We start from the raw sequence: 102,057 nt of genomic DNA on the forward strand, positions 1-102,057 counted from the left end.
ACTACTGAAAGACTTTTCAAGCTTCAAAAAACAGAATCTGTCCTAAAGAATATATGAAATTCAAACAGTCAAAACCACAAACAATTGCTTAAAATAAAGTAAATTTTAAATAACAACCAAAAAGAACTTCCCAGTAAACACAAGTCTTGGCAATAAAATGAACACTTTCTGTAGAATTTTAAACCACTAAATTTGCTTCTTTTCTACAGTTTAAGATACTACAAATACATTTGGCATATTACTTTCAGAAACCTGGCTAAGAAAAGGACGGTAAGAAACACACTTGTCTAACTTGGTTAGATCCACTTCAAATGGCAGGGGCTTTCTATACCATACAGAAATCATTAGGTAAATTCTCACTGAAAAATCTTCCTGCTAAATGTTAGATACAGATACATCATCAATGTCAACTTTAGTGTCAGGATCGCCCTTTTCGTCGATACGTTTCCGCAACCCAGACCCGTTACTTGTGTCATTTTTCTTCACTTTAGCAGCAAATGTGCCTATAACATTGGCAATGTCTACCTCCTCACGTGCCTTTTTCGCCATTTCAAGTTCGGCTTTAATAACAATTTCATTTGAAATGTATGCGGCACGTCTGATCTGTTTCTTCACCTTGGCGGGAATATCTGGGATCAGGTAGGCAATAAGACTGGTGATCACAACCACAAAGTTCTGAAAAATAATAAATATAGCATTCATACATAATCAGTAAAATACAACTGAAAAAAAAATATCACATATATACATATATATATCAATATTATTTTACAATTACAACACAAGACAATGTTTGCGGAATTAAATCACTGATTATGATAAAATCAGCAAGGTAGATGTTGTTCACAACAATTAAAAATCTCATTATCATATCTTTTTCACATGATATAGGTCATATGACAACTTTCCAGCTTTACTGGTGGAGGAAGACCTCAGGTGCCCTTCCATGCATTATTTCAGGCCAAACAGGCACCCCGAGTGCCAGTCTTATCTAATACTAATCTTATTGGATTTTAAAATGATTAGTCTTTGCCACTAGTATAGAGCCTTGGTCAGATACCAGGCCAGCCTGCACAGACCAGGCTAAATACTTTTGGCTGACCAACTTCTTACTTCATTTTGATATCCCCATATCAATAATGGACTACACCAAAGTCAGGAGCTGGACAAGTCCATTTAACACATTTAGTAGGTTCAGGATTAATTGTATAAATCTTCCTGAAGTGATTTCTTAAAATAAAATTCTCCATCTGCTGACCAACCTATTGATTTTCACTTACAATTTAAAGTTCATTTGTAATATGTATATGATAATAATATATAATAAGTTTACCTCAAAAACAACAACAAAAGCAAATCTTGCAGCAAGAACGTGCCAGTGACTCTGGGAATACTCGTACTCATCCGGTCCAGGTGGATTCCTGAAATCTCTGTACCTATTTAAAGACAAACAACACAGTATGAAATATTTTCTTTTTGTCCACAAAGACCTCGACGATTCGAAATTCCAAATAAAACTAGAATTTGATAACAAATATATATAGTTCAATGATATAGATATATGGTTTTACTTGTGGAAGAAGACTTAAGGTGCCTTGCATTACTTTAGGCACAAGGGGACACCTAAGTTGAACCATCAATCTTCTGTAAAATAGGTTAAAAGTTTTCTCATATGAAGAAACCAAAGTCCCCAACCGTGTTTAAATCAGATAAATGGGGGGCAAGTGACCTAAAGTGTAAGAAAACCTATTTAAGTTTGTATGTAAATAGATCAACAATACATTTTAGGCAATACAATCAGTCAAAAATCATTTTGATATAACATACCTGCAAAAATCGACATCACTGACTTCTGTATTAAAGTATTCTTTATCAGACTGAAAGTCTGAGGTTTTGAAGGTAGATAGTGTCCAATTTGTGTATCCCCTCATATCATTAGTTTCACTATAATAGTACACATAAACAAGCCGTGGAATAAAGTCTGATGTCAAGGCTATGATGAATGCCTGAAAAAAGTTATGTATAAAATCATAAATTAATATTTTGGATAAACCTTACAAATAAGTGAATGAATACAAATTTAAATAATTTTGAAGATCTCTCGTAGCATCATTGATGGTTTGTTTATTTGTCTGGGTTTAACGCTGATTTCAACACATCTTTGAACATATCTCTGCCTAACAGGCTTTTCTGGATAACTAACAAGTAATTACCAATTTCTCTGCAAGCGACAAGATTACTTATCCCACATGACTTCTGAATTATCAATGATAGACAAATGACCATTACACTCAAATGTCACAAAGAAACTTCGCCTTGCCCGAGGATCAAACCACTGACCCCTGGATTACAAATCAGATGTTCTATTGACCCAATTGAGCAAACTTCACATGGTGGTCTCTGAACACAGGTTAAAACATATTATATTAAAATCATTACATGTAAAACTGTGAAACTAATTTAAGTTGATATCTATTGTCAACTAGGACAAGATTGCACAGACAAAAATGTATATTGAAAGAACGACCATGGCAAAAAATGTAATTATCTGAAATAATTATGAAATAAGTACTTTAAAATACTCACATTGGAAACTATTGCCAATCTAGAAATTGCGTACAATATTTCATACCAAATACCTGTAATATAAAGAAATTAGCATTAACAAAAATATACTAAATAACTGTAATATAAAGAAATTAGCATTATCAAAAATATACTAAATAACTGTAATATAAAGAAATTAGCATTAGCAAAAATATACTAAATAACTGTAACATAAAGAAATTAGCATTAGCAAAAATATACTAAATAACTGTAATATAAAAAAATTAGCATTAGCAAAAATATACTAAATAACTGTAATATAAAGAAATTAGCATTAGCAAAAATATACTAAACTAGAAATGTGTCCATAGGACACGGATGCCCCCACACGCCACTGTTCTGTCAATCTTATGACTCTAGGTCAAATATTTTTTGGACTACATGTGCCACAAGTTGAAAACTAAAAATCAACAAAGGGCCATAATTCTGTTAAATCTAGGCGCAGCAAAAATTCCTTCCTTTACTACCATCTACACATTAAGGTTGTTAATCCCTAGAAGTTTAAGCAAAATCTGCCATTTGGTTTAAGAGGAGTTGCATTCACAAAATTTCTACATTGTATATAGTGAAAAAATCAACAAAGGGCCATAATTCTGTAAAACTTGGTCGCAGCAAAAATTCCTTCCTTTAGTACTATCTACACCTTAAGGTTGTTCATCCCTGTAAGTTTAAGCAAAATCTGCCATCCGGTTTAAGAGGAGTTGCGTTCACAAAATTTCTACATAGTATATAGTGAAAAAATCAACAAAGGGCCATAATTCTGTAAAACTTGGTCGCAGCAAAAATTCTTCCCTTTACTACCATCTACACCTTAAGATTGTTCATACCTGTAAGTTTAAGCAAAATCTGCCATCCGGTTTAAGAGGAGTTGCATTCACAAAATTTCTACATAGTATATAGTGAAAAAATCAACAAAGGGCCATAATTCTGTAAAATTTGGTCGCAGCGAAAATTCCTTCCTTTACTACCATCTACACCTTAAGGTTGTTCATCCCTGTAAGTTTAAGCAAAATCTGCCATCCGGTTTAAGAGGAGTTGCGTTCACAAAATTTCTACATAGTATATAGTGAAAAAATCAACAAAGGGCCATAATTCTGTTAAATTTGGTCGCAGCAAAAATTCCTTCCTTTACTACCATCTGCACATTAAGGTTGTTCATCCCTGTAAGTTTAAGCAAAATCTGCCATCTGGTTTTAGAGGAGTTGCGTTAACAAAATTTCTACATAGTATCTAGTGAAAAAATCAACAAAGGGCCATAATTCTGTTAAATTTGGTCGCAGCGAAAATTCCTTCCTTTACTACCATCTACACATTAAGGTTGTTCATCCCTATAAGTTTAAGCAAAATCTGCCATCCGGTTTAAGAGGAGTTGCGTTCACAAGATTTCGGGACGTACGGACGGACTGACGGACGGACTGACGGACAAGTGCAACGCTATATGCTCCCACATTGTTGGGGGATAATAACTGTAATATAAAGAAATTAGCATTAGCAAAAATGATTATGAATTCAAACACACTTTGATTTTATTTTGGCAAACTTTCAATTGATTCTATTACTTTAAAGTTTGAACTTAAGGTATGAAAAATAAATCATACAATAAATGTGTCAAAGTTACCACTAAAAATTTTTTTCTGCTATTTCTACTGCATCTAAGCATTGCACTTTTCCCTGTCATACATTATTTCAGGCACAAACATGCACCCGAGTAGAACCACCGACGTTCAATAAGCTAGCTGGATAGCTTCCTCATATAAAACAATCCAAAGTCCCTGTAGGGATTCAAACCCTAAGAGGTGAGGGGCAAGTGGAGCAGTGTGCGAGTATAATTACAAAGATATTTACCAATATCACCAGCACGTTCTCCTAGAGGTCGTCGGAGATCGGTGGTAAACTTCAGAGCATCAAAGCGGATCTCTATCATGTTGTTAAGTAGACAGCAGAGTGGTCCAAGCGGGAATGCCGCCACAAATATTGTCAGAAATCCAAACTGTAGCACTGTAATCAATACCAAAATTACAGTCAACTATGACATATTTAATACATATTGTAGGTATGATGAAGATAGGATAAGCAAATCACTGATTTAAAACACATGTTTCATGTAGCAACTAAATTTTTGGAAATTTTAGTGTGATAACCAAAAGAAAATTGGAAACACGATTATGTAGAATCCTCTTTTTCATTAAATGGCATTTAACATCACCATTTTTAATATGCTTAAAAAGTAACATTGGTGAATTTTTAAAATGAAATTGGGAATTTTTCAACAGTTTTTCCAATGGAGAAAAGGCCATTATTAATAATGGGTTTTTGACACGGTAACCAAAAGAATTGCATTTATTTGTGTTTGGAGGATAAAAGATGAGTTCGATTCACACAGGGAGAAAAACTTTGTTCTTATGCATTTTGCAACTTAGTGTTACAAATTTGGATTGCTTGTAATACAAAAATTAACCGGTAAACTACAAAGAGAAATATTTTACCCATTTCTAGGTACTCATGATACAGTGAAGTGTGTTCTGACAGCTGATAATCTTTCATCCAGGCAGACAGCTTCGCTTTTTGTTCGGCAGTTTCCTTCAGGATCCGTTTCCTATAGCACCTCTTTAAAAACTTGATACCTTTCCTGTTAAGAGATTAATTCTTTAACACTGCAAGCAGTGACTGTATCTACCCATGCAAAATCTTCCTTATTTATAGAAAAAACTTTAATTTTCTGTTTATTACATACATTTTTCTCTTTTTAGACTTTACAATTTGAAAGATTTCCAATTAAATTTTATGTATTGGCTCAATCTAGAATAAAGTCTTGCAAGATGCCAGTGAAAATACAGAAAATATGTTACATTGCAGTGAAAACATTTTTTTTACAGTGAAAATACAGAAAATGAAAATCTGTATTTTATTTCATCAATATTTCTCAATATTTCATTTATAAGTATATAATAAAAATATTTTTGTTATGAACATGATACCATTGGTTAACACTTATGCATGCAAACACAAGTCATATAAGACAAAAACTTACGGAAGGAATATCTCGAGAAGGTTATTCTGTATAATTTGTTTTCCTGCCATAATGATCGCCAGCTGTATACATAGCTCTATCAAACATCCTGCGGAACCACACTGCAACACAAGGTGTTTTTAAACATTAACGGCAATAATAAAAAGCTATATGTATATCAGGATCTGAAAATCAACTCCGGACCACAACGTGATTCGGATGTTTAGATATTCGAACTCCGGATGACATCCCTAATATTTCTTTCAATTACAGTCACATCAAACTGCACATATAATGAATTGTGATATTTGACCTGTCTTTTTTACCGTTAGCCCAATTTTTGCCTTTTGAAATTGAATCTTTTTATTGCACAATTATCTCTTAACCTGCTGCATTTTTGTAATGGAATTGCCCTGCTTCATATTTTGAACAGTCAATTCAAAGTGTAAGGGATTTCAATATCAAAACACAAAAGTTTAGCTTCCAAAAGTAACTAGCTTCTAGAAATAGAATTTTCTATCATCAATCTTTGGAACATTAAGATGACAATTTAAAGCTTTTCAGTCAATAGCATTGGGCCTGGTAAAATAACAAAGTAATTTACCTCCTCTTGTCTTCCACCAAATGCTTCATTGTAAGCTCCAGGTCTACCAACCAACCTATAAATAGATATATATTGTTAGAAAAATAACGCATTATCTTATTTTTTGTAAGTAACTGGTACAAAATACAATAAAAAACAATCGTTTTCTGAATGTATGCCATTCCTTCTAGGGCCTTGACCCTAATGACCTTCACCTTTGACCCAATCACCTTTATGTTGGTTTAGTTAACTGAGCTGAACAAGGTATATGCAACAATTTGGAGGCTGAATGTAAAAAAGCTTCTGTGTTACGGTCAAGGTTAAAGTTTAAAGAAAAACAGACAGACCATAAATAATATGCCCTCCCCTCTATTGATCTGTGACATATTACCTAGAAGTCTAATGTCTTGAAACAGAGAGTACTACAGTCACAATTTACATAAAACATTAAAATTGGAACATAGATTGTACACATATCCAAATCAAAATAACTTCAGATATTTTTTCAGAAAACTCTTTTACTCATCTTTTAAGTGCATGTTTTAAGCAAGTATGCATTTTCATTGTATTGACCCTTCGCATGCTGGTGGCTACAGAATCTACCCATGTGACCAGTGCAGTTCAAGATCTCGTCTGCACTGTTCATTATTCAGTCAGTTATTTTTTTCAATATTTCCCCTAAAACTAATGAATTTTTTTAATTAGATTGAAAGATGGACAAGTCCATTTATGATATTTAACAGAGTGAAGGTTAAAAACTTTTGTCATTTAGTTTAAATGAAGCTAACAATGTTAAGATATCATACTGACCTTCCTTTAAAGAAGGCAATGTAGATGATTGAAGAGTAATAGTTGACAAACTGTAGGGCAAACAACTTAATGTTGATACTGTCATCATATTCTCCTTGTGTCCTTAAACACTCGAAATCTGTCAACCATACAGCCACTCGTGAGTATACCTTACAAAAAATAAATTGTATTTTAATTTATATCAATCAAGTACAGCTTTATTTGTTACCAAGTACATGTCATGCACACAATTACCCTTTTAAAAAGAATAACATATCATTACTTAATATTAATCAGCATTGCTATACTAAAGAAAGTGTAGTTTTCTTCACAAATGAAACTTATCCTATTATTTTTATAAACTATGAGAAAAAAACCCTATGAAATAATTACAATTTCGTTTCCATTAGAATTTAATGTCTGAGATCAATTGTCACTGAAAAATTTCAGTTTGCCCAAGGATTAAACCCGCCATCCCAGGATTATAAATCTGTGGAGCTGTGCCGCCAGACTTTGACAGCTTGTCCAAAAGAAGCACCTTCAATAACATATAAAATATATACATACTATGTTGAGTATAATGATAATAAACAAGTTGATACAGGCTGCCGTGATTGTAGTGATTATTCCAGCATTTGTTGTTATAACATGTTTTTGTTTCACCGAGGGTCGAGTTATCCCTGGGACTATCTTTTCCAACAATTGTAATGAAGCTAACACAGAGATTCTGTATGCTATCACACCAACCACACCACCAATGGCTATACACATCTGTAACGAATAAAATAAATCAAAACATACTTATAGTCATCAAAACATACTTATTGTCTACCAAACCTAGCAACTGAATGGCTTCAAATAAACGAGACTGAAAAATGATATTTCGATAAGAAAAATATTTACCCAATCAGTTATCAAAATTAATTTTTCTAATGAATTTAGGAGAATACATTAAGTGGCATTGATACACTTTGAAACCAGCATGTTCAACCAGCATGAACCAGCATGAACTACATGTTAAATATAGTTTTGAAAACAATATTATATAAATTGTAATTTGTTTAAATTTTCAACACTTTATATTGTTTACATACCGTGAACAGCATAAAACCGTATGAGAGCATGTATATAGGAATCTACGTCGCCAGAAAGGTAAATGTGGTTCTTTCATGCCTGTGATAGGATTCTCCTTCATTCTTGGGTAGTTGGCAAGGCTTGGCAAGATACTCTGGGCGTGGTGGTTCCTACAATACATACATATACTAAATATCATTAACCAGTCATTTTCTTTTGTTGATCTGTTTCTCTTTTTCCTCTCTCACAAACCCACTAATTATAACCATACAAATTCTATATAATCTATGTGTCCAGCTTTGAATTTACTCATTTTTAATTCAAGATATACTAATATCAAATTGCACAAATGTAAAGACTTTTAGATACAAAATGCATCTCCATGCTAAGTACAACTGCCTATCCCATTCAAGCTTGCTAGATAGATTCCTCACAAAAATTCAATATATCCATTAAATATATTGATATAATCTGACCCATACTAAATATATTAAATGAACTTGTACATTTTTTAACTGGCCAAAGTCATTCATCAATTATAGGATACAATGTATGTAGTGACTGAATAGCCAACAGTGCAGACCATGATCGGTCGGCACAGATGTATGGCTTGGTCTGTACTGATTGCATTGGTAGAATCAGTTAGCTATGAATTAACTTTAAACAAGAGGGCCATGATGGCCCTGAGATCGCTCACCTGTATATAGGCCCCAGGAGCGGGGCCAGTTTAAACCCCAGGGCTTTTATTTGAACAAACTTGGAAGACACTCATTAGAAGATGTTTCACAATGTTAAGTTTTTACTACACACATGTAATGAAAAACAATGATTTTACCCTGCCCCCCCCCCCCCCCGGCAGGGCCAATTTTCACCCAAGGGCTTTTATTTGAACAAACTTGGTAGACATCCATAAGAAGATATTTCATGCTAAACATCTAAACTCTAGCTCATTGGGTTTTTTAAAAGAAGATTTTTAAGTTTTTGCTATACACATATAAGGAAAATCAATGACACCCCTGGGGCGGGCCAGTTTTGACCCCAGGGCTTTTATTTGAAAAAAGTTTGTAGACACTTACTTGAAGATGTTTCATGCTTAATATCTAAACTCTAGCTATTTGGGTTTTTTCAAAGAAGATTTTATAAGTTTTTACTATATGCATATATGGAAAATGAATGACCCCCCCGGGGCGGGGCCAATTTTGACCCCGGGCTATTATTTGAACAAACTTTGTAGACACTCACTAGAAGATGTTTCATGCTTAATATCTAAACTCTAGCTATTTGGGCTTTTTTCAAAGAAGATTATTTAAGTTTTTGCTATACACATATAAGGAAAATCAATGACCCCCTGGGGCGGGGCCAATTTTGACCCCAGGGCTTTTATTTGAACAAACTTGGTAGACATCCATTAGAAAATGTTTCATGCTGAATATCTTAGCTCTAGCTCTTTGAGTTCTTTAAAAGAAGATTTTTAAGTTTTTACTATATGCATATAGGGAAAATCAATGACCCCCTGGGGCTGGGCCAATTTTGACCCCAGGGCTTTTATTTGAACAAACTTGGTAGACACTCATTAGAAGATGTTTCATGCTGAATATCTTAGCTCTAGCTCTTTGAGTTCTTTAAAAGAAGATTTTTAAGTTTTTACTATATGCATATAGGGAAAATCAATGACCCCCTGGGGCTGGGCCAATTTTGACCCCAGGGCTTTTATTTGAACAAACTTGGTAGACACCCATTAGAAGATGTTTCATGCTAAATATCTTAGCTCTAGCTCTTTGGGTTCTTTAAAAGAAGATTTTTTAAGTTTTTACTATATGCATATAGGGAAAATCAATGACCCCCTGGGGCGGGGCCAATTTTGACCCCAGGGCTTTTATTTGAACAAACTTGGTAGACACTCATTAGAAGATGTTTCATGCTGAATATCTTAGCTCTAGCTCTTTGGGTTCTTTAAAAGAAGATTTTTTAAGTTTTTACTATATGCATAAAGGGAAAATCAATGACCCCCTGGGGCGGGGCCAATTTTGACCCCAGGGATTTTATTTGAACAAACTTGGTAGACACTCACTAGAAGATGTTTCATGCCAAATATCTAAGCTCTAGCTCTTAGGGTTTTTTAAAAGAAGATATTTAAAGTTTTTTCTTTCGGTTGCCATGGCAACCAGAGTTCTGCATGGAATTAAATTCTTTGAACAATTTTTAAAGGTGACCACCATAGGAACATTCCTGTGAAGTTTGGATGAAATTGGCTTAGTGGTTTATGAGGAGATGTCATTTAAAGTAAGGTGAGCTAAAAAAAACTAAAAAAAAAACAACAAATGAATATGAGATTGTCACAACATTATAACATATGTAATATAATCTATGACCCTTCCTTTCTGTTTACAAAAAAAATTCAGATTTATCAAACCTCACCTCTTCTTTGACAAAGTCCACCAAGTCCCAATTATACTGAATCACTGCCTGTTTTCTTTTCCAAAACTCCAGGAATAAAGTACCTATAAATTAATTACATTCAACGTGTTAAACATATATAACAAGTTATTATTTGAAAACACCATTGTAACACTTAACACAAAGAAGTTTAAACAAAAGCTTTCATAAGCGCTGAACTGTTCCAGTGTTGCTTTTTCATTGAAAAGAAATTGATATAGTAAACAACTTTATTAATTTGGAAGGGGAATTTCTTTAATACTTTAAGAGAAATGGACATAAGACCAACAAAAAAAAATTAATCATCAACACAGAAAATTCAAATTAAAACATGGGCATAACTTTGCCAAAATTAATTAGAGCCAGAGGGGTACCTGCCCTTATGAATATTTTGCCCCATTTTTGTAATGAACAAGTAAATTCCAAGTTCAAAGTAAATAAGAGTGTTTTAGAAATAAAGACCTTTTCAAGAAGGTTAACAAAAATTAAATGCTGACATGACAATAGCTCCACCTTTCAAATTTAATCTAGAAAATAGTGTCTTAAAAGTTGTCCTTACAACAATATAAGGTCATATAAAATTTCTAACAGTTATAGGAAGACTTTACCTAAGGTACAGCTTTAAAGACATAAAACATGATGACTTTTTTGGTCAAAACCATCGGTAATTACCAATTTCTCTGCAAGTGACCTAATACTAATCACACACGATTTCTGAATCACTGGTGAGAGACAAATTAAAGATTGGGACACAATATCCAAGATCAATTTGTCCTGAGAAGTTTTGCCTTGCCCTAAGATCTAACCCGGGACCACTGGATTACAAATCAGATGCTCTCCCTATTAGGCTACGTGACTGTACTTTACAAAGCCCCTCAAATCATGCACCCTTTGCAAGTTAAAAATTCACCAGATAGTCCAACTTACCCCACAGGGACATGAACACGGCAAAGAACACAGTCCCATTATTGTCAAACATTCTACTGTACTCTGAATCGTGGCAGCTACTGTTGAGTTTCCAGTATGGACACTGGTAGTCACAGAGCGGACACATCGTAATGTTTAATGACTCGTCACATATCTCTTTGCTGAAAATATACATTATAAAAACTTCTATAATTTTATTTTATTGAAACAAACATGATAAAATACACAGGTAGGCTTAGTTTTGTTTTTGTAGTAATTTAATCCCCTTCTGAAAGTCCACTGAAAATAAAGTTTCATAATTCAAATCTTGGTTTCATATTGATACCACAGTTTGCAGTCAGTGAATTCTGCACTAGCCCACAAGCCATTGGCTACTGGACTTTGGTTAAGGCCCATAAAATCTTGCAAGTAACTAGGCTAACTGCCCTATGATAAACAGTCAATCATCTAAGTTTCTGAAAATGAAATCACTGATTTTTTAAATGGAACAACTATTTCATTCTTAATTCAGGGAAAAGAATTATAACTATTTAATCAAGAACTTTGCATTTTAAAAGATTAGCATTTCCCGGCTTGTAAAAACTCAATCAAGCTAGAAGATATTGCACACTTCTAATCCAAAAGGCTTGTGGTTTTCAGGCTGTGCCCACAAAAATTCATCAATCTACAAACCGAAATTTTCCAACAAGGAAACCTGTCTAATGATATGTTCTGCTCTTTAACTTACTTATACTTATTTGGCTTACCTAGGGTAACTTTCATCCATGTATACGACACCATATATAAATATGATAAAGCCAAGTATAGAAGGAAAAACCAGCCATCTTGTATAAAACCCGAGCCATGCAAAATACAATCCAATCTGTGAGCCATAGTAATTCCTGTAAATATAAGCACATATCAAAGCAAAATGATAAAGTCAAGTCAAACCAAAACAAATTTATTTAATAATGACTAGCGCTGTTAATTTTTGCAGGTTTTACCTGAAAAAGGGTCATTGGAAAATATATCTTCAAACCTTTTTTTTTTACATATACATGTACACAGCTGGAAGGACAAGTATTCTAAAATTCATTGAGAACTCTTATGATGCTAGATGTCTTTAATATACTTGTGCATCTATCAATCATTTTAAGGGTTAATTTGATTGAATAGCAAACAGTGCAAACCACGATCCGACAGCACAGATGTGCCTGCTGATCTTGGTCTGTACAAGATGTATGGGTCAAATCTGCTGCCATAAGCAGGTTAAAAGTTACTATCTATATAAGATATTATTAAAATGTTTCACAGAATAAGGTAATGAATTAAACAGTTACCGAATATACTCCAAAGGCTGCACTTTGAAGAATTTTCTCCAGTAGGCCCAGTTCTCATACAAGATTTTTCGAGGATTTGAAGCCGATCCTGCTTTCCAGTGACCCTGTAAAACATACCATATTTATCATACAATCACCTTATTCATAATTCCTTACACTGTTTATTTGTGTAATTGATTTTGAGTCAAATTAAATGAAATACATAGCAAAATATACAAAATATATAAAGAATTATAAGATCAAAAGGGAAATAAATGTAATTGGATTTCAGTATGAAATCCTCTATTCCATTCTATTAACATATCTATAATCTTTTTACTTGATTACTTCATAATACACCAGACAACAATTGAACGCTTTAATGGTCTGGTTTGGTTGTATGGTTTTTACGCAATTTTTAACACATTTCTGGTTATATCTTGGCTTAAACGGCTCTCCTGGATAACTAACCAGTAATTATCATTTTTTCTGCAAATGACCAACTTCTAACTGTATCAGGAGTGATAGAAATATGACCATTAGACTCAATGTCAAAGATAAAGACGGAAAAATGTCACCAGAACCAGTGACTCCGATACTTCTCTATTTAGGTTAGCGGGCTGACATGATTTAATGGTAGAACATACCTCATGTAATGGGTAGGCAGCACTATAGTAACCATCAGCTAACATCTTCTTTATACCTATAAATAGAACACAGCATTGCATTATATCTATAAATAGAACATGGAAATTGCATCATACCTATAAATAGAACAATAAAATCATATTATTTCTATAAATAGTACATCAAATTGCTTCATACCTATATATAGAATACATTATTGACAGAGCTTTGCTTAATAGCAATCACTTAATTGCTTCATTCCTATACATAGAAGATAACTTTGCTTTATGGCTACAAACAGAACACAAATTCTTTTTGTTTTTTTTGGATAAAAAAGCACTGAAGGAGAGAAATAGAAAAATTTAAGAAGGTATTACATAAATGGACTTTACATGGGTTTCATACACTTTTTAGATCTGTGGTTGGGAAATGTGCATTAAATTATTTTTTCCATTTGGTGCTGGGGTGTTTGAAAATCAGGATTTTGTCTTTGGTGGAACATGTGATACTAGTCACCTTTCATTAACAACAGTGCCACAGCATTCAACAAACTGCCCAGTCCTTAAATCCCCCTTTTCCAAAGGGTTTTCTTAGGTTCAGAAGTCCACATCAAATGAGAGGAAAACAAAAAGGTGTCAGAAAGCAGTAAGTAGTGTGCAGCTCACTCGACTTTTAACGGTCTGCATTCATCAGGAATATTCTCTCAATGTGCATTAATAAGTTCATACATTATTCCCATCATACTGGTCTCAGTAATAAAGAATACTAAAAATAATCCATCTACATCTATAAACTACTTTTATTGTTTCTAACAGTAATTTAGAGAACCTCTATTCTGTATCACTGAAGACTGTGTTACTGCTTAATTCAATATCATGATGATATTAAATGATAATTTAGAATTTTGATAACAGATAGAGAGAAAAAAAAACTAACAAAAATAACTTTTCTTTATTATACTTTGCAAGAGAGTAAATAATTAACTACATGAATGACTTACTTAGAAAGTTTACAGGAACGGAGAGACTGTCCATAAGGGGTGGAAACAGAGGGGCCAAGAAAAGAGAATTTTGTAGTTGGAAAGAAAAAAAAAAAAAAAAGAAGACCGACAGACGGCTTGAATACTTGAACAGATCATTATGGAAACTACATGGAAACTTCTACAATACAGCAAAATAAAATGGAACAGAAATATCTACTACCCAAAAAGTTAGAAGATAGCGAGTGCTGGTGAATCATTAGTTCAAACGTATTATACCTTTTACCCTATACATTCTATACATTTCACATAAATGTTCTTGTAGCTGTTGTTCTGGTGAATCTGAATAATTAACAGAGAAATCTTAACTTAAACAAACTTCAGTTCAGTGCTTCTACTATCATATTATGTGAAATAAATTACTTGCAACACAGTTTTCACTTCATCCTATTCATTTACTGCAAAATCATTATTATTCATGGGGCAGTGCTTATAGTGGTTTTCTAAATATGTCAATAAACAAATTTAAGATCCAATAAAATATTAGTATGTTGTAAAATCATTTTTTGCACTACATTATTTGTACTTTATTATTTTCGCAAAAACAATCCACAAAATAAATGTACTTATTGACAAAACCATGAAATTTCATGCCCACAAATCTCAGTAATTTACAGTATCTAAATATATTTATTTTCGCTTGATTAGGAAGAAATCTTGAGGCAGGTCCCTCTGGCTCTTTTCTACTGGTAAAGACTTACCAACTATTGCAGATCTCATTCAGTAAACTGGAATTTATATCTTTACAAAGAACAGTTTGAATAGTAAAACTTTAAATTGCAGGATTACAGTAGCACTGTCTTAATAAAATGATCTTCAACAAAAAAGTAGCAACAAAGTGACAAAATTTCCCAACTTTATATACAAACATGCAAAAAAAAAGCGTAAAAACAACAACAACATTTCTATTAAGCACATTATGACCATTTCTGATTACATCAAAATAAACAATACTGAAAATAATATTACATCACGGCTAACACCCCCCCCCCCCCCCGCCCCCGCAAGACAGCTTCGGAAATGGGGATGTTACCAGTAACAGAATACCTTGCAAAAGAACTGAAATAGAGTTATGGTTGTGGGCTGTGGTTCTTGTATGTTGCATTTCCTTTCAATGTGGTTGGCCATTGATGAAATTTTATTGATTTACTCTGTAATAAGTCCAGAAAGACAAGGAAAAGGAACAAAGGGCAATAACTCTATAAATACTGAAAAAGATGGAGTGATGGTTATTGTACACTGCACTTCCTCTCGTTGTGCTTCACCATTGTATGAAGTTATATTGAATTCCAACTACCAGTTTTCAAGTTATGCACTGGACAAAAAAGTAACAAAGGACAATAACTGTAATTAGTCCAAATAGAGTTATGGTTCTTGTGCACTGCATTTCATCTCACTGCCCTTGATCATTGTATAAAGTTTCATTGAATTCCAACCATTAATTTTTAAGTTATGCACTGGACAATAAAAAGTAACAAAGGGCAAAAACTTTTAAGTTATAGTTTCTGTGCACTGCACTTCCTCTCAATATACTTACATACCATTGTATGAAATAGTATTGAATTCCAACTAGCAGTTTTCAAGTTATGCTCTGGACAAGAAACAAGAGCTGTCAGTAGGACAGCAACGCTCGACTATTCTTAGTGCTTGATAGTAAAAAAATGCTTGATACAGTTACCTCCTCCTGTTTACAGGTTGGGGTCATGATGGTGAACAAGTGTGCAAAGTTTCAAAGCCATATGTCAATGGACTTTGAAAATATTTGAACTATTACAAAAACTTTAACATAAATTCTAAGTCAAAAAAGGGGCATAATTCTGTCAAAATGCTTGATAGAGTTACCTCCTCCTGTCTACAGATTGGGGTCATGATGGTGAACAAGTGTGCAAAGTTTCAAAGCCATATGTCTATGGACTTTGAAAATATTTGAACTATTACAAAAACTTTAACGTAAATTCTAAGTCGAAAAAGGGGCATAATTCTGTCAAAATGCTTGATAGAGTTACCTTCTCCTGTCTACAGGTTGGGGTCATGATGGTGAACAAGTGTGCAAAGTTTCAAAGCCATATGTCAATGGACTTTGAAAATATTTGAACTATTACAAAAACTTTAACATAAGTGGTTACGCCGACGCGGACGCCGACGCTCGGGTGACTGCAATAGCTCTACTTATTCTTATCGAATAGTCGAGCTAAAAAGCAATGGAACAGTAACAAAGGGCAATAACTCTATAATTACTCTGGACAGAGTTATAGTTCTTGTGCACTGCACTTCCTCCTATTGTATGAAGTTGTTTTGAATTCCAACCAGTATGTTTTAAGTTATGCTCCGGACAAGGATAAGTATCAAAGGGCAATTACTCTGTAATTTGTCAAAATGAAGTTATGGTTCTTGTGCACTGCACTTCCTCTTAATGTCCTTGACAACTGTATGAAGTTGTATTGAATTCCAACCAGTAGTTTTCAAGTTATGCTCCGGACAAGGAAAAGTAACAAAGGGCAATCACTCTGTAAATAGTCAAGATGGAGTTATGGTTTGTGTGCACTGCACTTTCTCTCAATGTGCTTAACCATTGTTTGAAGTTGAACAAAATTGGTGTAATGTAATACATTACATATCATAAATTCACTGCTGACCAGTAAAGCTCATGTTTTCTTTAATAAAAAAATATTCATAAATCTCTAAACCAGTTTTACTCTTCTGGAATAGTTTAAAAAAACAACACATTTACTATTAACAACATGCAAGCTTCTAGTTTTACAATATTGACATACTTCTAAGCTTCAGGCATTTTAAGAACAATAAGTGAAACCTGCATTGACAGAACATAAAATCTGATTGGCTCCGAAAAAAAGCAAAATCTATTGAACACTATTTTCATCCATGGTATTTAAGGTGACAACGGAGTCAATTATCACTGAAAATACCTAAAATGAGATTTTTTGCTTAGTAGATTTATCAACCTTTTCTGAACACATTCGTGATTTAATTTTGGAAGTAGTTAGTCCAAAAAATGTGTTTTTAAACGTTTTAAAACGGTACCTGTACCATTTTTATCTGCTATTCGCGTAACCTGTCAATTATTGATAACGCTCCGCCCCCTGTTGAGGCATCAATGAGGGAAATCGGTAGTTCCATATATGCGTGAATTACCGGTCCATACTGGTCCATACTACCCGTAATTCATGTATCGTACAAATACCGTACATCTTTTATGAATATCGTCTACCTTTTATTTAGCCTTTTTTTTATAAAATAAGAAATTGTCGGCCAATGTACGTAACATAATGTATGAAACATAAATATATAGCGGCAAATCGCAAGACCACATGGTTGATGCTAAAGTATCCATAATGTGTGAAAATAATTTGTCTGTCCCGTTAATCTGATAGATATTACATTGAGTTTATGGACTTTTGTACGGATTCAAGGGCTTGCTTTACATTCAACCTCGTTTTCTAACAATGTCAAGTAAAACAACAACAAAACAGACAACATTTTTTAAGTGAACGCCTATATGACTTGTGGTAATTTAAGGTGTCCCTGACAAATTTCTAAACCATTTTAGGTTGTCTAAGGATGATTATTTCTCTATGAATCAATAAAAAAGATAATAACATAAGAGTATATTATCAGTGAATGCTTTGAATAAATTGTTCGCCAGTAAATCGAACACAGTACTAATAAACCTGGAACAAATTATGGAATTTATTGTATATCCCAGTAGAAACTGGATCTCTATGCCGTGCATAGATGATTTTCATGATCATAGAAGTCAAGAAGGTCAGATCATAATGATCGAGTGATACCTTTTATTTCTATTAAAATATGTTAAGCATTTATATCAATTTGGAGGAAAAAATATATAATATCCCGTTCTACCGTAAACTTTAAAAGACCGTCAGAAGCTCAGTTTTTTGTTATTTTAATTTATATTTTAACGGAATTTCATGCACGAATACACAGACAGAGTGACACTGGTGTAATATAATAATAATGCCGATGATAATAATAATAATAATAATAATAAACTTCAAAAGTGAAACAATTAAATACCCGCTACGTTCCATTTCCCCCCACCGAGTGCCTCAAATTTTACCGAAAGTCACGTGACATGTGCGACCTGTATCAGACGGAAGGTAAATCACGTTAAGATTTGAAGATATTTCTGTTATAAATTGATATTAATCAGCAACTTTTTAATTGGTCAGATGTCACTGGGTCATAAAATGTTGTTAGAGTATGTTACCGCAACTTGTGACCCTCTCTGGTGTGATATTTGTGTATTATGCAATTATTTAGCGTGAAACGTAGGGGTCCGAGAGAGAACAGCCGATTTATGACACTTCGTTTGATGCGGGTCGGACTAACTTTGAATCGGCATAACTTTTTTAATAATCAAGCAATTAACATGCGGTTTAAAGCACATGAAAGGGAATTCATTTACGGAGGGAACTGTGTCAGGGATTTTTGTTTGCTCAATCAGCGACTTAATTATCTTTAATTACGTAATATGTATGGTGAAAAAAGTCGCATAAAATGTTTGACGTTACGTATTATTTTTTTGAGAAAAGATAGAAAAAATTTGAGACACGGTTCCCCAGATATTATAAGTATGTTTATTTTCCAAAAATTTGATGACAAAAAAATAAAAAAATAACTTTGATATGACGATTTAAAATTTTAGAGTTTTTATTAAAATTCAATCATTTACAAAGGCATTATTTTCAAATATGTTATTTTTTATGTGATCAACGACATTTAATGCACAAAGATTAAATAAATAACAATTATTACTAAAATAAGTTGGTTTAAATGACATTTATGTGAGTACCACGGAAAGTGTCTGTTGTCACCTTAAACATTTTTTTCAGGGACAAACATTGAAATTATGCTTTTTATCCCCATGGAAAAAAGTCTTTAAAATTATTGTAAAAAATTGTCAAGTTTTGAATGAATAAGTTAGTTTCAAGTTACTTTGTTGAAAAAATCTCATATTGGAACTGAAAACAAAGCTGACAATCTCTGAGCAAATAAAACAAAAACACTTTTCAAATACCGCCTTATAAAATTTCAAAAAAAAAAAAAAATAAATCTTGCAAATAATTTGTGCATTAAAATTATTTCAGCACAACTTAGAATCTCTAGCAACTTTGTAATGGTTACCTTCAGTTTCTGTAGAACGAGGAACCGTTAACACAGGTTTTACTTTATTTACGTTATTTTCCTCTGGTAAAGCATAACAACAAAAATAAAGATATTATTAAAATGCTATCATTTCTCATTTTCTATGTTGTTTGTTAGTATCACTTTTCTACCAGGTTCTTGGGTGGGGCAGGACACTGAACTGTTTGGAATAAACATATCTCCGTGGGTGGGTGGAGTTAGTTAGTACACATACCTACATCGTGAACGTGGAAATTTTCAGCTGAAATAACCACTTTATAATTTGACTACAAAGTAAAAGTGAATGCTAGATTAGGGTTAATTAGCAGAAATGATTAATTAATGAATTTAGTACTCTGCAAACAAAATTCCATTGAATATTTCCTTACTTGGGCAAAAATAAGGAAAGTATATAAATACAATCAAAAACATTCAAAGATTATATAGAACATTACAATTTCATTAAAATATGTTTAACAAACTCCATAATGTTATATGTTAGAATAATGGCAGTTTATATACATGTAAAATGACATAATAAAATAAAACACAATTACTGATTCACTATATGCAGCTTTTGTACAATAAAAAAAACAATAATTCTAATGTTTTCCTTGGCAATAGCTACAACAGAACAATGCTTTATAACACAGAACAAATTCCATTGTTTATTTTTTATAACTTACTACTATCTACCATTCTTTGGAGCACTTTTAGAATCTGTCCACAGCAAAATCCATGTTAATACATAACCCTAACCTATATCCCTAACCTTAACCCTAGAAATAATCCGAGTGATTTTGTAGAGAAACATAGATATTCAAAAAATAATATTTAGTCAAATTATAATGTTAAAAATACCTGCAGCCAGATTCTTAAGTTTAGCCCAATCGTCTTATGAAAGAAGTAAGGGTATTTGATTTTCATAATGTAAAAACTGACGGTTTAAATCCCAGCAGGGAGGTATCCAAGTATTCACAACAGTTACCGTAATAATGTTGGGTATTTTACCCCCAGATACAAGCTGGTACCTCAGATAATGCAAAAAAAGTTTAGGGGATGTTTCTTTCTTAAGCAGTATATAAGCCAGAAAACAACCATATACTCACAACAGTGAAGGCGTGACTTTAAAAACCATATTTTACAACAACATATTTTATTCTATTCTACAAATGATGTATTTTAGCTAACATTTATGTGCTTGGTAAGAAATAGTGACAAATTTAAATTTTTTGTATAAGTTTATTTATCAATTCTTACCGAAAGTATATGCTTCTTGCTTGTCTTCACCGAAGGGTTTTCTTCTCAGAATGAAATCAACGATTCGTGAACGTTCTGGACTTGTGAAGAATAACTCCTTTTGTTCTGGTATGTCAAACCTATTAATTAAGAGAAAAAAAACCATGTTCATAATCTATTTATAGGATAGCCTGTATTAAAGTTTATAGAATTTAAGTTATAATGATGATTGGAACAACTTAAGTTATGAACCATTTTCAATTTCAAATGGTTGAAAGTTACCAAACAACAAACAGGACTTTTAGACTTGCATTACCTTGTTTAATTTATCTGGTGGTATTGGGCAAAAATGAAGTCAATCAACTAAATGGACATATTTAATCCTTGACATTTTATATTTAGCCATTTTTTTTCAGTTACTTATGAACAAAAAGTAAACTCTACTTATAATATTGGTTATAATGATAATTATACATCTTATAGCACTGCTGTTGCCAGGATTCTGATTCTTTTTTTCTTTTTTTTCAAATTGGTTGCCTCTTTGTTATAACAATATCCTGATATAAAAATTTTAATTTGACTGTCCACTGAATTCCTTATAAGCGGTGTTAACTGTATTTGACTTCTGACAATCGTATCAATGAAATGATTATCTGAGTAAACATCTTAATGTTAAAATTTTTAAATAATTTGAAGATTTTTTTTCTTCATTATTAATAACGGAATTTAAGTTGATCCTGCAAGGATAATGTTATAGTTTTCTATCAGACTTACAAATATTCCCGATCTCTTGTAAAAGTGAGTGTTGCATCTTTCTTAATCTTCGGGAAAATAGTATCATCAAGCTGGAAAGGTTTTGTGGCAATTTTGGTCAGAGATAGGATCGAGTTCCACAGGGTCGTGCTTACAGCTTTCACAGGATTCTGAAAATAAGTGGTTCCAAAATTAAAACCAATAACTATCATTATCATTGTATTTTATTCAAATTCTTGCATGCAACAAATTTTCAACTATACATTTAATAAAAATATCTAAATTTGATGCTATATCGACTTTTTAACTGAAATGATAAAAAATGGGATGTTTTCTTTTTTTGAAACCAAGGGTCAAAACTACATTATCATGCCCCTTATTAGAAGTTTCTTCTGACCATACCATTAAATTATTAGCATTTAATAAATTCATTTATGTTTATGTTACTTCTGAATCTCTGAAAATCATAAATCTAATTAGACCAAAGAAGGAGCCATTCAGTACACGCTAAATCAATAACTTACTCTAGGAATATTATATGAGCCGCGTCACAACAAAACCAACATAGTACGTTTGCGACCAGCATGGATCCAGACCAGCCTGCGCATCCGCGCAGTCGGATCAGGATCCATGCTGTTCGCTTTCAGTATCTCTACTTGTAATAGGGTTTGTAATAAGCGAACAGCATGGATCCTGATCAGACTGCGCGGATGCGCAGGCTTGTCTGGATCCATGCTGGTCGCAAACGCACTATGTTGGTTTTGTCATGACACGGCTCATTTATAAGAATATTCATGAATATCAACGAGGAATTATTCTATGTGACTGTTTTACATACATGTAGTGTAATACAGTAAAACTTTGCTTCTTTAATAATTAAAACACCTTAAATGTATAACCTATTCCGTACTATCGTTTACTGTAAAGATGAATTAAATTCATTACATTTAACGTCATTGATTCTACATTATGTACCTAATTACTTATAATTGTCTATTGAATAAATAAATTTATCATACTATCTACTAATCTGTACTTGTTCCATATTAACATTTCTCTCTACAGATAAATAAAATGTAATTATTATGAGAATTTTGGGTAAAAAAACCCAAAGATTTTTGTATTTTTGTTACATCATCTATTCTATACTCTATGCAATGCATCATTTTATAAGCTGTGTACTTTTATGATTGATACAGTAAGTGTGTTGTGAGAATCATAAATATCCTACAAAAAAAAAATGTTTCTAAAAAATGTTTTACCGATCTGTTACGAGCCAATGAATTATCCTGTTTTAAATACAATACGGAAATATTTGCTAACATCTTTTTTCATTAGTTGCATGAAAACTCTAAAACCAATTATAGTAAAGAGTGTGTGGGATATAAACCAACATAGCAAGAAAACAAAAATAAACAACTATCAGACAATAATGGTATAATAGAGGCTAGAGTAAAGAATAAAGCAAACTACAATGCTATAAGTGTAAGGCAACAATGAACAAAGTTGAAGGTTATTTTAGAAATTTTGTACAATGCTTTAAGCTAACTTGCTTGTTTGTCAAACTTAAGAATCATGGATTGGTACAATGATGGATAGCTATGATGGGGCTGTGGTGGACATGTTTATTTGAGCCGCGTCATGACAAAACCAACATAATGGGTTTGCGACCAGCATGAATCCAGACCAGCCTGCGCGTCCGCGCAGTCTGAACAGGATCCATGCTGTTCGCTTTCAGTTTCTCTACTTGTTATAGAGTTTGTAATCGAACAGAGACTGCGCTGATGTGCAGGCTGGTCTGGATCCATGATGGTCGCAAACCCATTATGTTGGTTTTGTCATGACGCAGCTCATTTATGGACTAGACATTTATTGCCAGTAGGTTTGTGTTTGGAATCTTTTTACTGAGAGGAACTTTAATCATGCAGATAAAGTTACCACAAAAGAAGTGTATAATTAAGTAAGTAACAAATATGTATGTATATATTCATGCAAGGTTTCCAGTTTTTTTTATTCTATCTTTAATATTCTTTGCCATAAATGTTTGTTTCTTTGGGCTCAGTAATACTGTTCACCTTAGTGCAGTAATGGGTTAACTCCTATTTAACTTTCAATAGGAGTAAATACGTTACTGCATTACGGTGTTTTCGATTGTAATATAGTCTCTGCTAGGGACTACAAACTAAATTATCTGAAATGCCTTGAAATTTTAACTCTGGAAGTGCATTATAGATCTAATGCTTTAGCTAATGAATTAACCAGAACAACAAAGCTCTGATCCATGAACAGACAACATTTAAAAACCAAACAACTGCAAGCCTAGCATTGAGCTGGTGGGTAACAACAATGATTACATGTGATTATAAAATTACAGGACTGGTGTTCATAAATCAATAAAAATACAAATAAGTAAACAAAAATCACTAAGAATGTATGCTTGAAATAAACAAAATAAACTTAAATAAAAGCACAAGTGAAGGGTGCAAACTGGTAACAAAAAAATGCAAAATTTACATGTATCTATGAAAAAAAAAAAACAAAAAAAAAACAGCGATCTAAATTAGGAACAGACCATTATGGTCATAAAACAAGAATGTTATAAAAGACTCAACTTGTACATGTTTTTTGTTTAGCTTGTGTTTTATTTGCACCAAAACAGTATAGGCGACTTTCTAGCTTAAATGGAGGAAGACCTCAGGTGCCCTTCTGTGCATTATTTCAGGCACAAATGGGCACCTGAGTAGAACCCTCAGTGTTCCGTAAGCTAACTGAATAGCTTAACCCCATCAAAGAATTCAAAGTTCTTGTCATACAAATAAAGGCTTCTTTAATCTCAAATAATCATACTGATAGTGGTTAACATGTCTGACTAGTAATTTAATGATCGCTAGCTGCAAGAAATTTTACACTCATTTCTCAGTACTGGTTGGTTCCAGTAATAGATTCGAAAGTGTGTCTTATAAGCTTATAGCTTCCTACACAATGAAACTAAAATAAGTTCTGTATTTAGAATATTTTCTTTGTTGTTTGAACAATGTTACCACCAAAGATGTCAAAAAAAAAATTTTATTTTTTTTTTTGTACCTGACGAAGTTTGGATGGAGGATGAACTTCACAAACACAAAAAGTAAACATATAACAAGATTCGTAACACATGAAACATCTCATGCATTGTTTGTTACCAAAATTTTATCACAAGCTGGGGGCTCTGCTCTGTAGAAAACATTTGGCTCCTGCGACAGCGATTTAATGAAGAAATATATAACACTTTAGTAAGTTTAATACAGTCCCTGATTCAAATCTAAACAGAATTCCCTTTTAAATGAATACTTTCAATTATTCTAAATTGCTGTGTTCAAGGTACTGGGGCAAACAAAGGTTTATTCCATAGTCATATATCTATATTCCATCTTCATCCATAAATTTTTATATACCATTTGTTAAACTTGATTTTTGTTACAGGTTGCCTCAGCAAATTTAGTTTCACATATTCTTTTTATCTTTAAAGGCACCCTCTAAAGAAAATAGTAGGATTGTATGCCTAAACAAAATCCTAAACTGAAACATATTTTCTTTCTTATTAAAGCATAACTACAGACTAAAAGCATGGGAAAAGAAGAAGCAGTGACGTTTGTACAAAGTAGCGGGGGTAATGTGCTGTAAAGCAAGAGCAATAACTCAGGCATATATCTAAATAGTGACTAATACACTGGATTCATACAGCATGTAACACTTAATTTTTCACAAAAAACTATAATAATCATTTCAAAGATTACAGAAAAAATAGGAATATGTTCAACATGATACATTATGCATATCTTGTCTCTCTTTAATTTTGCAGGATTCCTATCAATATCTAAGAGAAAGATGGAATGTCCAGTAATGGGCTTATTTAATTTTTTCCAAATACACACTAACAAAACCAGAAAAGAAAACTACCCATATGGCTAGACACTGCATCTCTGTTTTAACAAAAGTAAATTACTTAAAATATTTCAGGATGACTTTTTAGAAAAAAAATCTAAGCCTATTTCTGTGTGCATGAAACCACAAGTCTGTTAGTAAGCATATCACATCAATAGAAGCTGATTTATATTTATAAAGCTAGCATTTAATATTTGTAGCAAGAGTGTTGCATATATTTAAGCAGTACATGAGACTATATCATAGCATCTACACGATCAAATTATGTCATAATAATAATAATAACAAGCAATTATCATAGTATTGCAAGCAATCCATAAGTCCCCTACCGGATAGAACCCCATCAGCATTCTGAAGGGCCATTGGCCATTCACTAATGTGTAAATTTTCTCTATTTTAAGTAAATTTGTGGGAAATGTTCTTTAAAAGTGATCACAGGAAAAAGTTTTTATAAACAGACAGACAGACGAACTGAAGGACACTCTAAAGTTAATATTTGAAACATCCCTGTTACCAAAATATAACATTTTAAATAGCAAAATTCTTAAAGAGGAGATAACTCTGGAATTAAAGATGCAATTTCATAAAAAGTTTCAGCTCTTTTTGACTAAATCACAAATATTGTTATATTTGCCATGTTTTAATCATATTTTGTTGCCAAGGCAACCAATATTTTTCAAAATAGGAAGAACAGATAAGACATGCATAATCTCAAGACTGCCATCTACCCATATGTCAAGTTTCATAAAAATATTTCCAGTACTTTTTGCGTTATCACTGGATTCAGTTTATGTGTAAAATTTGCCATATTTTCAGTCTATGTGTTGCCATAGCAACCAGAATTTTCAACACAGGAAGAAAAGAAAAAGACGTGTATAATCTCCAGACTGCCATCTACACATATTACAAGTTTCATAAAAATATTTCTATTACTTTTTGCGTTAACACTGGATCCAGTTTATGTGTAAATATTGCCATATTTTCAGTCTATTTGTTGCCATAGCAACCAGAATTTTCAATATAGGAACAAAAGAGAAAGACGTGCATAATCTCCATACTGCCATCTATCCATATATCAAGTTTCATAAAAATATTTCCAGTACTTTTTGCGTTATCACTGGATCCAGTTTATGTGTAAAATTTGCCATATTTTCAGCCTATTTGTTGCCATAGCAACCAGAATTTTCAACATAGGAAGAAAAGAAAAAGACGTGCATAATCTCCATACTGCCATCTATCCATATATCAAGTTTCATAAAAATATTTTCAGTACTTTTCAAGTTATCGCGGGATCCAGTTTTGTGGACGGACGGACTGACGGACTGACAGACAGACGGACGGACAGACGGACGGACAGACGGACGGAGGGTAAACCTAAAGTCCCCTCCGGTAAACCGGTAGGGACCGGTAGGGGACTGATAATGATAATGATAATGATAATAATGATAATAATAATAATAACTAGAACTATCACTAAATGTGATTAATACCCCCACAAGACTGCTTCGGAAATGAGGATGTTACTAGTAACAGAATACCTTGTAAAAGAATTGAAATATAGAGTTATGGTTGTGGGCAATTAAAGAAAGTTGTGGTTCTTGTATGTTGCATTTCCTTTCAATGTGGTTGGTCATTGATGAAGTTTTATTGAATTACTCTGTAATAAGTCCAGAAAGACAAGAAAAAGGAACAAAGGGCAATTACTCTATAAATACTGAAGATGGAGTTATAGTTCTTGTGCACTGCACTTCCTCTTATAGTGCTTGACCATTGTATGAAGTTGTTTTGAATTCCAACCAGTACCTTTTAAGTTATGCTCCGGACAAGAAAAAGTATCAAAGGGCAGTAACTCAGTATTTTGTCAAAATGGAGTTATGGCTCTTGTGCACTGCACTTCCTTTTAATGTCCTTGACAACTGTATGAAGTTGTATTGAATTCCAAACAGAAGTTTTCAAGTTATGCTCTGGACAAGGAAAAGTAACAAAGGGCAATAACTCTGTAATTAGTCATGATGGAGTTATGGTTCTTGTGCACTGCACTTCCTCTCAATGTGCTTGACCATTGTATGAAGTTATATTGAATTCCAACCATTAGTCTTCAAGTTATGCTCCGGGACAAAAAAAGCGATGGAAAAGTAACAAAGGGCAATAACTCTGTAATTAGTCAAGATGGAGTTATGGTTCTTGTGCACTGCACTTCCCCTTATTGTGCTTGACCATTGTATGAAGTTTTGAATTCCAACCAGTAGTTTTCATGTCATGCTCTGGACAAGGAAAAGTAACAAAGGGCAGTAACTCTGTAATTAGTCAAGATGGAGTTATGGGTCTTGAGCACTGCACTTTCTCTCAATGTGCTTGACCATTGTATGAAGTTATAACGAATTCCAACAATTAGTCTTCAAGTTATGGTCCGGACAAAAGAAAGCAATGGAAAAGTAACAAAGGGCAATAACTCTGTAATTACTTTAGATAGAGTTATGGTTCTTGTGCACTGCACTTCCTCTTATTGTGTTTGACAATTGTATGAAGTTGTTTTTAATTCCAACCAGTAGTTTTCAAGTTATGCCCCGGACAAGGAAAAGTAACAAAGGGCAATAACTCTGTAATTAGTCAAGATAGAGTTATGGTTCTTGTGCACTGCACTTCCTCTCAATGTGCTTGACCATTGTATGAAGTTATATTGAATTCCAACCATTAGTCTTCAAGTTATGCTCTGGACAAGGAAAATGCAACGGACGTCTGGACCGATCAACCAACCGACCATCGGGTGACTCCTATATACCCCCAAAGACTTCGTTTTTGGGGGTATAATAATGATAATATTTCCAAAACAAGCTAATTTCTTGAATAGCACCTAATCAAAGAAAAAATCTTCACATTATTCTCAAGCCTACAACAACTAAAGATCACCCATTTTTGTTTATCAAAAAGTTTATACTTGGATTAATTCCCTTCCCCCATTTAAACAGCAACACAGGTGTGTTTCATTTCTCCTTCCAATCCAGTTTGTTATTAAATATATATTATTTACCTCAGACCTGTATAATGCTTTTTAACATGTCTGACCATGCATCATTTAATTTGCAGATATGTAGGCAAGATAATATCTACTATAATATATATCATAAACATACTTTTTCATGACAATTATTACATAATCTTTCATTATAGACTAAGGCCTAAAAATTATTTGTTTCTGCCCCCCCCCCCCCCTCCTCTTCAAATTTTAAAAAAAATAATAGAACTTGGTAATTGGTTGTTTTCAATCATACATGAATAAAAAGAAGATGTCCATAATTGTTTGAAATGAGAAAGTGTAAAGCACTTATATTGAACCATGGCTATTTAGTCTTATCTAAAAGACTTACAGTCATTTCAAACCCTGGATTTGCAGTTTACACTGAACCTTACAAGTACTTTGTTTAAATATTTATGAAGAGCCCCTTTCAATCAAACTGAAGGCATAATTTAGTAATAAATAGTAATTGCAGAAACAAACATAATGATTTTCTTTTGGCATTAAATAAAATGGGCATTCAAAATAAGGACTTGATTAAAATATAGTAATTTTGGAAAGTATACGTTAAGTGGGAATATATGATCTACATGTTTAAACATACTATATTCACTTAATATTGTCCTGTTTTTTTATCATCAAAATTAGTGCACATGTACTTTTAGCAATCAAAACTTGCAATTTTAGTACAATACAAGAGAAAGTAGCATAACTAGGTCATGACATATAAAGTAGGTCAAGGTCACTTCATGTTTCCATAGCAACCTATACTCACCATATCCACTGTCTCCTGCAAACGAGTTATTAGATATAGATAGTGATACATTAAACAAAGCGAAAGCATGAAATTAATTCAGTACAACATGCCCATACCAGTATCCAGATAGTCTTTATTTGAAACCAGATGAAAGGAGAGCCCCATTCTTTAACTTAACTAGCCATGCATCTCCAAAACTATTATGAAAAATTATGACAAAAGTAAAGACATTATATGAAATGAAATCAGAACAGTAGATTTGCTGTTATTTTGTTATAAACAGTATCCAGAAGAATTGAAATTTGAACACAATACAACTCTTGCAGCCCTTGACATGAACCTCCAAAAGTCATGATTTTATGCTGCTCTCCATCCCTCCCACCCATCTGCAACTGCACAAAATTGCATTTATCTATTATTACATTTGATATAAGTCACTATAACAAATTCAGACTATCAACATACTAGAGGTCGCAAAATAATACAATGCTTATAGTGTGTGGTGTTCTAAAGTAAAACATATTTATACAATATTTACATATAAAATTAAAAAAAAGAAAAAAAAAACGAATGACCGAAAAAATCCAAATCAAAGGGTAAAAATATTCGACATAATAATGATGTACCGGATAATTTAACAAAAAATTAAATTCATAAAGTTCACAAGATGACAAGGATCTCAAATATTCAAATATTTAAAAATATTATATCAGGGACTTTCTTTTAGTAAAAGTTGATCCTTTAACTGGAAACAGTGATCAGATTTTGCCACAAGTTCAGAGCCAAGCAAACACATCACATCTGTCCAGTCTGACATAAGGTTCTATACGGTTGGAAACCGTATTTTTTGATATTGAAATCTCATAAACTTTGAGTGGACTTTTTCTTTAATATACTAGTATCCTTTCACAAAAACTCAACATAAGTTTTAGCTCTTTTTTTTAATTTATAATGTACATCAGAAAAAAACTGCCTTTTACAAGTCTTTACTAGTAACTAATAAAATTTTGTCCAAAATTCAGATTTAGTTTAGATTAACGAAATATAAATTCACCTTAGCTAAGGTGATCTTCTGCTAAAATAAGCTAAAATACTGGTAATCTATGCTTGTGAACTAATTCTCAGCTAACCAGCTAAGCTTAGCTCTTCATTGTACAGCATAGTAAAAAATAAAAACTATGTAAACTATCAAGAACCTTTTCGGCTACTATACAGCTTTTATTATGTCATGTTCTTATAAAACAGAACATGTTTTCAATTCCCTATATATTATTTTTATCAAAGCAATAAATTCTTTAATATTGTCTAATTTATATGACTAATTTATATAATACATTTGTGCATCTTACTAGAGTGCTAATTTCACTGTGTTTGATTACTAATGGCATGCAAAATCAAACATTTAATAATTAAATAACATTTGTGAACATTTATTCCGCAAAATTTAAACTTTTGCGATAAAAAAATTAAAAACGAAAATTTACAAATAAAATACAAAAAAATGGTACTTATTTCTATTACAAAAGCATAGCAATTACGTACATAAGTTGCCTTAGCTTATATTTGGCCAATACATAACGTTAAATGTTGATTATTTCTGTGTTTTTTTAATTAATGCTCGCATTAAAAAGGCAGAAAAATGTTTAAAATCCAATAGTCACCATACGTCCCTAGAGAAATTAGTAAGACATGAAAAACATGGTCAAGAAGAGTAAAAGATTGATATTTTTCCTTCAAAAGCTGTTATTAAACATGCAAAGAAATTACGATATATATATGTACATAAAAAAATTTGTACAAGTCTTAGTGCATCATGTTTGAAATTTATAGCTTAACCTCCTTATGTTAACTTAAGGAAAAAAGAAAATTCTACAGTAACTCCCCAATTAAATACATTATATTTCATATAAAAAGTATATATAAACCTTTTCTTCATCCAAAAACTTTACTTAAGTAACTAACCATATACCAAACCTTGCATTCAAAGGAAGAGCAATTTTGTTGATCCTTAAAAAAATTTCTATAAAAAAAATCCCATAACAGTAAATTTTCACAGACAACATTCATAAAATAAATAAAATTTATATAAATTTTTTCCTTCTTTGTTTACCACTCACCTCCCATTTTGAATACTTCTTTCTTATAGTCTCTGTGGCCAAACTCTGTAAAACAAAGGAAAATATCAGTGTGTTAGTTAATAGATTTTCATTCCAACAAATACAATGTAATATATAAGTAAAGTGTAACTTTTTCTACAGGTTAAAATGAAATGTTTTTCTTGTACCTAAGATTCTATAAATGGATTCCTCTCAATATAGCAATAAAAGTGTTTCTTCAAATATAAATATTTCTTAAAATATCACTTGAACTATCTGCTTATGTAAGTAGTGTTCTAGATTTACAAATCTCCAATTACTAAATGCCGAACAATACACAATGTGGATTCAATGCCAAAATGCTGAATTTTCTTTCCTAGAACTTGGGGAATAAGGTGAAACTGTTCTGCAATTAACCCTACATTTCTGGACAACAGTATTGGCAGAATATGCATCCCCCCATCTCTCTCAACCATTTTGTATGACCATGCAAATTTTGTTATTTTTAACTGAGAAAGTTGACAATTAATGGAGCTAAATTCTTATTTTTTGATATGATAACTGTCCATAACATCTGGGCTGAAATATTATTCCTATGTTAATAGAACCCAAAACAAACTATGAAAACACAAGACAAAGAGGGCCATGATGGCCCTGAGGTCGCTCACCTGTATATAGGCCCCCCCCCAACCCCACCCCCCCCCCCCAACGTTGCAGGGCCAATTTAACCCAAGGGCTTTTATTTGCACAAACTTGGTAGACACCCATAAGAAGATGTTTCATGCTAAACATCTAAGCTCTAGCTCATTGGGCTTTTTAAAAGAAGATTTTTTTAAGTTTTTTACTAATAATACACATATAGTTAAAAACAATGACACCCCTGGGGCCGGTCCAGTTTTTGACCCCAGGGCTTTTGTTTGAACAAACTTTGTAGACACTTACTAGAAGATGTTTCTTGCTTAATATCTAAACTCTAGCTATTTGGGTTTTTTCAAAGAAGATTTTAAGTTTTTGCTTTACACATATAAAGAAAATCAATGACCCCCGGGGCGGGGCCAATTTTGACCCCAGGTCTTTTATTTGAACAAACTTTGTAGACACTCACTAAAAGATGTTTCATGCTTAATATCTTAACTCTAGCTATTTGGGTTTTTTCAAAGAAGATTTTTTAAGTTTTTGCTATACACATATAAGGAAAATCAATGACCCACGGGGCGGTGCCAATTTTGACCCCAGGGCTTTTATTTGAACAAACTTGGTAGACACCTATTAGAACATGTTTGATGCTAAATATCTTAGCCATAGCTCTTTGAGTTCTTTAAAAGAAGATTTTTTAAGTTTTTACAATATGCATATAGGGAAAATCAATGACCCCCCGGGGCGGGGCCAATTTTGACCCCAGGGCTTTTATTTGAACAAACTTGGTAGACACTTATTAGAACATGTTTGATGCTAAATATCTTAGCTCTAACTCTTTTGGTTCTTTAAAAGAAGATTTTTTAAGTTTTTACTATATGCATATAGGAAAAATCAATGACCCCCCGGGGCGGGGGCCAATTTTGACCCCAGGGCTTTAATTTAAACAAACTTGGTAGACACCTATTAGAACATGTTTGATGCTCAATATCTTAGCCATAGCTCTTTGAGTTCTTTAAAAGAAGATTTTTTAAGTTTTTACTATATGCATATAGGGAAAATCAATGACCCACCGGGGCGGGGCCAATTTTGACCCCAGGGCTTTTATTTGAACAAACTTGGTAGAAACCCATTACAACATGTTTGATGCTAAATATCTTAGCTCTAGCTCTTTGGGTTCTTTAAAAGAAGATTTTTTAAGTTTTTAATATATGCATATAGGGAAAATCAATGACCCCCCGGGGCGGGGCCAATTTTGACCCCAGGGCTTTTTTTGAACAAACTTGGTAGACACTTATTAGAACATGTTTCATGCTAAATATCTTAGCTCTAACTCTTTTGGTTCTTTAAAAGAAGATTTTTTAAGTTTTTACTATATGCATATAGGGAAAATCAATGACCCCCTGGGGCGGGGCCAATTTTGACCCCAGGGCTTTTATTTGAACAAACTTGGTAGACACTCACTAGAAGATGTTTCATGCCAAATATCTGAGCTCTAGCTCTTATGGTTCTTTAAAAAAAGATATTTAAAGTTTTTTCTTCCGGTTGCCATGGCAACCAGAGTTCTGCATGGAATTAAATTCTTTGAACAATTTTTAAAGGTGACCACCAAAGGAACATTCCTGTGAAGTTTGGATGAAATTGGCTTAGTGGTTTATGAGGAGATGTCATTTAAAGTAAAAGTTTACGGACGGACGACGGACGCCGGACGAAAAGCAATCACAAAAGCTCACCCTGTCACTTTGTGACAGGTGAGCTAAAAAAACATATAGGTACTGCTAAATCAGTTAAGATTCTCAGTAGCACAAAAATGTCCAACAAACTAACAGATAAATCACTTATACTGTTACTCAGATTAAATTTTGTCTAAATACTTCATTTATTTCAAATGATATTGAACAATGACTCTATAAGAGCCTTTATGATACTGTAAAAAGCCATTAAACTAAGTGTAAAACAGCCAAATTACAACTTTACACATAGATGCCAATACAATGGTCTCGCCCTGACGCAATGTGCATTCTTAAATATTATTTTTGCCAGAACATGTTCAAAACCACTTGTATTTTCAGACTTTAGTTTCTTACCTTCTTCATTTTCAACTTCATCTTCAGGATTTCTCCATATCGAGTGAGGACCTCCCAAGGGGCGTGAACTTTCACAAAATGAACCTCATCATCAGACTGTGAAGTTAAAAATATTTTATTAAATTTAAACAAAAATACAGAGGCAAATTCAAGTGCCTTAAAAAACTGAACACTAAATAAAATCTTACGTGCTTGAAGCTTAAGTTTTCATATTCAAACAAAATAAATACAGAGGCAAATTCAAGTGCCTTAAAAAACTGAACAAAAAGTAAAATATTCAAGCCTAATAAAGATAATCTAGAACTCATTTCCTACCTAATCCCAATGTACAAACTTTAACATTTATAACTTCGTATATAAACATGTATATTGATACTAAGTGAAAAAGGATTAATTACTATTATGAACTGTAAAAATCGTGTGTATGGCAAAAATTACGACTACATAGATGTAGTTTCAATACATGTAAAATTGCATTATTTCAGAAAAAATTTAAATGGTTAACTCGTCTGGTCTATGAGATAGTGCTATAAATATTGATCGAATACGTCACAAAGTGAATATTTTTGAAGACATCAAACATACTTCTTTACCAAGATCTCAATTGTTTCAATACGTGATTGAAGCTTAAGTTTTTGTATTCAAGCAATAACACGAAGCAACCTAACGAAAGGAGTCCGTTTCATAAAGAAAAACAACCTTTTAACAACTCAGCAATTTCTTGTTTTTATGAGTTCTCAGCCAAATTCTTAAAACTCCAACAAAGATATTAATGTCTTACATTATCATACTCTAGTTTCAGACCCTCTTCAATCAGATTGGCTTCGAACATTTCCCGAGCTTTCATAGCCTTCTGAGTTTGTTCGGTCTCCTTCGTCGGTACTTCCCACGCCAGAACATAATCTATACGGCTCTCTTTATCCGTGAAAAATAAATTCCTACCCTGAAAAATAACAAACGTGTAAAATTAGCGTAACTGACCAAATATTTCAATATCTCCATTAACAGACTAAAAAACAACAAGTTTAATATGGCAAAGTTATTTTATAAGGTTGATCTTATCTGCCCTAATCTGGTGGCAAAGATCTATCATTACCAGTGCTGGTCACACTTAGTAAGTATTGTATACAGTATAACCATAACAGAGCAACATCCTTTCAGAGACAAATATTTTGGTTGTTGCCGAGTCAAATTCATTGTAAAGTCTAACTTTGGAAAGAACTAAAACAGTTATTATAAAGAGGTTTTTGGTTTACAGAGGGCCATCCTGGAGAGGTTTCACTGTACTATCATAGTCATATAGCAATTTAATGCATGTGAATAGAAAAGATGAAGAAAAGTGTGGTCTGTTAAATGCTCTGCATAGACATAGCATTAACTGTAAACAAAAAATTTTATGTGTTATCAACAGTCGCCGTTCTGATCAGGATCCATGCTGTTCGCTTACAAACCCTATAACAAGTAGAGAAACTGATAGCGAACAGCATGGATCCTGATCAGACTGCGTATTACATTCGTTTTGTCATGGCGCAGCTCATATTTACTTTAATCATTCTATATAGTTAAGTGAGGAATGTGCTAAATAGTCTATGAATAGTTATCATTTAAATGTGTTTTTGTTTTTGTTTTGTTAGTTTTTTTAAGATTATGTAAAGCAACTATTACCTTCTTTTTAACTCTTGGGACTGAAGGATCACCCATGGGATCTGCTGACACTGAGCCACGCCCATCATCTGTAAAAAAATAGAATAAATCTTCTTGGTAAATAATAATTTGTAGACATACATTTTCAGTATCAAACAGAGTTAGCTCGTATATTCATTCTCTATGATTTTAGAAGTTTTAAAATTATGATTAACTGAATATGATATTAATATTGACTGGCTATTAAAGGGTAGAAGGTAAGAATCAAATTGAAAGAGAAAATATAAAAGTCTGAAAAAAGAGTTATGTGAAACAGAATAAACATATTTTCTGTGTATTGACATATTTTTTTTCAAAAAATAACTTATTGAGTAATTTTTCTTAACAAGATCTATCAACTACAATATCTACTTCATTTATTTGCAAAATTAATAAAATTGAATCAAATGCATCATTCCTGTACATATACAATTATCAATTAGACTTCCTTTTTAAAATGCAACATTCAAGTTTATGACCAAAATATACATTTAAATGTACAAATGAACTTGATGAATAAGAAATTTTCATATTGTACTTATCAATGAAGATCAAAATTCATCCAAAGGTTATCAATAACATATCTCAGGGTATATCAGTGTTAAATTGTTGACCTTTTAGCACTATTATCATTCAATTACAGTGACAAGAAGATAAACATTAAGATAACATTTTATCAATTGACAGAGATGACACTTAAATATTCTACAATCATTTAGTTTAAATCTCTCCATTCAAACACTTCAGTAAACCATCTACTTCAAAGTAAGCGGAAACTTATAATTATAAACTCAGATTTAAGTCCTTATTTCAAGAATATTGAAGGATTTTCAAACAATTTAAGGTCAAGTTAATATTTTTTATTATCAAGGGAGTTAACCTCTTAAGGCTTATTTAAAATCTATTTTATTTTAGCTTGGAGATTTATATATACCAGTAGTAGTGGGGCAGTAGCAGTTTTAAATATTTTATTAAACCACAATAAATAAATCAGTGTAGTTTTTATATCATAACATATTTTGAAATTTCCAAAATATGGTGTATCAAAATTCAACCTGGTGCAAAACTTCTGTTGTCTCTCCTCAACTGTTTTTCTTTGTTTTCTTTATATTTTTTGTATAAAAGAAGTGTTACAGTAAGTTCATATGTAAAGTGTATATAAATATGTTAAACAATTTAGTAAATACATTGTACAACAAATGTAGGAAGTCAAACATGCATACCATGCCATGCATTTTTAATGAGTTACTGCAGAACCAAATGAAAATTTCAAATAAATGGACAAACTATATATATTAAAATGTACGAATCAAGTATATAAACCATAATTATGAATAAAAAATTCTCATATTGTATGTCAATGAAGATCAAAATTCATCCACCTTATATAGCAATGGTCAGAACTTTAAACCAATTGTGTGAAATGAATTTGTCCACTTTATTATTTTTTTGTAACAGTATGACAGTAGTTTCAGGAATTTTATTCATAATCAAAAGATTATTATTAAGCAGATATCTGTATATAAGGTACAGTCAGACTTCAAGGATGTGCTTCAAGGATGGGCAGCACTTAACACTTTAACCTACTGAAAGTGAAAGTTAAAAGCCTTTGCCACCCGTGTAGAACCAGGTCAGTCAGTAGAACCTTGCAGTCTGACCAGGCTCTATACTGTTGGCAGAGTTATAATTATAAATGATGGATATAATCATTAAAATTTATATCTGTTATTTCTGAAAATATACACTGGAAAAGTCTATTTCAAGACATCCAGCAGGTTAATGATTAACTTATACGACTAAAAAGTACGAGACTGTGTATTCAATTAACATTTACATCAAGTAACACTGTGAGAATTTAAAATAAAATAATAACAGCAAAAACCTTTTAACAACACATTGCATAAACAGGAAATACCTTCTAAATCCAAAGCTACTTCATCATGTTCAACTAGTTGTAAAGAATCCATTACTAGTTTAGTTGTACATACAAATTGTCACACCAATGTCACACAAATTGTCACACCAATGTCACACAAATTTCAAAAAAGCTAAATTCTTATGCTAACAGTATATTTTTATCATTCAACATTAAATCTTCTGCACTGACATATGTAACTTAAATGCATTACAATTACATTTATATCTTCTTTAATGTAACAAAAAGCACATTTCTTTATTATAAAATATTCCACTAGGTCATAATTATTCATCCCTTAAATCTTTTGCACTTTTTATTTTGCTTATGTTTGTATGTGTCTTCTTTTGATACCGATTTAGCTGTGGTAAAGTTTTTTTTCAAATTATAAAGAAACCTTTTAAACACACTATTTTTCAATTTAAACTTCCCCCATATCTATTTTCTCCACTTTGCAAAATAATGTTATAAATGCGTAAACAAACTACAAAATATTTTCCCCAAAATGGATAAGTATAATTTCAATCATATGCATATCATAAAATCAACTGAACCAACACTTTTCTTCACTTTACTATGTATTTATTTACAAATATGCTAATTTATGTGTTTTCCAGCTCTGATTAAAATTTACTTGAAAACTGATCAAATGTGAAAATAAACTGAATATCCGCCCACAATCCACAGTTAAACACGACTTTTAAAACTTCAAACTCATCAGCAGTCACACATACTTCAAGGACATAGATAAAACTGATACAAAATGATTCACATAATTAACTATGTAATATATCATATTTATCAATCTGCAAACATCACACTGTGAAATATGAAAAAGAAGTAAAACCAACGCAAAAATTCTTCAAAACGTCTTGTGTATTACGAGATGAAAGTAACTTAATGCATCAATAATTCCCGTCATATGATGATCATCTATTTTTACACAATATTATGTAATCATTGCTCATACGAAGTTTTAATATACATGCATAACTAGATGCCTGCACATTTTTACAAAATCAACACTTCCACCCCTAAAGAGCAATATAAAATATCCAAACTTAACAATATCTTCCGCAAAATTTAAAAGCCTCGTCTTACATAAAATTATGCAATAAATTCATAAATTTATACTACTCTAACATAAAATTATGCAATAAATTCATAAATTTATACTACTCTAACTCAAGGGTTTGTCAAAACTTTCCAATAATAAGAAGCATATAAATAAAAAAAAAAAATGCAGAACAATTCAATATCCCGACAGCATTAATTTTTACCTTTAGTACAGTATAATGGCAACGAGGTAACAATTGCTATTTAATAATTAACCTATTTTTAGGGTCATGCCAATAATAAGTAATGCCATAAAAGGACTTTCCATCTTTCAAGGTGACATAAACAATGAAGAGAGCAATTAAGGAAATATTTAAGAAACAGTTTCTATGGTCTTTGTCAATCACCTCTTTAAAGAAAAGTTGGATAGTTGTTTGATGTTATATGAGCCTTGTCATGACAAAACCAACAAAATGGGTTTGCTACTAGCATAGATCCAGACCAGCCTGCTCATCCGCGCAGTCTGATCAGGATCCATGCTGTTCGCTATCAGTTTCTCTACTTGTTATGGAGTATGTACGCGAACAGCATGGATCCTGATAAGACTGTGCGGATGCGCAGGCTGGTCTGGATCCATGCTGGTCGCAAATCCATTATGTTGGTTTTGTCATGGCGCGGCTCATACATCCAGCTCACAGAATATCAGGAGGTCTAAATAGATTCCCATTTTGCATGAAATAATGCACTGTGGGCTGACAGGGTCATTTTCTGACGTGACCTTTATATCAAAGGGTCATTTTCTGATGTGACCTTTTTTTCAAACGGTAGGACAGCTTTGCACTTGATCTTCAGATAACTAAGCTTTATTTTCTGCCCAGTCACTAGTTTTTTACATGTTTTGAAAATTAAGCAAATTTGTGCAAGCATTATTAAATGCAATACACTATCTATGACACACTCTGGGTTTCAGCTTCACAGCTCCAATGTTGACCCTTGTAAATATGGTCAGTGGGACTAATACAACAAAATACAACGTGTATGTTGAACAATTAGTACCATTCACAACGTAAATAAGTAAGCCAAAAACCAGTTTTACATGAAAATGAATGTCGTATTTCATAATAATGAGAGAATAAAATGATAAAAATGTATCTACGAATTACCTGATGGCAACGACAGACTATCAAGGTCGTCAAAATGAGTCATCTGTTTGTAGGATGTACGTGAGCGTGCCGGCCATTCCGCCAGAGGCTCGGACCCGCGACCAACATCATATGACATCCTTTTTGATATATATATATATTTCTAGTCTCAATGTGTATTCATTATATTTTCAATTATTGTTCCGAGAATATTTTCACTTTCCAACTATTATATTGCATTTGTGAAAGATTTAAAATCACCTTCAATTTTGTTATTACTCGACATTATAATAATTATTGGATTTTTAGCGTGACATTGTAGCTAAAAGCAAATGCAAATCGACCGAAGAATTTAAATCCAAAAAAATAACTTTTATGTCTGATTGAATAATGACATAAATAGCTTACAAATACTGACACTGCCATGAATATGTAAAACCCAATACTTTGCTGTGATTGAAATTAAAGACATTCTAACACAGGTAAATATAACAACTTCATGTACATCAATTATTTCTACTCTGTTTCACAAAACATAAAAATGTAATGTTTTGTAGTGAAAACCAAACACTGGAAATCTGATATAACTTATAAGCTCAACCCACGCAGGCATTTAAATTTTTTACCTAAGATGCAGTAATATAAAAATTTGCTAAAACTTTGCATTAACCAATGATCAAAATTTGAAATAGAAATTTTAAGTTACACGTAGATAGTGAAAAATGATAGTATATGAATACCTTGTTTATATTATTCCCCTTATAAATATAGAAACGTAAATATGTAAATATTTGCTGGCCAGTGAACCGTATCTAACATCACCTGAAGTGTATACTATGTTTTTACAATTTATTTATGATAACACATGGCATGGTTTCATTGATACAATGTGGGTTTCACCAGGTAAAAATATGCTAAAGCAAGTGTACAGAGGGTGTAATGTGTTAACACAACTGTCATATAGAGGTCAACAGGTGCGATAACAAGCCGATATTTGACCTTAACAGATGACCAGTGGGCAGATTTTACATTAAAGACTGTAAATGTAGATAAACCGCTAAATAGATTTAAATGCCGCTTTTTTAACCTCTCCACTTTTCATGTGTAATGGACTTGTCTGGATTTGCAATTGGACCTGTCCATTATCAACTTAAGGTAGGACAAGATCTAAATCCTAAAAATCAATGATCGTGATTCAGCTGGCAAAGTTTTTTTTATTTCAAACACCTCAAGAGTGCAACTGCACTTGGCTATTCATAAGGAGTATGAACCTATGAACTTTCATTGATTTATGCAGAATAAAATGCATTATCATATGATTGTGTGATACTAAAATTTCACTTTTAATCAAAATTCCCCTTACAAAATGTACTGCACCACTGATTAGCTATAACCACTGACTAGAAAATGAATAGATTATTATTTTGTGCAATTCATTTACTTCTTTTCATCAACAATGCCAGTTACTAATTGATCTTATTGAAATAATTTCCTGGCAATCTTTTATTCCTTGTTTCTGAACCAATTCTCTAGTTTACAGTAGAAAACTGCTTACACAAACAAAGATAGCCTTAATAATGGTACATATCGGAGAAATCTATAATTTCCATTACACAGGATAAATTGTGATGTTCACATATAGCATGCATGTCTCTTAGTCTTAGGTTAAGAATGTATGAAAAAGCCAAGGTAACCTGGTCAAAAATTTGTATAGACCTAAGTTTGAGTCCATAAGTTAAATGGCATATTTTGCTTATAAGTTAAATGGCATATTTTGCTTAGTCAGGTTGCGCATTTTGATCTGCTTGGAGTAAAAATGCATCATTTACACCTAGCTTATTCATATATGACTGGTGACACATTTGAACTAAGTTCTATTCTATAGATAATGACTTGTATACAGGGACGACAAAATCTGATTTTGACTGATTGGTTCCTTTTAATAAAAAGCATTTCTTAACTTTTCTACATGATATTTATATGGTAAATTCTTGAAAATTTCCACTTGTCTGTAAAGACTGTGGGACAACCTGGGCAATATGGACATTTGATTTTGCCACCCCTGGACTAATATACTCTTTGGACCTTTATCAAAATAAGCTAGATTGAATTTATTATACATGATTTAATTCTTTACAACATCAAATATTGCTACCTGAATGATTACATTACATTTCAAATAAAGATTTCAACCTCATGAAATCATAAATAGTAAATACCTTCAATAAACATCGCTGAATAGAATTAATCAATTATTTAATTTAGACGGAATATTCAATATATCCCTTTAAACACCCGCTTTATTCAAATTCAACTAAAAACCCATCCCTATTTTCTTACACATCCTTAAAACTGACACAGGCTATGCCATAAATTTTTGATACTTATACATCATGTATAAGAAATATATATGCAAATAAATCATGTAAGAATTATAATATATTCCAATATGCACAAAAAATCCTTTAGGACCAATCAACATTCTATACCCGCCCACTATAACATTTAAAGGGTCCTTCAGACAAGATAAACCTCTTAAAGTACAATCCAATGTCAACAGATGGAAAATGTTTACATAGCACTTCAAAGTACAGATAAAAAAAAATCAATGTGTGCATAAAGTTATATTTCCTATACAAGAGGATCAAGCTGCCGAGGATAAAGTTAACAGAACCTGTACACAGGATTGCACCTTGTTGACACAGGGAAGTAACCCGGAAAGGAACAATCTTGATTATTAGTCCTCTGATCTTGCCTTAAATACAGAATACAGTCAAACCCGAGCTAGAAACCACCCCAGAAAAAAAAAAACAACAGGTACATATCATAATTACAGAAAATCTCGTAAGCATAGCCGGCATTTCTACTTAAATTTCATTTTAATTCTAGCAAAAGATTACAGATCTGTATTGAATGACCACCTGTTAAATGAGACTTCTCATGGCTGGTCTTTAAAGGTAGTGATTTGAACAGAATCTTTTTGTTTTATTTATCCAATATTCTAAATTCCTTCTAATATGCAACAGAAACATGCAAACAAAACCAAAACAGAAGTAAACAGTAAAATAAAGACAATCAGTTGTAACAAGAGCTGTCCGTAAGACAGCGCGCTCGACTTTTTTATTGCTTGCCAATAAAAAAAGTTTTTGCAGTAAAAGGCAATACAAGAATCTCTGTATTTTTAAAGTGAACAATGGCCATGAGCATTAAGATATTTAGTGAAGAATTATTTTACTGAAAATTGTGTGATACCCTTGGAAAGCAATTTTTTGAAATTTTTTAAGTTTTTTAGAGTGCTTGCCTATAATACAAAACATTGACAGTTAAGGGCCATAATTCAAAAAAATCTTTGACAGAATTACCTTCTCCTGGACATGTTTTGGGAATCATGATTGTAAACAAGTATTCCAACTTTCAAATTAATATCTCAAACAGTTCAGTCAAAAAGTGGACTGGTACTAAAAACTTAACCAAGATTCTAAGTCGATAAAAGGCCTTAATTTTTAAAACAAATCCTTGACAGAGTTACCTTCTCTTGCGTACAGATGGGGGTAATGATGTGAAATAGCATTAAAGTTTCAAAGCAATATCTCAAAGGGTTAAGGCAATAAGTGGATTTTACCCATATTCAATGTATTTTCTAAGTCAAAAAGGGGCATAATTCTGTCAAAAACCTTGACAGAGTTATGTCCTCTTGTCTGTTGATGAAGGTCGTGATGGTAAAACAAGTATGGTCAGTTTCAAAGCAATACCTCCAATGGTTTTGAAATAAAGTGAGGTGGTAAAAAAACTTAACCAAGCTCAATACACTTTCTAAGTCAAAAAAAGGGCCATAATTCTGTCAAAAACCTTGACAGAGTTATGTATCTTGTCTGTAGATGGAGGTTATGATGGTGAACAAGTATGGTAAGTTTCAAAGCCATACTTGTAATACTTCTGAAATAAAGTGGGGTGGTACGAAAAACTTAACCAAGGTGTGACGCCGACGCCGACGCCGGGGCGAGTAGGATAGCTCCCCTTTTCATAGAAAAGTCGAGCTAAAAACCATAAAGCAAGCAAACAGAAACTTGATATAAAAATTGATAAAAATACAATCAAAATTGATATAAATACAACCTAAGTCGATATGAATTCAATCAGAGTTGACTTAAATACAATCAAAGTTAATATAAATACATTCCAATTACATGTAATGTAATAAGACATACAGGATGGCAAGAGGTATATTTTCTTTTTGAAAATTAAAGAGCAAATTCAATTCTGTGAGAGATTACCTGCCGAAAACAATCATTTTTCTATTTATCAAAATATGGTCTCCATAAAAACATATTTGGTTCTAAATGCCTGAAGACATTTTCAGTTATGCTCATTCTTTTCAAAGCAATATGTTGGACAGGCAATGTAAGTTTTTTTGATGACATCATTGATTTATGTGCACACACAACACAAATTGTGACATTATGATGATTTAAAAAAATTTTGCAGAGGGAAACTTTGAAATACAAATTAATGTACCTAAAACAGCAAACAGTGCAAATCAAACAAGAGAAAACCAAGGCTTTCAAACCAAAAAGTGTGATACCAAAAAATATCTGCTGAGTAAACTGTTTTTGTTTTGTCTTTTTTTTGTAGGGTTTTAAATCTCACAAAACTGTAAAGGTCATATGGCAATTTTTCAGTTTTATTGGTGAAGAAAGATTATTTGAGTCTAACCACCAAACCTTTGGTAAGCTAGCTGGGATAGCTTCCTAAAATGAAAGACCCTAGTGCGATTTGAACCTAATGTTATGCGCACATGTTTTTTAAGTCAGAATCTTAACCTCTTGACCACAGACATAAATGTGTAACATGAACAATTAAAAAAATCTCAGAACAAATGGTTAAATACATTTCTTCTTAATGGTTGATTTTCATCTGTTCTTCTCATTCTTTTTTAAAATTTTCCAAACTTTCAGGGAATATTTATGCATAGGACCATTTTTTGTTTCGTTTCTGGGACATCCAAAAAGCATATTCCCTGACAAAATATCTTTTTTATTATCTTTTATTATGATTGATTTCAAATTTGAGACATTTCAGCGTTTTTTTTCTCTTCTTTGGGAATGGTGCCGGTACCAGACTGATTGGGAAAAAAATGTGTTATTTTGACTTATATTGGGAATATTTTTTAATGCATTTTTTCAGCTACAAATAAGATTAATCAGCATGAATAAAGATATCTAACAGCTTCCACTGTCAAGGTAGAACTATGAAGTGGTGATTTATATGAATATGTTGGATTTAAATGATTTCAGAGAAATTTCTTGGCCTTGTGGGAATTCTGAACAGCCATTTTGGAAATTTAAACATTGGAAATTGAGAATTTTAATGTTTATTTTCTAATGGGAACAGTACCGTTTTAGGGTAGTAGTTATATAAAGAAAAAAAACACTGCATTTGTAAAATAATTGGTCAGTACTACTTCTAAATTTGAAATTGACCAATCAAAATTGTCTCTTATAATAGACTGGTTGCTCAAAAAACAGACTGGTCTACAGACAATTATTTTTTTTTTAAATACATTGTATTGAATAAAACCTATGTCAAAAGTTTAATCATATTACATCAGCAGATATTTCAAACTAACACAAAAGACATCTCTGGGGTACAAAATAGTAAAAGAGGTGTAGTTTATTTACCAACACTATATGGATCTGTAAAAACTAAACTTCCGGTAGAATTGTATTGATGCTTGTCAACTAGACGACCATTGCTCCAGTCATCTTGAATAGAAGAGAGATTATAACAATCATTGAGATAAGAGTGACCTAAAAAATAAACAACATCAACGTGTATCGTGGGTAACCAAAAACATTCACAACAAGAGAAGTGTGGGTGGAATTGAAACAACAAAAGTATAAGTAGAAAATAGTCAACACTGTGTATAAACAAGAGGGCCATGATGGCCCTGAGGTCGCTCACCTGTATATAGGCCCCCCCCCCACCCACGGGCCAATTTTTACCCAAGGGCTTTTATTTGTTTATTTGAACAGACTTGGTAGACACCCATAAGAAGATGTTTCATGCTAAACATCTAAGTTCTAGCTCATTTGGGTTTTTTAAAAGAGAATTTTTAAGGTTTTTACTATACACATATAGTTAAAAACAATGACACCCCTGGGGCAGGGCCAGTTTTGACCCCCGGGCTTTTATTTGAACAAACTTTGTAGATATTTACTTAAAGATGTTTCATGCTTAATATCTAAACTCTAGCTATTTGGGTTTTTTCAAAGAAAAAAAAACAAGAAACATGGCAATGCCATGAAACCAGGTTTTCAATTATCACCATTGTAGATAAATATGTTGTATTTGAAATACAAATACAAGCAACAAACAATGTAACTATGTGCAATGTAAAACATGAATAATGTAGGAGGAATTGCCACTGAAGAAGTGTTCACTATAATATTATGTATAAGGAAAAAAACAAAGGGCCATAATTAGGTCAAAAACTATCCAATCACAAAACCCCGACAATATGTGCCAGGGTGCTTGATGACAAAGCTTCTGTGAAAGTTTGAACAAAATCCGTTGAGAAATGTAGGACGAGTTCAGCACAGAAGAATTTGTTCACTATAATTATATTGATAATTCTGTATAATGAAAAACAAGTTACAAAGTAGACATGAAATATTATATCATATCTTTTTTAAATTACCTCCAAAGATGATATGACCTTTGACTGCCAAATCAAGTTAAAATCATGTAAACAGGATTTTCAATGTTAATGTCACTGTGACCTTGACCTTGGAGCCAGCCATGCGGAACATGCGTTCTGCACGTCATCTTGATGTGGTAAACATTTGTCTGAAGTTTCATCAAAATTCTTCAAAGGGTTGAAGAGTTACAGAGCGGACAGGATTTTCAATGTTAATGTCACTGTGACCTTGACCTTGGAGCCAGCCATGCAGAACATGCGTTCTGCACGTCATCTTGATGTGGTAAACATTTGTCTGAAGTTTCATCAAAATTCTTCAAAGGGTTGAAGAGTTACAGAGCGGACAGGATTTTCAATGTTAATGTCACTGTGACCTTGACCTTGGAGCCAGCCATGCGGAACATGCGTTCTGCACGTCATCTTGATGTGGTAAACATTTGTCTGAAGTTTCATCAAAATTCTTCAAAGGGTTGAAGAGTTACAGAGCGGACACAATTTCGTTTGACGCCCGCCGATTTTCAATGTTAATGTCACTGTGACCTTGACCTTTGAGCCAGCCATGCGGAACATGCGTTCTGCACGTCATCTTGATGTGGTAAACATTTGTCTGAAGTTTCATCAAAATTCTTCAAAGGGTTGAAGAGTTACAGAGCGGACAGGATTTTCAATGTTAATGTCACTGTGACCTTGACCTTGGAGCCAGCCATGCGGAACATGCGTTCTGCACGTCATCTTGATGTGGTAAACATTTGTCTGAAGTTTCATCAAAATTCTTCAAAGGGTTGAAGAGTTACAGAGCGGACACAATTTCGTTTGACGCCCGCCCATCCGCCCATCCGCCCATCCGCCCATCCGCCCGCCATACCCCAATCTAATAACCAGGATTTTCAAAATTGAAAACCTGGTTAAAAAACCAAGAATTGTATATATTTGATAACATGTAAAAAATGTAGCATGCAGTATGTTGGTCAAACCAAACAACCTGTGTCTAAACGAATGAATAGCCATAAATTTGATATATGCAATTTTGTAGATCCTGCATTCTCCACTAATGTTGCAAATCATTTTAATAAGGACGATCATAATTTTACCGACTTTTCATTTATGCCCATAGATGTTGTTTACAATACTTTAGATCGTTTGTGCAAAGAAACATTTTGGATTCATAAGCTAAAGGTTTTTTCAAAGAAGATTTTTAAGCTTTTGCTATACACATATAAGGAAAATCAATGACCCCCCCCCCCCCCAGGCGGGGCCAGTTTTGACCCCAGGGCTTTTATTTGAACATACTTGGTAGACACCAATTAGAACATGTTTCATGCTAAATATCTTAGCTCTAGCTCTTTGAGTTCTTTAAAAGAAGATTTTTTAAGTTTTTACTATATGCATATAGGGAAAATCAATGACCCCCTGGGGCGGGGCCAATTTTGACCCCAGGGCTTTTATTTGAACAAACTTAGTAAACACTCATTAGAAGATGTTTCATGCTAAATATCTTAGCTCTAGCTCTTTGGGTTCTTTAAAAGAAATTTTTTAAAGTTTTTACTATATGCATATAGGGAAAATCTATGACCCCCTGGGGCGGGGTCAATTATGACCCCAGGGCTTTTATTTGAACAAACTTGGTAGACATTCACTAGAAGATGTTTCATGCCAAATATCTAAGCTTTAGCTCTAATGGTTCTTTAAAAGAAGATTTTTTAAGTTTTTTCTATATGCATATAGGGAAAATCAATGACCCCCCGGGGCGGGGCCAATTTTGACCCAAGGGCTTTAATTTGAACAAACTTGGTAGACACTCACTAGAAGATGTTTCATGCTTAATATCTTAGCTCTAGCTCTTTGTGTTCTTTAAAAGAAGATTTTTTATGTTTTTACTATATGCATATAGGGAAAATCAATGACCCCCTGGGGCGGGGCCAATTTTGACCCCAAGGCTTTTATTTGAACAAACTTGGTAGACACTCACTAAAAGATGTTTCATGCTTAATATCTTAGGTCTAGCTCTTTGGGTTCTTTAAAAGAAGATTTTTTAAGTTTTTACTATATGCATATAGGGAAAATCAATGACCCCCTGGGGCGGGGCCAATTTTGACCCCAGGGCTTTTATTTGAACAAACTTGGTAGACGTTCACTAGAAGATGTTTCATGCTAAATATCTAAGCTCTAGCTCTTACGGTTCTTTAAAAGAAGATTTTTTAAGTTTTTACTATATGCATATAGGGAAAATCAATGACCCCCCGGGGCGGGGCCAATTTTGACCCCAGGGCTTTTATTTGAACAAGCTTGGTAGACACTCACTAGAAGATGTTTCATGTTAAATATCTTAGCTCTAGCTCTTTGGGTTCTTTAAAAGAAGATTTCTTAAGTTTTTACTATATGCATATAGGGAAAATCAATGACCCCCTGGGGCGGGGCCAATTTTGACCCCAGGGCTTTAATTTGAACAAACTTGGTAGACACTCACTAGAAGATGTTTCATGCCAAATATCTAAGCTCTAGCTCTTAGGGTTGTTTAAAAGAAGATATTTAAAGATTTTTCTTTCGGTTGCCATGGCAACCAGAGTTCTGCATGGAATTAAATTCTTTGAACAATTTTTAAAGGTGACCACCAAAGGAACATTCCTGTGAAGTTTGGATGAAATTGGCTCAGTGGTTTATGAGGAGATGTCATTTAAAGCAAAAGTTTACGGACGGACGGACGCCGGACTGACGACGGACGGACGCCGGACGAAAAGCGATCACAAAAGCTCACCCTGTCACTTTGTGACAGGTGAGCTAAAAATATAATGCAAAACAAAAATAACAACTCTAAAATAACACGACCACAAAACTAAAGAAATCATAATGAAAATATAAGTAGAAAGAGTTGACACTGTGGAAAAAACAAATTTGACAAAAACATCGAGTGTGAAATAAGATGACTAAAATAAAACAAAATCATACTAAAAAAACCTGAAATTTTTAAATCAAAAAAGATAAAACATATCAATATGTTCAAAACAAGCACAGAGTTTTGACTATGATAATTGGCACTTAAACTTAATACTAAAGTCATGTTTCATTGAGAAAATGAAAATTTGGAGAACGGTGTTTATAATGGACTATTCTGTCAATTTATTATCTTGTGAAAATAACATATTTGCAAAGTATCAATGTGTCTTCGTAAATTCGTGAAATAAATTATTGAATATAAAGTATAATCTTTGATATAAAATAGAACCTTTACTACCTTTGCGAAATGTTTCAAGGAAAATCATTGCAGTAAAAATGAAATGTGGTAGCATACTTAGTTACAAGAAAGAGCAACCTCAGTTATTTTAAACAACAGCTTGATAAACAAGAGGGCCATGATGACCCTGAGGTCGCTCACCTGTATAAAGGCACACGGAGCGGGGCCAGTTTAAAGGAAAATCCCAGTTCCCAGTTATAAGGAAAATCAATGACACCCGTGGCGGGGCCAATTTTGACCCCAGGGCTTTTATTTGAACAAACTTGGAAGACACCCATTAGAAGATGTTTCACAATTATAAGTTTTTACTACACACATATAATGAAAAACAATGATCTACTCCCCCCCCCCCCTTTTAAGAATCAGAATGAGAAAAAACACTTTCCTAAACTTTTACTACACATTTTACCTTAAATGGACTTGTCCATCTTTTTATCTGGACAAAACCATTCATTTCTTTAAGGGAAAATTTCAAAATATGTACAGACTGAATAGCTAACTGCGCAGACAATGACTACAGAGCTCAAATATGCTGGCTGATCTTGGTCTACACTGACTACACGGAAAGATTCAGTCAACAGCAGCAGGTTAAAGGTTAATTCATAGAAATGGGAAGCATATAAGGCATTAGAAATACTGATCAACCATGCAGTATAAAACTGATTAGAAGTAATATAAGTAAATCTTAATAAGTAAATTTTATACAAGTACTTTAGGGCACATGCATTTATACAGGCAGATATAGCGCTCATGTTTTAGAAGAATATAAACATATACCTTTGTAACATATCAAAAGGTTCATTTTTAGATTTGAAACTTTAAATAAATTTGAATGAACTTTCAAAGAAAAAAAATACAAGTGTCTAGAGTTGTGCCCCATTAAAGATAATCAAATTTTATTTGTCAGTAAGTTAGCATGCATAGAGAGTTATATTATATATCGATATACATTTACAAATAAGTGTATGCATACTGGAAAAAACAAAAAATGTACACATGAATTGTATAATATGTCAATATATCAAGATGTCATTCAATTAAAACTTGTCACTGTACTGTATGGTTATATCTACATAGTTTATAGTTAAATAGATATACATGTATATTTTACACTTTCATATGACATTAATATAGTCATTAATCATTATTTCAAAAACACTTCAAACAAATTATCATCTAGCAATTTTGAATGTATTCTATAATACTAAAGACTAACCATTACATATCAAGTGATTTCTTCTATTTTTATAAAATCAAAACAATTACATATGATAGATGATATATAAAAAATCATTCAAGAAAAAATTTCAACAGAAACCAGTAAACGATTTAACAGTCACATGTTCAATGTCTCAATAACTTGCAAATAGTTCACATTACCTCAAATAATTGCATGCTAGGTCTGTGAGATACAGTAAATAAAATCTCAGGACATTATCAATTTATATACATGGTATCACTTTCATAAGATATAAACCCTAGAATTCATCATTAAGTAACAAAACATGCAAATTTATGTTCCAATTTACATTTAACATATATTTTCCAACCTTCATTTGTTAATTGTTTTGTTTTTGTTTCATTAGGTTTTACTTGTCAAGGTCATACGGCGACTTTCCAGTGGTTCAAGACATCTGACAGGTACCCCCGCAGGCATTATTTTAAAGCACTAGCAGGCACCTGACTAGAACCCCTGAAGTTTCATAACCATAAATGTAATTCCTGTGGAACGTTTTTCTAAATGAAAACAATGAATAAATAGCCAGTCACTTTTTTACAATTTTCAGAATACATAGATCTGACACACATGCAAAGTGGATACAATGTCATAACACATGTAAATAGTTGTTTCATGCTTTGAAACCACGTATAACTAAAGGAGTACACTGTGACGATGCTACCTTGCTTCGATGACTCGGCTAATTCGGCCTTCTTTTTTACTGCAGCATCAATAGAAATGTACATAGTTTTCTTTAAGGTCAACATAAAAATTTTCTGTCATCAAAGAAACATTAAATATATCAGACCCTGTATCAACAATAAAACATTTTAACAATGATAAATTGTAGACTGGTTTTCACAATTTTTATATTTTCTGTATCAAGATTTAATAATTTGCAGTTTACTTATGAAACAAGTCACATATTTTTGATCTGACTGATTGCTCATGAAAATGAATTTAAAAATGGCCAATGTATGACTTGCATTCAGTATCTCAATTAAAAAAAGAAGATGTTTTTAAGCCTGGGCACTAACTTCAAGCACTTGTCAGAGTTATATTTTCTTTTTGATTCAAACTTGTAACCTTTATCTCAAAAGTTTAATTTAAATTTTCCTGCCAGACTGTGCTTTCAATCGTTAACCTACAGAACATACCAAAATGAACTGAGCATAAACAGTTCATTATTAATATAAAGGATATCAAACATTTGAAAGACGTTCAGCCAACAGTACAGAGCATGCTGGCTTTGCAAAGACTTTGTGGTTTGGGCTTCAGCTTTGTTAGTTATGCACCAGCCAACAGAAACTCCAGCTTCCCCTTCCACTAGGAATAATGTGGACTTAGATTTTAAAACTCCTTGTAAAGGCCCTGCTGGTACAGGAGAAAGGTAAAATCCTCATGATTTCACCATCACCCCCACCCCTTAGTGCCTCTGTGTCACAGGCCAGGTTTACAACTGACAGCTGCACAACATATATATCCTATGTGGATTTACTTACGCTCATAATAAGAAGTGAAATAGAACTCTATATAAACAGATACATTACACACAATGACAATAACCAGGGTGTAACTTTATCCACAGGATGTCGTCCAGGGAAAAACTGCCACTTACCACTTCAAAACTTGAATCATATATTCTGTACATATGTATCATAAAACTCCTAATTATAGGCCATACTTGAAAGATTGTTGTTTTACAGATATAGAATACAGAACAAAACACATAATACAGACCAATCTATGCAGAGAAACACCCTTTGTGAGACAAATAATTTGGTTGTTATATCAAAGCTGTTGCACTAGAGAGGTTAAATCTTTTGTAAAGAAAGAGGTCATTGTTATACAGATGACTGCTCTGCAGAAGTTGCACTGTACATGCATTTTAAATTGGACTGAACATAATTTACCTCTGCTCAGTATTGAGATACTGGTTCATCTAAATTTGACTTAATCTCAAATGAAAAATTTCCATATTCATATTAAAAATACACAGAGAACCAATATCTGAATGCAAGTCTACCATTGGTCAATTCATATTCAAATTACACAATCAACCAATCAGAAGCTTTGAACTATATGGACTAGTACTCACACTGACAAAAATCGTGACCTTGAGCTTAATCTTCTGCTTTAGTTTCTCAATGACTCATATCTACTTATATTATATTACTTATATGAACATGATTTCATAAAGTACATCAAACAAACTGCCTCTTTAACATCAAAAGGGAGGAAAATAATACTCATTTAATAAAAAGCTAAAATAAAACATGTGCATTCATTACCATGATCATATCACTTTAAATGAACAGTTTTCACCAGAGAGATGACCTAGTTTCTGGTAAATTTCCCCCATAAGAGAGCTTTTGTAATTTGCCAACTTGGGAATTCTAGCAATATTTTAACAGTCAATTCTATATTCAATGCATGTATAAATAAAATATGACCATATGATCATCGGAATTGTTCCAGGATGAAATACAACATTCTTGCTGTTACTTAATTACTTTCTATAGAGAGATATGGAATATATATATATGTAGATATTTCTATATGAGTGATATAAAGATTGTATTTCAAAGCTGAAAAAAAAAAAGACGTGAACATCAATTTTATGTCAAATTCTTTGGAAAACTTGATATATGCTTTAAAAGAAATCCACAGAGGTCTTAAAGCTTCAAAATATAAAATTTAAATGTTTATCTCTTTCAAAGACCAGCACGGGTTCTTAAAACAGAAAGATATACAAAAGATAAGTAAGAAATATTTTCAGAAATAAAATTGAAAATCTTATTTTTGTGCTGTTCTTAGCCCAATTTGAGTGCAACGCCTTTTCAATTTTAACTCACTCTTTCACAATTAAAATAATTATTCATATACATCAGTTCAAACCTTTCCTATATTTACTGGAATTACTGGAATATTTTAACTGTTTATCTTAAACTTGAAAAGTTCCAAGATGAAAATAAAACTGAATTTAAAATGTCAAACATTAATTTTATAAAAGGGGGAAACTTTTTTTTAGATAAAATAAAAACTCTCTTGGAAATTTCATCTTTGAAAGAATACTATGATTCATTTAGGCGAGATATCTTTCCTTAACATACACATCCACCCACTATTCATATGACAAAAACTTTGTTTTAAACATTAGAAAGACTCACAAGATTGTTAATAACTGCATCCGAAGATGAAATCATAACTTCATGCTGTCAGTTTATGTATGGGTAAGAGTTTGTATTAAGACGACCGTAGGGATTTGTTAAGTGAAACATTAAGCATTTAATTGAAAAGCGGTTTTTAAAGCTTTCGCCCAATCACATTACTATATTAAGCTGACCATTCAAAGCACTGTTAGGTAAATTGGTAATAAAACAGTGATTTTTTTCACTGTATTTTACAGCCGAATAAAGGCTGTTTCCCCTAGCCCAAAATAGGTATATTTTCCCCTAAAAATGCTTTTATTTTCCCCTAAAATGCCTCATGCTCTTCTTTACCAAAACCATGACTTAACAGCATCAGCTAGAAGACAGAAATCTGTCCCTATAGATAGCCCCTGCTATGTACCATGCATGTTAAATTGAATTGAAATTAATTTTTTCATAAAATGTGTTAGTAAATTCCATTTTCAGTTGTTGGAATTTGATTTCAGGTTTCCCCCTTTTCTGATTTATCGCGCTATATTTTTCCCCTTCAGAAAGCCACAGGTTGTTTTGAAAATTGGAAAAAAAATCACTGTAAAACATGTAAGAGGTTAAAATATCACTCTCTTTATATAGGACATAAAGCAGCCACATATATCACTGACCAAGCATACAAATCTAAAGTACTTTAAGTACATCAACATTTTCATATAAATGTATATCTTAAAACATATCAGTTCAATCAAGCAAACCTTATACTTGCAACACAAGCCTTTACTTTAAATGATTTTGTGTAATGTATTTGTCCTATTAAAACTTCAGAATTCTATAGTTCGTTTTATTCTCCCTCTCTCAATGTTTAGATCAAAACACTTAAAATTGTATCAGATTATCATTTCGTCCTGGCACATCCATGCCATTCGCATTACCTAGTTGTTTAATGGACACTGCATATCCAATCAGACAAAGAAAAAGAAACCTTTGAAACTTTGAATTCATTCATATGTTAACAGCTTTTTTTTATAATCAGTTACATGGTATAGTGCAAGTAAGATAACAAGTATTTCTAGATTCTGGAAAATTATTTTAATAAGAAACAGACAACTTCTCCATTAGATCTATAGTCAAGCTGTTAACTAGCAGCTGTATGAAGTTTGAGATACAAGTGGTCACAATGTGCTAAAATTTCGACTTGCAACTTCCAAGTCATTATAAAGTAAGCTTCAGTATACAGATTTCTGATGTAAATGTCGCTGAGAATTTATAAAAATATTGACACCTACCATCAGCTTCATCTTCATCCTTTAGCATCTCCAACTTGACCTCATCCTCTGCTGCCATGGTAACTCAAGGTCAGGTCAAAGGTCAAGCTGAAATGAGAAATGTATCATAGCAATATTTACTATAGTTTATAAGGCAAACATCCAATATTTAGAAAATGAATGTATGAAAGTTACATAACAATTTTCCAGCTGATTGAGAAGGACCCTCATGCATTATTCCAGGCAAGAGTGGCATCTATGAAGTACCGTCAACTGTCATAGCTACCTTTATATGAATGCAATGTTTTTAGCAGTTTTCAAGCCAACTGCATATCACAGCAAGAGGTTTTAAGCCAGTTGTTACCTTTTTCACACGCAACCACAAACAGTTTCAATAATTTATTAATTCACATAGAAACAAAATTATGTCTTAGCTCTTAACCTGTTGGTTGCAACAGATTCTACCTATGTGAACAGTGCAGACCAAAAATAGCAGACCATGGTCTGCTCTGTTCACTATTCAGTTGTTACATAATCCCTTTATATCTTGAATGGTTTTGTCCAGATTAAACAATGGACAAGTCCATTTAAGATGTTTAGTATGGTAAGGGTTAGACAAATAAAATTCCCTCAAACCTGTCTGATTCACAAATTGTACAAATTTTAATTCATATCATATATCCCACTTCACATTATTTAAATTGCAAATAGTTCTAAAATTATGTACAAAATACAATGCAGGTAAAATGCAATTTAAGTATACTTTATACAGATCATATCACTATTATTGTATACAAAAGTCTATATTGGTTACCCAATTCCTTACATGCCTAAATGTACAGTCTGTACCTTATTATCATACAGCAGAAGTATGTGGGATGGACAGAAACCATTTTTCTATTTCATTTGACTACAGGTATGCCAAATATGGGGTCATGGAGGTGTAAGATTTCATATTTTTACAGCTATCATTATTCATAATAAAATACGACCCTATAGCCCATCTGGTACAATAAAAAATAATACAATTATGTATCTGCACTCAGACTATATGTATATTGACTGTACTATACCAAGTTTAAATTCAGACCAGTCTGTACATCTGTGGGTTCTAAACAGACTGTACCCTTTCAGCTAATCTAACATTTTGTAAATGTAGTATTTTAAAAAATACTGAAAAACCTTATAGGCCCATTAGGCTCCTAAAAAGATAAAATCTTATTTCTCAAAAATTTCTTTCTTTCTTGCTCTTTTCTCCCTCCCTCCGTCGGCATGTCAGTCCGTCTGGTCTGTCTTTCTTTCTTTCTTTTCTTTCTTATGTTTTTAGTGCCCTAATACAATTTCTTTAAAGTTACTCACTGGCCATATCTATGAACCACCATTTGCTTCTATTGCATTATGGCATTTATTACTTTTATAGTGATTTAGTATTTTGTATGTAAGTCAAAATACTACTTTGGCCTCATTTTGATATTTTTATGACATGTTAGTTTACAATCAGCCCTAATTTCTTAAAGTGACATGTAACATGCTTTAAATCCATTACTTCAATAGTATTAAACACATACTTGCCCTTTCTAAAGAAGAAATAATATTCATTTCCAAGGCTTAATGTGCATTTAAATTAACAATGGATGGTTCCTTAGTCAAAGGACGGCCAGTACATTACATAAATTCAGCAGCATAAATTATGTCCTTAAATGAACACATACAGAATGTTTTCTAAAAGTTTTTAATCTAAATAATTCACTTACTAACTGAGTATCCACTTAATGGCAAATCGCAGTCGGTTATCATCCACTGTTTCGCCGCTGTTACATATAAATAATTCCTCTACTTTTTAGGATTTTTTTTATAATTACAGATATAGAAACTTCACACTCCAAGATTAACTAAACTAAAATCACAAAGAGGTAGGTATTAAAGAAGTATGTCAAATGATAAACTTGTTTCTAATATTTGTATTTTACATATCGCCACCGCATATAGAATATATTAACCCACCTAAATGAAAGGTCTCTACTTAACACTACTCAACATTCAAGATCTACAATTTTAGAATGTACTGTCCATTGATCTTTCTAAAACTCACATGGTATTAAACAAGTCCACTTCATGACCATGATGGTTTAACCATATGTTATTGAGTGATTAAAGGAAAAATATTTTTCCGCATGATTCTTCACAGATATTTTGTAACGTTAATCTAGAAATCATATCTTGTTTTTTTCTCTACTATTTTTCCTACCAATGACACAGTCAGTCCCCTTTGTCTCCCATAGATAATTAGTGTTTTATTATAATGAACGTAACAAATTTTGCATACATAGACAAAATATGCAAATCAGCAAAAAATCAATATTCATGTACATACTGATATTTTACAATACTACATAGAATACAGAAATAAATAATAATTAAACCTACCTATTTTGCATACATAAATTTATGCTATATCTCCTAAAAGTATGTCCACAGTGTCATAGGGGGAATAGAAATAATATATTCTATGTTAAAAGTTAATGGCCATAACCGTGTTTATCTATAATACAAAAGCTGTCAAGCTTACACATTCCTTTCACTAGATTATCTTACTCGTAGAAAATGTTGACATTATGTAGTCTACTTAACCACATAAAATGACCAAGGGGCAGTCTAGAATACATTGATTTTTTTCGCTAACCTGTCTTGTCTGAGTGGACACACTTGGTTGTTCAGGCATTAAGTAAATGTAAAAAATGTTTTATAATTCATATTAATAAATTATTTATTCAATGCTAATGTAAATTATAATGTATTAACTTAAATTTTCTTACACATTTATGAAGGTTTAACTTTAAGATAGAATTACAAAGTTGTTTGTTATTACAGTACACAATACAATTACATTATAAGTCTATCTACAGGAAGTATAAATAGACATTCATTGTTTTAATTGCTGACATTCAGTTATAATACTGCCTGATGCACACTTGAAGAACATTAAGGAAATCATACAATACTGTCCTTAATATTGTTAATTGTTTTTTATCAGTCAAAAGTTCCTGGATTTACATTTAAATCATCTATACTTAAATGTTTAAGATAACATATTGTTTCTTTTAATGTAAGAATTGTACATAGTTTACTGAATCTAAGATATAAATAAAGCTACAACAGGTTTAAAATGTCATTCAATATCTCTTTATCAGTAGGCTCTTTAAGAAATGACAATTTTTATAAAGAAGTAATAACTTTATTGAATAAGTCAAGCAATTTCTGTTATTCACTAATTGTATTTAAGTTTGTATACTATAAATACAATCAAGACTGTTAAGGATATTTGCTTATAACAGGTGGCAAAAGTTTGGATTGTATATCTAAGTAATCAAATATTACAATTTTGTAACAATTTTATAAAAATTTCACACCAAGTTCTTTATTCTCATTTTGAAAATAAAAACAATAATATTTACTTGGTAGAATGTTAAACCAAACATGAAGACCTTCAGTACATGTAGCTAAATGAAAGAAAAAAGTTTAACAATATCTGTAACGTGCTTTTGTATTTCCATAATTTCAAAAGAATGTAGCAGGAAAATAGTTAAACACACTGGTAAAAATCTGAGAAAAAGTAAACTTTGAAATTTTAGATTTTTAAAATATGACATAATATAATATAACATATGCCCAAGGGCATCGATCTACAAACGTGATTGATACTGCATTTACACTGTACATTATTTGCTTCAGCTGCTTTACTGATCAATTATGTATAGTTAACACATAAAATAGTATTAAATTACCTGCATTTGATACCAATGTCAAAAAAAATGTGTGTTAAATTATCCCAGGCACTCCTTTTCAGATGGAAACTACATCCACCATTTCACATTGACATTTAGCGTGTAGTTTCAACCCTATACAACAGCATATAACATGATGCTCGTTCAACCATTGATGATGCAAGCTTAAAATACACAGCCTTGTTGTTTGTCTGCGGAGATCAAAATAAAAATATTTTAATCAGGATAAAGTGTAAACTATTTGTATTTTTTCGAATTGATAAAACATGAAATAAAAAATAGTGTGATTTTATTGCTTAAAAAAAAAAAAAATAGATCTAGTGTGATTTTATTGGTAAAAAAAAAAAGTTGTTTTTTTCGTGCAAAATATCAGTTATTGAGATAATTGCATATTTTAAAGTAAGAAATTTAAGGAACAGTAAAAGTGAAAACTTCAAAAAAAGAAAACAGTTCGATTTATGAATAAAGATGATATTCCAAAGTCATATTTGTGACTTTTGTCCACCATACTTATCACATACGAGTGATTTTTATACCCTGGCAAACAATAGAAGCAAACTTTTGTCAGCGAGATAAAAAGGTAAAATAGTTGATTATATGTGAGGCTTGGTGAAAACGGAATGAACCCTATATAAACTCTTGGTTTAGACCAGGATATAGCCGAAGATGTATAAATTATTCAGTATTCTAGTTTTTGTTTAAAAATTTTGATGAACTTATCTAAATTCAGTGCATTATATAATTATGCTGTAAATTTTAATTCTCTACATTTTGTTATAATGAAACAACATCACTTTGTTCTTCATATCAACTGTTATTTAGTCATGGTATGTTATCTAAACATTTGATCAAATTTCTGACCCCACCCATTTCCAGATCTGGAAATCAAAGACTTTTGATGATCAAGACTCAAATATCCTAGCTGAAGTGATTGAACATTAACATTTTCACCTTTTGATAAATCAAAGAATGTGATGAACATTATATAATTAATTGTACATGTAGTTGTAGCCTTAGCCTACAAATTTAGAAAAATTCTCCATAATTTCTCTCTCAACTTACCTCCTTACCGGGATGCTGAGTCAAGGGAAGTAACTCAAATTTTTCCAAATATTTCTCGTAAATGCCGTACCGAATTACACGGCAAAACACGCTCGAAATTTCGTGTAACACCACATGGTACCAAAAATACATATTAGGTCCCAGGTAACACTAATATTATGAAAATCGTTTAGATAACAGAAGTCTACTGTCAAATCAACATTCCTGAAGAATGTGAAATTATTCCGGAGCGATTAACAATATTATAGTAAAATGAACCATTAAATAGTATGTTAGAGGGCATGAATATAAGTAAAATGAGTAAATATTCCCAGAAATTTAAAGATAATACGAAGAAATTTAGAATTGCAGCCATTTAGCTAATAAGTCTGGGAATTGTAGTGCAGGGGTAGACCACGGCGCTGTTAATTTGATTGTTCCTATCCCACATTAACAATCCACATTGGTGCTGCTAAGTACGTGTACGTATTACAATCAGGAAATATTCATGAATCTGCCAAGCCTGGGTCCCCAAAAAGAGGTTGGTTGCATGTGATTCTAATTCAAGAAACTTTGAGTTTGTGCATTTGAAATCAGTAAAGATCTTTAAATTTTGAGAAAAAGATTGAACGTAGAGGTAACTGTATAAAACTGTTGACATCTAATTTTCTTGTAGAAAAAAATAATCTATAGATATTTAAATAAATATCTACATGTATGAACATGATACGCTCATAAGCAATGACACCTCAAAATAAGTTCTACGAGACCAGTTATTTGACAACCCAGGGTCTTTCTATTTCTATTTGAAACACCCTGGTCAACCTCAATGTCAGACTCGTGCTTCAATCACAAAATAACCGCATTCCTGCAATCGTCATGCAGATACTTCTTGTTTTTTAGCAAATGTGTACGCAAGAGGAATCACCCATAAACACTTTTATATGACAACTTTGCAGACGACAAAGCGTGTAATGTATTTTCATGAGTGTCTTTGTTTGCTACTCGCAACACGTCAGCCTTAATACCAGTCATGCACGTGCTTTTTAATTACAAAATAATATACTTCACGTGTTGGTTAGATAGATTTTTATATGTTAATATAAAAAAAACTGCTGTGATTCCTAATTATTTCTTCTTTTTTTAAAGCCAAGTTTGCCGTCCTGTCGGCCATCCCTTGTACAATAATATGTACCCAATTTAAAATCACTGTCGTTATACGTCCATTCAATGAAATCTGTTTTGTCCAGCACATGGGCTGATAGTGACCTATATTTTTTTATATGTTCCAACTAATCAAATCGCAACAAACATAGCCTTTGACTTCCGATTGAGCCGGTACAATTAATTATAACTTATCAACAAGCGCAAAAGTCATGGAAATCATGCCATCTTATCTTCTATAGAAATAAGCATTATATTTATAGATTTTAGTAAAAATATTCCCACCGATAATTTTTCATTATTGTCTAACTCAATAATAAAGGCTATTTATAGATGATAGTAAAAATTAGATGAATTATTGCCACGGTATTTTTTTGTTATTGTCTAACTCAATATAACGGTACTATATATATATTTTTTTATTTTATAATCTATTTTTACTGTCCCCACGAAAACATTCATACGTAGTTTAAGTTAAAAATATGATAAACAAGATCAACAAGGAAAGGTGGCGTTTAATAAACCCACATACTGTTTAAAACTTATATTGTATTGTTTATATGTCATGTTGTTACTGTTGTAAACTGACTGGAAAATAGAAGTGAATGTTGTTGTTGTTGTTGTCGCCACACATTGTATGTCTGTTCTTCAATTGATCAGCGTGTAACCTTTAAGATTCTGTTGTCTTCTTTATTTATTAACCACAAACCACCACTTTGACCATATATAATTTAAATGGCATTAACTAACATGATTAATGAATATAAAGAATGATAAGGTTATTTTACAAGGTAAAGAATTATCCAACTTAGACAATTGTAGGTAAACAATTTAGCTAGATACTCATCCAAAGATTGGGGGGGGGGGGGGGATTGGGGCGAGTGGATGATTTTATATTATATATAATTATTTTTTTTATTCTCTGTATGTACCAGTACATAAGAAGGACAGTGTTCAAGCATTCGTTGTTTAATACGCAATTACCATGTACAAAGTTGATATGTAAAACTACTTGTATGTAAAATTATATTTTGGTTGTTATGTTTTATTTCGCCCTTAAACTTTGACAACAAACAAATTAAAAAAATAACTTGGCGAAGAATAATCGAATATCCTGCTATATATAAACAAGCTAATTCCAGAATTTTTATAGTCTATCATTGAAGTCCGGTTTTGGATACCATAATTTGTGTTTAACATCAAACTTTATCTGGTTATGCTTAAAACAAAGAAACATTGAAGAGATATGACAGTTCATTAGCCAACCAGACATCAGAACTGCATGCCTTTTTGCATGCACGAGTCACGCGGCTTTAATTACAAGCCGTGCACGAGTACTTTCTATGTTAAGCTGTCAAAATAAAAGCTACTCCGAGACATTCATTTCATTTGAAAACAATTAATTTAGGCATTGCACATTATGTCATGAATTATTTTATTGAAAGGCATAAATGAACAATAATCAATAGATTGAAATTTTGATACGCATTTTTAGTAAAAAGAAAAAAATCTTAGAGATTTTTTGCCGGGAGGACTGTGATGAGACTATAGAATGTTACGTTCTGTTGGCTTATCAAGCAACATTTACACTATTGAGCGTTTAAAAAAAACACAGAAATTTGAATTTAGATGTGAACTATGGCTGTACTATTTAACACCAGGTGCGATTAATTACCAATCATTGGTAGAGGATTTAAAGTCCACCCCTGTCCCTCAAGAAAAATAAGATAAGCTAAGTAAATAAATAAATAAAATAAAGGAAAGAGAGGGATTTTATATTTAATTATAGTAACTGGATTTAGCGAAAGTCTGCATTTCTTTAACAATGGATTTGAAATCTAAAAAGTCTTTTACAAACTTGAAAATCAATTGCTAGTCATTATAAATGATAATAATGACAATAATTGTCTTTTGTCGGAACATTTTTGTTCTTGATGAGCATTGTTATTCTTTGGATTTATTCTATCAACTTGAGATAAAAACAAGAATCTAGCAACCGCAACTCACCAAACAATTACATTCGTATTAATTATTTTCTCTCCATTTTATTTTACTTATTATTTTTTTACATATCTACACAAATATTCGCATACTTTTATAAAATAATACTTTGCTCACGCAATGTTGATTACATATAAGGTATTTCTTTTTGTTTTACTGTATTCACCATTCATTTCTTTTTTTCGAAAGAAACCAAACATTTTAGGTACGAATGAAAATGTTTGTAAATGTCCAGTTTGCAGCTCGTGCTCGCTGTATATGTTTTAGCACATAAATTGATTGTAAACAAACGAAATATAAAGAGGCGAAATATTCACCAATTATTACTCAATACGCAGTTAATAACAGACAGTGTTTAGAGATATTGGAATTTTTGACATTGACCATTTGATCAGAATCTTCAAAGTCTATCATTGAAGCCATATTTTTTAACTTAAGAAAAAAATGTGTTACTAATTCCTAGTTCAGTCTGAAAACTGACAGATTCATCTGGTTATGTCTAAAAGCAAGGAAACTTAGAAGAGGTGAAACATTAGCATTAATATTTCGTCACTAAAAATATGACAGGTCATTAGCCAACCAGACATCAGATCTGCATGCTTATTTTACGCCCACGAGTCTATAGGCCTTCGGCGCGTTGATTGGCTACTACCCCTTCCCCCTCCACCCACTCTACAGCCCTCATACCTCTCAAAACCATGTTAACTGCAGTATTTTTCATTTGAAACATGTTTTAATATTTGGTATATGGTTTTAATTCAATTTCCTTCATTTTCCACAAAAAGATACATACATACGATTTAATATATATGTATCATTTTTGGTGGGAAATGAAGGAAATTAAATTAAAAGTATATACCAAATATTAAAACATGTTTCAAATGAAAAATACTGCAGTTTACATGGTTTTGAGAGGTAAGAGGGCTGTAGATTGGGTGAGGGGGCGCCCGAGGATAGTAAACATATTTAATAAATACAAATATTTAGTGTCAGTAAAGAGGCCAAAGACTACGGACTGACAAAGACTACGGACTGAAGTAAGATTTCATTAATTAGTAGAATATTTTTAAAAAAGACAAAGAGAAATTTGAATTTAGACAGGGTCTTTCAAACCGATTTAGATGAACTGTGTGTGGTCACTATTAAAATGTATAGTTGTATACATCGTCATACAATGCAGTTATTTGACCATTAATATTATGCATTAAATGAATTTATAAAGGTCCATATTAAATCATTTAACACCAGGTGCGATTATTTTCCAATTATTGGTCTACCACCCCCCCCCCCCCGCCTGAAAAAAAGATAAAGAAATAAAAAAAATAATATGAAAATAAATAAATAAATGAAATAAATAAAGAGATGGAGATATATATTCAATTTTATTATATGATCTAAATAAAGCTGCAATCTCATTGGTCCAAACAGTAGTCAATAGAACTTTTTATAGAATCATATTCACTGCATTGGTGTAGTATCATATTCACTGGCTGAATCGGATTTTCCCAGTCTAAAAATAGATTGAGACTCGTATTCAATGACCATATATCGTAGACTGTTGATAAGGAGTGCTTATCAAAAGATAGTTGTTGCGTTTTGTTCTTAATGGTATATTTCTCGATTTAAATCATTACTTTACAATTATAGTTAAAAGTTACACCGCAATGATGAGATGTGTATAAACATCAATTACTTTTGTATGTGCGGCGTTCGATTAGTTGTTGCATGTCTTTCCCGTGCGTCTTTTTTGTCAGGCTTTTAACAATGAATATGGATTTTCAAAAGTCTTCTACAAACTTGAAAATCAATTGCTAGTCTTTATAAATAAAATTAATTTAATAATGACAATGATGGTCTTTTGTCGAAACATTTTTGTCCTTGATGAGCATTGTTATTCTTTGGATTTATTCTATCAACTTTAGATAAAAACTAGAGTCTAGCAATCGTAACTCAACAAACAATTACATTCGTATTAATTAGTTTCGCTCCATTTTATTTTACTTACTTTTTTAAAATATCGACACAACATTCGCATACTATAAATACTTTGCTAATGCAATGTTGATTACATATAAGATATATTTTTTTAAATTTTACTGTATTCATCATTCTTTCTTTTGCGAAAGAAACCAAACATTTTAGGTACGAATGAAAATGTTTGTAAATATCCCAGTTTGCAGCTCGTGCTCGCTGTTTATGTTTTAGCACATAAATTGATTGTAAACAAACGATATTTAAGGGAAATATTTACCAATTATTCCTCAATACGCGATTAATAACAGACAAAGATTCAAAGTTATTGGAATATTTGATCATTTTCTGCATTTTTATCATCGATCACTTTCATGAAGTGGTATGAATTACACGTTTTTTTGCGTTTGATGTTGATATTTAAATCTTTCGCCCTCAACTTATTTCGACCCAACTCGAATCGATATATCTAAGTAGTAGGGAAATTGTTTGTGTATCATGCATGAACTAGGAAAAATCAGTGTTTTAGATATGTTGGTGCACCATTTTAATGAAATAAACCACTGCACAAATGGTCAGAGTGTAAACTTCTTAAACCTGAAGTGCAGCATGCAGGGTAGTTAAAATATATTTGATAGAGTGTTTACAGGGGTGTACCACGTTTGGGGAGGGGGGGGAGGGGCAGGATCTAATCCCAAGTATCTGCGAAATGTTTGAAATGTTCTTTTTGATTTAGCAACATAGTGAGAGTGGTTTCGTCGAACTACCGGTTCGACGAACTGATCTTATATAATAAAACAGGTAGTGGTTTCGGCGAACTTAATTTATATTTTGCAAACAATATCTATTGTATAATGGGCACGCAAATTACCGTGGTTTATCACACATTTTCATGCAATTAAAGACAAATTATTGAAAATTTAAACCTATATTATTATTTTCTTTAGTATAATAGTAATATTTACATAAAAGCATTACACAATACAAAAGAACAACATCATAGAAATATATACATGTTTATAAGTAAAACCAGCCAAAAAACGATTAATGATTTAAAATTTATAACAAAATATTGATGATTAAAACACTTTATAAAAAAAAATGTACAATGTAGACCTACTTTGCCTTTAAACAAACAAAACAAACAAACATTTTATTGACTTCAAGGCCACCAGCCCATGCCAACATATACATTTCACAATATAAACATTTTATGTGAGTGGTATAGTAAACACATTTTAACAAAACATATTCACTATGCGTATATTAGGTTAAAATACACAGATTAGCAAATACAATTTCAATTATCAAGCAATCTCAATTAATCTACAAACATAATTGATTTTTAAGTAATCTGTTCTACATGGTATTAAAGATTTCGATTTGTTACAAATGTATCTCTAGTTTTAGAAGCTTTATATAACATTATTGCTGTATTTTTAACAATATTTTCATTACTACTTGACATAAGCGCATTAAACTTATTCATATCTGCCATTTCATAGTACTTTTTATCAATATACAAAGTTCTTATATTATCATATAAAGGACATATTAACAAAAAGTGAAATTCTGACTCGACAATTGTTTTACAATATGGACATATACGAGCATCTCTATTAACATTTAATTACTATATAACATAAGATCGACGAAACCACTTTCGCACCTCTTCATAAATTAAGTTCGCCAAACCGGTAGTTCGACGAAACCACCATAATTCAAACAAATCCGATTAAGGGCAACATGTTAGAAGAAAAAAATAACAACCAAAAAAAAACAAGAAAACACACATGACAGTGATACAAATGAGAATCTCAGATATCAAATTTTATACTTTAATAACTGATTTTGGTGTCATCTTGGAAATAAGATTTGATGGATAACAGACTTTTATTTTTTTTACATAATTTTTGAAAATATTTGATCATGGAAATCAAAAACTGCTGGTCGAACTGCCCTTTGTTAATTGTTTTCAATATATCCTATGTATAGTTAGAATTTTTTTATTCAAATGTGTGTAGAATCTGGGGCTAAAGATAACAGTATTCATATTAAATTGTAAGTCCCAAGTAGAATTTAAGGTACAAAATGTACATTTCATATAAATTCTTTTACCAATATTTAAAGTTTCTTACGGTGTTAATGATTTCAGGCTAAATGGAGAGCGAAAGTGAGAACACTGTTCAGACAGCCCTGGAGAAATTTCTAAGGAGACACTCATTGCATGACCACATAAGGTATATTTGACTGTTTAGGAATTCTTTTGTTGAATTTATCATATTTTGTTTCTGTTATTTATTGCCAAGTGTAGAGCAAATTTATTTTTGAGTATGCTCAGATGTTCTTATGTCTACATGACAAGTGCACTGGTAGAAAGGAGCTGATGTTAATCAGCTTGGTCCTGACTGGCATATCTGGCTCTCAGGTGACTGTTTAGTGGAATCACACCTGACAGAGCCTTGTTTCTGTCACAAGCTATAGATATGCAAGCAGACAGTGTAAGGTTCTCATTATGTATATTTATACCCCTATCTTGATTATATATCTGAAATAAACTTGTCCATTTTTCAATCTCGACAAAACCATTCATTATTTTTAGGGGAAAATTCAAAATATAAACTGATTATACCACAAAGAGTTGAAACCATATTCAGATGGCGCAGACATGCTGGCTGATATTGGTCTACTCTGGTTGTATGGGTAGCATCTCTTGCTCCAAGCAGACTAACTTTAAGTGGAAGTTGCAGCCCAACTTCAACTAAACATTGGATTTGTTCCTGTATATATTTTCAGTGACATTGATGAAATTGTGTTGAGTTATATAATCAGTATCCTAGAGGATCTTGGAGATGATGGAAACGCTGAGGAAAACATTGACGTGGATCAGTTTATAGAAATGATGGATGCTTACATTCCTGGCTTTGCAACAATCGAAAGGTTACTACAGCTTTAAGATTTATTTCTTTATAACAATCCATTGCTGACTGGACATACACTGCATATACTCATTAACTTTAACCTTTTACCCCATGAGCATATTGTGAAAAATACCACCTCCGTGGTCGAGGGGTTAGATTTGATGACTTCTAATCCAGTTACCTCTCTGGCATGGGTTCGATCCCCGGGAGATGCTTTGGTAGTTTAGTGCGGAAGAAGGTAGTCTAGTACTGGTGTAACTCTCCAGGAACGATGGTTAGGAAACTACCCGCCTATATGACTGAAATACTGTTGGGAAAAGGCGTAAAATGAAACAAACAAACAAAACAAAATATTGTAAAAAATGGCCGTTTTCATTTGAAAAGCCTCTGTTACAAGTTCAAACTGATATGAAACTATGAAAAATGCTTCAATACTGATGAAACTTGGCACAAATGTTGACTGGACTATAGCCTCTGTAACAGCGTGCTCGATCGTAAATTTCCTGTTAGCATGGCATTGGGGAGACTTCTCAAAATTGTGAAAAATCACTATTTTGCATTGTTTTTTTTTCCATCAAAACTGATTTCAAAGTCCTGCAACTTCTCAATGAAGTAGAGTAAAAGGCTTTTCAGCGTCGGTTACTAGTTACCCTGAGGCCTCTTTTAGCCTGTCACATGTCCAAAATTTTCTTGGCAATGAGGGGGACTACCGCTCCCCTTCAAAACAGATATATGATAGTCTATTCATTCGTTATTCAAAATTGAGGAGTACTTTAAAGAATCAAATTTTGTAGTTTAATACCAATGGATCTGCTATGTGTTTCAGTGTAAAGGTGTGTGAATGGATGTTCGAATTGGCCTCAACATTGTCGAGATCACAAGGTAGGTATCATATAGTGGGTTAATCTTTGATTTTATGATTTTATATAAATTACTACATTTCCTTAGATATCTGATTGTTGACATGTGACTTTTGTAAAAGTTTGCCAGTCTCCATAGCTTAACAGCTTTTTATTGGCAGTGAATTTTTCCCTATATTTTACAGCCAAATAAAGGCTGTTTCCACTAGCCAAAATAGGTATATTTTCCCCTAAAATGCTATATTTTTTCCAATGAAATGCCCTGTAAGCAGTTTTTCTAGAACTGTAACTTAACAGCAGCTTACTTATATATGCTAGTTGATTAATTTAATTGATTGAAAGACAGAAAACTGTCCCTAAAAATAGCCTCCCTTATGTACCATGCATGTTAAATTTTATAAAGTGTGTTGGTAGATTCTATTTTCAGTTGTTGGAATTTGATTTCAGGTTTTCCCTCTATTCTGACTTATTGTGCTATATTTTCCCCTTCAAAAAGTGACAGATTGTTTTGAAAATTGAGTAAACAATCACTGATTGGTTGTGGTCCATACACTGTCTTTAACTCTTTTGCTCAAACATGTTATACATGTAGTTTAATTCTTTTGCCTCTGATTGTCAATTTGATCAAACTTTGCATGAAATGACATGTATTACATAGCGTTTTACAGTCAAAATTTGACCCAAATTCAATTCCATCCCCATTTCCCTTTCCTTTAAGTGTAAACATGTATTTGGTATTGTTCTGACATATTTCTTTGTTGCTTTTATAGATAGTAAATCAAAAGAGCCGACCACTCCAACATTGAACACAGAATTAGTGGCAGAGGCTTGTAAACTCCCTCACAATGTCAGTTCCAAAACAAGGCTAGATTCAGTGGGAGAAAATGAAAGAGTAAGCATTATAGCTAGATTATAGTTATACACAATTTATTATATACTTTTAAATGAAATATTGAGAAATATTGATGAAATAAAATGCGTATTTTCATTTTCCGTATTTTCACTGTAAAAATTTATTTTTCACTGCAGTGAAACATATTTTCCGTATTTTCACTGGTGTCTTGCCGGACTACTTTCTTTTAAATTCTGCCAGTACTCAAAATTTAAGTGAATTTAAAATTTAATGTCCAGAAAAAGAAAAATGTATATAATAAACAGAAAATTCAAGTTTTTTCTATACATACATGATTTATTTTCATCTTGTGGCATGAAAATTACCATATTTCACTCGTGGCTACCGCCACTCATGAAATATTTATTTTCATACCACTTGATGAAAATAAATCATGTATTTATAGAAAAAACTTGAATATCCTCTATGTATTTATTATAGTTTACTGTAACACTTAAGGAATATTTTCATCAAAATTTATAGGTTCATTTAAATTTTAATCGAATAATTTTTCAGTGGAGTATTGGAACATTATATTCAATAGCATGAAGAATATTAAATTTAGGTTTATTAACATATTAATTAAGATATTTTTGGTAAATATTATAATATAGTTATACTCAATAGTGGACAATAGAAACCTAATCAACCTTATCATGTTTGATTAAAGGCCTCAACAGACGGTAGGATTTAGCTGTACAGCACTAATTAGAGATAAGATGTACAATTTTCAAAGCTATACAACACTTGCATTCAGACGGTAATTCTATACTGTAAGAATCTTCTGAGGTTTCCCCTAAAAAGGATCCCTTTACATTGATCCTTTACAAAATTTACTCACTTAATACTTTTTTTGCCATGAGTAATGATTGAAACACCTCCATTAAAAAAAAAATATATATATATATATTTTTAATGTGAAGCCTGACCAAGACTCAAACCTGGGACCCTCGGAATACCGTACTGCGGCTCTACTGACTAAGCTATGTGGCCGCCTACAAACTACCTCCCCTCCCCAAAGTATGTTATTAGAGAACAACTCAATATCGTGACATAATCATTTTCGGAATAATTTGGGATTCGAACACAACACGACTTTGGGTCTCCTGAAGAGTTTTTCAACATCATTTTTACCCCATCTTACTACTATGTTTACATTTTAGCCCTAATTGTTCTGGAATTTCATTCATTACATCCATTATCAGGAGATAATTTGCTTATCTGTTACTTGTCATTGTGGGAGGTCTGTAAAAATCGGTACGACAAGATTTTCAAAATAGAACATGTCCTATCCCTTACATCTCGACATAAGGTTTCCGAAATCAAGAAATAGTAGCCTTCACACATTAAGATTTGTCTGTACATCTAAGTTTTAATTGGTGTTGTACTTCAAAATCCTACTGTCTGTTGAGGCCTTAAGTCATACACACACTGTAACAGTTATATTGTTGTAGCTGTGTTAGTTGAAAAAGACCTCAAGCGCTCAGTTGTGCAGCTGAAAATTTTGTATTATCACAGGAATCTTTTCTTAAATGAAATACTTAATGTTCCTGGCTGGTTTCAAGCTCATAGCAGCATGCTAAGTCGCAGAGGCTTTTATGCAATAGTACAACAATAATTTCAATATTTAATAGAACACTTACATGTTCAGTATAATAACCCAAAGCCTGGTTGAATCAAAAGTAATTAGCATTTGCCATCCATGCATTCTGACTAGGCTCTATACTGTAGGCTAAATATCTTTTTAAAATTTCATCTTTATACACTAAAAACTCTGAAAACCAGACCCTCTGAAAACCGGAATCCTCTGAAAACCGGACCATTTTAAAAGTCCCGTATTTTCTCCCTATATGTTCATTGAAAAAAAATCCTCTGAATACCGGAACCTCTGAATTCCGAAAACCGGACGATTTTCTATGGTTTCTAATGCTAAACATGCATAAAAAATCCTCTGAAAACCGGACAGCAATTTAAAGTGTCAACTTTCTGTGTACTTTAATGTAGATCTTAACACAATCTCAACAGGTGACATGTTCAAATACCAGGTAATGGTCATCTCCTTTTGTCTATGCAGGTGTGAAAACACTTGTCAGTGTATGTTAATGTCTTATTGTCAATTGAATTAAAATGTTTTTAATGTGTTATGTTTTTTTTTAAATATAAAATGTCTAAAAGAGTTGGGAATCTTTTTTTAAATGATTCCTGTTTTGCTTTAAATTTTGATCTTGAATTTTTTGGATATCAGTTATATGCAAAAATTGTAATACTTAAAAAATTCCATTAATTACATATTTCAAAGCTAATGAAAAAGATATTATGATATATTTCAGACAATATGGTGTTTTAATTTCTGATTTTCTGAATTATATTCATTTTGCATAAAAAATCACTTTAAACATTTATTGCAAAAGAAATTATAATATAACTTAAACCAAAGGGTTGAAAAGTAAATACAAAATGATTGAACAAAGTCATTGTTCAAACACATCATAATTATCAATGAATGTATAAAACCTCTGAAAACCGGAATCCTCTGAAAACCGGACTTTTGGTCAAGTCCGGACAGGGTCCGGTTTTCAGAGTTTTTACTGTATTCCCAAAATTGATAGTGAACCATTATTTAAGAAATTTAGTAGGTTAAGGGTTGATATAATTTGCTTTTCACAGACTAGTTCTGAGTCCTCCGGCGATGATGTTGACGAACAGTTACAACAATTGATCGAAATGTTTCCCAGTACTGTAAGACTGGAATTAGAACATTGTTTACACAGTGCCGAGGGTGATATAGAGACAGCTGTACAGATTGTGTTGCATAGACAAGACACTGGTTCAGCTATCACAGAGGATAAAAAGGTATTGAAGTATGAATTTTTGTGACAAAATAGAGAATTACCGGGTAGGCGATTGATGTGTTAGGTCTAGTGCCACTTTAACATTGTTTCATTCATATACCAGTAACATTTTTTGTAGAAACGAGTGAAATGTTGGTCTTTTTCACTAAAGCACCTAAAATTTAAATATTTTGCTTGAAAACCTTGGGTCGTAGAGGAATAGCACTAAAATAGATTAATTATGACTTATGTAAGATGAAGCCACATGGATATTTACCATTAAAGTGGTATTATTAATGACAACGGGATATTAGTGATGTTGATTGTACTGGAAGCACTCGGGAGATATAAGAATAAATAACTTCACCCTGATAATTAATTTTCAGCCCAAGGAAAAGAAGATACGAGGGCACAGTATATTAGATGACAAGAAAATGAAGGACCAGATGATGGAGAGATATGCCTTCATTGATGTTAACGAGGATAAAAAACAGTACAAACCAGCAGCACCAAAATCTGTAAATATTGTCGATTTTATCTGTTGAATAACTAGTCAAATACTGGCTACAAGGTTATAAAACTTTTTCTGTTTTATTGTAAAATCATTATTATTTGTGGGGCACAAATTTTCATGGTTTTCGTGAGTAGGTCAATCCACGAATTTAAGATCCGATGAAATTGTATCCCAACAAATACTTCTTGCCATGTCTCTATTGAAGAAGTTGAAAAACCACGAATTTAAGAACCCACAAAAATGCCTGTTTTGATAAAACCACGAAATTTCATGCCCACGAATATAAGTGAATTTGCAGTAATCTGTCTCAGATCTCTGGATTTTTATTGGTCAGTCAAACAAAGAAGAGGTTTATGTCCAAAATTACAAGATAGTAAAATAAATTGAGCATTATGGGAAAAATATGAAGTACCGGTAATGTACAAAACTAATTAGGCTAAATGTATAAATTCTTTTGTAAGGTCCACCTTATATCTGGAATGCATGGGAATTGTGAAGTAGTTGCATAAAAATTTCCTTTATTTCTTGTGTTATATCATTTTAATTCTCTAGGACATTGATTTAACTTCCTTAGTTTTAATACAGATGGTTTAAAGTTCACTGTGGCTGAGTGGTTAAGGTTGTGGGTTTGAATGCCAACAGGGATTTTGGATTCTTTTATGTGAGGAAGCTATCCAGCTAGTTTACAGAACTTTGGTGGTTCTACTCAGGTTCCCGTTCTTGCCTGAAATAATGCACAGAAGGGCACCTGAGGTCTTCTTCCATCCGTAAAACTGGTACATTGTCATATGACCTATAATGTGTCGGTGTGACGTAAAACTCAATCAAACAAACAAACTTAAAGTTCACTGCTGAATAGTATTGAAGTTATTACATTTTCCATAACTGTTTTTATTTCAATTGACAAATTTTGTCTGAAATTAAAAAACAAAAAACCCTCTGTTATGATTAATCCACATATGTCCAGCTATTTCAGATAGCAGGTTTTTTTGTAATGAATATATTTACATGTGTTACATTTGATAAATGACCTTCAAATATTTGTTTAGGAACCTAAAAAGATGATCCGTTACCTTGACAACCAGGTTGTGAACACTAAAGGACAAAAATTTACAGAGATAAAGAAAGATGACGGTGAAGAGATGAAAAAAACTTTTATCAACCTCAAACCAGCAAGAAAATACAGATTCCATTAAATGTGTGTTTATTCCAAGGAGATTTGTTTTTTCATGTAATAGATTAAGGTGGGAAAATTCATTGTATGTTTTAATTTTTTATGACTTGTTTTATGTGGGATTTTCATCTCCCTCTAAGTATAGAATCATGGACCTGTGACTTAAGCATTGACTTTGAAGGGATATTCAGGCAAAATAATGACAAAAATATTAAAATGATCTTATGTACTCAAATCACGCTAAAATGACTTTTCTTGAAGTTTCAGCATGAATTTCTGTTTAAATTCTATATAGCGTTAATATATCTATATATGTTAAACAAAATTTAGACGCCAATAGAATCACAAAATAGTTTTAAAACAAGTCAGGTGACTTGAACAAACCCTCGAAGTTACAATACTGTAAAATCATTATTATTCGTGGGGCACGAATTTTCGTGGTTTTCGTGGGTAGGTCAATCCACGAATTTAAGATCCGACGAACTTTTATCCCAAAAAATACTTCTTACCTTGTCTCAGTTCTATATATTACAAACATGCGTCGGCTCTTTTCCGGCCGATATTTCGTGAAATGGATGTAAGTACAGACAGATAACCAGGTTAGTGACCGATTAAATCCGTTTGCAATATTTAAGAAACTTGAAAGAAAACTCGAATTTATATGTCCTCAATTTACTGTCACAAATGTCGCATATACATACTTGATCGTTGTAGTCTACTAGGACTTGACTTGTGTTAACAAAAATACTTGACATAATCGAGTAAATATGGGAACCCAGGCAGTGCAATAATTAGCGCTTATAAAAATTGTCAATTTGCTCTTATTAATTTAAAAAAGTCTTTGATATTAATGTCTTAAGTACACAAAACTATAAAAAATACGATCGCTAAAACAGATTTATTGTACTTTCTTTAGTTGTTTTTAAATGATCCAGTTTACATGAATTTTAATCAGTATTTGTGCGAATGCTATTCCGTAAAACATAAAAGACGCCACCGAATTTTACAAGATCCACATATACTCGTGTTATTTACCAAGAATAATTTATATGCATGTAAATTTACACAGTCGCTGTGACGTTGCGTATAGTTACTGTCAGATATGTTAAGTGTAAACTTTTAAACTCGCTGGTTAAAACGTGCCAGGTGTCGTATAAATTATGCGATGTTTACATCGGCGAATTACAGGCGCAGTGTGTCCAATGGAGGTGCATATCATGTTACATAAATGTGTTAATTGCAGTCAATTATCGGCAGTAACTGTGCTATATTAGAGTTATGCCCAGAGGCAAGGATTAAATTTATTGACAACCGCTGTGTGACAAGTAAAGATATGTACATGTTGTAAGTAAAAATGTTCGGCGATTAAGATTACTTTGCATTAGGTTACTGAATTTTTTTTAACAAGAAAACAAAAATCCACGAATTTAAGAACCCACGAAAATGCCCGTTTTGATAAAACCACGAACTTTCATGCCCACGAATATAAGTGAATTCGCAGTAACAGATATTTTTGATATTGTACGATTGAAACAAGCCTAAGTCATTCATTTGACATGTTCTTTAACGTTTCCAGAGTTCACTTTGACAACTATTGTGAAATTCATGGGGGTCAAGTTAGGAAACCACCATTTTATTCTTTATATGGAGAAAAGTTTTGTTCCTTTGACTGTCTAATATATTCATTTTGAGGGCATTTACAGAATAATGAATGAAAAAATGAATATTTTGCCTGTGTCTTCCTTTAAAGGTTTGTAGAAAAGTACATACGTTTTAGTCAACTGAACAGCATTATATTATATAACAATGAATGTTGCTTGTCAATCATTAACAGTCAAACTGGACATTTTCATTATTAACATCATTGTTATATCAAGCATTGTGTTGTTTATAATATTTAAATTATCAACATTAATAATGGAAAATTCTGAAAATTAGAAATTAGTTTCCATTTTCAGAATTTTCCATTATTCAGCTGGTTAAGGGTTTTATATGTAAAACAAGGATTTTTAAAGTTGTATAACTTCTCATATTGCACTGATAGTGTTGGACAGTGTTAACCCTATAACATTAAGCCTGCTGGCAGGGACTGAATCTACCTGTTCGACCAGTGCAGAACAAGACCTGCTGGTGCATCCATGCTGTTTGGTCATGGCCGGCACTTTTCAATCAGTTAAAATATCCCTTCAATCTGGTCAAAACAAAGCAGGACAAGTTCATCAAAGATATTTAGCTTGATAGGGGGTTATTGCAATAAATGACTTGCCAATGCCACCACAAAAAGTGGACTAATCCAACAAGGTCATTTTACCTGCTTTAAAGGGAAGAATTAATAGTAAATGTGGTAAGAGGCAATTAAAATTTCATTTTAAATTTAATTTAAGCTTCATTCACTGTTTTAGTATTTTAGTCGCTGTATTTGATGGTCATTAATTTGAATTTCATTCATAGACATATTTTTTAGAAGTTAATCAACAATTATTTTTTACTTTTATATTCATTTCATAGATTTTCAACTTTGTTTTCTATTGTTTGCTGTTTTCTCTGGATTTTTGTTGTTTAAAAAGTCTAAGGAATGATTACTTAATTTTGTCTTTGAAAATATTTTCTTGTTTTACTTTCTGATAAAATATGTTGTTTTAGCAGGTACATGTACATTAATTTCATTTAACTCCATTTTATATATCAAAGCAATTCATTTATTTTTATGACTTTTTCCTCAGTCAAGTTTAAATACTATTCAAATTTTGCTAGCTAATTTGTTATAGAGCAAGTGTTTGGACATTGCTTTAAGTTGCAGTATCCATAAGTTTTGCTTGATTTCTATTATTATTGGGACATATATCATCTCCGGGACGCTGCAGTGACAGGCACCTGATTTCTGGGACAATCCCGGGCGTTATGGCGTGTATCATTATGCAATATGATCTAAAGTGTGTGCAGGGCTGTCATGTTGACATGTAAAATTGATGTTTAAATACTTGTATGCAACTGTGTATTCTATATAATTTTTTCAGAAATTAAGCCATTTGCTGAGAGCTTTAATTATATAATTATATGGTATTTGTCTTGAATATTTCTAAGAATTACAGGAATTCTCGAAAGAAAATTGGAAGCTTATTGAATTAAAATGAACAAAATTTATACAAACATTTTTTTTCATCCAAAACAAATCAAAATTATGTTACAATTTCAAATGAGACAAAAATTTATCTACCAAAGACAGATCTTGTTTCATTTTTGTTCCCCCACGTTAGTGGCGGGCATTTAGATTTACCCTTGTCCGTCCGTCTGTCCGTCCGTTCACTTTTGTGTCGCACGTAACTCAAAAAGTATTTGACCTATAGTCATGAAACTTTACAGGAATGTTGATCAGCATGTGAAGTTGTGCACTTGGGTATTTTCGTCTGGATATTTTCAGTATTTTCAGAGTTATTGCCCTTGACTTAGTAAAATTTTGCAATTTTCAACTTGTGTCGCATGAAACTCAAAAAGTATTTGACCTATAGTCATGAAACTTTACAGGAATGTTGATCAGCATGTGTAGTTGTGCACCTGGGTATTTTCGTCTGGATATTTTTTAAGTATTTTCAGAGTAATTGCCCTTGACTTAGTAAAATTTTGCAATTTTCAACTTGTGTCGCACGTAACTCAAAAAGTATTTGACCTAGAGTCATGAAACTTTACAGGAATGTTGATCAGCATGTGTAGTTGTGCACCTGGGTATTTTCGTCTGGATATTTTTAGTGTTTTCAGAGTTATTGCCCTTGACTTAGTAAAATTTTGCAATTTTCAACATATGTCGCAGTAACTCAAAAAGTATTTGACCTAGAGTCATGTAACTTTACAGGAATATTGATCAGCATGTGCAGTTGTGCACCAGGTATTTTTGTCTGGATATATTTAGTATTTTTAGAGTTATTGCCCTTCACTTAGAAAATTTTTGCAATTTTCAACTTGTGTCGCAAGTTACTCAAAAAGGATTTGACATAGTCATTAAACCTTATGGGCAGGTTGCTCAGCATATTTAGATTTGCACCTGGGGTTTCGCTTGTGGATTTATCCAGTATTTGTAGAGTTATTTCCCTTGACTTACTAAAAAGTTTGACAGAACAGTGGCGCGGTGGGTGCACCCATGTCCTATGGACACATTTCAAGTTTTTAGTTAAGATGTGCATTAAACATGCAGGTCACGAGTGATTCATTTAGAGTATCTTAATTAAAAAAAACATTCTATATTGCGCAATAATGCAAGAAAATATCTTTTTCTGATCTAATTTAAATGTAAAAAAGAACTAATTGTTATATGGAAACTATTTTTTGTAAAGAAGTAATTTAATTGACATTATTTAATTTATTGATGTTCCTTTCGAATCACATGCATATGTTATATAGTTATGTTTTCAAGAGCTATTCAGTAAAGAGATAACGTAAAAGTAAGGAAATACTGTAATGTTAAACATGATCAAATAGATAAATTGATTAAGCTGTTTATTGATGTGTCAATGTTTACAAAAATTTGTAATTTTGACAGAATCTGATGTGCTATGTAAGTGTGTCATATCAAAAATATAACGTGTGTCATATCAAAAGCCCACAGTAGTGTTCATTTAATTGATTGTAGAATGTTTGTGATTCTTTTATACTGTTTGATGTAACAAAGATTTTTATGTCTTAAAGCTGCATGCCTCCAGATGAGCCATTATTTTTTAAGAAAATTAAATTTGAGAAAAATGCACTTAACTTTTAACAAAAAAGATAAAAACATTCAAGATCCATGTTACATTTTACATGTTATGTGTGGTTTAAGACTGATTTTGCAGTATTTTATCACCATATTTCTACTGCGTTAGCAACACAGTAAGGGCTATTTTTGCATATCTTGACCACTTTTTCCTAGCTTTCGTGGATTGTAAGTGTCGATTGCAATATGTAAATTACTTAATTTATTCACCTCACAATATTTTACTTTTAAATACATTTCCAAAACTTTCATGAAGATTAACATGAATCTGGAGGAATGCTGCTTTAAGAAAAAATAATCGACAATGCTGTTTTTTTTGTCTTTTTTAATATTCTGCTGTAAAGGCTGAGGGATACAGATTTAGCACTGTTAACTTTACCTTCTGGAATAACAACTTAAAAATTGTTTTGATTATTTTTTCATGGCAAGAAATGTTATTGTTTTTCAGTTTTATTACCATAGGCAATTTGGCTTTCACATTTTCTTTTCAAATCAACTTAGTATTCAAGGAGTTATTGCCCTTGAACTAACAGATAGTATTTTAAACATTCATCTTTCCGTGGTCGAGGGGTTAGAGTCGATGACTTCTAACCCAGTAACCTCTCTGGCGTGGGTTTGATCCCCGGGAGATGCTTTGGTAGTTTAGCACGTAGGAAGGTAGTCTAGTACTGGTGTAACTCTCCAGGAACGATGGTTAGGAAACTACCCACCTGTATGACTGAAATACTGTTGGGAAAAGGTGTAAAATGAAACAAACAAACAAACATTCATCTTGAGCAGAAATATGGAATAGTTTAGAATTTTTATACAATTATTTTTATGCATGATTACCACCACATGGAAATGTGGGTTTTAAAATTTTACGAATCTCCTTTGTATTTCAAAAGTAAATGCCCCTGAATGGAAGGAAGAAATAACACACAAGAAAAATAATCCCAACAAATATTTGTCTTCAGACATTCCTAAGAAACAAAATAATTTTGTTTAAAGATATACTATGCTCAAATTTGATGTTTGACAATAAAATATTTGTAATTGCAACACACTCTCTTAGTAAATATAAAATAAACATGTTTGATTTCACACAAAGTAGGTATGTTTTAAACTCAACACACTATAGGTGGACACAATATGAATATATAGTGTAAATGAAAAAAAAAACAAACTGGCAGATAAAAAGAAAGGACCTTCATTACTTGACCCATAATAAAGAATGCAGCTTCCCATATATAGTTTGTACATATTTTATTAAAATCAGACATATTCTGTAAGAATTTCAAAGATTTCAATAAATTTTAGCGTTGAAAATATTTTACTCAAAGATGAGCATAGTATATCTTTAAGAAAGCCTGAAATGAATGTTTGTTTATTGAAGTTTTTTATCTGATATTTTTTCTTGGCATGCTTAGCTTTTTATTTTGCAAGAAGTTGGGTGAGTGTGATTGGTTTCAATTGATTGAATTCGTTGTTTTTATTAAATGTAACTTTATAGAATATGTAGAATACTGATCAGTATTGTAAATGTGGGTCACTGAAATACCACATTTTACAAAGTTTTAATTTTTGTAATAGTTGTGCATTTTATGATAATTGACAGTAATCTTAAGATTTTAACATGGCAGTTATTTTATGGAAAGATTATTTTTGTAAATGCCTAATAGTCAGAAATTGATAGATGAAATTTAAAAAGATTGTTCAACTATTGGCTGAACCAATTTCATATACATGTAGCAATAATGATTAAGATTAATTTTCATTTCCAAACTTCCCAAGTGCTACACACAGCAAGCAAGAGGAAAGCCAGCAAAGTGTAAATTGCTTGCAAAAAATTATTTCTGATTTTGAAAGAATGAATTATATTGAACAATGCACAGTTTTAAAATAATCAAAACAGGACATAGTCAGGTATATGAATTCAGCATGGAAATGTTTAGATATTTTACTGACTGGGTGATATTGTACTGGACATACTTTGTAACAAATACCTGTCTCCCCTGCCTTGCCTGAATTATTTGTAATTAGAGATGAGATAATCGTGGTGTTTATTGTTATGCCTCCGCCATGTAATGGCCGGGGCATATAGTGTTACCCTGTTCCGTCCTTCCGTCATTCTGTCATTCCATCATCATCAGTTTCCGTTCATTATCTTAGTAACGGTTGCACACATTCAACTCAAATTTGACATATGGATATGTCATGAGAAAATACAGGCCAAGTTCGAATTTGGTCATGGTTCGATGATTTTTGGCAGAGTTATGCCCCTTTTACTTTGAAAATAATATGAAATTTTCAGTTTCCGTTCATTATCTCCCCAAAGGTACAACACATTCAACTCAAATTTGACATATGGATATGTCTTGAGAAAATACAGGTCAAGTTCAAATTTGGTCATGGTTCGATGATTTTTGGCAGAGTTAGCCCCTTTCACTTTGAAAATAATATGAATTTTCAGTTCCATTCATTATCTCCCCAACGGTACAACACATTCAACTCAAAACTTGACATATGGATACATCAAAGGAATGCGCAGGTCAAGTTCAAATTTGGTCATGGTTCGATGATTTTTGGCAAGAGTTATGCCCCTTTTACTTTGAAAATAATATGAAATTTTCAGTTTCCGTTCATTATCTCCCCAAAGGTATTACACATTCAACTCAAATTTGACATATGGATATGTCATAAGAAAATACAGGTCATGTTCCAATTTGGTCAAGGTTCGATGATTATTGGCAGAGTTATGCCCCTTTCACTTTGAAAAGGATATGAAATTTTCAGTTTCCATTCATTATCTACCCAACGGTATTACACATTCAACTTAAATTTCACTGATGGATATGTAATAAGAATGTGCAGGTCAAGTTCAAATTTGGTTATGGTTCTATAATTTTTGGCAGAGTTATGCCCCTTTAACTTTGAAAATAATATGAAATTTTCAGTTTCTGTTTATTATCTCCCCAACAGTACAACACATTCAACTCAAATTAGACATATGGATATGTTTTTGGAATGCCCAGGCCAAGTTCGAATTTGGTCATAGTTCAATGATTTTTGGCAGAGTAATGCCCCTTTTACTTTGAAAATAATATGAAATTTATTTTTACTTTGAAAATAATATGAAATTTACAGTTTCTGTTCATTATCTACCCAACTGTGTTACATATTCAACTCAAATTTGACATATGGATATGTCAAAGGAATGGGCAGGTCAAGTTGGAATTTGGTCATGGTTCGATGATTTTTTGGCAGAGTTATGTCCCTTTCACTTGAAAATAATATAGATACATCTTAGGAATAAGCACTCATACTTTTGTGGAAAGTTTGAATTTGGTCGTGGTTCAATGATTTTGGACAAACTTATCTTTCTTGAATGTTTGAAAAATTTTGAACTTTCCGTTTCAGCACTCATACTTTTGTGGAAATGTATGTAGCCATTATTTTGGCTACAAATATGAAATATGCTATTTTCAAAAGGTTAAGACTGAATAATTTCAGTGCTTTGAACATTGTATGAAAATGGTTTGTGTTAACATTGAAAAGTTTTAAGGGCTTTGAACTGCAAATGAAAAAAATAATTTGTGCAAACAAATTTGGAACTAAATATTATAACATCTGAAATTTTGGCTGCATGCGGGGGCATCCGTGGCATGATGACACATTTCTAGTTTATTTTATTATTTTATTGTACATTTTATGATTTATACATGTTATGGAACTCCAATCTTCTTACATAGTATTTGTAGATTTTATACATTTGAATTTTGAAATAAAAAAAATACCGGAAAGCAAATTAGTTGACAATATGTGATTTTTTTCCCACAAGAAATATTGATATAAAAAACCCATCTCTTACACATATTAACCATAATAAGTTAAACTTATTTTCTTGTTAGAACTGAAAAAAAAAATTAAATTCAGAGACACCAGCGCATTTGACTATTCTCAGTGCTTGACAGTTAAACATGGACCATGGAGTAATTTTCTTAGTTTGCAAAGGGGAATAACTCACAAACAGTACATGTTAGAATTATTAATCTTGAGTGGTGGCCTACAATTTTGATGCTGAGGACAAAACAATGTTTCAAGTCAATACCTTCAGTGGTTAATATGAAATGGAGTTGCATACAAAATTTAACTGACCCAAGGGTAGCAATGATATTCCATTTATTCATTAAATTGTTGATAAAAAAAGCAAAGCAAATTTACTGTTGACTTGCCATCCAACAGGACGGTTTTTACTGTGTAAAAAAGCAAAGCAAATTTACTGTTGACTTGCCATCCAACAGGACTGTTTTTACTGTGTATGAAAAAAAGAAAAAAACTATGATTGGAAACTTTATCATTAAAATAACCAACTAAATACATGGAGGACATAAGTAAATATTGCTGTTTGATCTTCCACCACCAGTAAGTTTGCAACAAATAATGAAACATAAAAATAAAGTTAATATTCCAAAAAATGAATGACTATTCATCTGGAGTCAATAGTATCTACTTTGATAGTGTATTACAGTTTTACAAAAAAAGGACGATATTTCAAGTCACTTGAAAGAAATCATGCAGTTTCTTTCAATAACAAAATTTGTAATATTTTTTTTTATTTCATTTTCTTTTCACTGTTTTATGGCCATTTGTCACATAAAAAAACATTCTTTAAACAGAATTCGTAAATAATTATTATGAAAAGCAAAAATCGTGGGCATTTCTATACTCATTTTCATGGTGACAATGCATTTAAAGGAACATTATTCCTCAGAAATGAAGAAATATTCTCTTCTTTAGAAATGGGGAATAATGAGTTTTATAATGTTTAAATAAAATTATCACCTTAATTAAGACAGTAGAATACCTGAAAGTTAAGTTTACTTCTCATAAGTAGTATTTTGGCCTCCATACAAAATCATTTAAATTGTACTTACTGCCAAAGAGCAACAGAAGTAAAAGATGGTTCAAGTAATTGGCCAATGTGTAACTTTTTAGGAAACTAAACAGGACACAAAAAATAAAAAGCTTTTGAGAAATGAAAATAAAATCGTTTCTGAGGAAGAATATGCCTTTTAAAAACAAAGCATTTTTTTGTCTACATACATCAAGTCAAAAGAGAACATAGTCTCCAAATTGCATGTGCAAATAATGGATATTGATCTGTAATATGTAGCAAACTATTTTCCAGTTTAGTTCTAATCACTAGTTTGTCCTCACTTGTCAGGTGTCTGTCACTTTTGCATATACACTTTTCAGCTGCCTTTATAATGTAATAACTATTACAGAACTTAGAGCTGTCTGGAAATTCTTTTTCTTGCACACATTTTCGGAGAATGCTCGAGTAGCTAAGGATAGCATCAGAGAGAAGCTGGAGGAACTTAGGTATCAGCCTTCTGCAGTCACTAAATGTATACAGTAAGTTGCACTTTCTCTTTTGCACCTGAAAATAAAATAATTTAGTTGATTAACTTTTCCAGAACTCTCAATAGTTTTCACATAAACACTGTTCAAACAATGTTGTATGTTTCAAGCACAGACAATAGCATTCTTTATATTGTATTTCTTTTAAATCTAAAAATCAAAACACTTCTTTTTAATAAACAGGTTAATTACCATTAAATTTCAACTAAAACAATCGTACTTTTCACATAATACCAAAATTAAAACAACTCATTTTGAGTGAACATAAATGAGCATGCATATTTCTTGTGAACAAGTAGTTTTACATACTTTTATCAAATGTTTTTGTGTATATTGATGAACATTAATTTTGCTCTTGTTTGGGATAGATATAGGCAATACATACCTTATAATCTTGATTTTCATATGACATGATTTCCTTTATCAAATGGGAATACAAACTGCACACTTCTTTTAGAACAGTGTCTGAAATATTTTTCTTATCTACAACAGTATTAACAGTCTGGACACATTGTTCTTGGACATTCCATGAAATTTTACTGTCTCCTATGTGAGTTTGCATTATAACCAGACTGTGTATCAAACTTTGTTGAGTTACATCTTGCATAGATTTATCTGACTCCAAAATTTTGGAAGCAGACTGAATATTGATCACATGGTGCAGAAATTCAGTGTGTTTAGCCAATGAAAACTGAACATCAGCAAGTGTTCCAGAACTGGTTCCCTGTAGCAATTCAGCATTTCCTGAAAGTGGTGGTGTTGGAAACAATGACTGACTGGTAGAAGGTAAAGAATCTGTAAATCAGAGATAAAAAGTTGAATCAAATATATATGAGTGTCCAAAAAGGTCAGTAAAAGGGTTTAGAGATACCTGTAAAAAATTCTCAGCCTTTTCCTTTAAAGATCCTGTTATACAATTTTTTATAATGCTCAAATGAAGATTTATCAATATTGTAAGTTCCAAAAACCATTATTTACAAAGATATAACCAAATATACATTTCATGTTTAATAAGAAATTTATTTTCTAAAAAGTCTCAGTTAATTTTTTCAATAAGAAATGAATGCATATATTTTAATGATTACATAATGCGGACAGATATTTGCAGTACATATTTTACATATTCTTCGGTTTTTGAAAATTGTTTTAGAAGCATAGTTAATAGTTATATACATGTACAAAAGTTCACTTTAGTGTGGTAACAAACTGAACTACAACATACAGGCTTTTTAAAATAAAAGCAAGAGCGAAATAATCATCCCTTAGTCATTGAGACTATTTATTTAAATGCAAGCTGTTGTGTCACATTACTAAATTGCTATTCAGAGTTATGCAATAATTGCAAAGGACTGAAATAAAACAATTTAATGATATGCAGACAAAAGATAAGCACACCTAAGTTTATTTAACTAGCTTATAATAGTATTCAAGTTATCACATAATCTTTTAAAAGGAATTTTGAATATTACCATTAACATACCAACTGTAACTTTGGCAAACAGAAGGAGGGCAAATATTTACATGCTCCTAAATTTATGCTTTTAGAGGACTAATAAACTTTTCCAATAGTGGTCAACCAACAAATTTTAATTACCATCTAACATTTGACTGTTTTGTTCATTTGCCCTTTCCGCAGATGGTTGCACGTGTGTGCTCATCATCAATTGCTGTTTCAGGTGAAGTATTTCTGTACCAGCTCTTTCACATTGCCTTTTCCAGTGTAGCTGACTTGTTCTAAATTTCTCACATAGAATTTCAGCATATCTTCTTCCACTTATGTCTGGTGGTTTGTTCTTAATAATTCCAATAGCTATTGCAACTTTCATGGCCTGGGGAACATCATCTATAAAATTATTATAATATCATAAATCTATAGGCTATTTTAAAGACTACAAATAACGTTAAATAAAATGCTTTATTTTGCTTATATGTCAGTAGGATCTTATATGTCAGAACAATCAAAATGGGAGAGAAATGGACTCCAACTGCATTCACAACATCCAGTCACACAATGTAACATGGTATCAGTGAGTTGCATGGACAATGGACAGCACTTGGAAATTTTAATGATCTATTTCAACGAATGTCTTTATGAATGAAAAATAAAATTTTACTTTAAAGCCATTCAAAAGCACATGATTTACCTATTTCTTGATATTTTTCCATTCTTGTTATTAAAATTGTATTCCTTCAAATTTAAATGAGCGTTTACAGACTCTGAGTAAAGTATTAAGTTTTACCGCGCCAATTTTTGAAATATGACATTATGACAGAAGTTTATAGTTAAATCGACAATGGCCATTATCCGCCAAATGGCAGAGTTATTACTGATTATAATAGCATTTTTTATAAGTTTTTTTTTTCTGGATACAATTCTAGTTTGAGAATCGAGGATGCAGTACAGATCAGCAGCTAGACGCTTGAAAATAGATGTGCACAGCGTGAAAATATAATACGACACCGGTAAATTTGACCTTTTCGAAAACCTAGCTAAACACCGTTTTCCGGTACGTTACCGTTTTAGCTCTGGGGAATTACACCAAATGAAGTACATAACACATTTACGAGATATGTCTATTTTTCTATCATTATTTAACCGTTTAAGGTGAAATAAATTGATGTTTTTGAAAATTATCAATATTCGTTTAATATCTATTACAAATTATTAAAAAAAAAAAATTGTTTTTAATGAAAATCAATAAAATTCAAACAGACGTAGTGGAATCTTCGATAGTAAATAAGGCTATTTTCTGCGTAAACTTGTGTATTTACTTTATTTTTTATGGAATTATTCATACAATGATATTTAATTATTTTCTTATAAAGAAATAAGTGTTTTATTTCAGTTTAATTTAAAAAAAAGGCCGAAAACATTGACTTCGCTATTACACTCCATTACGTGAATTCCCCAGAGCTATGTACAGAAAGTACCGGAAAACGGCGTTTAGCTAGGTTTTCGAATTCGTGAATTCTAAAATTACCAAAACTTAAGTTTTTATTTCAGAAAAAAAAGGCGATTGTTGCAGTCATAATTGATGGTAAAGATTTTAGCAATTCAGTAAATATTTACTTACATATTTCTTTATGATTGCGTTACCGTTACTCACATTGATTTCGCTCAAATTCTCTGAAATTATTTTCCAAGAACTGGACGGACACAAAAATTATTGCACAACTAAATAAATCTGTAATAGACATGTAGGGATTTGATAAATAAAATTTTTCACACCAAAAAAATAAAATAATATGAAATTAGACGGGGAAGTCGTTAAAAAATTCCTTTCATTCTTTCCGTTTAAAATTGTCATTCGGTATTACATGCACCGCTTCCGTTTTCACTCGGAACACTCAACATTTAGTATTTATCCGAAAAGTTGAGATTTGTTCCGTTATCGGAATACCCCGCCTTTTATCATTGAGTTACATTGTAAATGGCGTCGCCCGACTAGAACTGACACTGAAAATTTCATTGATAGGTATAGAATTCTATATATTTTTTAAATGTTTTTTATTTGATTTTCTTTTAAATATACACGTGTAGTCTATAGCCGGGCAAGCCAAAGCCCGGACCCACTTCGCGGGCCCGGTCTTTGCCTTCCCCTTAATAATAATAATAACGCAGATATACTTACCTATGAAAACTGGAGGAAAAAAAAAAAAACTGTCAAAATCAAGAAAATATATCGCATATTACAGGAATTAATAATTTGATACTGATCCAAGAGGTCTACAGTTTTTTAGTAGTTCATTGTTGATTTTCAACGGTATTGTTGTTTCTAAAACATGCTGAGTGATGTACTTACTATTCAATTGTGACCCAACTGAGATTTGGTATTTATTATGTTTTAGAATAAGTCAAACTATTTTGATGTGCCAAAGCTGGGACGATATCTTTCTGTCCCAGGCCAAAGCTAGATTCTATGGTATTTTTATTCTTGGTCAGAATCTTGCTTCAAAGGGAGATATTGCCAATACACAAAATGCCACCACAAAGTATCTTGTGGGCGCAACTTAATTATCTCATGGCCAGGACTTAGTAACTCATTGCCACGACATAGTATCTTGTGTGCACCACTTGAGTATCTCATGGCCACAACTTAATAACTTTTGGCCACCACATAGTATTTCAAGGGCACCACTTAATTATCTCATGGCCAAAAGTTACATATTATCTTGTGTGCACGAGATAGATAAAAATGCACAAATGTCACCTTTGTGCCACTGTACTTTTGCAGCATTTTTTTTCCTTATGTATATGAAACCGAAAAACGACACTGTTCCCAATAGAAATACACAGCAAGTTACTGATCTAATGACTTATAAATTCCCAAAGTAACACTGACAATTTCCTCAAAAATCAGCAAATTTAAAAGTTAACAAAAAAAGTAATGGCCATTTATCAGGGCTTGAGCTAGGGGTTGACTTGGGCTAAGAAGTCGCCTTCAGCTGAACAACTTCGTCTAAAACAAACTTAAAGTGATATATAGGATAAAAACCAAGTATGGCCACATGAGCGATATTCGTACCCAGTTCATACCGTACTTTAAGTGTTTCACACCTAATTATTAATTATGTTATATGGTTATAATTATGATAATCATTTTTTTTTCAATCTCAAGTAGCAAAAATAACTATCAAAGTTAATAATACTTTTTATACATAATTTTCATGTCTCCCTGGATAAAGGAAATTTCCAAAGAATATTTTGTATCTCAATGTAAAATTCCCAATTTGAGTCGAACCAATGCATTTTTTCCCCATCTGTCTGGTACCAGCACCATTCCCAAAGCAGGAGGAAAAAAGCACTGTTTTGTCACTTTGTGTACAGGTGTAAAATGCATACAAACCTTGTATTTAATGTCAATTTATAAATTTATAAATGGCTTACAAAAGAAATAGATTTTGAAATCTATAAAAAATCTACATTTTGATTGAATAAAGTATGTAGATTTCTTTGCGGTTAAGTTTCATGATCCAGTATTAACAAAAAATATGATTGTAGAATTATCCATTAACAGATTATCAGAGTTAATACATGTATCTAATTTTGACTATTGAAACTGGAAGTTTTTGTATAGATTGGTTTAAGGAGGAAACATTGGGTTGATTTTCTGCAAAAATAACTACATGTACCTGTATTTTTGTTTAACTACAGTATTAAATGTCAAGGTGTTTGGATATTAGGGATACCCAAAAGAAAGGAAAAGATGACTTGTTATTATGATCCGGTGCACCGTGGTTAAAGTTCTAAATGTCACTCGGTGCAACTCTTGGATGTAAAACTCAAGAAACTGTTGTAACGGCTTAATCACATTTATGGAAATTTGTGTAAAACTGTATTTTTTTGCAAAACTGAATTTTTGTGTTGCCACCATGTAATAGTGGTGACATGTAGGGATCACTTCTGCATCATCATGTGATTTTTTGTGTTGCCAGCTGCACAGAAGTTTGTCTGGTCTTCTTCTCAGACACTTCTAGTGGAATGATCAACACCATGTCTAGTTGTGCAGTGCATCTCATCAACATTATTTTTAAAGTTTGTCTGGACTTCTCTATTATACTACTAATCTAATTTCATTTAAACTTTACAGGATTGATCAGTAGCTCAAATTCTTGTGCATATTACACAGGTTTTTAGGTTGAATGATTATTTGCTGAGTTATGGCTATCATGAGGTGACACATGTGATCACTGTTTTAATTATTTCTTATATAAATATAAAGCACCTTTTTGAAAAGTAGTTGACTGTCATTTCATGCTTTGAAAATATAGATCCTACTGTAATACTAGGTATTGTATTAATTAAGGTAGGAATGTTTATTTATAATTATTATTAATTCAAATGCAATGCATATCTTGCATATCTATTATTTGGCCTTCTATATTTACAGATGGTGAAATAAAAATACATGTACTAAAAATAGAATATTTTCTGAAAATACAATGTGATTTTACCCATTAGTGATTTTAAGAAACAGATGGACTTGTTTTGAAAATTTAACATTTTTGGTGACTACTGCTACATAATTGTGGACTGTGTTTTGTATTTTAAAGGGTATTTTGTATAAATTATTGGGGGTTAAATTGTAATAACTTATACATTGGAGAGGTAATAGGTGCATATTCTATATTAAACCAGTTTAAATAAACTTTATCTTTATACATTTATATTAGTCTTAGGCTTATGTTGAAATATTATTGTTTGAAGATTTTTATTGACCCACCAAATTACACAGCATATAAACAAAATCACTGTACCATGTCTTGTGAGCCTTTGACCAAGACAGGCAATAACAAGTTCCTGCTACTTCTGATTGCTGTAACTTTTTCGGAGCCTGTGTATTTTAAATTGAACCATTTCTTGCACACTTATCCATATCATGTGAATTAAACCTTTGGCCACGCTTAATATTATTATTGGACATGTTTTAATCTTGAGAAAATAATTCATCATCTTTATGGACAGTTTTAGAACATTTATCAACTGAAAAGTGAACAGTGCAGACCATGATCATACGACACCGCTAATCTTGGTTTGCACTGATTGCATGTGTAGATTGACTGCTACCTCGGTGGTCGAGGGGTTAGAGTCGATGACTTCTAATCCAGTTACCTCTCTGGCGTGGGTTCGATTCCAGGGAGATGCTTTTGGTAGTTTAGCGTTGAGAAAGGTAGTCTAGTACTGGTGTAACTCTTCAGGAAGGATGGTTTGGAAACTACCCGCCTATATGACTGAAATACTGTTGGGAAAAGGCGTAAAATGAAACAAAAAACAAACAGCTACCACCAGCTGAGGCCAAGGGATAAAATTCTGTTGATTTGAACATAATGTATTTCTGCTAAGAGAATTAAAATGATTTTTCCTCCTTCTTTCCATGAAAGGTTGTTACTAAGCTTAAAGGATTAAACCCTTATATTTAAAGTAACAAAAAAAACAAAGATGATGATTACATAGTGATAGTATAATTGCTGTCGCCACACAGTCATGTTCCCCTTTTGGCTGAGGGTTGTGTAATATACAGGTTGAGGCAACAGAATTGCAGTCACCGTTTAACCCTGAGTGATTGTAATAGGTGACTAAATGGGTTAAATGCATCTTTAAGCTCCAGCAGGTGAGGTTGGTTTTGATCCCTGGTGTTGCTAAGAGTTTGTAACACCCCAGGTTAGTCAAAATCCTATTTCCTGTTGTGGCGGCATATGGCCTAAACTGTGTTGGTGGGTTGGTAAACAAAATACAACACAACATCATCACACATGTTCAATAATGGTTTGTTTTATGTTCACACTGGAACCAACTGGGTGCTCCACATTTTAAAGTCAATAAGTCTGCACTAGGCACATTTTCCATGTTTTTTCTCCTCAAATATTCATAAAAACAACAGAAATGTGTCATTCGGATATTCTTATAAAAGGTTGTTAGAAAAAAGATGTTTATATAGTTCTAAGTATCAGACTTAGAATAAACATTTATATGAATTTAATCTCAGGGATTCCTCTGGGATCCCTGGTAAAAACAGTTAGTGTTGAACCCTGAAGATTAATAATATTTTGTTCTTGAACAAGTAATTATCTGATATATACATGTACATGTAATTTATAGATATATATCAATAATAAAACTTCAATATTCCTATTTTATTTTTCAGAAAATGGATGAAAGCATATTTGAAGACCTTGAAAAATTATTTGAGGAGTGTGATGATGTTGTGAATAGTTTTAATAAAACTGTTGCAGATGAAGAGCAATTAGTTGGTTCACAGAGTGCAAATGAAACAATACTTTATTCAGATGGTGATAATGAGGTTATTTGTAATAATAAGGTCAAAGTCCTTGATTCTGGAAAGATTGAACATAAGACAGAGGTGCCAGAATCAAATGTCATAAACAAAAGCATATGTCACATTGCACAAGTAGAACATGAACCAGATGGTCACAAGGAAGAATGTGAAACTGTTGAACCAGTTATCAAAAAAATTGAGAGTGAAATAGAAGTACATGGATCCAATATTGTCAAGATTGGAAGTGAAACAGGAGATATTCATAAAACAAAATGTGGAGCAGTCGATAAACCTGATTTAAGTGAGATTTCTTTGAAAAAATGTTGGAAGAGAAAGCAAGAGGAGGAAAGTATTAAGGATGTCTCATTACTTCATGAACAGTCTAGTAAGGAAGAAGGGGAGTGTACTGAAACTTTTGTGGAAGAGAAATCTCTTGGGTGTACAATGGAAGAAAAGGTAAAGAAGAAAAAAACTGGACCAGAGATTAATTATTCTTCTTTTATAGACTCTTCTAAGGAAGACGGGGAATGTTCAACCACAAGTTTTGAAGACAATGAACTTGAAATAACTGTTAAGGAAGCCTCCCCTTCAAAGATGACCAAAGTTTGTTCCGGTACTTACAAGGAAAACAAAGGTATGCTGGTATTTAAGCCGGTGGAAATAAATTATGAACAGGAATTGAATATGTGTAAAAATTTGAGAAAAAGGAAACGATCACTGTCTGAATGTAATGAGAATACTCCTAAAAGACGACACTTGTTGATAACTGACTGTGAGGATGCATTGTCCCCAATAGGCTGTGTACCATCAAGTGCTGACAAAGGAAGGAACATACTTGAAGTAGCTGATTCACCAATGATTGAATCTAAATTTAGATTGCAAGAAACAAAATTGAATTTTCAAGAAAAAGTTGTCTCCAGTAGTACACCATTAAGCACATCACAAAAACCTTTGTTACCATCTGAAGGAGCATGTGGCACTCCACTTGCTGCAACAAACTCTGGTAAACAGAATAAGTTTGCAAAGAGAGAGATTCTTAAAGTTGTAGAACTGTCTGATTCAGATTCTGATTTTCATGGCTTTAGTGATGATAATGAAACAACTGATAAATGTCAGACTGTGGATGAACTTATTGCTGAGATAACACAGCTGTGTGAAGATTGTGAGAAAACATTAGAAAGTGAAAGAAGTGATTATGAACAAGTAGGAAAAGGACCTGATAAGCCAGTCAGTAAAATTCAGTTAGATGAGCTTTTAGATGAATGGAAGACAAAGAGTTCACAAGAAAGTGGTACAGATTCTGAAGATGACGAAAAAACTCTTGTGGAAGATGTGAATAAAGATAGCCAGACCGAAGGAACAGAAACTGCTGAAAGTGATATAGAAAATTACACAGTGCTATCAGCTGTGGGTTCTTATAAAAAAGATGAAAATGAGGATGACAATGATGAAGACAAGGTTGGCAGGTTTAAAGGTGAAGTGACAGTTTCTAGAATTGAGGACGAAAAAGGCAATGAAACTAATAGGGTAGTAATTGATATGATTTTGTGTGATAATGATGATCAAGAACTACAATATGGAGATGACTTACTGAATCTAGATGACTATGATGATGAAGGATTTGTTGATGAGAATGTTTTAGAAAAGTCACATCTTACCAAAGATTTGAGTACGTCTGTGAAAGCTCAAGTGACTGTTGAAAACAATAACAATATTCAGGGAAAACAAACAGCTAAACAACCAGACACCCTGTTAGAACTCATACCCAGTCTTGAAATAGAGAGGAAGGACAATGTAGATAGTATTGGAAAAGCTGATACAGATATAAATGAAAATGTTGTGAGAGGTTTAGATTATGCTGCTTTTGACACATCTATATATAGGAGGAATGAGAATACTACCATTGAAAGAGAGATATGTAAACGCTGGAGAACTCATGGTTCTGCTGACCCAGATGTGAACCTGACTGTAGCTTCTACTAAGCGTAACAAATGTAAAAAAGCAGGGAAGAAGCCGGAAGCTGGGTACTTGGAAGGGGACCATGTGGTTTGTACATATCTTTACGAGGAAGAGATTTTATCAACATTCAAACGCTATGGAAAAACTACAGGACAAAGTGATTTATGCTACATGACACTAGACAATTTATTGAACAAACTGTACAATCAAAAAGAGATTCTGGAAAATATGAATAAGCAGTCACTGATAGATATAAAGCAAACTTTGCAGTGGCAACTGACAGGGACCAAAGAACGACACATGGAGGAGATGAACGCTTTAAGATACAGGTAAGGCCAACCTAAAAAAGTATTGTTTTGCCTCCTGTGTATGTAAGGTATATCTTAAATTTGGTGGTAATTTTGTTAATTTAAGCTTAATAAGAGTTCCATCTTTGATGTGAAGTTAATTTACAAGAGTTTAAACTACAAACTTTTGATTATCTTCCAAATTCTTGTTGACCATGCCATTGACTGCCTTAAACCAACTGGTTTGGTTTGATTTTACCTGCATTAAAATTTTATTTCTTTGTTCAGGCTTTCATTGCCTTACTGTTTGTTCGTTATCTTACACAATGTCAAATTTTGATAGAAATTGTTCATAGTATCTTAATATTGAATTGAATTTTGAAATGGTTTACAATGCTTTAAAGTATTTTCTTAAATTGAAATTAAATGTTGCAAAGCAATATTAAACGTTGATCCATCTCTTTATTATAATTTATTTGTTGTTGAATATTTAGACTAATTATCAAGTGTACTGGCTTATTTCAGGCAAACTATGGAAGATGATCAGTTCAGGTTTACTTCTAGGATTCAGTTCAATCCAATAGAGTTCCAAAATAGAATAATGCAGCTACGACAAGATCATTTGTTCCAACAAGAGAGATTGAAAGAACATCACCAGAAAGAGTTTTGTGCAGTTCGTGCTCGAGGACTGGATATCTTAAATCAAGAAATTAATCGGCACTCTGTACAATGTGAACCAATAGGTCAGCTTATAGAACAGCTAGAAAAACCGGAAGCTTATGCTTCGTTGTCGCCAAATAAGTACGGACCTCCGATTGTGGTAAGCCTCAGAAAAGGTCCCTGTAGGGCAAATAACGGGAAACATTCTTCTGTACCAGTTTGTTTGTCAGCAGGAATAGCTCAAGCAGTCTCATTGGAAGATGATCTTTACGACCATTACTATGGTTACTAAAATGGCAGCTTGAGAGGAAAAACTGGACATTTTACTGGTTATTATTTTTGACAGTTTGAGAAAGTTCAAAATTACATTTTTAGGAGGGATTTTATCTGTAGAATTTGAATTTTTTTTTAGCTCACCTGTCACAAAGTGACAAGGTAAGCTTTTGTGATCGCAATTCGTCTGGCATCCTTCAGCACATCCGTCTGTAAACTTTTACTTTAAATGACATCTCCTCATAAACAGCTAAGTCAATTTAATACAAACTTCACAGGAATGTTTCTTTGGTGGTCACCCTTGATAATTGTTCAAAGAATTAAGTTCCATGCAGAACTCCATGGCAACTGAAAGAAAAAACTTAAAAAATCTTCTTTTAAAAAAACCCAAAGAACTAGAGCTTAGATATTTGGCATGAAACATCTTACCAGGTTTGTTCAAATAAAAGCCCTGGGGTCAAAATGGCCCCCCATTGGGGTGCCATTGATATCCCTTATATTTATATAGTAAAAACTTTTAAAAACCCCAAAGAGCTAGAGCTTAGATATTTAGCATGAAACATCTTCCTGTGAGTGTCTGCCAAGTTTGTTCAAATAAAATCCCAGGGGTCGAAATTCGGCCTGCCCAGGTGGTTCATTGATTTTCCTTAAATGTATATAGTAAAGTATGTACAGTCTTCACGAAAAACTTTAAAAAGCACAGGACATTCGGGCCAGTAAAATTTCAAATCTTACTGGACCTGGTGATTTTTAGCCGGACCAAATACATAGATAGGTAATAAATTGATTGGTAAAGGAAAACACTTTATCATGCTTCCCTTGATAATTATGAAAGAAGCATAATACTTCTTGTATTCTGGGCCATATGTTGACAGCTTTTAAAAATCTATAAGGACCAAATGTTTAGGCAAAATTGACTAGAATTGAACATGAACAATGCAATTTGCTTCAAACAAATCACTTTCACACAAAATATTTACTTAACTTAATAATCACAAAATCGAAGCTAAATAAGGACCATAATAAACAATGGTTTAATTTCCGTAACTGTCTGGTGCGGTACGAAAAATATCCAAGAAAAAAAATGGCGGCCTCCATTACTCAATACAATTTAGACATCTCTCGCTGTGTTTTGAACGTTTAAAACAGAATTGATGGGTTTCATTTGCAAAAAAGGCAAAAAGATCAATCTTTTAGAGAAACCTGCTTCATTATTTTGATGAATTTTTCTTATAATATTTTTTCATGACAAAAAATCTACTGGCCCGTTGGACCACCAACCTTGTAATAATCACCGGACCGATGCTAAATTTAGTGGCCTCGGGCCTCGGACTGGCATTAATTTCGAAGACTGTATGTATATAGTAGTCATGGAGAGTTTTTATATTCAGGTGAGCGATTTCAGGGCCATCATGGCCCTCTTGCTTTATAGATTGCCTGTGTTTTGTAACTGTAATACTTGAGTATTATTTTTAGATAAAGTTTCAAAGTGAGTTGAAATTAACTTTGTTCAAGTGATAAGGACTGTCTATACTGTTTTCAGTTTTACAAAAATATTTTTTGACAGCATGTTTTATTCCTAGTCAGAATAAACCTTTGTAGAATGTTTTCTTGCTTATGACGCCAGTATGGAGCAAGGCCAGCCTGCACATCTGTTCAGTATATCTAGGCACTTTACTGCTGGCCACTGTTTCTTAATTTTATCAAATCGTTACATCAGAATCCCTCATGTTAATAAAGAACTGTTCCAAATTCAGTGCAGGACAAGTCAATTGTACATGTATAAAATTTCAGTGTGGCTGATTGTTATAGCTATTTCCCATAGATAAGAATTTAAAAATGATGTAGTAAATTTTCTGAACATTATACAGTGCATTATCCATAAATACTTATACATTCTTGGAAAAAAACGTTACGGTTAATATGCCAAGTATGCATCCATTTCATAAATATTTTTTGTATCAGTATAAGTACACCATTAAGCAATGTACCCCTAGCAACCAGCAAAATCTTGAAACAAATAATTATAATTTTTAACTTTGTATTTAAAACATGCCAGTCTTTATTTCATGCTAAAGATGCATACATTATTAAAATTAGCTTATGTGAACACTTTTAAATACGGTAGGTTTACCTAAATATATATGAAAATGTGGATAAATTTCCTGTTAATTCTTTCATTGAATTAATAAATAATGTTATACGGTAATAAATAATAATGCATTTATAGTCTTTAGGCAAATATGTTCAACTGATGTAATAAAGTATCTCAGAAATATAAAAATAGAGGAAATTTGTTTAGATCAGTGTAAGATCGGAATATACTAAATATACTAAACTAAACAAATTTTCTTTTTATTATATGCAAAGAAACGTTTAAAAAGATATTTTAACCTAGTACGTCAAAAAGCACGTCAAATAATAATACAACGTGATGTCATTTAGGACTTCACCTCATTAAGTTGGTTTCCAGTACTGTGCAAGCTGGTATTTCACTGAAACAATGTAACAAGCTTAAATTCAAAACAGTGAAAAATATCAAATTGATAATTTCACTTTTTCAAACAGTGAAATTATCGGTTTATATCTCTGACACTGATATATTTATATAAACCACTAAAAAGCATGTAATAAATCTTTGTAAATCATACATTAAGCAATATACAACAGGTGTAAAGGTACGTGTATTTATGGATGGCGCTGTATATAAATGTTAATATGAATAAGAATTTTATGGTTCTGTAGTAAATTTACTCATCTTTATGTATGAAATTTGAATGTATGCATGAAAGAAGAAACATTTTATGACTCTCACTCTGAAACTGAAAGAGAATTTTTTGAACATGTAATAACTTATTCACCCGATATTTTAATCAATATATAACCATGAAGTCCAAATACCTGTCATACACGTCACAGGTGTTTTTGTACATGTGAACGTAGTACTGGTATATGACCTGTAGTATGACTTAAGTAGTGTGACTTAAAGGTAAATTATAGATAAAATGTCAGGTTTCTGCAATTATAAATTTGTTACTCATCTTCAAAAGAAGTTGAAAATTAAAACATGATACATAGATCTATGAAATGCTTCTGATGGAATCTTGATATAAAAATAATTATTTTTAGACTTGGGGGATCCCATCCGTCTGATTCTGCCTTGGGATTCTAGATTGTAATTAAATAGTTAGTGTTTTACGTCCTTAACATGTCCTTAATATGTAACGTTTCATTGATAAAACTAAAAATTTCAATGAAAGCCGGAAATGATGAATAGACACTTGAGTGACTTTGACCACATTGATATGTATATGCTCTTATTGATGTCATTTCTTAGTAAAGGAAGAGAATTGCTTGATTTTAGATAGTCTAAATATGGTCGTTTTTTTTCCCCCCTCCTTACTTAGTTTATGTCATTATAATAAGGTTTATTTATCAGAATGCTTTTTTTGGACTAATTCAAAGTTAAAAGAGAAAATTGCATTTTGTGTAAGGTGGTGCTAAAATTATGACATGAAAGGCAGGAATTAGTCATAAAAGTACATGTACATACAGTGAAAGGGCCATCCATGGTGGAGTGGTCAAGGTCACTGACTTCAAAAACCCCTTTACTCTCGCTGCTGAATTCAAAGTCCCTTCCCTAGGGTTGGAATCAAGCCATGGATTTGAATTCTTCCAAGTGAGGAAGCTATCCAGCTTAGATTTACAGAATGTCTGTGGTTCTACTCAGGTTACCGCATTTGCTAGAAATAATGCCAGAAGGGTCACCAGTCTTCCTCCATCATTAAAATTGGAATGTCACAATAAGACCTTTATTGTATTGGTACGACGTTATAATACCCAACTAAAGAAAAAATCACACAAAATAACATATAGAAGTTAGCTGTACATCGTTCTATGTTAAAATATTGCTGTCTGAATTGATTCTAATTATAATCAAATGATAAATCTTATTAGATTACAAAAATGTGATTTAGTTACTAAAACTACAAAGTATACCAGTACATATGGTGTATTCACACAAATATATTTCTTTAATAAAATGTTGCTGTCAAAACTGAACCCCATTTATTGAAAAAAAAAAGAGATTTTAACAGTATGATTAGAAAAGGCGTTTTTGGATCACAAGACCAACCTTCTTTCTCATTTTTTGCCATTTTGCTTTTTTTCGAATTTTCTTTTTCTCATTGAATTCCCCAGTATAATAAATATTAATTATTGGCAGTCCCTTATATTCAAAGCAGATTTGTTCATTTAACACAAGTAAAATATCTGAGCTTAATTATATTTGTTGTTACAATTGAAACAATGCTTATGTATGCCTCAATGGTTCATGATAGTGAATGTTGTTTAAATGTTTGCATATTCTTTTGAATGAGATAAAAAAAATATAGGTCAATCAAGTGTTTAGTGAATATATAAATTTTTGTACTTTTGCTCAGTCAATTAAATATTTTATAGAATGGGCTGATATCTTATCATGGCCATATAGAACTTGTTTCAAACACTCAGTGGTTGGGACCCAGACAGCTGTGGTTCAAATTATGATTTTTTTCTTGCTAATGAAGCTTTTAGTTAGCTAACACAGGTATAAGTGCTTTTGTCTTAAATAATTTATGTAAAAACTTTCATTGTTTATAAAAAGAAAAGGCATTTGCCCATCAGTTTGCAGAGAATTTATGATAAAGGGTCATGCTTATATTACAATAATGTAGCGTAGATGTGGTATTTATATCATGGGAAACCCATAAATCTATTTTTAGAACAAACTATTTTTAGAATAAACTATTTTTAGAATAAAAATGCTGTTTAAGATATAAACATGTATATGTATTATATCAAGGAAATCCGTGATTATTACATGCTAAACAAATGCTTTTTTTGAACAAAAATCTGTAGCTGCACCTTTCACAATCTTAATCATTTAAGTACTGATGTAAGTCCTATATGTGGACCATGTGTTCAGTAATAATGTTAGGCAAAAACAGTAATACGACTTTTCAGTTATATGTATTTTTCAGGAACATGTATTTTTCACATGTGTTTTGCACGATAATTTTTATCAGCATGTGTTTATCATAACCATCTCGCCTTTTTGCCGTAGTAACCCCTATGAGATTTTCAGTGTCTGAAGTAAAACATATCTTAAAAATACTGTGTTAATTTGAATTAATCCTGATTAATTAAGAGACATATTGCATTGCAATTACAAGGTTTAAGCGATATAAACACTTTGTCTTTTTTCTGTACTTATAAATAGATATTCATATTGAAGAACAAATCATGACAAAAATAGACTTTACATTATTTGTGGAATCACCAACTGTCATAATACTCTAATTTCAATGATATACACATGGCTAATGTATATTTTGAGTTTCACTTGCAGGTATCTAAATCACAATGACAGCTGCATAATGTAATAAAAGTTATCATGTACTGATTGTTTAAGTATTGTTTAACATCCAGTCAATTGCTATTTTTTGAACTTTCATTTAATTACTATATATGGTTATAAATGTAGTTATTAACTCAAAATTGATGTTTTCCGTCTTTCCATTCATTAATGATGATTTGAGAGTGATGGGAAGTAGTTGTTTCACATTGTTATTATGTTACTAACAATATCACATTGTTATTATGTTACTAACAATATGAAGTACATTTGTTGAAAACTGCACTGACTTGATCCCAAGAAGATTTAATATTCATCTAAAAACTAATTGTAATGTACCAGTTATTTGTAAACCCGACCTTCCACACCTACTTTCGGAGGGGTGTGTGGGAGAAAAAAGCAACAAGGATTGTCCCAGCTGTACCACAGGCGTTTTTGCACATTTGCCATTACAATAATGATTAAAATTATCATAGAATAATCAACCATTGGTCATCATATAGATCTATATACTTTACATAGTAAACGGAAGCTAGATTATTTTGTTCTTTATGATCAAGGGGTGATTATTTTATGATAATAAGACCATTGTTGGCACTGCAAATGTGCCGAACGCATGTGAGATGTACAAGCTTATTTTGTTTTATCGCTTGATTATTTTTTTGAGGAATTATGGGTAAGGGAAATTGCCAAAGCATTGAAGATTGATGATATTTTGGAGGAATATTTCTGGCTGTTTGTCTTCTTTTTGTTTGGGCATTTATTTAAGGATATATTTAAATTAAAGCCCCTGCAAATCACAGGGCTTTGGAGGACTTGGCTATAAAAATGTCTGGTGCATACATATTTGACAAGTTCAACTGTATTTTGATATTCTCAGATTTATGTTGAAGTTGACTAAATGTTATGCTATGCTATTCTATCATATAATGCTCAAGGAAAATAATTACTTTGTAAAAACCTTCCTCAATAATAACAACGGAAC

General features: G+C 32.2%; 4 protein-coding genes and 1 long non-coding RNA gene across 5 annotated transcripts; 3 read left to right on the forward strand and 2 right to left on the reverse strand.

Moving 5' to 3' along the window:
- Positions 1–215: 215 nt before the first annotated feature.
- On the reverse strand, positions 216–59,393 carry LOC132732881 (anoctamin-4-like). Its single transcript, XM_060719408.1, is given in 30 exon segments — positions 216–675; positions 1,334–1,436; positions 1,828–2,006; positions 2,587–2,639; positions 4,453–4,605; positions 5,094–5,236; positions 5,639–5,739; positions 6,222–6,276; positions 7,011–7,159; positions 7,557–7,760; positions 8,084–8,124; positions 8,127–8,202; positions 8,204–8,233; positions 10,482–10,564; positions 11,427–11,587; positions 12,173–12,307; positions 12,746–12,849; positions 13,372–13,427; positions 20,817–20,935; positions 21,570–21,718; positions 24,731–24,781; positions 29,264–29,278; positions 31,363–31,407; positions 34,065–34,160; positions 34,846–35,007; positions 35,730–35,797; positions 45,539–45,622; positions 51,691–51,729; positions 55,441–55,527; positions 59,205–59,393. Coding segments are annotated over 29 exon segments (3,012 nt in total). The 5' UTR covers positions 55,499–55,527; positions 59,205–59,393; the 3' UTR covers positions 216–375.
- LOC132732882 (uncharacterized) lies at positions 45,993–47,936 on the forward strand. The gene is made up of 2 exons (XR_009626102.1): positions 45,993–46,120; positions 47,734–47,936. It is a non-coding gene; the product is annotated as an uncharacterized LOC132732882 (long non-coding RNA).
- A 6,199-nt stretch (positions 59,394–65,592) lies between the features above and the next one.
- Positions 65,593–74,977, forward strand: LOC132732898 (CUE domain-containing protein 2-B-like). Its single transcript, XM_060719428.1, has 8 exons — positions 65,593–65,763; positions 67,537–67,621; positions 68,178–68,321; positions 69,129–69,184; positions 69,933–70,054; positions 72,722–72,907; positions 73,272–73,403; positions 74,449–74,977. The coding sequence occupies exons 2-8, from the start codon at positions 67,542–67,544 to the stop codon at positions 74,593–74,595; spliced, it is 867 nt and encodes a 288-aa protein (XP_060575411.1). The 5' UTR covers positions 65,593–65,763; positions 67,537–67,541; the 3' UTR covers positions 74,596–74,977.
- Positions 74,978–84,362: 9,385 nt separating this feature from the next.
- LOC132732901 (meiosis-specific protein MEI4-like) lies at positions 84,363–87,126 on the reverse strand. The gene is made up of 4 exons (XM_060719430.1): positions 86,865–87,126; positions 86,315–86,563; positions 85,106–85,515; positions 84,363–84,739 (listed from the first exon to the last, which is right to left on the reverse strand). The coding sequence occupies exons 1-4, from the start codon at positions 86,884–86,886 to the stop codon at positions 84,404–84,406; spliced, it is 1,017 nt and encodes a 338-aa protein (XP_060575413.1). The 5' UTR covers positions 86,887–87,126; the 3' UTR covers positions 84,363–84,403.
- Positions 87,127–87,693: 567 nt separating this feature from the next.
- LOC132732880 (uncharacterized) lies at positions 87,694–96,750 on the forward strand. The gene is made up of 3 exons (XM_060719407.1): positions 87,694–87,778; positions 92,367–94,786; positions 95,270–96,750. The coding sequence occupies exons 2-3, from the start codon at positions 92,370–92,372 to the stop codon at positions 95,694–95,696; spliced, it is 2,844 nt and encodes a 947-aa protein (XP_060575390.1). The 5' UTR covers positions 87,694–87,778; positions 92,367–92,369; the 3' UTR covers positions 95,697–96,750.
- The last annotated feature ends 5,307 nt before the right edge of the window (positions 96,751–102,057 follow it).

Source organism: Ruditapes philippinarum, unplaced genomic scaffold, assembly GCF_026571515.1.
Source record: "Ruditapes philippinarum isolate M1 unplaced genomic scaffold, ASM2657151v2 ctg358_1_1_1_1, whole genome shotgun sequence".
NCBI classification, from domain to species: Eukaryota; Metazoa; Mollusca; class Bivalvia; order Venerida; family Veneridae; genus Ruditapes; species Ruditapes philippinarum.

Excerpts from the sequence above, each read along its gene's own strand:
- LOC132732898 (XM_060719428.1), top strand. The coding sequence starts at position 67,542 with ATGGAGAGCGAAAGTGAGAACACTGTTCAGACAGCCCTGGAGAAATTT. Across the intron at positions 67,622-68,177 it reads TCATTGCATGACCACATAAG|TGACATTGATGAAATTGTGT; the intron begins GTATATTTGACT and ends ATATATTTTCAG. Across the intron at positions 68,322-69,128 it reads GGCTTTGCAACAATCGAAAG|TGTAAAGGTGTGTGAATGGA; the intron begins GTTACTACAGCT and ends TATGTGTTTCAG.
- LOC132732901 (XM_060719430.1), bottom strand. The coding sequence starts at position 86,886 with ATGGAAAAATATCAAGAAATAG. Across the intron at positions 85,516-86,314 it reads AAACAGTCAAATGTTAGATG|ATTCTTTACCTTCTACCAGT; the intron begins GTAATTAAAATT and ends TCTGATTTACAG. Across the intron at positions 84,740-85,105 it reads ATGAAAATCAAGATTATAAG|GTGCAAAAGAGAAAGTGCAA; the intron begins GTATGTATTGCC and ends TTTTATTTTCAG.
- LOC132732880 (XM_060719407.1), top strand. The coding sequence starts at position 92,370 with ATGGATGAAAGCATATTTGAAGACCTTGAAAAATTATTTGAGGAGTGT. Across the intron at positions 94,787-95,269 it reads ATGAACGCTTTAAGATACAG|GCAAACTATGGAAGATGATC; the intron begins GTAAGGCCAACC and ends GGCTTATTTCAG.